The 133,621-nt window shown below is 43.7% G+C and overlaps 4 protein-coding genes and 1 long non-coding RNA gene across 11 annotated transcripts in view; 2 read left to right on the top strand and 3 right to left on the bottom strand.

Annotated features, from left to right (window-relative positions):
* Window positions 1-23,282, top strand: part of ELMOD2 (ELMO domain containing 2) — a 30,586-nt gene extending 7,304 nt beyond the window's left edge. For all 4 annotated transcript variants that reach the window (XM_085899787.1, XM_085899786.1, XM_085899788.1 and 1 more), the window contains exons 3-9: window positions 2,351-2,379; window positions 5,609-5,706; window positions 7,909-8,038; window positions 10,137-10,270; window positions 14,025-14,093; window positions 21,123-21,256; window positions 22,614-23,282. In XM_085899787.1, the coding sequence (XP_085755913.1) occupies window positions 2,351-2,379; window positions 5,609-5,706; window positions 7,909-8,038; window positions 10,137-10,270; window positions 14,025-14,093; window positions 21,123-21,256; window positions 22,614-22,780 (761 nt within the window). In that variant the 3' untranslated portion in view covers window positions 22,781-23,282. The remainder of the gene's footprint in view (window positions 1-2,350; window positions 2,380-5,608; window positions 5,707-7,908; window positions 8,039-10,136; window positions 10,271-14,024; window positions 14,094-21,122; window positions 21,257-22,613) is intronic.
* Window positions 23,283-26,480: 3,198 nt separating this feature from the next.
* On the bottom strand, window positions 26,481-91,574 carry KLHL8 (kelch like family member 8). 4 transcript variants are annotated; one of them, XM_085899783.1, is made up of 12 exons: window positions 91,417-91,501; window positions 86,045-86,295; window positions 73,788-74,016; window positions 69,535-69,870; window positions 65,513-65,731; window positions 60,872-61,061; window positions 55,650-55,793; window positions 51,424-51,535; window positions 44,902-45,073; window positions 37,282-37,441; window positions 30,858-31,059; window positions 26,481-27,006 (listed from the first exon to the last, which is right to left on the bottom strand). In XM_085899783.1, exons 3-12 carry the CDS (start codon window positions 73,986-73,988, stop codon window positions 26,883-26,885), a joined length of 1,860 nt encoding a protein of 619 aa, XP_085755909.1. In that variant the 5' UTR covers window positions 73,989-74,016; window positions 86,045-86,295; window positions 91,417-91,501; the 3' UTR covers window positions 26,481-26,882. The 4 variants fall into 4 exon arrangements, with proteins under 4 accessions (XP_085755909.1, XP_085755908.1, XP_085755911.1 ...); XM_085899782.1 differs by lacking the exon at window positions 86,045-86,295 and having other exon boundaries at window positions 91,417-91,574; XM_085899785.1 differs by lacking the exons at window positions 69,535-69,870; window positions 86,045-86,295 and having other exon boundaries at window positions 91,417-91,574.
* A 157-nt stretch (window positions 91,575-91,731) lies between these two features.
* GM2A (ganglioside GM2 activator) lies at window positions 91,732-112,227 on the top strand. The gene is made up of 5 exons (XM_085899790.1): window positions 91,732-91,973; window positions 99,599-99,733; window positions 103,688-103,846; window positions 104,439-104,618; window positions 111,504-112,227. Exons 2-5 carry the CDS (start codon window positions 99,608-99,610, stop codon window positions 111,657-111,659), a joined length of 621 nt encoding a protein of 206 aa, XP_085755916.1. The 5' UTR covers window positions 91,732-91,973; window positions 99,599-99,607; the 3' UTR covers window positions 111,660-112,227.
* A 5,695-nt stretch (window positions 112,228-117,922) lies between these two features.
* On the bottom strand, window positions 117,923-119,445 carry LOC147019354 (uncharacterized). The gene is made up of 3 exons (XR_015062756.1): window positions 119,035-119,445; window positions 118,195-118,734; window positions 117,923-118,107 (listed from the first exon to the last, which is right to left on the bottom strand). It is a non-coding gene; the product is annotated as an uncharacterized LOC147019354 (long non-coding RNA).
* A 10,520-nt stretch (window positions 119,446-129,965) lies between these two features.
* Window positions 129,966-132,069, bottom strand: LOC147019355 (uncharacterized). The gene is made up of 2 exons (XM_085899791.1): window positions 130,103-132,069; window positions 129,966-130,000 (listed from the first exon to the last, which is right to left on the bottom strand). Exon 1 carries the CDS (start codon window positions 131,885-131,887, stop codon window positions 130,472-130,474), a length of 1,416 nt encoding a protein of 471 aa, XP_085755917.1. The 5' UTR covers window positions 131,888-132,069; the 3' UTR covers window positions 129,966-130,000; window positions 130,103-130,471.
* Window positions 132,070-133,621: the final 1,552 nt, after the last annotated feature.

The following is a 133,621-nucleotide window of genomic DNA, read 5'->3' on the forward strand; positions in this document are numbered from 1 at the left end:
ATCTTATTCACATTTTACTTCCACACCACCATCTCTTATCTTCGTCTTCCCCCATCCAAAAACCTTGATCTTATCTACCCCCGTTAATCCACCCCAAACCCACCTCCTTCAAATTCCCTACTTTCCTTCCTGAAAGTTCCCATAATGTCCATCTTGTTTACCCTGTGTACCCCACCCCATCCCTCTCCCTTCCACAGATCTCTGAATGTCTCTGTTCCCCACTGTTTTGTGCCGCCCTCTCCCACCCCTCTTGTCTGCTGCTCCCCTTGTTATACGTTCTGTGTGTTAGCTCTTATACGAGCCTTGACAATGTATACAACAACAACAACAAAAAAGCGATTACACAGAACAAATCAGGCCACAACATGAAAGGGGAAACGCCAACAGCAGGGCGGTGGGAGAAAGTAGATGGAAGACGGACAAACGAGGGATGCAGGTAACGACGTGGTGCAAGGGAGAACGCAAGGGGTGGATAATATGAATACATAAGATCATATTAAAGAAAACGTCGGTTGATTGTCTGGATTTATTTATTTATTTTATCGGAAGAAGGAGGCCCTTTTTATTTGTGACTTGTTGTTATTTTTTTTGTTGTTATTGTTGTTGTTCAAAATAGCCACTGAAATTTTCATTCAAGGACCCTTCATGTTTAATGCACAGAAACACTTAAAAATAAATAAATTGAAAATAGTCACACCTCGTACACATATCTACATTGACTTATGGTTTTATAGTTGCCTGGTGTGTCGCCAATTTAATTCACTAAAGATACATGTTCTGTTTCTTTATATTGTTATCGCCAGCAAAACTACCATCATTACAGTCATGTATCAGACGTGTCGGTTTTCTATCCCAAAGACGTATCATGACGTGGGTCATATACCCGACACATCACCAAAACACTCACAAGGCTTATTAAAAATTCAACCCACACTTCAAAACAAATGTATTTAAATGTACGGCAACATACAAAAAAAATAACTACACACTTCGTGCATATTCAAATTATTCGCTATGCCATCTTTCTGTATAGATCTACAGTAAACATTTATTTAAATACACAGATTTACACGTGTGGGATGTGGACTCGCCAGCGCTGCTTGGTCTTGATCTTGTGTGGCCTCTCCCTGGTCCAACTCCCCACAAGCAAAATCAGAGACAACGTCACACGGTGAGTGTCGCTTTTCAAAAATTGCTCTCGCATACCATGGCTTCAGGACTTTGGTTCCCGTCCGAATTTGCAATTTGCAATTCCCGTCCATCGTCGACAATGGAAAGCGCAGTGAGCGGAAAGCAGCAGCACAGCATTCAGCGCTGCGGCTCGATTTATAAAAAGAGATGATCGATTCAGAGAATGGTGCAAGTTGAACACGAAGATATGGATTTTTTTTTTTTTCGGGATGTTTGACAAAATAACATATTACAAAAAAGAAGGTAGCGGGGACGATCGACGTGTTATTATTATTATTATTATTATTATTTTTTGGCCAAAGCAAAATTGTGTTTGATCAGTTCGTGATTTTTTTTCTCAAGGTCTGAGGAGTGAGAAGAGGCTGCTGCCTGTCTGTCAGAATGATGAGAGATGTCATGGCAGAGAGTGGAGTAGTCAGCAAAGAGGATTTTCCAGAGAGTCAGCGAGATCATTAATGAAGATTTGGAATAATATTAGGTCTAGAACACTGCATTGTGGTGCTCCAGTCTTGATAGGGAGAGGAGATCAAAGGAAAAATGTAAACTGTTCAACCTGGTAGAGGTATGTGCTCCGCTGTACCGAGTGCCATTTTGGTTAACCACTGTTTTTCCAAACGTATAAAATGGAAAACCGATCTTTCTTCTTCAATTTGTATAACTAGAAGCACCCGCTCCCTACGGGAGCCGTCAAGGGGGTCATGTTGTTATATTTATGCCTGTTTTACTCCAAGGGGTCCCAGGATTATACACCCCAAAAATGGTTGCGATTGGTTCAGCCATTTTTTGCGGTACCTGGGAACAGACAGACGGACAGATGGTGAATTATAGTAAGATATTTGGTTGTGAAAACTAATTAAACCAGTTGGCAGTGTCCTGCTCAGTCGGTGTACGTAAACCACCAGCTTTTTCAGGTTTTAGAAACATTGCGTGACCATGATTCTGTTATTGTGCTAAACCCACACAAACGGCAACTATGTAGCAGATGGATGTTGACGAAATTATTTTTTATGACCTGTCCGGTTTTGGCATTTCATTTCTCAAATCGATGATTGTAACATGCGTTGCAAAGCTTGAATTTCTGGGAGCATGATTTTCCTTCAATGCATTTCCTCCTTTAGAAGCTTTGATTTTTTTTTATTTTTTATTTTTGTTGTTGCAGAAAACTCTTTGACGTCCTCAAAAAGCTCGGTGGGTTTTTTTAAAATGCACTTTTATTAACAAATTGTCCTTGGTCATATGTGCAATTGTTAATGTCATCAACTGAAATGTTTTTAACCTTTTTCATCTGTTAAATGATGTCATGTATCATAAAATGTTTTGCCATCTCCATATACTTCTCTTTCAAAGAAAACAGACCTCCAAGCCGTTGGTGTTGCCACCTTAATGATGATGAACTCGGTCCATACTCCTTACAGAATGTTCGTGCTCCCGAAACAGTTTCTTGGGAAGGATTATTGAAGGTGGTTTGCCATTTCCTGTCCGAGCAGTCAGTCATGGAGGGAATTGGCAATTTGTTCATGATGCTGGCAATAAATCACCTCCTCTTTGGGACCTTGAACGTCCACCAACTAATGCTGGTAGACGGGAGACCCTTATGTCCATCGAAGGAACGGCACACACATTTATGCATCACCTTGCCTGCAAAACACCAGGATAACAGTTTATAGTGAGCCCAAGATTGAAATCCAGATTGGACAGCTCAGAGGCGAGTGTGTGTACCTCTAGGGCATAGGCTATCCTGCCATCCCACTATCTTAACGTAAATACATATTGTTTTGAGAATGGTGATTGGGGGGGGGGGAGGGTAACAGGTGTAAACCAGACTAATTTATCAACTGTTGTGGTTAAGCTTGGTGTTGGGGGCCAACAATAAACTGGGCCACTGGATGGGAGGGAACAGCTAAGCAAAGAACTCCCTGTGCTGAGGAGAAAAATGAACGTTTGAAATGTCAAGAATATGCTACCCTTCCACCGATGTACACTACCGGTCAAAAGTTTAAGAACACCCCCATTTTTCCAGTTTTTACTGAAATTTAAGCAGTTTAATGATTCAATGCACACTGGAATTAAAGCATAGAACAAATAAACAATTGCCATTAAAAAAAGAAATCATGGAATCGTTTTGTTGAACAAAATTTAATCTAAATTTTTGACTCCTCAAAGTAGCCACCTTTTGCAGATATAACAGCCGAACATACTCGTGGCATTCTTTCTCCAATGGAAATCAAATATTGTTCGGAAAGTCCTTCCCAACACTGTTGCAGAAGTTCCCACAAATGTGTTGCACTTGTCTGTTGCTTTGGTTTCACCCTTCTGTATAGTTCATCCCAAACCAGCCCGATGGGGTTTAAGTCTGGAGACTGTGCTGGCCATTCCATGATTTGCAGCCTATCGTCTTGTTTTGACGTAGCCTGCAGGTATGTTTTGGGTCGTTATCTTGCTGTAGGATGAACCCCTGACCATCTAGGCGTAGACCAGATGGTATTGCATGGTGCTGTACAATGCTGTGGTCGCCCTTTTGGTTCAGGGTGCCAGTCACTCTGCAAGTCGCTGACTCTGGATCCAGCAAGAGCCCCAGATCATCACGCTTCCTCCTCCATATTTGAAAGTTTGTGTCGCACACTGAGGAACCATCCTTTCGCCTACTAGGCGGCGTACAAAATCCCTGTGTGATGAAACGAAGATTTCAAATTTTCTTTCATCGGTCCATAAGACCTTCTTCCAGTTTTCAGTCATCCACTGGTAGTACTTCATGGCCCAGGCAAGCCTCTTTTTCTTATTTTGCCATCTTAGCAATGGCTTTCTTACTGCCACTCGACCTGTCAAACCTGCAGCTCGAAGTCTTCTCTTCACAGTTGAAACTGAGACTTCCTTACTTCGACCAGTGTTAAGCTGTACTTGAAGTTACTGTCCTGTGAGCCCCCAATCACGCAAGCTGTTGACTCTTAGAAACTTGTCTTCTGATTGTGTTGTGGCTTTGCGTCTGCCAGACCTCTTCATGTCAGAGTTTCCTCCAGTTTCCAAGTGCCTTTTGATGGTGGAGGAAACTGTACTCACTGACACCTTGGCTTCTTTGCTATTTCTCCAAAGGAAAGACCTACATTTTTAAGGGTTATCATGGTCTGTGTGTCTGCCTTTGTTAATTGTCTTATTCTCGCCATTATGATAGCAATATACTACTTCCTGCAGTGCAATATTGTCCAAATCATGCTTCAGAGGGTGTAGCAACACAGTCTGTTCCAACACTGCTTTTACACAGACACAGGGTCTGTAACTAATCAACAAAATTTGGGACACCAGTAGGAATTGTTTGCATCAACTTTCAAAGCTTGATTTACTTCCATTGCTGCAGAACAGCTGCAGTTGCTACTAACTGCTTAGCTTTGTACCATTTCAGGTTATTCACTAGACTTGAAATGTTTACATTTCAGTAAAAACTGGAAAATGGGGGTGTTCTTAAACTTTTGACCGGTGGAGTATATACGGCCCTTGTTGCTTAATTATAAACTTGGGGGGGGGGGGTTAGAACTGTTAGGTATGTGTTTAATGAGTAGGAAGAGTTACACACACACACACACCCACACTAGAAGTCATTGTGCATGATTACAAAAGGTGGGAGCTTGTGTGTAATTATAATTAACACTGTCCACCCAGGTGTCTCAGACAGACCTCAGAGAAAGAATGCGGGTAGTGCTTTGTGAATGGTGATGGGTGGTAATTGGTGTAAAAGAGACTAGTTATATCGTAAATAAACTTTTAGCATAAGTGTGTGGTTTGTGTAAAAACGACAGAGCATGTGTCGAGGTTTATTTTTCGGAGCTGATAACTGTGACCCATTCCCACCGAAATTTCTAAAAGCTTCCCACCCCCCCTGCCATCCCAACACACCTCATTAATCCTCTAAATCACCCCCCCCTGTCTGTCTTAGTGTTTCTTTAAAGTGAACGCATTTTCACCAACTCCAAATTTCCCAGCAAATCCCCCCTCACCACCCCGAGGACAGAAAAAGTAACACCTTGCGGTCGTGTGCCATGGTAAGAGCCGCGTCCATGTTGACGACTGTAAATATACAGGATATCTCAAAAAGTTGTGGACGGGTTGGGTGTGTGACGAGGACGAATTGATTCGTTTTGGTGAAGATCCCGATCTGGATCAGGATACGAGAATTTTTTTTTAGAGTGAATCTTTACCATTGAGAAACAGGGCCAAGAACGATTATACAGTATAACACAATATATCAAAAAGTGGGTTTTAATTGTTGCTTCGTGCCATGGGTTTATTAAATTTCTTGTGATGTGATGTGAAATTAAAAACAAACAAGAAAACTCCAGGATTCATTAGATCTTGATGACTTGCACGTGGATGCGCGGTAATCTATTCTTCATCTCCAAAACTTGATCCCCTCTCTATTTTTCAGATATTGCATTCGGCTATGGAAGTTGAGCAGATGTCCGTGGAAAAGGCAGTGGAAGATATAATGGAATGCAAGAAAATATACCCTTCCACCAATACAAAGTAAAGTTTGAAAGAGTGACCAGCTGATCTTCATAAGAAAATTTTCAATACGAGAATGATTTTGATTGCCACGTATTATTTTTTCCCCGTCAAACCAAAGCGTCACTTCCACTTTTGTACATCATGTCCAGGGCAAGGGAATTTGTCTTGGTAAGGTGGGAGGGAGGGTTTGGAAGTAGAGAATGAGGAGCATGTCACAATTTATTTACAAGTGACTGTGTTCGCTTACGAGCTGTCAGTGTGGCTGGCAAGTATGCACGCACGCACGCACGCACGCACACACGCACACACACCTCTAAGCTGTCTTGCCTGAGTTTGAATCCTGACCCAGCTCAAAACTGTCATCCTGTTGTTTCACGGGCATGGCGATTCATCAATGTGTACGTCGTCCTTTGGATTGTCGTGAAATTGGGCGTCCTGTCTTCCGACGTTAGTTGGTGGACATTGAAGAGCCCACTGTGTCCTTTGTGAAGGGTGGGCGAGCTATCGCCGGCCCCATGGCAAAAACATTCCAAAATTCCTGTCCTAACCTTGCATTCCCCATGTTCCAAGGGAACGAAGTGCAGCGGGGTCGACCCCAAGGAGTTTGGTACGCTCCTCAGTTGGGTATGAGTCGTTGTAGTTTTGTAGTTGTATTGGTTTGGTACGATGTTAACGTTTGTATACTTATGATTTGATATGGAGCAAATTGTTAATTTATTATATTTGACTCTAATGTTTGTTGAGGTGAGATGTTTATTCTTAAAGTTCACAAGTCTGGAGACTGCGATGGTTCACAAGCAATGTACACAGTTCGCCTTTTTTATTTTTTGACCTTCGAGGAGACGCCACGGGCAAACTGGCGGGAATCGGGAAAAACGTAAATGATGAAAGTTGTAGTACTCGAAGAGCACTACTTGCATACCAACTTTCATTTGAAACGGTTGAAAACCCTAGGAGCTCGATGCCCAATTTATTGATTTTTTTTTGACATTTTCTAAGTTCGTGACCTTGACCTTGGGACGAAAATGAAAAATCGAGCTCCGTGGGGCTATGCAGGTGCCACTGGGCTAACCAAGTACCGAAACCCCTGCCAGATTCGACAAACACCCTCGGAGAAGATGTAACTTGAAACTGGCTTCCCCCTAAAAACACATGTTTTTTGGGCGTGTATCCGCCCATAATGGGCGCAGCAAGCCCATTCTTAGGAAAACGCAACTAGATCATGATATAAACCTCCCACCAAAATTTTTTTTAACAAGATCTGATCAAAACCCACGGAGCTATGCTCGGGACAGACAGACAGACAGACAGACAGACAAGCCGGTAGGCAGACATGGGTAGTTGATGAAGTCGAATTTAGTCATTTTTCAGCTGTTACTAGCCAACAAAAGCGTCCATAGCAACGGTTCTTTCTCACACATAACTAGGACATACCATGAACCTACCATACCAGTTTCATGTATATCTGACTCATAGTCTCTGAGATATAACGAACTTCGTTTTTTTTAATTGTTTTCGACCAGGGTTCATTCAAAGTCTATCTTCTCCGACAGTTTTCATAGGATCCGGCTGGAAATTTTTGACAATATGGCTGAATGTACTGCCCACAGTCACTCGTGGCCCGATTTTTGATTTTCGAAAAAATTAATTTGAGATTTTTTTTTTGAAAATTTCCAAGGTCCGTTGCTAGGCAACGGATGGGTCCATAGCAACGGTTCTCATTTGCACACAACTAGGTCGTGGTATGAACCTACCAACCAAGTTTCATCGAAATCGCCATTGTATTAATGGAGCACTCGACAGAACAGACATACATACATACAGACAGACAAACATAGACGGAAATACTGATGATAAGGGGAGACTAGATTGACTACCCAACAGACACACACCCATAACGAATATAGTGGTCTCTTACTGACTCGTGAACCAATAAGATGTAGAATGATAAAAAGACCAGATTTTTTTTTTTTATAATTTTTTTTTTTTTACCACATTCTGCCTTCTCATTCCATCTCACGACACTTTCTTCTTGGAGTAAGATTTGCCGGCTCTCAACCTCGTGTTTTCTCGATGGGGTTGACCGATTTTTGTAGCGTATATATGTCCATGTTCTGTAGTGAGCAATTGTTTTACCCATGTACAACCAGGATGTTGATGTTGCTTCCCTGCTGCTTCGACGTACTTTGGGATTTAATGTTGTGATCGTGTTTTGGTCAGGTTCAGAGAACTTCTGCTTGCCTGCCTGCTGCAGATCACTGGTTATCGGCAGCTTTTGAAGGACGTGGAAGCCAAGCGCAAACAAGCGTACGATTCGCACAATCTTGCCAATGAGGAAATTCTTTTTCAAGTAGGTACATGCAACGTGCTGTTAATGATGGACCTTTTAAGATGTTAGCCTTCAGGCCGAAACCATGGAGATTCTCATCCACCTAGTTTTGCCACAACTCATCCATATATTTTTTGAAATATCATGCCACTGGATATATTGTTTTGGTTCTCTACTTTTTAAGGAATTGCTCGTGGTGACCTGCACACTGTATGTGATTGCCTGCTATATTCTGATTGGCCGGTCATACTGAATTGGGTTTTATAGCACAGTGCAGATCATGAGCAGGCCGGGTTACACTCGATCTGTTGAGCCAGGGGAAACGAATTCGAATTCGTACATCTTCAAAATGCGAAATGTTGAAAGCACATCTGAATCTGTGTTGAGGAAATCGTTTTTGGAAATGGAGGGGTTGGGGGAACAACCCCCCCGAAGAGGTTGATTTTAAAAAAAATAAAAAGAAAAAAAAATGTACCCACAGTCACACGCAACCATCTATAAATTGTATACACATCTACACAATGCGTACACATCGCAAGTCCATCAACAATTCCTTTCCTGCCATATGCTGTATGTTGTGCATACGCCTGGTGTTGGTTTCATGGTTCGGGTGGCAGGCTTGGGATCCGAGGATCCTGAGTTCAAATCCCACTCGGCTGTTAAATTAATACCAGGTGGGGTTGACTCTGCCTGTCATCCTTCCGAGGTCGGCAAAATGAGTGCCAGCATGCTGGTATCCTGTGTCGGAGTGGCGACCCGTCCAGGATTGTGCCCAATAGCCAAGGAGACTGCTTCAGCAGCACCAATGCTCTGCACAGAGCATGTTCCCAATGGATGGATATATGTAGTACATGCCGTGGCCTCTGGCAATGGGTTTTCAAATTTTTTTTTTTATTCGTTTACATGATCTAAGCCTCATCATGAAGCTGACGCACGCACGCCCACACACGTCAGTGTCTTTTGACCGTCCATCAGTAAAAGTGTTGCCTTAAAGGTACACCACACATAAAGTAGAAAAAAAAAAAACCAATAAACTAACACAACGTGATCAGCTTTTGCGTATATTGTTTGATTTCTTATTTTGAGATGCTGGAAGAAATGGTGCTCAAATGGTGCTCATCCGGTTGCAGTCTGCAAGTAGAAAACTTCTCAAAATGTAAAGCTTGTCCGTGTCCACTTTTCACACGAACTGAACTTGACGAAAACGACAGAAAAAAAAACGAACAAACAAAACAAATTGTACATTTTATTAATACGTGTTCTCTTTATTCTCATAATAAAAGGTTTGTTGAAGATTTGATGACAAAAAGCTCACTTTGTAATAATAAAAAAAAAAGTTGTGGCCTGGACGGACAGCCAGACACACAGACAGAAGCAATTGCAAAACTCCATCTCCCGCTGCACGAGGAAACAGGCCAATGACAGTGTGGTGCCAAAATGGAACAGCATATCATGTGATACCTTGTAGGAATAAGGAAAATGTGCAACATGACAACCACATTGCCTTATGGACAGAATTTTGAATATGAAGATGAAGAACATTCAGAGAAGTTTTGTCGCAGACAAAGATCACTCAGCCAATTTTGAACATAGCTCGCATAAATTGCATACACTACACAGTAGATATATATATATATATGACGAATGGACACGTGCAAAGTATTCCCAAGAGGTTTCATGAAAGGTGAAACCAACTTGGGCAACATTGTCTTTTCACGACGCTCACAACAGGTGTGTCCATGTTCGTTTGGTGAGCCAGGAAACTCTCTATCCTGTCTCCTTCCTTAAAGTCCCCCAGTCTAGTGTAGTAGTCGTCATCATCCTCCTCCTCCTCCTTCTCCCCCCCCTCCCTCACCTCAAATGGGATCACAGCTGACTGCACTTATTGAGACGAGGCTGCGTTCTCAACGGTTGCTCCCAAACCTCCTGTGCCGAACCCATCCCTCCGTTTGAACCTTTATCGGTGGATGCAACAAGCTTCCTTGAGTGCATACTATGATTTTTCAGAAGCTCCAATGACCTTGTCAAAATTCTTGTCAATTATAATCTTGGCACAATTTTCGAGTTTATAAATGAATACTATTCATGTTTTTTCTTCATTTTTTTTTTCTTTCGTCAGCTGTGGTCGTTGCTGATGCCAACCGTGCCCCTTTCAGCACGCATCAGCAAGCAGTGGGGAGACGTTGGTTTCCAAGGTAACGATCCACAAACAGATTTCCGAGGCATGGGCATGTTCGGCCTGCTTAACTTGCAGTAAGTATATTCGCACACTATTTTGACATTTCTATTTCTTTCTTTCTTTATCTTTATCTCACTCTCTCTCATGTGTATGGACCATGTGCTCAAGTAGGGTAGAATTACACCTCTTAGGTATCTGTCAGGGATAAGTCACAGGTAATATGTGTGCTGAGGGGGCAGTGACCATCCTTTATAGAGCAGAAAAGCCTGGTGTTTGCTAAGTCGTTAGTGTGGCTGGCTTGGGATCTTAGGGTCCCGAGTTTGAGCCCTGTTTTTCCACTGAATTAACACCAGGTGGGGTTGACTCAGGCTGCCATCCTTCCGAGGTCGGCAGAATGAGTACCAGTGAACTGGTATAGGGGCACAGCATCAGCAGCATAGTCGCACCACAACAAAATGATAGCTACCCGGCAGCCAAGCTGCCACACACAAGAAGAAGAAGAAGAAGAAGAAGATAGAGCCGAAGAGAATAAGGTTGTATTGTGTAAAGCCCCTTGTACAGGTGAGGACAGGTGGAGGACTTGGGGCATTTAACGCCAAAGACACTTCAGTGGACATCATCATGGGCTGTTTGCCCAGAGAACTGCAGGCCATGGCAGTGCATTGAGTTGTGGAGCCCTGAATGGAGGCGGAACATTTTACAGGGGCTCTGCCCTGAGGGGTGTGACAGGCCACAAGTCAGCGCTGCCCACTAGCAGCAGGCAGTGAATAACGTGACCAGCTGCATATCAGAGGGTGGTCCTAAAGGCTTAAAGCCATGTCTGCGCATGCAAGTTGGACGTTTTAGAACAGATCACGTATGATCTCTCTCTCTTTCGGCTTCGTCACTCCCCGAGAAGGAGCAGTGGGGAGACACGAATGCTACCTTCTCCTCAATATCCTCTCGTTTCCCGCCCCGAGCCGCTCTTCATCCTGTGCCATACCCTCATGCACGACCGCACCATCATGGTGCGCTCCCCACCGGATCGTGCTTGCCCAAGTCCCTGCCTCTGCCCCATTGTTTGGTATGGGTGTGTAAGTCAGTGTGTGGCACCATTAGCAGGGTTTTAGTTATCTTGTGTATAAGTTTGTGCCTCTCCCCTTTCTTCCCTTTTTGTGGCTGTCGACCACCTGGTTTGTTCTGCCCACGATTTATGAGCATCTTGTCCATATTCATTTTAATTACAAGAAACATCGTTCCCATGAGAACAGACGACGGTCTTGGTTTATTTATTCGACGATCCTTGGGAGGTTGTAACCAGTTAAATTGAATGTAGTAATAGTAAATTGTGAATTCGGTAAGCTCGGCGATCTTCAAGGGTTGTACCTTGGCACGATGGGTGATGTTGGTCAGACACGTCGACGCAACCTTTCAATGCAGTCAACCCTTGGACGAGATAATTTGTCACAAATCAGGATTTGAACGATTCATTTTATCATGTACATAAATGATAGTTGTTAATCACAGGAAACATTAAAGGAAATTTCTGACATACCAACCTCGAGATAGATAATAATAATAATATGACTGCTACTCCTCTTGTGTGACCAACAGCCTCTGTGAGACCATCATTTAAACTTTTCTTTTTTTTCTGCATCATTACACCCTCAAAAAAGTCTGCACAGGGATTTGATGGAGAATGTCCGAGTTAAAAAGGAACTGGCAGCCTCGTAGCTTGCCATAAATAAAAGAACGACAGATGGTACAGGTGCAAAACATGGTAGACATAGATTTAGTACGAGTTGAGTTTGTGGTGCGGTCGTTGTGTGGGTGAAAACCGTGCAGTGATGTAACCGCCACGGACCACCCTCGTATGGTGCACGGCAAAGCATTAGCCAACCTGGTGGCGAAGCTGAAAAGAATGGTAGGACAAGGCCAATACACGCTTTACCCTCACTGATATTGACGTAACTCTCTTATGGATCCGGTGGGAACATGCCAGGCTCACGCGGTACTTACTCGGACCCGCCGCTAGATCGACACTGAGGTCACCAGGCCACGGACTACTCCGTAGCCCGACGGGTTGTTAAGCAACCGTGGATGCTGATAAAGCAATTCAATCGAGCAGGGTCCTCTCGCCCTAGGTCGTGTTACCTTACTCACTTATTTAATTACCTTAACTGGGGACCGCACCCTCAACACCCACCTGTCTACTTATTTTGGCTGAGCGAACCGTGGGATGGATGTTTGCTAAACCAGTGTGGCAGAATTATTCCCAGCTTCTGACGATGTCCACACCGTGTGGGGGAAAAGACAATCGAGCAGATTTGAAAACAGTTTGCCAACATTTCCTGGAAGGTACATATTTACAGGTACATTATTCACAAGCCTTTTTCCACAAGGTGATCAGGGCAACAATAGGGAAGTACATATTTACAAAGCAAGCAGAGACAGAAAAGCAGACTTAACCCAAGCACTTATGGAAGCTCTTGTACGATCTTTCTTGCATTGCAACACAAGACACATGTGTCATTGCAATCATCCAGGAAAACGTTAATTAGAAAGAATAAGAAGACAAGCAGAGCGAGGTTTTGCTGTAGGCTTGCACTAATCCCAAAGTAGGTTGAAGGGAAGGGTGTGTGTGTGTGGGGTGTGTGTGTGTTGCAAGTGCAGCGTAATCTTAGAGGAAACAGTGTGAGGTGCGAATCATGATAGCTCTTTGTGTGTCCCAATTAGATGAATTTTGGGTTCGTGGGGAAAGCCAGAAAAGATCTCATGCGTCAGTATGGAACTATTGCCGCATGCCAAGGACCTTGTGACTTCGTTCTCTGGCCTGGGCTTCCCTAATGGCAGCTTGCCTCAGTGCCGCTCGCCTCAGCCCAGCTTGTTCCAGCACCAGTACAACTTGTCCTGGCAGGTGAATCTCCGCAAGAACAGGCAGCTTTCTCCCCAAACAGGTCCTTAGCATGCAGACAACAGCAGCAGATCTTATCGCATCAGCTTTTATAACCACCAGACCAGGTGTGGCTCCGCAGGGGCAAGGGTCGTCACTCGCACTCTGACCTTTGTGCAGCCTGTGCTCATTCGTCCCCACCTGATGGGGTGGGTCCCGTGAGGCAGTGGTGGAATAACCTCACGCCGTGATGATCATACGATTGTCTCGGGCTCCACTTGTTCCTTCCTTCTACTGATATCACGGTTTATTACCTCCACCACAGAAGGTGAAGGAGGTTATGTTTTCACCCCTCTCTGTCTGTCTGTTTGTTATTTGCAAAATCGAAGATTTTTCAAGTATATTGGTCAGTTGATTTTGTTATTCTGTCTGTCTGTCAATCACCTACAAAAGTCACACTTTTAAACCGATCTTCACGAAACTTCATCACATGATAGAGTTTGTCATAAGGAAGAAGCCTATTGTTTTTGAGGTCGAAAGGTCAACAACTAAGGTGGTATTTCTAAAATCCTCAATTTTCATCCGATTGACTTGAAATTTGAAGATGAGTTGCATATTTGGTCATTTAATTCAACCACCAATTATTTTTTGAGAAGTCTACGAACACCAATGATGTCAGAGGGCTGTCGGGCTCGGGTAACCTGCATCGAGAGTCGATTGTGGCACAGATTTATATGCATACTCAGGAATCGTCACCTGTTCCTGTCGTTTCAGTTTTGGGCCCTGCCTGTACAGATAAATGGTCAATGTATAAATGCTGACTAGGTCGACAGATTGACAGTTCAAGGAATAATTTGTTTGGGCAGGACTAGATACTTAAACTGTCTGTTTCTTTAGAACCATAGTGCATTGATGTACCTAATTGTGCAGCTGCACTGGTCTGTGACTGCTTTCAGATACTTTGCATCGCAACACCAGAATGTGGCAAGAAGTGTACTGTCCCATTCTCATCATCCACAGTATGGGTAAGTGCTGTTTAATTTCACGAGTGGTGTAAGCTGACTGCTTTGTGAACTTTCCTTTGCCAATCTCTGCCCAATAATGTGCGTGCATGTAAACTCGGGGAGAGGTGGTAGTGGTGAAAGGGGTGCAGGGGAGGGATATTTTGTACAGAGAAGTAGGACTGAAAATAAATGTGACCACTTCCCAAATACCAGAATTGACATGTTATACTTTTAATACCGAGATGTGGAGTTCTCACATGATTTTGTGGATGTAATAGGGGCATTTTTAACCTTTTACAAACAATTCCATTGCCCGTGTCACGTTGACGACAAAATGATGAAGTTTTGCATGATACCATTTGCAAAACGATCTGACATGAAATGTCAGTGTATTTGTCAATGTTAAGGTCCAAGTCCAACATAAAAACCTCAAAAAAAGCAGTAAACAATGTATAAAAGAAGCAAATAAACAAGAAAAACAGCACTCAGAGATTGCAGACCCTCACCAGGACTTTTGTGTGGTGTTTGTGTACTGGTGTGTTGCGTAATTAATGAGACATAATTAGAACTGTCACTTTATAACTGCTGGCAGTGATGACCGGGAACCAAGACGTCCGGCTTTGATCGGATACCTGACCCTGACCCATGACCTTTTTAAAAAAAATTATTATTAAATCTAATTTAGAATGGGATTAAAATTCAATTCAAATCAAATGGAAGACCAAATAGGTACAGTACTACATTGGAGTAATCAGAAGGAACCAGAACAAGCAAAGAGCAAAGATGAAGTCATCAGGAAGAACCTGGATAGGAATCACATTTCAGCTGCTGCTCCTCCACCCTCGAACTCATCCAGGTACAGCTAAGTGAGCCTCATTCAAAAAAAAGAAAAGAAAAAAAAAATCAAAAAGAACCCAGATCAAAAAATTTAATAATTCTGGCTGCGAGGCCATCCGCCCGAAGAGGTTGAAATTAAAAACATATATTCCCCATCACTACTAGATCATAATTGTGAAGTTTCATGTCGATTAAGCGGTTCAAGAGAAATCTTTTATTTATTTAAGATTTTCGCTCCATCCAATATGGCTGCCAGACCATGTGACAATTATTCTTGAATACCCTGGTATCCCAAAGGCTTGGGAAACATTTGTGGGAAGTTTACCCTCGATCTGTCCAGCCGTTCTGGAGGATTTTTTTTTTTATAGTTTTTTGGGTAAATCCAATATGGCTGCCAAACCATGTGACCTTTGTCATGTGCGATCATTTTGTTCCTCATGGATAGGCAGTCATACGTGTAGAGTTTTTCCTCGATCTGTTCAGCCACTTTAGAGAGCGTTTTTTAAGGTTTAAAAATGTATATCTATCTATAATTACAGCAATCTGTGTGTGTGTGTGTGTGTGTGTGTGTGTGTGTGTGTGTGTGTGTGTGTGTGTGTGTGTGTGTGTGTGTGTGTGTGTGTGTGTGTGTGTGTGTGTGTGTGTGTGTGTGTGTGTCTGTGACCGCTGTTTCTCGACAACCACTGGTCCGATCTAATTGAAACAATGCTCCAATCCAGTCGTCGTTTAGCGAAGGAACGACGGAATGGCCTGTGTGGTTGTTTCTGGCACGCGCTTTGAAAGTTTTTTTTTTATTTTTATTTTTTTTTTGCACATACGGGCACGCACTAGTGTGTATATGTATATATATATATATATATATATATATATATATATATATATATATATATATATATATATATATATATATATATATATATGTATATATATATATATATATATATATATATATATATATATATATAACAGGGTGTCCCAAAAGTCACCTTGGGATTTAGAAATTAAATAAACATTTCTGTTTTGTAATCATTTGTTTTTCTTTTCTTTTCAGAATTTAGAATAACATTTGGAAATTACCCGTGGAAAAATTCACAACTGAACAAAGAACCAAAATCGTGGAGTTTTATTTTAAGTTTCATCGATCAATGATTCTCACCCGAATAGCAGACTGCCGACACTTCAATGCCAGAAAACCACCTTCAGATTTCATGATTCGTCGGTTGATTCAACGTTTTCAGCAATATGGGTCAGTCAGTGACTTGCCATGATCTGAAGGACCACGTTCAGTCGGTTCGCAGATTTAATCGTGAACGTGTACTGGACAGTGTTCAAGAAGAACCAGGAACATCGATCCGCAGACGTTCTGACCGGTTGGGGGTGTCTCGAATGTCACTATCAAATACTAAAACTATTTGCACCTGTACCCAAAGTGCAATTGGTGCAAAAGGTGAAACCGACTGATCATCGACAACGATTAAATTACTCAGTCCAAATTCAGAGGTTGGTCAATGAAGAAAACGAAATTGTTCATAAACTGATTATGAGCAATGAAGCTCATTTCCATTTGAACGGTTTTGTGAATAAGCAGAACTGTAGGTTCTGGGGATTAGAGAATCCTAGGGCTATTCATCAATGTGAGTTGCATCCTCTCAAATGCACTGTCTGGTGTGGTGTAATGTCAGAAGGGATTATCGGCCCTTACTTTTTTTTTTTTGAAAATGAGGACGGCAATACAACGACTGTCACGAGTGAGCGGTATTCAGCCGTGCTCGAGAATTTTGTGCATCCTGCAGTGAAGGATATACCTGAGATGTGGTTTCAACAAGATGGAGCCACTGCCCACACGGCACGAGCCACGGTGGAGCTTCCAAGGAAAATTTTTGGACACCGAATAATTTCGCGAAATTCAGAAATTTCTTGATCATCACATTCTCCTGATTTGACGCCTCCTGATTATTTTCTTTGGAGTTACCGAAGGGAGCGTGTATACATCGATAAGGCCCATACAATTCAGCAGCTCAAGGACAACATCTGTGCAGAAATTTGAGGGCTGCAGCCAGAGTTATTGTCCGCTGTTATGGAAAATGCTGTCGAAAGAGCCTGTCTCTGTGAAGCCGAAAACGGAGGACATCGAAGCTGCATCATTTTTCATAAATAAAGCAAATTTATCTCCATTTTATAAATTTTCTTTTGGTATAAAATTAATCATAAATTATTTAAAAAACAGAAATGTTATTTAGTTTCTAAATCTAATATTGCTTGTGCCAGCCTGTCCAGTTGATGTTGAAGGCTCGAAGATGAAATGGAGGCTGGGAGTTTTTTTGAAGAACTTCATAATGGAGACTTGAGAGGCTGCCTTCATTTTCTGTTCGTAGACCTCTTTGTAACATTTCAGATACATTCTCCATCTCCCTCTGCACTTTGGAGCTTCTCATGCAGTCAGGATCATATTCATCAAAGATGACCTGGCTTCATCGTCCAGTTTGAAACCTTTAGCCATGACCTTCGTCGTGAGCGTTTTAACAGGCACAACCTCCTCAGGACTTGATTCTGATTCCTCTCTGATGTGCTCCTCCTCCAAAGCCAGAAGGTCTTTATTGCTCAGCTCCTCCCCATGTGAGAGAAGCAAATCCTCAATGTCATCTTCGTCGACCTCCTCAAATCACACTTGCAGGGCCATGTCCACAATTCGTTGCCTTGCTTCGCTGACTTCAGCCTCCGTGAAACCTCTGAACTCGATCACTGCCTCAGGCCAGAGTTGATGGAGATGAAAGCGTGGCTGGGCATGCCTTTCCACTAAAGTCCAGTTTCAGAGGTTAAACACCTGGCTTGGTGTTGTAGAAGAATTTCCTAAGTCATCTGTACAATTGAACATTTATTTAACATAAACAAACACTCGTATGCATATGGAGGACCTGGACACAGACTTGCTCCAGATCTCTGAAATACATGGAGAATCTTAGCCCCTTATATAGTGTTCAGTGAGATAGGATTCTATGTTTTTTTTAGACGCTGGCACCAACTTTGTCAGGTCTTGACATCCTCCAGCGGGAGCTCATCTTCGGCCTTCGTACAACACCAGCTTGACCAAGTTGAATGGTTGTAACATATATTCCATCTCAGCACAGAATTGACGCACAGGATGATAGAACGACGTCAAACGCAACTCTTTCGGGTATTGTGATAGATTTCTATAGTATGCAAGTTAAAAGTCAGTCTGCTTCGAACAGACTGGGGAAATAACACTATCTTGAAGCAATTAGAGCTGAGTCAATACATCAGGACATTTTCTTTAGAACCACATTCCAGTTGTACTGAAATCATATTCCCTATCCAGCTTGCTGGTGCCTTACATTTATCATAGTCATGAAATCCTTGAAAATATATTTAAATAATAGGCAATGCTGAATCTGGCTTACTGGAAAAAGTTGGCCTGCTCATTACATTTTTTTTTTTAATGGTCAGGTCGATTCTTCCAAACAAAGGAAAGATATGATTATATGATTTAAAATAGATACATGTTTAATCACATCATATTTGAGTACATTTTCTATTTCAGGTTTTAATATATTTTATTTTAATACCAAGTTTTAATTATCATCCTTTTATGATTTGTTTTATCACCCTCAAACCCATTGTGCTAATTTTGGGGAAGCTGCATCGACAGTGTGAAACCTCCATCCGCAATCACTGATTCGAAGATGGCTGGAAATTTTATGACAGCAGCATGATCTGCAGCAGCAGCTTCCCCAGTCAACTTGAGATTGTGGAATGCATGGTGACTCTTATGCCTGGTGTTGGCTTAATATTTAGGGTGGTGGGCTTGGGATCTGAAGATCCTGAGTTTAAATCCCAATCGGCTGTTGAATTAATACCAGGTGGGGTTGACTCTGCCTGTCATCCTTCCGAGGTTGGCAAAATGAGTGCCAGCATGCTGGTATACTGTGTCGGAGTGGTGACCTGTTCAGGATTGTGCCCAATAGCCAAGGAGACTGCTGAGGCAGCACCAACACTGCACAGAGTATGGTCCCGATGGATGGATGGTGACTCTTGAGGTGCTTGAACCAACCATGACTGGCAGCAGAAAGCACTGGATTATCTTTGGTTAGATAGACATACAAACTCTTCACCTTCTCTTGCATGACCATTGCAGACAAGTGCATGTTTTGTTGGTTCTGATGCTCTATCCACATAGTCAGCATTTTCTCAACAGCATCAAGCTGAGATCTTGCCGTTCTGGTCACACAGCTTCGTTGTTGTCTGAGCGCTCTTATGGATTTCATCACGAAGTCCCATCTCTCGATATGCCTGGTGTTGGCTTAATGGTTAGGGCGGCAGGCTTTGGATCCTCGGGTCCTGAGTTCAAATCCCACTCTGCTGTTGGATTAATACCAGGTGGGGTTAACTCGGCCTGTCATCCTTCTGAGGTCGGCAAAATGAGTGCCAGCATGCTGGTATCCTATGAATGTCAGAGTGGCGACCCATCCAGGATTGTACCCAAAAGCCAAGGAGACTGCTTAGGCAGCACCAACGCTCTGCACACAGTCTGGTCCCAATCTCCTCCTCCTCCTCCTCCCATCTCTCTGAATATCAATACTGCGCTCACCTCTATCAAACTTTTAATTTCACCTCCAATAAATGACTTCCTTGCCTTCTTCTTCTTCTTCGCTTGATTATTCTCTCCAAAGCCACTTGTTCCACGCTTTGCAGCCATAGTTTCAGCAGTTGTGAGTGACAGAGTACAAACGACTCGCTCAGGATGACGGGGCATGAACTATTTATTACTTGCAAAATCTAAGATTTTTCAAGTATATTGGTCGATTTTGTTATCGTCTGTGTCTGTCTATCGCCTACAAGTCACAATTTTAAACCGATCTACATGAAACTTCACCACATGGAGTTTTTCATAAGGAAGAAGCCGATTGTTTTTGAGGTCAAAAGGTCAACATAGGCCAAAAGGACAACATAGGCCGAATTTCTAGAAGTCAATTTTCAATCGATTTACTTGAAATTTGGAGATTATTCATATTTCAGGTCACCGAATTCAACCAGCCAATTATTTTTGAGGTCAAATTTGTTTTATGGATTTTGCTCGTGTCGTGCTCTGCACGACGTCGTCTTCCTGTTTCTTGTTTGGCTCTTTCATGAGGCTTTGTGTAAAGCGATTTTAAATACTTTATCAAAATTGTGATAACAGAAGAACAGAGTTTGTTATGCTTATATTATGCAAGCTATTCTCTAACAATGTGGATGGTGAGAAATGCGTCGTTGAGCCAACATCATAGAGTGTACTTACACAAGCCGAGATGGTATAGCCTATTACACACCCAGGATATATGGTACAGCCTATTGCTCCTAGCATGTTACTGTACTGAATATTGTCGGCAATTGTAACAATTGAGTATTTGCGTATCTAAACGTAGAAAAGGTACAGTTAAAACATGGTATAAAAGATATTTTAAAAAATGGTACACCTGTATCGGGCACTTACCATGAATGGAGCTTGCAGGACTGGAAGTTGCTCTGGGTGAGTGGTGAGTGAATGTGAAGGCCGAGGACATTACCATACACTACTGTGGATTTTATCAACACTGTACACTTGGGCTACACTAGATTTATTTAAAAAAAAAAATTTTTCCTTTCTTCAATAATAAATTAACTTTAGCTCACAAACTTTTTTACTTTTTAATTTTTAAAAACTTTTTGATGAACGCTTCAGGGCCATGATGAACAAAACAGGAGATTAAATCGGGCACACGGAAAAATGATGGTCAAGAGATGCTGTAAACACGAGATGTATGAGGCTGCTGTGTAACACGGCACAGTTTTACGGTAAACTGGTTTTCTTTTTTTTAATAAGTGGAAAGAGTGCACTGTAAAATAATGATAAAAAGTACAGTATAGTAAACACATAAACCAGTAACAGTTGTTTATTATCATTATCAAGTATTATGTGCTGTACATAATTGTATGTGCTATACTGTACTTTTATACAACTGGCAGCGCTACGACATCACAAGGCGACAGGAATTTTTCAGCTCCATTATCTTATGGGACCGCAGTCGTATATGCGGTCCATCGTAATGCGGCGCATGACTATATCTGCTGCCCTATTGCAGCCACCAATATAATACTACAAGATGATGGTCTTTGTATAATGCCCAAGAAATGTATGCCATTTCATGTTTTTTTTGCATGCCTGTTCCGTCCCAGGTTCTCTTTTGCCATTGTAGGGATTGACCTCACTGAGATGGTGTACACATTCCTACGCAAGGGGACATTGAAATGCCATATGTACAATGTTGCTCCTGCTACACCGAGCCTCAGGGACATCCATGAGGTGTTTTGTGAGTTTGCTGACATTTCACATCTCGTTCTAATTTTGTGGAAATCACTCATCACAAACCAGAATGGCATGTAGTGAAACGCATACCTCCGCCAGACTGAACAGTTTACGTTTTGTATCCCACTGATCTGCATCCGAACTTCAACCCAAATCTAAATCCAGGTGTTGTCATGATCCATCTGCAACTTAAAAAAAAATCGTGATGTACTGTATCTTGTTTTTGGCCACATCTTTCAATGGTGAAGAATCACTTGAATTTTATTTTTCTCTGATCTGGATCTGTATCTTCACCAAAATCAAATCAATTGGTCCGTGTCACGTACCCAACGTCCTGTCCACCAAATTTGTTCCAAATCTGTCCATAACTGAGATCATCCTCACAGATGGACAGACGGGTGTGAAAACGTAACCTCTGCCCCTCTTCGGTGGCAGAGGTAACAACCACTTTAACTGGGTGGGTCTCACAATCGTTTTTTTTTTTTTTTTTAGAGGAAAGTGACATTAAAATAATAGTAATGCACTCACCACTTGGTAATAATAGCTAAACCATTGAATAAAATTTAGTGGAGGTCAGCCAAGCCATTTTTTGATTCCGTACGGAACAAACATACAGATCCAGACATTGCCTTATTCTAATCAGAAGAGCCAATACCCGCTCCCCTTTGGAATGAGAGGATTTGTTTTCAGAATTGGCATCGTTTTCCCCACTCGCACTATCCCCTCCCTCCCTCCCTCCCTCTAGTAGGGGAAAATGGTTCAACCACTTGCTTTAGCCGTTATTGATTTCATAAATAAGATATACAGATCCACAGGGGTGGGGGGGGTGGCTGGAGGAGAAGCAAGTAAGGGGTGGGGGAGCAAGGAAAGAGCGAGAGGAGAGGAGAGCGAGGCCTCATCATCCATCGCTATACACTCTGGGAGGGGGGGGAGGGAGCGAGGAGGATGGGGAGAGAGACGAGGTAGTGGGGAGGGGAAGCGGGCGTTCTGAACAGGTGTTTGATTGGGGGAGTTATGGGGAAGGTGGAAATGGTCCCCTGAAGCCGGCATTAGTGCAGGATTGAACGAAATTGGGTACATTAAAACAGCACGTTCAAACGGGTCAAACTAAACAACGCATCTTTATCTAAATGTGATAAAAGGCAAAGACCGTGATACCACCTTGATGAACATCACACCATTCTTTCCGTGACATTCCTCAAACTACAAGGATGTCCTGGAACGCCATCATGCGCCTCTGCATACCGTGTATCGCTCAAAGCAGCGAAGGGATCAAATGTGTGGAACATTTTCCTCGTAATAAAATCCATTTGATTGATGGATGTGGAAATAACACGCCGTTTCTCCTGGGTCCCACGCAGGCATCCTCTTCTCTGACTTTGACAAGTTCTGGAGGCAGGCGAAGCCAAGAGACATCATGGAATTTTCTGCCATCAGGGAGAAATTTCGAGTACACGTGGAAAAGTGCTTGGAGAACCCAGGACAAGCTCTCGTCATGCACAACACCGTTACTCAGTTTGAAAGTTAGGGTTCGTGTGTACTTAAACATGTTGAACACTCGTTTGCAAATAAATGACTCGGGAGCTTCACACGTGCACAAAACCACACCACTCGTATTCTTGCACAATGTATGTGAACACACACAGCACTGGGCCACTGATATTCATGCACGTAAACTCGTGTGTACACGCCCTCACACTTACGTGTGAGCGCACACCCTCACACGTGCGGGGTGCCAGGCCACTAATATATTCATACCCAATGCATGTAAACACGCTCGCGTGCACTCCACACATCCTCATACACACACGTGCACGGCGTCACGCTCCTGATGTTCATGCACGTAAACACTTGTGTGCACCACACATCACATGCACACAGGGTGTAAACACACCTTCCACACACACGTGTAACAGACTGTCTACGATGAAGATAATTTCGAGTTTAATTGATAAGGGCGTGGTGCTATATTTATGAACATGAAATGTATTTTCGAAGATGTTTGAAATAAAATGTTGGGATTGATTCAAGTCCATAATGTTGTGCGTTGTGTCTCATTACAATGTACTGTGAACACAAATATCCATGTTCTGTGATGTTTCGTTGAAGTTAACCCGAATTAATCAATGGATGATCGTTTGTACCTTCTTTTAGTGTAAAGCACACCATAGTAGTTCCAGGGTTGAGAAAAAAAAAAAAAACTCGGTGATCTCGCTGCTCGTTTATAATAGTAACTGGAGTGTGGGATTAAGCCTGGTTTGGTATTCCCTTCCCCACCCAACCCCTCTTTGGTTTGGATGATTTTGGGAGACCATGAGGTTTTTTACAGGAAACATTTGAGGGTGTATATGGACTGAAAGAAGCAAGACAAGATGAACTCCTGACCCACACAGTTTGCAGGATGACCTAGCCTAGAGGTACACACTCATCTTCAAGTTGTCAAACCTGGGTTCAAATCTTGGCCTGGCTATAAACTTTCATCCTGGTGTTTCACACGCAGGGTGCTTCGTCAATGTGTGGGCCGTCCCTCAGATGGACAGTAAACTGGGCATCTGGTTTCCCTGAATTCATACAGCAAGCAGTTCCATTCTCTTGAGCACTTCCCTCACTGGTTACCTCATGGTTTCACCTGTTTCTAATCGGAAGCATTTCTATACCCACGAACCCTGCCTGCCCCCTGTCTCTTGCAACTCATCATGTTGTGGTGCAATTGTGCATTGTTCTCCCATTACCCTTCAACCTGACTTTGCATCTTCTGAGCCTTTGTCTTGTGTTCGAACAGATTCCTTCAAGATGGGAGAGGTGGGGAATGGTTGTGTGGCCGGGGTACCTGGGGAGTGCAGAAAGTTGGAATACTGGGAAAGGAATACATGGGCAGGGGCATGGGAGGTGATGACAAAAAACAAAGTGCCCCCCCCACCCCAAACCATCATTTAACCTTGACCTTTAACCAGGAGGGGTACGATCGAAATCAAGTGTAAATGTGACTTGCTCGAGGCCATCTCGAGGGCAATTTAATTCCGATTGAACAATCGAGTTATGGTGAAAAATGCCTGTAGGGGTCATGACCCAAAAATTAGGTCAAGGTCAAAAAAACGTCAACCCTGCATACTTCATATTCCCATTATTGAGGAAAAATTTCATTCCGAAAGTCCCAGCCGGTTCCGAGATACAGCTCAGAAATTGGGAGCGTTGAGTGTCGGGGGAGGGGGATGGTCTAATACTCCTTACGGTCAAAGAAACTCGATGGTACAATTTGGCCGAGGCCAACTCGCACTACATTACATCACCGACACCGATCATGATGTACGAGTCTTAAAACACATGCAGGAGTTACATTTACATGGATTTTCTGAGAATCACCAATTTACTCATCTTCCATGAGAGTTGATCACGATGGCATTGGCTGTGCTGAATGACAAACTTGGTTTCCTCTCACCCAAACTCAGCGGCGTTAATAAATATTTAAATTCATGTGAAGAATCCTCAAAAACTCAAAGTAAGCTTCACAACAGTAGGTAATATGAAGTGTTGTAACCACTAATCTGGGGTGCTGGGGTGGCCTCGAGCTATGCGCCAGTTTTGGGTTTTTTTTCACAACTAAAATGGCCGCCAGTCGGCCATCTTGGATCCGATCTCGAAAAGTAATGACGTACATATGGAAGCCATCATTAGTTATCTGTATGTCAAGTTTAAATGACCGGTAAATGCGTGTCCGAGAACGTGTTCAACATCGGGGGGGTTTTTTTTTTTAATAACTAAAATGGCCGCCAGTCGGCCATCTTTGATCAGATCGCGAAATAAAGTGAGGGTCACGTGTGTGCCATTATGTACCGTGCTTGTGAGAAGCTTGAATAAAATCGGACCGTGCACGTTGGAGAAATGGTTGGGGACACGTTAGAGAAACAAAATGGCCACCAGTCGGCCATCTTGGATCTAATCTCGAAAAAAGCGAATAACGTGCATACGCAAGCCGTCGTTCCTTATCTGTGTGGCAAGTCTGAACGTCGGTAAATGCACGTCCAATAAATGGTTGAGGACGTGTACGACATCGGTTTTTTATTTTATTTTTTTACAACTAAAATGGCCGCCAGTCGGCCATCTTGGATCTGATGTGGGAGAAAAAAGAAATAAAACAAGCTCAAATGAGCTAAGATCCTCATCCTCTTAATGATGACGTCATAAAAACGAATATGACACCATTGTGATGCATCAGGTTTGTGATAAATTATCTGTGCTAATGCCCGGCTTGATTCCCGCAAACAGAATTCAAAAAGCTTGCCTAGTTTGAGATAAATTTTTTTAGGCGATTTCCATTAGCGGAGATATTTTTGACGTCATAACTTTTTTTTTCTGGGAGGAATTTTCAAAATCGGAGATGGTAACTGTCTGCGCGTGGTATTTTTTTTTACATATATACGCCAAGTTTCAGGAAGTTTCGATGAAAACCGTCGGCTGTGAAACAAAAAAAAATCCACAAGAACAACAACGTGAGTAAGACCTAGAGATCCTCCATGAGGATCTAAAAAAAAAAAAAAATGACGCGCACATGTGAACCTTCATGCGTTGTCGTTATGCCAGGTACGGATAAAATCGGTCCATACATGACCGAGATATGTTCACAGACACGAAAAATCGAGACCAAACCCATAAGCCTTCATTTCGGACCGAGTCAAACAAGTTGATAGTATAAATTGTAAACTTGTTGCCTCTCCACTTCCGTATTAAAATGTTACCTCTCTCCACACACCCGTCTGTAGTCTCCATAACTACTGCACGCGCTTTCCTGGTTTGTTGCTAGTTTTGTTTTCCCACAGTTATAAACTCACCGTTTGATTCATGTACTTTTAACCCAACAGTGAAATATGATTTTCTCCTCACATGAGAAATAAAGATGGGGGAGGGGTAGAACGGTCAACCATCTGCTTTTAAAGTTGCAGAAAATACATATTTGGCCTATTCTTTAAATTCCCACGCTATCTTTTACAAAACATTGAATTCAAACGAGTGTTGAAGTCATAAAGGAGGAATGCAATGGCGCTCGTGTATCGGTGCATCGTCGTGTCCCTCGGCTGCGTTCGACGATGGGACATTTGGGACAAAAGTGGTTAAACTTCCGGCTCGAGCCAAAATATTCGTATCAGAACAATTATTTATTGTTCTTTTTTTTTTAATGCATCAATTCGATTAAAAAAAAAATAAAAAAAATAAAAACAAGAAGAAACGTCTAAATCCATAACTCGATCATGTTACACTTTCACTTCATGAAAATGTCCAAAATCGCAATAAATCGAGTCGGTTAGTAAGAAGTTGTGAAAATTTACAATCACGTCGTTCCGAGCAATAAATATAATGTTTATAGTTTTTCACATGTTTACAACATATATTCTCAACATTTCCAACAAAGCAAAAATAAAACTCTCTATTCAACAAGAAACTGCTGACTGCAAAGATGCAGCACCCAATGATCACCCCCCCCCAAGGTTGTGAATAACACAAATGATGGAGTGGAGCTTGCAGCAGAAGGCAATGGGAACAGGTTGGGGATGTGAGTGGGGGGGGGGGGTGTGTGAGCGGTGAGCGGTGAGTGAGTCACATGTATTCGAGCACACCACCACCTGTTGAACGTATCACATGCATTCGACCACACCGCCACTGGCAGGGCTCAGCTCATGGATCTTGTCGACGGAGCAGCAGCACAGCGTGAGCCCAGCTCCAGCTCGACATTCGGCGATCGTTCCCAACGGCTCCCATCTGCACACGGGACAGAAGAAAAACGTCAAAACTTGCTAAAGAAACGATCGGAAGATACAGTGGCCTGCAAAATGATTCACCCCCCCTTCCCCCCCCACACACACAAAGTTGACATTTTTATGCCACCTGAGCTTATTTTATGATCCCTTCAAATTAAACTGAATATAATTATAGTCTTCACAAACGACTCCAAAGTGATGAAGATGGAGATAAAATGTAAACAAGTTCGATTAACAGAAAAAAAAAAAAAAATCTGATGATTCTCAGTTACATAAGTATTCAAACCCTTTGCCTGATAAACCCTAAATCACTTCAGGAGTAAATGATTTGTTTGAAAAGTTACAAAATAAGTGTAATATGTTTCACCTGCATGTAATCAGTGGTTTAACTGAAAAATACGGGCAATATCCCTGGGCACTCACCTGGCAGCAGCTCGATAAGGTAATGAGGGAACCACTGGTAAACATGAATAACCCACAAAATGTGTTAACGGAGAAGAAAGGAAATACCTATTTTGGGGGTCAACCCCTTCCCCCACTCCCCCACACACCCCAAATTTTCTGACGTCATGAACAAACTTTGGTACATACCGGGTGATGAAGGTTCTGGTCATGCCTGGTGTTGGCTTAATGGCTAGATTGGTGGGCTTGGGATCCTCGGGTCCCGAGTTCAAATCCCGCCTGGCTGTTGAATTAATACCAGGTGGGGTTGACTCAGCCTGTCGTCCTTCCGAGGTCGGCAAAATGAGTTCCAGCATGCTGGTGTACTGTGTCGGAGCGGCAACCCGTACAGGATTGTGCCCAATAGCCCAGGAGACTGCTACGGCAGCACCAACGGTCTGCACAGAGTATGGTCCCATTGGATGGATGGAAGATTCTGGTCAAGTTTCATAAAAATGGTAAGTGTAGTTTCAGACAAGTTACAAGTATTTATGGACGGACGGACTGACGACGGACCCATAAGCTCCCGGGAACTACGTTCAAGCGAGGTAAAGACCAGAACGCAAGTGCCATTGTGTGGAGATGCAAGTCAAAATGTGTGGAGCGTGATGAAGCGCTCACACCCGATCTTCAACAGACGTGAGTCCCACACATGTACAGACATTTTGAATTACATCTCCACCTGATGGTAATTGCCTTCTGGTTTTTTTTTGGCTTGCATTGGCGTGAACAATCGTCTGGGTGGCAGACAGGCTTTTGTTCTTTGCGGATTATGTAGTTTTACGATGCAAGACATAATCTGCAGCTGATGCTCTCCATTACAGCCAGAGAGTGCTCATGGCATTCAAACAACTTTGGTCATCATTGGTTAGATATTGATACGGTACTCCATTCTGACGAAGGCAAACAACCTTTTGGTATTTAACCAATGATGACCTCAAATCTGTCTTTTGACACGAGTGGCTGGGCCGATGTGTGTTGTACGTGTACGTATGCGTGTGTGTGTGTGTGTGTACATGTGTTTGTGTATGTGTCTAATGGGGGGGGGGGGGGTGTTGAAATAGGATAAAGCTCCAGGGATCTGTGACATCCATGCTGAACTTCTCAAGGCTGATGGAAATGCTGTACTCGTGTCGTTGCACGCAGTTCTGTGCTCTACCTGGAACACAGGCATCATCACAACTGACTGGAAGAGGGGCCTTGTCATCCCTCTCTGGAAAGGGAAGGGTGATCGCCAAGACTGCAACAACTACCGAGATGTGACGCTGCTCTCAGTGCTGGGCAAGGTCTTTGCTCGGAGAATTCTTGATAGGGTTCGCCACCATCTGCTTGAGCACCAGCGTCCAGAGCAGTCAGGCTTTACACCAAAGAGGTCAACGATTGACCGTATCCTTGCTCTTCGGGTCCTCACCGAACGCAGATGAAAGTTTCGGCAGGGGCTGCTTGCAGCCTTTGTTGAGCTCTGTAAAACGTTCAAATCAGTGAATTGGGATGCCCTCTGGAAGATTATTGGTCTTCGTGGTGTGCCACCAAAACCGATCAATCTGATGTCTGAACTATACTCCAGTACTGAGAGTGCTGTGAGATGTGGTGATACCATCTCTGACTTATTTGCAGTTGTTACTGGAGTTCGTCAGGGGTGTGTACTGATCCCCACACTTTTCAGCGCTTGTGTGGACTGGATTCTGGGGAGGGTGTCAGAGAGATCAAGCTGTGGGGCATCGTTTGGGAATGTCAAGATCTCTGACCTTGATTTCGATTGAAGAGAGTATTGAGTATCGAAGGTGGTTCCACATGTGGGAAAATAGAGGAATAAATGAGTGGAGGTGAGCAGTGATTCTGGATTTAGGCCATTTCATTAGGAGGGGGATTACCGGTGGAACACGAGTGTCCTGATTAAACCGATAACTGCCGATCTTTAAACTACATCTGCCAATCTTTTGCCCAATTCATTGAAGTATCCAAACTTTCCTCAATTATGATCACTCCCCCTCCCTGCTACTTGCTTTACCTCCAAGCTTTATGTCATCTGAAAATTTAGAAAGCCAATTCCTCATCCCACTGTCAAAATTATATTGATGCAACTAATTAATAATAATGGTCTCACTACCAATCCCTGAGGTACCCCGTTACTTACATCCTCCCAATCACAGCAACTCTTTGCTTCCTATCACTAATCCAGTTAACTACCCAACCAGCCAATCCACAAGCCCCTCACTTTACATAACAACTTCCGACGTGGTACCTTATCAAATGCCTTCTGAAAAGGCTGAACGTCCTCTGCACTTGCTTCATCAAACTCAGAAACTGCTTCATAGAACTCCAATTTATTAAACAAGATCTCCCTTTGGTGATACATGCTGACTACCTTTAATTAGTCTGAACTTGTATTTAAATGGTTCCACATATGATCCATAATTAAACATCTAACATCTTCCCCACAACACACGCGGAGGTTCAAAGTACATGGAACACTCGCTAAAAGCACTGAAAAACATCATGCATTTCGGTGTTTCCCCTCGTTTCCTGTTCACTCATTCCCTTAATGTCGGTTCCACTATCAGTTATATCTTGCTCTACCATGAGCCTCACTCCTGCAGAGAGAAAAATATATAAATAAAAGTATAATCAGCCTCAACAAACGAGAGTTCATAGAACACGTTACCCCGCTCACTGTTCAAGTCAATACTTCAACTTAAATAAAATAACTTCAAAGATCGTATGAAAAACAAATTCCAGAAGTTTAGCGCAACCAAAGCAGTCTGACACACCACCTTATTTAACATGTGCATCGCCCAAGTACTGCTAAACGGAAGGGTTTTGGAAATGACAAAAAGGTGAGTTGTGTTCTGCAGCGTTCAAATATATAATTAAATTTAAATGAAATAAAGATTGTAAAAGTCGAATAAAAATTAATTAATCACTTCCGAGTCATACCACCATTGGCGCAGTGGCTGTTACATCACATTATATAACCCGTTACATTAGTCATTCGTTCCTGTTGTTTGTGTCCTTTATGAAGTAGTTATTCGTTCCTGTTGTTTGTGTCCTTTATGAAGTCCTAACAAACAGTTCGTTTCCTGTTTGCAATGATTTATCATCGCACTCCTCTGCACATGTGCGATCGGGTCGAAGTCGGAGCCAAAGTACCGTTAAACTACGGATTTGTTTTCTGATTTATGTTGGAAATATAACATTCAATTTAAATAAGTTGTTCCTCGATCATAAACCGACGTTTATGGATGGATGGACATGAACCAATTGTTTAATCCCGGTTTTCACTTTGTGTGTGCGTGTGTGTGTGTGCGGGGGTATTAAAGGGTGTTCGGATGGCCACGTTAACTAGGGATAAGTAGAGGAGAGAAAATGAGTGCTCAAGATTAAGAGTGCGATTGCCCTGTCGGTTCTTTCCTGTTTGCTCTTGGTTCGAAGGCCTCAGCCGTTTGAAGATAGCTCCTGCCATTGTGACCACCAACAGCCACGATGCGACCCATGAGGCTGGCCACTGCAACGCCTCCCCGAGGAATACTCAACGCTTCAACGTCCATCCACTCATTGCTGCGTGCGTCGTACCGCTCCACCGAGTTAAGTGGAAAGTGATCATCAAAGCCACCTTTGGGGTAAAATCAGGAGTGAAAAGGAAAAAAAAATAAATAAAAGATCAATTCTGACCTAAATAAATAAGTAACGAGTCGGGTTAAGGAGACAAGAAAAAGTATTCAACATTACCAATTTCAATTCATCATTTTGTTACAACTCATCACAAATCGAGCAATTCCACCCCCAACTTTGTTTAATGAGTCCTGAGTTTATTGTTCTCAATTCTACTTGTTCAACCATTCTCTGGTGTGTGTGCGTGTCCATTTGTAGGTTCCAGGAGGTGGAACGGATTCTAAGTATCTACCTCCTCTTCTGTAAGGGATCACAGTTCATGGACCAAGCTGTTCAACTTTATTGTTCTCAGAGTTTAGTTCCGAGGGCTCTTTTCAGGATCGTCACCGAACCCCGGACGGCTTCCAACTGTAGTTCGTTTGTGATATTCCCAGGGATGGTTTTTTTAAATCTCAGTGAAGTTCATCTTTATTATTCCTGTTCCTCCCATTATCACGGGTGGTGTAATTTCGACTCTCTTCATCTTCCAAGATCTCTTGATCTAATTTTTGAGGTCCTGGTATTTGGTGATTTTCTTGATTTCTGCATCATTCAAGCCAAAAATCACTGGGTGCCGATATCGCTTCCCCGAGGAATACTCAACGCTTCAACGTCCATCCACCAATTGCTGCGTGCATCGTACCGCTTGACTGAGTTAAGTGGAAAATAATCATCAAAGCCACCTTTGGGGTAAAATAAGGAGTGAAAAGGAAAAATAAATAAATGAAAGATCAATTCGACCAAAATAAATGCTGTCTTTTCATTTTTGTTCCCGAGAACGATATCTGGTCACAAAACTTTGTTTTCTAAGTTCACACTAGATGGAGATCATCACAATGTACGTGAGCATGACGGACGTGTGTGTGCGTTTACACATTTGTAAGGAGGTGGGGGGGGGGGGTAGTAGTTAGACTAAGGGGCTAGACATCATGTATACTAATTCACATTTAGTTTTTGAACTTCTGATCTTGCATTAACTGTTTGGGGTAAGGAGTCAATGTCCATGTAAAAATTTTCCCAGCCAATGAGACAGGAGCTGTGCAGGTAAAGAAGGCTCGGTTAAGGAGTTTCCCCTCTTGTTCTCTTCCATAAAGGCATCACCTTCGGTGAAGTATGATCTTTCTCGTTAGTTTTAAATTGGTGGAGTCGATAGAGCTGGGTACAATTGGTTAGTTGGCTAAAATTATTTTCTCAATAGAAGTTTCAAACAACCTTAATGAACAACGCCGTAAGTATGTAAAATTATTTTTGTTAAACACAAGGACCCTGATACATACAGGTAGTAGACAAAAGACAAAATACAGTAGAAGCACCTGGGTAAATTAGGGACACCAAGCAACGGCTTCCACACAGGTGTGGCCCATGTGTTAATTAAGCAAATAATACCCCAGAATGCTTCGTGTCATCTATAAAAATGCTGCACAGGCCTGGTTTCCTGCAATTATGGCTGGCATGGCTGCAAGAAGAGACCCCCCCACCCCCAACGCCTCCGTCCACAGAGCACGTGTGGTCGCCCAATGGTTTGATGAGCACGACACTGATGGTATCCGTATGTCATGGCCTTCAGTCACCAGGTCTGAACCCAATCGAGGATTTATAGGATATTCTGGAATGACGCCAGAGACACCGTTTTCCACCTCCAAACAGGTGTGAGTTGATCGACTTTCTCATGGAAGAACGGTGCCGCATCCCTCCTGCAGAATTCCAGACGATGGTGGACTCCATGCCATGGCACGTACAGGACATAATGGCTGCACATGGTAACGCCCAATCAAGTGACGTTTTTTTTTTTTTTTTTGTTCGCTACCTGTATATATTGTGATGGTTCTGCAAAACCGTCGCTCCCCACAGCAATGGCACACAATATATAGCGGTTCCCAAGATAGTTATTTCATGAGTATTCACATTAGATAACCCTTCCCGAGTGTGCAATGGGTTTTTTGGGTCACGTGCATCGTGTGGGCTTTAGGTAGGTTTTTATTCTCAGTCTTCACTTATTTTGCTTTGCTGCACACACGAGTTTTGTTCACGCAAGCATGCAGTTCATAACACGTAGCAGTCACTCGATCAGCACGCCAATTCCCATTCAAATTGTGCGCCATCACACAGTGGACATTATACCCTCAGTCTTCACCATACTCAAACCCCAACGCCACAACGCTAGATTTCATACACCAACGGGACTCCTTCAGCATAATCACCACAACAACTCAAACTTACTTACATTTTCCATTGACACCACAACCAGGACAACCACCACCACCACACCAGTGCTCACCACTACGCTGAGGTTGCCATCCATCAACCACGGTCATCATCAATAACCGCCACCACCTTTTGGGACCGACTGGGAATAGGGTACTGCAGGACGCCTTTGCCGACGCTTGGGTCTGGACGTACGGACCTCTAACTTGGGGTAAGAGTGTGCGTGAGGCACCCATCGATGTCGTGTGGGTATCCATACACCTCCACTCAATTATGGCCTCCATTGCATGGTCGGTGCACATTCATGGCCGAAGCTCATGTCCAAATACCCCGCCCCATGATAATCACAGAGCTCAGCCACGTGGAAGAGCTAAAGGCGAGTAAAGCCATTTCTCGCACGAGTGGGCTCAGCACCGTGGTAATCGTCTTCATGCCAATGGGGGCACTGTTAAACATTGACCACTCTGCCCGATCTGCTTCCAAACTCTGCCCATGCCAGGGGATTATAAAAGCGCCATGTGTTCTGCATAGAAGGGCTGCTGTGGTTCGTTCTTGTTCTTCTGCGCATTCTGGTTCGTTCCTGGTTGGCAGACAATGGAGCCTGAAGTGAGTGAGCAGAACCGAGTCCACAAATGAGAGGAGTGAGCGGAACAACGTCCACAAACGAGCGGAGCGACAGGACCACGCTCTAGGCCGAGCAAAGTTATTAGGGCAATAGCAAGAACACTCAGACATCCTCACACTTCACGATTAAACTATCTCCTCACACGTTATTTTCTTTGTTTCCGACTCGTCTAATGTGGACGCAATAAAAGGGGCATCAGTGATGGTCTCGGCCCACTGACCCGCATCGCTTACATTTTCCCCTCTGCACTTCACCTGCCAATCACCATGCAAATCACCACACCTCCTCAGACTACTACGCCAGAATAGCTGTGCCCCGTGTCTTTTTGTATAACTGTACTTTCTTTTGCCTCACCTCACCAAACCTTGCTTTCCCTGGAGCATGTATTTTCTTTTATAGTAAAACCACTGCTTGTGCCACATACCTTTCCTCACCCTTTCTGTAAATAAACTGATTTCTTGCATCATAAATGTACCCAGTTCGTCGAGTCTTTTCCTCCATTGATCCACCATAATCCGCATGTGGCATTAGCCGGGAAGTTCTACCCCAGGTGATTCGCTCTTGTTAGCCAGTGTACACTTGCTGTATCACTCGGCAGTAATCTGAGTACATGTTGAGGGCACGAAACCCGCTTGATGCAGTCGTCCAAAGGTAAGGTAACCACATGAAGTCGTGACACCCTGCCATGATTGGCAGTACCAATCGGCGTTTATGGTTGCTTAACAACCCGTAGAGCCACGGAGTTATCCGTGGCTGGAGGGCTTCAGAACCGGGTGCTCGGGAAGAACTTGAGTGCTTCCCCTCGTGGCGAACCTCGAACCCCAGACCGCAACGCACGCACGCACGCACACACATAACCCTGAGCTCTTTGGACTTTAGGCTCCCTCACCCTGCGCTACCTGGAGAAAAATCCAGCTGTTCAGGCAAATGGAGGTATGAATAGCAGCTGGTAAAACGTCTGCTTGGGTTCATAGGGTTAAATACTGGTTCTAACGTCAGACGACTGAAGAGTCATCAACCATGGTTTCACTCTTATTGGAGCTCGTCAGGACGACCCACTACTAAATTGTTTATCTGTTCCCATGAAACTTTGTAAACTTAAATTCTGTAAGTACCTCCTCGATTGATAAAGCAAGAAAGCACAGTTCATATCCCCTAACAGTCAAAACTGCACAATGAGAAGTAATGCCCATCTGTCAGATGAGAACATTACCTCTTCTTTACTGCCTCACCAACCAGGAGGTGAGGCTGCGGTCGGGCACAATAGTAAACCAAAATATGCCCTTCCAACCCAATAGATGAATCACGGTAGTTAAAAGTCATGAGCGCGTGCGCACAGCTTCGCTTCCTGCACAGATGGCTTCAGCGCCACATAGTCAGTCTGTTTTAAAGACCGGTGCTAAAGTCACAACCAGAGGATTGTGGAATCATCGACCATGGTTTCGCTGGTTGGTGAGGCAGTAAAGGAGAGGTAATATTCTCATGTGGCAAACAGGCATTACTTCTCACAGTTCGTGCAGTTGTCGACCACATATATCAATCATTGTGCGACTCCAAAATCAGTGCTGAGAGCGGCAGAACCGCATCCAATACCGCCCTTGCTTCACGGTCCCGGGAGCAATAAGCCCCGCCTGCCACATGGAAACATTATCTCTTGCCTCACCACACACAAGCTGGAGTCATTATCGAATGCGGTCGGGAGCAATGTGGAAGTAAAGCTGTTCTCCGACCTAAGTCGAACGCTGTGACGTCACCGTCATGATGTATGGTTATGTCTGCAGCTCCTAGAAGAGCTTGGACATTGACATCTCGATCAGCACTGTGAGCAAAAGGTTGATTGCAGCAGATCTCCATCACAGAAACCACTGCTGAGACCACAGAATATGGCGAAAAGACTGAGATGTGCAAGGCAACATTGAGATTGGGCAACACTGTGCAGTGGGTTCCACTGCGATAAAGTTATGATATGACCATGCATTTTGGTCCTGCGGTCTGGGGCGAGTGTTGGTGTGACCATGCACTTTGACCTTTTGGTTGAAGTGCATGTGTATACTAGTTTGACAAACTTTGTTGGACTGTGTACTTTGGCCTTATGACTGACGTACATGTCCTTCGCTTCGTTATGCTTGCTTGCTTTTGTTTTTAAACCTTTTTTTCTAGCAAAGGCTGCATCATATGGTTGCACATACCAGAGATGCTAGCTTTTGGTCAAGAGAAGGAAGGATTTCCCTCGTGACTGTGTTCTTTTGTTTTTTTTTTTGTCCTATGATTGGTTGTTTGTCTTGGTCTTTTTTCTTTTAAAGTTTGAGTCTGTTGTCCCAACCAGCAATACTTTTGGCAAAAACATTGCTCGGGGTTCTGCATTTTAAGGCATTTGCCTGGTGTTGGCTTAATAGTTAGGGTGGTGGGCTTGCGTTCCTAGGATCCTGAGTTCAAATCCCACTCTGCTGTTGAATTAATACCAGGTGGGGTTGACTTTACCTGTCATCCTTCCGAAATCGGCAAAATGAGTGCCAACTTGCTGGTATCCTGTGTCGGAGTGGCGACCCGCCCAGGATTGTGCCCAATAGATAGACCGTTTAGGCAGCACCAACGCTCCCGCACAGAGTATGGTCCCAATAGCCGGATTGATTTTAAGGCCAAAGGCTGCAGCCTGATCTTTCAAACACTTTTAATGTGTCTTTACAGACTGTTGATATCATCAGTTGCAGAGTATCCCGTTGAGGCGCTGCGGAAGGTACGCATAATGGAGGAGCACTCTCTTGCAGTACAAACTCACAAAATTTGGAAAATTTAGAAATTGGCCCTTTGTCTCAAGAGTTGCAATGATATTGCATGACAGGTTGCTCATGAGGATCTTCCAGTACAATTGTTCATTCTGGAGGAACCTGGCAACTTCAACCCAGTGTCCTCGTCGGGAGGAAACTGTTTGGCATGTCCTTTGGGAACGCCGTCACCAGGAGTATCTGATCACTTGCTGCCGGCTTCATTAAGATGCGACAAGACAAGATGTCTGTTTTTTGAGACTGTGGGAGTGGGGGCAAGCCTGGAAAATTGCCACTGTCAAAAGGACTGTCCAGTGATGAGCCAAAACCAGAGCAATGCTAAATGGTAACTGGACAGACCCTAAACAGATACAGTATGGGCTACGCCTTTCCTTCAGGTGTACAAGCTCAGTGACAAGGCATGGGACTGCAGGTGACAGAGGATCGGGTGTGCCGTAAATCCCTCCCCGAGTGGTAACTACTACTTGAAGTACTCTGAAGTTTACCTTATTAAAAGGCACTGTATAATAAATCGATTTCATGATTGTTGCACTTCCAGCATCGGAAATTCAACATTCTAAACCCTTACCAATAGCGTAAAGGCAGCCATTAAGCACGGTGACGCCAGCTCCGGCACGATTCTTTTTCATCTCTCTCACAAAGGTCCACTTGTCCAGTAGCGGATCATACTGCTCCACACTGCTCAGGGTTTTCTGCCCATCATTTCCACCCACTGCATAGATGTGTGACTGTGAAGCATTACAGGATAATAGTGAGAGGCACAAACAAAGGCATTTTTGTTCACACCTAGATCGACAGTAATCTATAAATCACTCATTCCTGAGTGTTGAAAAGTCACACGCACGCAGCATTGCACAGCATTGAAAGAGGGTTTATAAATGTTGCAATTAAAATACATTTGCCAAAGTATTACCTCCATCACCGAAGGTGGACTGAGGTTATGTTTTCGTCCCTGTCTGTCTTTGAACATGTTATCTCAAAATGTTTTCGACAGATCCTGATGAAACTTGGTGGGTAAGTTGGGTGTATGATGATTATGATGAATTGATTCAATTTTGGTGAAGATCTGGATCCGAGAACTTAAGTGATTCCTCACCATTGAGAGATGGGGCTAAAAAATGATATTTCGCATGATATTTCAAAAATGTATTTTGCCCGATATGTTCCCGTGGATCAAGCATTGCATGGCGGAGGTATGCGCTCTACCGAGTACCCTTGTAGTTGTCATGTTTTTAATCTATTAAAAACGTGGCTTATTGTATGAAAGGGTTCACCTAGAGTCCGAGACAGATGCCCTGGTGAGGCTCTACATTGTTAAACGCTCTATCTTGTTTTTCAGTTTCAAAAATATTAATGGTATAGATAAAGATATAGTAAAGGACATTTTGGATACTGACTGTGCATGTTCGTCTTCCCCTATTTTATGTGGTCCTTGTGGACATGTAGTTTCTGGGGATTTGAATATAATTAGTAACAGTGAACTTAGGTATCTGATGAAAATGGGAGCTAAATATAGGGAACCAGTAACTCAACCTTGGAGCTGCATTAGGTCTTCAATTGTGGATTCTGTCTCTAATTTTATTAACAAAATGTGCACCAAGTTTAAGTTATCTGCAAACAGTTTCAATGCATGGTTCAACAGAGTTGTGGAAGTCCTGGATAATAGGATCAAGTTTGGTCGTAGTCAGGACTTGCTTTCACTGTGTTGGTCGAAACCAGTGTTGAACAAGCCGAGTGTTCGTAAAGACATTCGGGATCTCAATGAGAACTACGTAATAGCTCCAGCGGATAAGGCTGCTAATAATATTGTTGTGGTTTGTAAAAAGTTATATGTAGAGGTTTTATTAAGAGAGTTAGGCAATAGGAATTGATCCGGTTACTTTCACTAGGAGAGGAAATAGGACAAATGTTCGTCACAAGTCACTCCAAGGTATTATCTCTGAGCATCAATAAGTTATCGTTAATAATTTTGGAATTAAATGTAAAGTGTTCCACCAAACAGTTAGTTATCGGTTATCGTTAACTTAGGTTTACAAGTTGTTGGGGAACAGTTCAGAAAATATTGTTGAGCAATTGAGAAGAATTCTGGTATTAACACTTTCTGGGGTATTAATTCTTCTTAAGAGTTCTTAGATAGGATTAGATGTCTCAACATCAAGTCAGTTGAAGTTTTTAATTTTTTTTTTTCAACTTTATATACAAATATGGATTCACTCTTCAAAGTAATTGACAAGGTTTTAAACTGTTTTAATAAGTTTTTATGTGTCATGTTAGATTGAGCATTCTTTTCTAAAAACGAAACTCAAGTTTTCATTGTTTTGATAAGCAGAAGTTTAAGGATGCTGTTAATTTTATTTTATACTTTTGTATCTTTTTATGGGATAATGTTTCAACAGGTTAAGGGTATTCCCACGGGTGGGTGTATTGCAGCCCCCGACTCGGACATTTTTCATATTTTCTGTGAATTTTCATTTCTGCAAAAACTGATGGAAGAAAAAAAAATTAGGATTAGCTAAAATGTTTTATCATATTTTATCGCTCAATATATATATATATAAAGTGGTGTATGTTTAAAGTTAGTCATATATCATAATACTTTAAATAAAAGGAATAATTATATAAGTTTGAATAAGGATATTGCTGTGATGTGTTGTTGCTGTGTTGACAGACTGTCTGGACACTATTTTGAGGTTGTAGGTCCATTGATGGTGAGTAATCTACTGATGTGGACCTGTGACCGGGGTTGTGGGTCCACCGTTTGGAGAGGTTCTGGGCTGAAAGGATCGAAACCTCGATGAAAAACGGTGTCCAGCTGATGATCCGGGCAGTTAGGAAATCAGTCGATTGCTTATAAGTTAAGGTTATAACTTAAAATAAAATAACTTTTGTAAGTACTTACCAGTACATCATATATCTGCGTTTGTGTGTTTCTATACAACAGGACCCTGCCATTTGCAGGGTATACGTACCAGGAAAACCCAGGAAACGTTGAAATCGTGAATGTGGGGGCATTGTTTCAATGGGGAATGGGGGGATAGGTTCCGGGGATTTCCTGACCCACGAAAAATCCACAAATGTTGGGGAAAATCTCGCGAAAATGCAGGAAAATGCTGTGGAAATCTAGACGAAAATCCACGAGCGTTTTGTCATTGTTACAATGGAGAAAAGGAGGATAAAGTTATCGGTTCGTGGTTCAAGAAAGGCCGCAAATGGCGACACCATCAAAGGTCAGAAATTGGTACAATGGGGACAAGGGGAATAATGTTATCGACTCACAGCGGTTCCTGGTTCAAAGGGGAAAGTTTTTTAAGTTTAAAATGTTTGACCACAAATGCACGATTACAGTTTCATTAAAGATGCTCACAAATAAAAAACAAAAAAACAAAAAAAAAAAACCCCCACAACACCGGGTACCATTTCCAATTAATTGAAGAATGCATTTTAAAGTCTCTTAACCATACCGTACTACAAAATGAAAAAACAACATCATCATGTGTCGTTTCAATATTTTTATGAAACAAACAGCACGCACAACACTGCAAAATGATGATCATTTTGCAGATAGCCGCTAATTACACCAATAGATATGCTGAATGTTTCCATTCTTTAACTTGCAGGACATGACATCTTTTCTATCTGCAGGTGGATTATGCTGAGCGTTTTAAACGTGCAACAGCTCAGATGGTGCTGTTTGTAGCAAGATGGTGATTTAAACCAAGATGCACTGAATGTTTCCATTGTGTCATGTCTATGTGGCAACCTGGAAATTACTAGTTACATCAATAGATGCTGTTAGTGTTTTCATTCTGTAATTCACGGGTGATGGCGTCACGGGGAATGACGCGTTACACTGGTGAGATATCCCACGAAACTACAATAACGTACGTACAGTGCCATATATTTAGAGTGCACATGGTGAGATGTCCCGTGAAACTATGTTTATCCCGCGATGCTAAAATACACGTCCAGGAAGGTCATGTTCACGGCTTGTGGAAGATGTTTCTTGTATACATACAGTATTGTATGCTTTGTGCGTGGCTCGTGGAAGATATGTTGTAGAACTGTTTTATGCTCGCCGGGGAAAAAATAAAATAAATAAAAAGCGCAAACCGCAAAATACGCGGGGCAATTTTCTGCGAATGTAGGAGCATGTCACAAATTATAAACCGTGAATACGCAGAGCCCGTGAATGTCCGGGTCCGGGTGTATTGTGTTTGCACGTCTATGTAACGTGTGTGTGCGTGAGCGCATGTGGTTATGTCTGGCTTCCTTCTTGGGACGACAGTGCAGTAACTGGTCTTTATGTTGATTATCGGTAAATTTTAAAAACTAATATCAGTTTACTTTTTCATTTTGATGATGTACAGTGATGACTTGAGCCAGTTATTCAAATACTACACACAATGCAATTAACAAGAGGATTCTGAATAGAAGAAATTTTATTCAACTATAAACTTCCAATAAAACAAATCCCAAAGGCCAAATAATAATAAAAAAATACCAGTTGATCATCCTCGCCAACTTCCTTTTTTGGTTTTTATTAATTTTGGCAAACATCCCGAAAAAAAAATCTATAACTTCGCGTACGGCTCTTGCACTGCACTATTCTTTGAATCAATCATTTTCCAAATGTGGATATTGAGTTTTTATAGCTTCTACCAAGCCACAGCGCCGGGAGCTGAATTGCCGCCTTCCATTCACTGCCGGTTTCCGTGCGTGATATGCGAGCAATACCGATCTGTGCACATGTCTGCATTCGTAAGTTCCATCAGTCGCGCTGCAGTAAAATTCAGTAAACCCTTCCGATTAAGATGTTGCAAAATAGGACTGGTTTTAAAACTAGCAAATTACGCAATGAATGTCGAATGCAGCCAAATTGTACAAACACGACAAATCATTTACATGATTTAAGGTTCATATTTGAAGATGGTTTTCATCCGTTCGCAAATTCAGACGGGAACTAAAGTCCGGAAGCCGTGGTATGGGGAAACAGTTCTTGATGTGCGACGCTTTCTCCAATTTCACTGGTGGGGAGTTGGACCAGGGAGCGGCCATACAAGAGCAATACCAAACAGTGCTGGTGAGTGCACATCCCACATATGAAAATCTGTGTATTAAATATTTACTGCAGATCAACAGAAAGATGGCATACCAATAATTTGTGTGCAAGAATAAAAAAGGCATTTATTTTTAAGTATTTCTGTGCATTAAACAGAAAGGGTTCTTGAATTAAAATGTCAGCAGTGGTAATTTTGAACTAAAAATCTGGTTGCATTCTCGATAATATACATATATACACATATATACATATATACATATATATATATATATATATATATATATATATATATATATATATATATATATATATATATGTTACGGATTTCAAAATCCGATCCGGCGAATGCATACCAACATCCAGGTCCTCAGATAGTTATTTCCCAAAATACATGTCCAGGATAGACCCATCCCAATGTCTAGTGGGATTCAAATGTGATGTGTTGAGAAGGGAAAAGAATAGATCCCCTCTCTTATGGGAAGCGTTTTCTCTTGACAACAGACACGTTCATGCATACTGCATAGCGTTTTTCATGGACACCAAGACTCGCCTTTTTGCCATCAACGTTCGACACCCCGTCCAGCAGCTCTATGGACGTTAACTGTTTTTTTTTTTCATATCGGGCTGAACAGTGAAGTGATAATTGTTGTTGACAGTTTTATGAGCGCTTCACGTTTGTGCTCGGTAATTCTGACAAATGGCTGTTTTTTTTTTTGCTCGCCCAGAACCACAGGCATGGCCTCGTAAGCGAGGAATAACCCGCAGGCATCGTCACGGTAACGGTGTGCAAGTGAGGCGGGGCGAATTTGGGGGTAGTCTGTGCCGCCGACAAAAAGAAGGAGAGGTCCGTTCTTAGGTGACGGGCGGCGAGAGCGGCACGCGAGCGGGTCAGTCGACGACTGTTGAGTCAGTTTGTTAGTCACTTGGTGTCAGTTTGATGGCTGCTTCATCGTGCCAGTTAGATGGTTGCTTCATCGTTCCAGTCAGATGGTCGCCCTTGGCGAACCGGTTTCTTGGGGGTGACATTGACTGGCGTTCGAGCCTGTTTGCGAGTGGGCGCATGGCAAAGCTGGGAGCTGGCGACGGACAAGGCACGCTCACACATTTCAGGACGTTTTTATTTGACGGACGACTTATCTTTGGTGAGCAATACGATTCTTCTTCCACCCCCTGAAAGATCTGCTGGGTATCCTTGTCTGTGTTTAGTTGTTAAGTAAGTCAATCCCCGATAAGCATCTGCTCTCTGTCTCTTTTCTATCATTTTGATTGATTTTGCCCGATCAATTATTTATTTGCTTGCGACCATTTTGATAGATTTGGAATTTATTTTTACCAAACGGAAATAACAAGTTCTTTTTATTTATTCATTTTCTTATCAATAAATTATTTGTTGACGTTCCAACCTGTCCGTGTTTGTCCTTTCCTTCCATTGATCCAGCATTGTCCGAACCCAGATAGACCGGGAAGTAATTACCACACGGCTTGATCAATAATAGTTGGCGCGCACCAGCGGTTAAATGCTCGGCTGCCCTAATTAAGATAAGATTGGTGCTTTGCTGAGGGTGCGCTCCCCGTTCAGGTAACCGCATGACCTCTAGTTAAATGGCATAATTAGACGGTGGACACTGGAACTTGTGGTTAACTGGGTGGCGTTCGTGATTCCAAAGCAACCCACCGCACCGCAACGTTAATTGTGAGCAGTGGCCCCAGGTCCGGCTCTTCTGAGGACAAACGGGGATTAAACCCCGAGTAACAAAATGGTGTCTCGGTACCTGTGGCCGTAACAATATTATATATAGTTGTTGTTTTACTTAAAGAAGAAGAAGGCGATTCCAACCAAAAGTAAAAACTCTATCGACTCGGCTCTCGACTCGGCTCAAGGGCAGACCCGGTCTCGCTTTTTTGCTCAAATTAGCTGAATCGATAGTCATTACTTTTGGTTGGAAGCGCCTTCTTCTATAAAAATGTGTACTCCCAACCACCCCAATGTTGTACAAATATATATATTTTTTTTTATTGAAATAAAGGGCCTCCTCCCTTAAATAATAAATATATAAAAAGACAATCAACTGGCATTCTTATTTATTTGTTGAATTTGCCCCAACTTCAGTGAGTAAAAAGAAAACAGTGATCACATTAAAAAAAAAAAAAACAGAAAGTAATTACAAATGGAAATACAATTATAAATGAAAGTAAAAGGGTATAATCCAAACAAAGGAGAAAACAAATGGGGCATGGGAGGGGAAGGGCTTGGAGGAAGAGAAAAATCAGAAACAAGAAAATAATAGGATTGTGGGTAGGCAGGTAGCATAAGCGGATGAGGAGGGGGAATGGATGGGTGGCCTTGCCCAAAGTTTAGAAAAGGAAGAAGAATAAGAAAAGGAGGAAGAAACCTTCACAATATCACTCAGAGAGGAATTGCCCCAACGATGAAGTTGGGCTTCTGCAATAGCTTTTCCATCAAGTTCATCTTTATTGCATCGATGGTAAATTCTCTCAGGGAATGAGACACTTAATGTCATCCGTGAGAAAAACATTACAAACCAAAGTTGTTCAACTGAAGAACAAAAAAAGAAGGTGAAAAATAGAAAAAGAATGACCTTTTTTTCTCTCATTTTCTTGGTTGAAGAAACGAAACATTCTAAACGATGCGACACGTCGACCTACATCTTTGGACCGCACGACTCCATGTACGTGCCATGGCAATACCCTCACAAAATATCAAAATTAGATGAGCTCCACCGCAGCGTGCGAGCTCTGTCAAACCCACATCCTCAGACTACAGGAAAGTGTGTACATGCAGTGATGATGCCATCAAAGTACAGCACAAAACAAGTATTACAAAAGAAAACCCAACTCTCCAGTCAATGTTTGTTCTTTGTATTGCTCACCAAAAGCCAGCATCAGGAGGATTAAAATGCAAGATGTAAACCTCATTCATTAAATGATACTTATGAGGTTTGTGTACAGAACCCTAGACGAGGTTAGGTTTCAACAACACTCGATTGTGCAACATGGTTGCTCCACTGATGCTAGGGGGCCTTCATGAGGGGGGCCCTATTATGGCAGAAGCGTTGCACCTCTGAAAACTGCTATGGCAATGTGATAGATGAAAGATGAAGCACTCACCCAGAGAGCGGCAGCTCCAACACCCCCACGATGTACGTTCATGGGAAACACCGTACTCCAATCATCGGCAGCGATGTCATAACGCTCCACCATAGAGTAGCAAGTGCTGTCATCAAGACCTCCAATCGCATAGATTGGTCCTGTAGCCAGCGTTGCCAAGGCAATACCACGACTACCAAAATAAATAAATAAATAAAGGCACATTACAATTCCATCCATCCATCGGGACCATACTCTGTACAGAGCGTTGGTGCTGCCGAAGCAGTCTCCTTGGCGGGTCACCACTCCGACACAGGATACCAGCATGCTGGCACTCATTTTGCCGACCTCGGAAGGATGACAGGCAGAGTCAACCCCACCTGGTATTGATTGAACAACCGAGTGAGATTTGAACTCAGGATCCTAGGATCCCAAGCCCACCACCCCAATCATTAAGCAAACACCAAGCTTATATTACAATTACACATGGAAAGTAAAGTAGCTGCATTTTATGGAAGTCTTTCCTAAATTAAGAGCACACAATATATATTGTCATGGTCATGGGGGGTATATGTAAGGATTTAATAAGGAAATTTATCACTGTGTAGAGTTGCTTGGTCCGTAGACGAGTAGAAAGCATCTCGATGGAACCAAGTTGGGGAATCTGTGAGCTAAAGTGGTACGCGTCACCACACGAGGGGTGGTGTCGTGTTAATTAGCTTAGGGAGTGAGAATAAGCTCCCCAGTACGTGATGATTGCCCTCTGTGATTTTTCCCGATGCTTTTTATATTGCAAGGCAGGCCGTAAAGCTGAGAAACACGTCCCTGAAACAACAACAACAAACAGTAGAAGCCCCACCTTCCCGGGTTTGGGGGCAAACAGGCCATTCCCCGGGGGCGGAGGATATAGCACCAGGAGGAAGCTGGAGATCGAAGACAGGAGAAGCTGGCACATCGCACGGGGGGGGGGGGGGGATTGTGGAAGGGTCTCATCTGGAAAGGACGGGAGTTCGGCAGAGCACACACACGAGGTCGGTGTGAGGACCGCACGAGGCAGGTGGCACCTTCGAAAAGAGGAAGGCTGGCACGTTTGGAGCCTTCGTGTGAAAAGCTGCTTGTGGATTGCCTGGCGTACATCTGCCCGGCTACGAGTGACGTGTGTGCACATGTTTGCGTGTGCACATGCTGGTGGAGGGCCTCCATTCCGGGTTCGACGGGGATCAGCTCTGGCCCAAGCCGAGTACCAGTGTACTACAAAAGGGAGTTTTTCATTTTCATTTTGTTACCCTTTGTCTGCGTTTGCGTCCGTGTGTGAGGCCTCGACCGTAGGAGTTATAAAATTTATTACTTTCATAATTTCCTTTCACATTATTGTCTTTGTAAATATTTGTGTATGTGCATTAAATGTTTTATTTTGAAGAGAATGTATATGTGTGATTGTCGTGGGGTTGCGGATAAACCCCCTGGGTATCCGTTCCATTCCCAATACTCCTCTGCCCGTCCGCTATTGCCCTCCGCCATGTCCTTCGAGCATGTGTTGGAATCTCCATCGATCAGCGTGTCCGCCTCCTCTTAATAGGAACTGCCCAGCCGTCCCAGGAGGTAGTCAGTGTTAACGGCCTGGCTCCGGCAAATTTGGGTCGGGGTCTAACTTGGACTGGCAACCCCTGCGACTATGATTGATTGATATATATATACACATATATATATATATATATATATATATATATATATATATATATATATATATATACATACATACATACATATATATATATATACATATATATATATATATATATATATATATATATATATATATATATATATATATATATATATATATATACACATACACATATATATATATATATATATATATATATATATATATACACATATATATATATATATATATATATATACACATATATATATATATATATATATATATATATATATATATATACACATATACACATATATATATATACACATACATACATACATACATACATACATACATACACATAAATGTTGTGGAGGTGGCCGGGTTCGAATCCCGCCCCTGTCAGCAGTTGTCGTTGGGGTGCTGGGGTTCGAATCCCACTCCCTAAATTCGTGGTAGCCAGGCGGGTAACACCGGCCGACCTCCTGGGACGGTCGAGGCGGTCTTCATTCCTCGGAGGTGGACACGCTCATTGACATGGATTTCAGCGTGCGCTCGAAGGTATGGCAGATGGCAACACCGCTGTATGGGGGAAGACAACAGAGCCCAGTGAGGGCAATAGCGGACGGAGAAGGAGTACTTGGAATAGAACGGAAGGAGGATTACAGAGGATGGACAGCATGAGGGGGGCTTGATCCACGAACCCCACAACAAATACACGAGATGCGGTTTCTTTAAAAGGGAATACATTTAATGAAACACAGATATTTACAAGGACAATAATGGAGATTAAACGTTACGAATAAAACAAATGACTTCGATGATTGAGGCTTCACACACAGACGCAAACACAGACAAAGGGTGACAAACAAAATTAACCCCCACCTCCTTTTTAAATACACTGGTACTTAGCCTGGCTAAGGGCTGGCCCTCGTCGATCTGGTGATGTGGAGCTTCATCCGGCACGTGCACCAGCAAGCAAATGGCGCCGTCTCTTGTCGAGCCTGCTAGGAAGGCCCCTCCCTAAGCCACGTGCACAAGCAGGAGGAATCACGCTTCACTTGTAGTAGCTTTCCACACTCTACACGCGCAAATATGGCCGGCACCTCCTCGATCACTCCAGACGCGCAATCCACCATGCTTGATCTGCTGTCTCCGGAACCCCCTCGCTTAGCACACTGCGACTTCAATTCTCTTTTTATCACCCTCCCTGTCCTTCGCCCCCGGGGTGAGTCCTCCTCGCCTCCAAACCTGGGAAAGCGGGGCTTCTCCTGTGCACATTAACACTCTCAAAATGCACTCGGTACCCATGGCCGTAACAAATATATATATATATATATATATATTGTATATGTTACTGCCACGTGTACCGAGACACCAGCTTGTCACTCAGGGGGAATTAATCCCCAGTTGCCTTGGTAGAGCCGGACCTGGGGCCACCGCTCACAATTAACGTTGTGGTACGATGGGTTGTTTTAAAACCACAAACACCACCCAGTCAAACACGAGTTCCAGTGTCCATCGTCTAATTATTCCGTTTAACTAGAGGTCACATGGTTACCTGAGTGGGGAGCGCACCCTCAGCAAAGCACCAATGTTATCTGATTAGATTTTAATTAGGGCGGCAGAGCGTTTTAACTATTTTTGTTCAAATATGTGGGAATTACCTCCCAGTCTATCTCGGTTCGAACAATGCTCGACCAATGGAAGGAAAGGACAAACACGGACAGGTTGGAAATCGACAAATAATTTAGAAATAATAAAATAAATAAATAAAAATATCTTTATTTTCTGAGGTCAATAAGGAATGAATTTCAAAGCAAAATCAATCAAAATGCCAGGAAAGAGACAAAGAGCAGATGCTTATCGGGGCGTCGACTTACAGCGAAACAGACAAGGGTACCCAACAGATCATTCAGGGGGAGGGGGGCGGAAGAATCGTCTTGCTCACGAGAAAGTCGTTCGTGAAGCGAAAACATCCTGAAATGCGTGCGTGTCACGTCCGTCGCCAGCACCCAGCTTTTCCGTGCACCCTCTCACGGGGCAGCCTTGAATGCCAGTCAAAGTCTGGAGGGCACCGAGATCATCAATCGCGGGTTTAGATCCTGGTGTTGTTGGTGATCGACCCGTGCCTCACTTGTTGGCGGCGCCGCTCACACCCACACGCGCACCACACGCTCGCTTGCCCAAGCACTGGGAAGGACGAATTGTCTCGTCAGCGCTGGTCAGACACCCGCTTCTTGCTCGCTTCTCTCGCCTTTTGCTTTTTCTTTCACTTTCACCCCCGAACGTACCTCTCGCTTATTTTTATATCTCTGGGCCATCTCCACTGGTCAGTCCGCCCCAAGCTCACCCCACTGGCGCACAGTTACCATGACAACCCGTGCGTTCTCAAAAAAGGCGGGTGTCGGAGCTCGCGAAAGAATGTTGCTGAGGAAAAATGAGGGCGGGCTTCAGAGATCGTGAAAGAAATGTGTGTGAACGTGTCTGTCGTAAAGAAAAAAGCTTCCCATAAGAGAGGGGATCTATCCTTTACCCTTCTCAACACATCACATTTAAGATCTCATTAGACATGGGGATGGGGCTAATCTGAACATGCATTTAAGGAGATAACTGTCTGAGGACCTGGATGTGTGGATGCATTCATCAGACCGGATTCTGAAATCCGTAACAACATATATAGTCATTTCTGAGGCTCGCCAAAAAGTGACATGCCTCAGTGCCAGGAAACAGTTGATCGGTTTCTAAAATACTTCTGCGTTCAGTTGTTCGACAACATTAACGATCCCCAAGGTCACCCAAATTGATGGCACATGCACGGGAAGATGGATCAAAACACGTTTCTTACCTTTTTAAAGGTTTATGCATAATGGATATGGGGGAAACGGTGAACGGAAAGAGCAGTTTAGAACAAACCGTGCAAAGCAAGAGAAACAGGGAAATAATAAATAAATAAAATCTAACCCACATGAAACGCCACAGAACATCTATCTATGATTCCAGCAGTGTGTGTGCGTGTGACCGCCGTTTCTCGACAACCACTGGTCCGATCTAATTGAAACTTGCCAGCTATATTGCTGGGGACATGAGTTTGTGCCTTTTCAAGGTTTGATATTAATCACACAAGTGCTTCCCAAGTTATGGCCATTTATTTAACAACCAATGACAAGACACGTTGCTGCGTAGGCGTGGCTGTTGGGGAAGAGATTCTCAGCCACGTTCCCCATTACGGGTTACAACGTACTGACTTCCGGATAGTGATGACTTCCTGTATTCTAATAATTTCTTGATTTCTTATCCGCATTTCCAGATAAACACAATGCCCCAATCCAGTCGTCGTTTACGAGAGCGAAAGAACGGCCTGTGTGTTTGTTTGAATTTTTTTTTGCACGTACGGCCACGCACGTACGTTTTTTTTCTCTTCTCTTCTCTTTTTGTTTTTCCTTGCGACGACATTGCGAAAAGGCAAAATACATTGGCGCCAATTGAATAATTGGCCATTAAAACTAAATTGCGAATAATCGTAACTGCGATATGCGAACTTCCGGACAGTGAAGACTTACTGTATTTTTTTCTCAATTTATCGACTTACTGTATTCTTTCTTTCTCGATTTCTGTACTTTCTTGATCTCTTTGTCGATTTTTCTCGATTTTCTTAAACACAATGCCCCAATCCAGTCGTCGTTTATGACAGTGAAGGAACGGCCTGTGTAGTTGTTTGAAAGTTTTTTTGTTTTTTTTTGGTTTGCACGTACGGTCATGCATGTACGGGCACGTGAGAATAAAGGAACGGCCTGTGTGGTTGTTTGAAAGTTTTTTTTTATTTTTATTTATTTATTTATTTTTTGGTTTGCACGTACGGTCATGCATGTACGGGCACGTGAGAATAAAGGAACGGCCTGTGTGGTTGTTTCTGGCAAGCGGTTAAAAAATTTTTTATTTTTTTTTGCATGTATGGGCACTTACTCGTACTTATACAAACATTAAAATTGCAGGTGAGGACTTTCCTTTGACAATGCATGGTGTAGCTGCAGGACTCCCTGCAGCTCATTTTTGACGCAGGAGCAAGACAAGAGCCAGATATAAATGGAGCCAGCGCCAAAGTAAGCCAGTGACGATCAGCACCTCGGGACGTGCACCCTGAACCAGCCGTCGTTACCCTCTCTGCAGGCACTTCTCATTCACCCTCCAGTCCTCTTGCATGCCGGGAGCTGTTGTATCCTTTTTCACCACACTCAAGGCTCTACTGCCCGTTGCAATCCTCCCTGCTTCTTATTCTTACTAGTCCTCCTGCACGCCATGAGCCCTAATATCATTTCTCTCAGCCCCTTCTTGTCCTTCTGGGAGGAGTCATCATCCGGGTCGTCCTGCCGATGGGGCAGACCCAATAAAAATAAATCCATTGCCTGCTTCCGGGCCGTACAGCACATACTGGCCAGATAGATCATGACCGCCCTTTCGCACACGTGTCGCACATGTGCCTTTGTGATGGGAAACGAGAGGTGTTTACACACACAATATTACCCTGACTATCCTGTCCATGAATTACATATACTGCCTCCTCAGAATCACATTTTACAAGACGACATGCTCCGACAGGTCCCTGCTACATGGCAATCTAACCTACTCTAAAAACACAAGGACCACGTTGCTCTTATCAAAATACAACATCGAAAGGCTCCACAAACTAAAGCTAAACTTCAAATTTGACAAAACTACGGTTCACATTCCCAGAATATGAAAATCCTGATTTATTACCCACAACATCGATCGATGATAAAGGTCGCTGTGGAGTTTGTGGGGAGTCGAGGTTCACTCTCGCAGGAATGCAGAGGGCAGTGAAACGTTGTGGAGTTACAGGTCTGAATGCTCACCGTCTGTTTTCCATAGATGCCTTGAACACCCACTTGTTGAATTCTGGGTCGAAAACCTCCATAGAAGTGAGGTGTTCATTGCCGTCATGCCCTCCAACAGCGTACACCTTACCTGCAAGGTACAAGCAGGGACATGCAAAAATAATAAAAATCAAATAAAAAAAAATTGATCAAAAAAAAAAAATCGATGGTGGTGGCAGCCTTTCTTCACTTCTCCATGACATGCTTCCAAAGTCTAGTAAACCATTCCCATCGATTGTTGTCCAATTTTATTTGTGTGGATTGTTGTTCAGATTGTGCGCTCGCCGCCAGGTGTTTATTTTATTTTATTTTTGTATTCCGGTTTTGTTATTTTGATCATACGCGTCTGCCTCGGCCGGTTCAGCCTTCCCAAAATTACCCCCCGATTCGCACACCCGTTTGTCATGCCTCCATTTCATCTCCGGTTTTCCCTTCCCCCTTTGTTGTATTTGAGCTTGTGTCCAATCCTTCGTCCTCCTCCCCTCCCCCATGATTGAAGATCCTTTTCCTCGACACCCATTCTTCCTCCAAATGGTGTCTCCCTCCGCCCTGCTGTTGGTGCTTCTTACGCTCCCTCACCCTTTCCGACTATCTTATCTTTCCTTTATTATGTCCCGGTCCATTCTGTTCCAACTCATCCACGAGCCTCAACTTTGTGTACAAAAGGGTGTTGGAAAAAGATGACTTTCAAAATACATTGTTTTTTTTTTTAATATAAAATATCGAGGCTCATATAAGAGATAACACACATAATGTATAACAAGGGGAGCACGAGACAAGAGGGGTGGGAAAGGGAGCACAAACCAGTGTGGAACAGACTGGAAGAGAGCTGCGGAAGGGAGAGGGGTAAACAAGATGGACATTACAGGGACTTTCAGGAAGGAAAGCAGGGAATATGAAGGACGTGGGTTTGGGGTGGATTCGTGGGGGTAGAAAAGATCATGGTTTTGGATTGGGGAAGATAAGAGATTGTGGTGAACTGCTGTTTTGAAGACCTGGAGGGAAGAGTCGGACGTAAGAGAGTGTGGGAGTTTGTTCCTAAGGTGGGAAAAAAAAAAGAGGAATGCAGGAGTGAAGGTGAGCAGTGATTCTTGATTTTGGTAGTTTTACCAGAAGGGGTTTTGTGGCTGACCTTGAGCACCCTGTGGAAATATATGTGTGTGGGGGGGGGGGGAGCACAGAAAGAGCAGGGGGGCAAGGCCGGAGGGGAGACTGTCGAAGATATAAAGACCACCGACCAGCTTGTGGTGAGAGTGAGAGACCCAAAGGCTCAGCCTCATCACAGGAGATACCAATGATCCGAAATGCCTTGGTTTCCACAGCGATAAGTCGAGAAAAGTGAGAGGCAGGAGCACCAACCCAGAGGGGAGAGCAGTCCTCCATCAGGCTGTGGATGAAAGCTTTGTATGTGGTCAGGAGCTCAGGTGGGCCAAGGAAGGACTTTGCATAACGGAGGATGCCCAGTCGGCGACTGGCTTTGGAGGCCAGCTTGGAAATGTGGCTTTCCCAGGAAAGCTCATGGCAGTAGTAAGACCCAGATGCTTGAATGAAAGGACTTCAAGAAGATTGTTGAGAAAGTAGATGGGGGTTTTCCAGAGGGTCCTTTCGGAGAGACATAGTGACAGTGTGAGAGACATAGTATTTCTTATTAAAAGAGATGAAACAATTTTTCAACAAATGCACTTCAGGAACTAGAGGCCATACTCACACTAATAAACCACTAGAGGGTGCTGAAAATCTAAATAGTCATCTCTGGTCCTTTTGTTGGATACAATGAACATTTTCCATTTGAATTTGCCCATTGTACCATCAATGAGCTTTCTGGTGCTCATGATCAACATAGTGCACATATAACTAGGACCAAGGAGAACATACTGTACAAATATACTGTGTGTGTGTGTGTGTGTGTGTGTGTGTGTGTGTGTGTGTGTGTGTGTGTGTGTGTGTGTGTGTGTGTGTGTGTGTGTGTGTGTGTGTGTGTGTGTGTGTGTGTGTGTGTGTGTGTGTGTGTGTGTGTGTGCCTGTCGTAGCACAAGTTAAGATTGTACAAGTTCTAACGGGACAAGTCTGTTGTGTGTCTGCTTTTATAAACTGCTTGCCTTTTGTCGCACCCCACAAATTCCTTGCTGTCCCTGCTGTTCATAATAATAATAATAATAAACCCCATTCACTGTGCCATATACCTTTCCTCGCTTAATTGTAAAGACATGCTCCCAGCTCGTTTTTGTCATTTCCTTCATTGGTCCAGCATAGTATCCTTGCTTTGCCAGGATGTTATCCCCCAACAATCTGTTTTCGAGCCAGTACGTTCTTGGGCAGTTACGCTTGGCTGCACCTGATCCAATAAGGTGATCTGGTTTGAACAAGGCATACCGAGGACGTGTCCCCCGATCATTAATTAATATTGCTGATGAACCAGCCTGGTGTTTGCTCAGTGATTAGGGTGGCAGTTTGGGATCCAAAGGTCCTGAGTTCAAGCCTCGTTGCCCGCTGAATTACTTCACCAGGGGGTTGACTCAGCCTGCCATCCTTCCAAGGTCGACAAAATGAGTACCAGCTTGCTGGGGATGATAGAGTCATTCGAGTATCCTGCGTCGGAGTGGCGACCCGTCCAGAATTGTGCCCAATAGCCAAGGAAACTGCTTTGGCAGCACCGACACTCTGTACAGAGTATGGTTCCAATGGATGGATGGATGAACCACATGACATCATAAACTCTATGACATCATAAACATACATTCCACATCGAATGGGGTAGGGGATCATGCTTGTGAAGTTGTGTTAATTGGATAAGGTGCGTTCTTCTATCCAAGATGGCCGCCAAACCATGCGACTCGTGTCATATTTTTTACCGTATATGCAGCCATGGCGGTGGATGATAGTTGCAAAGTTTCGCTTCAATAGGATAAGTGGTTCCAGAGAAAACATTATTTAATATTTTCTTCAATCCAATATAGCTGCCAAACCATGAGACCTATCAATTAAAAATTAACAAACTTATATTCACTGCTCACGTGCAATAAGTATGTGAAGTTTCCCCTTGACCTGACCAGCCGTTCAGGAGAAAATGTTTGAAGGTTTTAGGGTAAATTCAATATGACCATCCAATCATGTAACCTATCAATTAGAAATTAACAAACTTGTAAAATGATGATATGGGGAATGTGTGTGTAAAGTTTCACCTCAATTTGTCCAGTCGTTCTGGAGAAGATAAAAAAAAAAATAATGTCAAAACAATATGGCTGCCGAACCACGTGACCTATGATGCATAATTTTTTTTTCTTCGGTGAATTATTGCATAGATGATACTCAAGAAATTTCAAATTATTCCGATGCAGCGTTCTCCCTGTCAAATTTTCACCGGAATACCACTTCACCGATGACATCATGAAAAGATTATCACACGTCTTCCCCATGGGGAGTTCTTGCCATGTGCCAAGTTTCAATTTTTTTTCCATTGCGTGATTTCAGACAGAGGTCCAAATTTTTTGGTTTTTCAAAGATGGCATCCCTACCATGTGACCTTTGACGTCATCATTATCATTCGAGTAAGCTATCAAAAGATACATACTACGGTGAAAAGTTCGCGTCGTTTGGACCTACGGTTCCCGAGAAAATGAATTTTAAAGCGAAAAAAAACCCCTGAAAATTGCCGGCGGAAGAAAAAGAAAAAAATAATAAAAACGAGTAATTCGACTGCACGGTTGATGGGTATGCCTCCACTCTCCCATTAACATATTTGACCCTTGACCTTTATTATATCTGGCCCAAAATCTAAACAGTTAATTGCCCTGTCTAACTTTACCTTTGTACCAAGTTTGATGAAATTCTGCCCAATATTTGTGTTAGGGCGTAAACAGTAAAATTTCAGAGTTTGACCCTTGACCTTTATCACATTTGGCCCAAAATCTAATCATTTAATTGCCCTGTCTTACTTTACCGTTTTACCAAATTTGATGAAATTCTACAATTTGCTTCTCGAGTTATCACGTAAACGAAAATCCGGACGGACGGACAACCCGGAAACATAATGTCCCCGGTACCCTTGGTGCGGAGGCATAAAAAAGGGCAACAACAATAGGCGACCCAGCCTTGCAGGCTTGGTACCCTAATTATGGTAGAAAGCAATGGCATCTAAAATCGCAACCATAAAATAATTTCCATGATGTTCCCAATCACAACTAACGGCAGTTAGATGGACAAACCTCCCACAGAGATGACTCCAACGTGGCGACGCCGACTGTTCATTTCAGTCGCTAAAAACCATCGATTTCTGAGCGGATCATAACACTCCACACTGCGAAAAGGATCCCCCAAGGTGCCTCGTCCACCAACACAGCACAGTGCACCTATGGGGAGGAAGAGAGAATACAGAATGTAGTCACCCAAACCAGGTAACAATGCCAGGTGTAAAGTCAACAAAACATCTCCTCACTGGATGATGAACAGTGGTTATAAAACAAATGATGTGAGCATCTTCATCCTCACTTGGATACTTCGTCAGCATTTTATATTAACACAATTTTGAACGCAGTCTCAATTACAAGAACTGCATTTACCGAAAATTGTCCGCATTGCTCGTTTCTTTCGGAATTGGAAGGAGAAACGGCTGAAGTTCTGAGATGAACCTTACAAAGGATTTATTGGTGATAAAGAATTAAAGAGTTCATAAAATACTGCTAAACGGAAGGGTTGTGAAAGTGCCAAAAAGGTGATTTGTGTTCTCCAGTGTTCAATTAATTACACTGAACAACAAATTTCAAAAATTTTTTTTTACTGGAGATGTGTAAAGTGATTAAGACTAATTTGGGTACGCTGATTTCAAAAATCATAACCGTTTTGCTGTATCACGTCAGGATTTTCAGGAACAGAAATATTCCCATTGCCTAGAAGTCAGGATTTCAATGAAATTTACATATGTCTTTAACATGTCTATTTCGTACAATTGTTGTTAACTTGTGTTATATTTCTTTCTTTCAGATAAAGATGAGTAGGCGTTCCTGTACCAATCATCCTGACAACTTCTGTTATGTCTGTGGTCGGTATACCAATAAAGATCAACAGCGAAGTATATCTACAGCAGTGAAAATGAAGGCCGCCTACTTTCACTACTTCGGGTGTAAGGTGGAGGACCAAGAACAGAGCTGGGCACCACACATCTGCTGCACAAGCTGTCACACAACCTTGACTCAGTGGTTGGTGGGCAAGCGCGCGAGCATGCCATTTGCGGTGTCCATGATATGGCGTGAGCCGCAGAATCATCATGATGATTGTTATTTCTGCTGCACAAGCATCGCCGGCTTCAACAAGAAGAATAAAGGTCACATCAAGTACGCTGACTGCGTCTCTGCTCGTAAACCTGTGCCTCATGATGACGAGAACCCCCGTCCAACACCTCCAGCTGATCAGAACATAGCTGTAAGCAGTGGTGAAGAGGATGGTGATGATGAACCTTTTGAACCCGACACTCAAGAATCACACCTTCTGAACCAGGGAGACTTAAATGATCTTGTAAGAGATCTCTCGCTGTCAAAGGCGAAGGCAGAGCTGCTTGGATCAAGGCTGCAGCAGTGGAATCTACTTGAACCCTAACACCAAGATATCCTTGTTCAGAGCACGTCACAGAGACATGGCTGAGTTCTTTGAGATGGAAGACACGATGACATTCTGCAGTGACATCAACGGTCTGTTGAAAGAACTTGGGTGTGATCACGATCCTGCAGACTGGCGCCTCTTCATCGACTCGGGGAAGAACAGCTTGAAGGCTGTTTTGCTCCACAATGGCAACGAGAAACCATCAGTCCCACTGGCTCACGCGTTCGGCATGACAGAGACCTATGAGACTATGCGGCAGCTGCTTGATTCCATCAAGTACAATGACTTCAACTGGCACATCTGTGGAGACTTGAAAGTGGTGGCGCTGTTGTTAGGGCTGCAGTCAGGCTACACGAAATACATGTGCTTCCTTTGTCTCTGGGATAGCAGAGACGACAAGAATCACTGGACAAAGAAAGATTGGGAAGAGCGAAAAGAGCATGTACCTGGTCGACACAACGTGAAGCATGTCGCCCTTTGTCGACCCAGCCAAGGTTTTCCTTCCACCACTCCACATAAAGCTCGGCTTGATGAAAAGTTTTGTACGGGCAATGGATCTGAATGGGCGTGGGTTTTTATACCTCAAGGAAAAGTTTGGCAACACCTTGTCGGAGGCCAAGATCAAGGCTGGTGTCTTTGTTGGACCGCAATCCGACAGATTATGAAGGACGAAACTTTTCCGACAACTCTAAACCCCAAAGAGCTGGCAGCGTGGAGGAGCTTCAAAGCTGTGACGGACAACTTCTTGGGGAACGAGCGCACGGACAACTATGAAGAAATAGTGCAGCAGCTGCTGGAGTCCTTCAGGAAACTTGGCTCCAGGATGTCCCTGAAAATCCATTTCCTACACCAGCACCTGAACTTCTTCCCTGACAACTTGGGAGCAGTCTCGGACGAGCACGGCGAGCGATTCCACCAAGAGATTTCACTCATGGAGACGCGTTACCAAAGGCGGCACAACCCGAACATGATGGGCGATTTCTGCTGGTTCCTGCATCGTGAAACTGACACAGAGCAGCGCAAACGCAAAGCCAAATGCCTAAAGCATTTTTAATTACATTCTAGTGGAGTTTTTCTGTAATTTCTATAATTTTGAAGCATTCATGATGAAATAAATGAATAAATGAATTTTTGTAAATTTCATTGAAATCCTGACTTCTAGGCAATGGGAATATTTCTGTTACTGAAAATCCTGACGTGATACAGCAAAACGGTTATGATTTTTGAAATCAGCGTACCCAAATTAGTCTAAATCACTTTACACATCTCCAGTAAAAAAATTTTGTTGTTCAGTGTTATCTAACTCAATTGAAATACAATAAAGATTTTGAAGGTTGTAAGGAAAAAATAAATTAAAAAAAATTTTGTTTTGGAAGTTTACCACTGTTGACGCAACGGCTTTTACGTTACATTACTTCTTCGTGCCTGTTTGTGTCCTTTATGACATCCTTCAAAACGGTAAGTTTCCTGTTTGGAATGATTTTCAATTTTGTTTCACCACCAGGCAGGAAAACAAGAAAATAAACCAATGTTACCCGCAGGGTGACCCGTATCTTGCCAAAAGGTGATCACGTGTGACTTATTTAAGGTCACACTGAGGTGAACAGAGCTGCTATCCACCAGGAGCGACTCCTTGAGGAATATCTGCCTAAGAGAGATTCCGATGAGGATCGTTCTACAGAGTAACCATGAAAAATATCCGTTTGCCTCATAACGTCACCAAATGACGTCATAATGTCTCAAGCTTGACATATCTGGAAAGCACTCAGAGGTGTTCAATTTGAGGTATGACACGATATGGTTCCTAAAACTTGAAAATTTGACCTTGGGGTCAAATATGTTTGACCTTAGGCACTAACCATGAAGGTCAAGGCCAATCGCCACTGAAAATTAATCAGCTGAGCGCCAGACCATGAACTATATTCCCATGAAGTTTGAAGACGATCCGATCAAAATCACTCAAAAAAATAAGGGTTTCGTCGACTCCCCTGATTTGCGACAAAGTGACCTTGACCTTTGACCTTGACCTTCAAAATTTTATGCACTGAAAGGGACCTCTATAGGCCTCTGATATGCGAAGTTACAAAAATTTCCAATGATAACTGTGCTCTGCAGAATTTTTAATACGTGATTACAGACAAACAAAAAATAAATAAATAAATAATATAAAAAAAATACAAGCTGACTAACATATCTTGCAAAAAACTTCGTTTTGGCAAGATAAAAAAATATTATCTCACTCCTCTCTGCACATGTGTGGTCGGGACAAATTCAGAGGCAAAGCACCGTTGAACTCCAGGTTCAGATTAATGGTCAAAAGAAAACATGCAATTGAAATAAAGTTATTCCTCAATCATAAACTGATGTTTGTCGACATAAACAGAGTGAACAAATTGCTTAACCACACTCCGCTTCGTGCGTGCACGGCAATTATATTTGGGCATCAACAAAGGAAGTCAAAAACAAAAAAGTAAGGTAATTTCACAATTGAACCAAACAAATGTATAAGTATATCTATAAAAAAAAAATATATATATATATATATATACTAGTAGTAATGACCGGTGTTGCTCGGGCTAGCAATAAAGCCCGGTGTTGCCCGGGCTTTCTTGCAAATTTCCTGAATAGCTGTTAGCGGTTAGGGGTTAGCGGTTAGCGGTTAGGGTTGCAGTTAGGGTTAGTGGTTATGGGTTAGCGGTTAGCTGTTAGGGTTAGGGTTAGGGTAGCTAACCCTAACCCAAACAGCTTGGCGTAGCGGAGGTAAACAGCGCCCGGGGCAAAGTGGAAATTTGCGTCCCCCGTAGGCCTTAAACTTGAGTGGATTTGAATGGAAAAATACCATAAGGGATATCAATTTATCGATTTTTTCGAATATCAGAAGTGTTATGGAAAAAAATTTATAGCCAATGACCTAAGTTGGACCAAAAGCCATAATCGTACCGAATTTGAATGGAATCCGTTGGAGTTTGTGAAAATGCATCAAAACGAATTTTGAGGGGCCTCTTAAGGAAGACAATAATATCATTCGTATATGTGCCAAATCTTGTTTCATTTCATGCAGAAACAAAAAAAAGGGGCGTGCCGAAATATATATATATATATATACACATATATACATATATGTTGGATTTGTACCTTTTTCTCTAAAGCTTTTGTTTCTTCCTAACTCAATTCACTTGCAGTTAATTAAAATATATTCCTGCTTGCTGTTCCACTGGAACATTGCGTATGGAGATAAGGAGTGTGGTCAACCTTGAATGATCCACAGGAACATTGTGTAATTGGATGTGGGAGAAAACTCAGGTCCTCCTTATCTGCTTAATACACAGGTGTTGAAGGAACATAAACCAGTTGGTAAACAGCTGGTCCTGGGAAAAAAGGAAGGACGATTATGTAATGAAATTTGTTGGAGATAAAACAGTGTATATATATATATATATATATATATATATATATATATATATATATATATATATATATATATATATATATATATATATATATATATATATATATATATATTATATACATACCCACATAAGGGAATGACTTGGCCATGAGGGCAGAGCATTCTCCAAGGTTCTGCAATTGCTAATTGGTGTTCCTGATGTTTTCTGCTCTCCGTGCGGCCGCATGTATTGATAGAGAATAAACATTTTCCTCTCAAGTACATCGACATCTTCATGCCTCAGTAAAGGGTGATTGATGCCTCGACATTATATATATATATATAAAAAATATTTAAAGCCAAATCAAAAACTTGATGCCATTGCTCTTTATGCTTGACATGCTTGGGTGGCAAGTCACCAAAATTGTATTCCCACAGACACACCAGCAGCACTCTTGCGTGGAGTTGTTCGGATGGAGTACTCAAACCCAGTCATGCTCTGGTGATGTTGCAGCAGAAGATGGTAATTCTTGGCTTCATCGAGGAGGTCTCGACACCGCATCTGTCCCCGAAGGAGTTCTTCAGAAAAGGGAGCTTGCATCAGGTACTTCAAAGGAAGCAGCGGCCATCTCACCTGGTCATCCACAAGGGGATACGATGGGTGCATGATACAGACACAGCAGAACTACAGCCATTCAAAAATCAATCAATTTTGTCAATTTATGGACGTTGAAGCTCCGTCTTGAACAACTATCCACCGGTCAATTTTCTTTCCATCATCGGCAGTGTATCATCACAATATATTTGTCAACCCTTTAATCTCAGAATCACTAGTGTATTGTTTATCTAAATGACTACTTTCCCTCCACCAAATAATCCCATTTAGAATGCAAATATTAAATTTGTGCATAAAGCAGGGCACGTTATTAGATGGCTAGCAGAGCGAGTGAGGGGCGTCAGGGGGAAGGGAACGTAGGATTTTATTTTACAATCCATTATTAATATATTCCAGGCTTTCACCATCAACCTGTGCTCAATGCCAGCCAAGGATACGCTGAACGTTTCAATGTGAATTTGCATTTACACTTCCTATATCCACTCCCTCGTGTGACGGAGCAGTTTTTACCGCTACATCGAGTCAATGGTAGTTCCAGCTCGTTTTCTTTCAACTTGGACCAACTTCCTTCAACTCCCACACTAAGTGGAATGTACGAGTCCACAAGAGAGGAGCGATCAAGGGTTCCGGTGTGAAAGCGCGATTCTCCTCGGTGAGCATGACATCACCAAGCAGATCTCACAATCTAAGTTTAAAGGTAACATTACAAATGGTTCGAATCTTTCTCGATTTGATATTGCGGAATGTCATAGTACATGTCATGATTTTTGGGTTTCCTTGGTAAAGACTTGTGGCCAGGGGGAGTCTTGTCTGAGGCCTTGTCCTGAGGTCCTTTTTCTTTGTGTGACACGAGAACTGGCTGAAGGATTGTTCGACGAGTTAAAACGGTGACTTGAGGTGGAGCATGGGAAGAGACAATTTAAAGGATGTGCCTGCAACAGCTGGCAAAGGTGTGTTGTAGATATCTGAAGAGTTCAGCAGTAAAATAGATGCAGTGAGCCCACAAAGAGAGTACGTGAGCACGCAGCACATTTCTGTTTCCCTCGATCCTCTGACAGGGGGACTGCAATGACATTCGTGTCTGTTGATCTGGACAAATATCATTTGCCTGGTCTGTTGGCTGGAAGCACGGATTCCTTTTCAATACGTCCCCTTCTGATGTGATGTTGTCCAAGTCCAAAAAAGGGTACAACCGAAAAATTGACGAAACGCCCTGAAACTCAAACTTCTTTTGTAGCTTATCATAATAAAGCCATGTACCGGGTTTCTGTTGAATATGTTAAAGGGTATGGGGGAGAAAAAAAAAAGTCTTAAAAACCACAGGTTTTTACAGACAGACAGACAGACAGACAACCTATAGTTCCCTCTGGTGAAATCGAAAGGGGAATAACAAGATCACACACCCACTGTAAAAATTCACAAGGATCAGAAGACATCCTCAATCTACCACTGTCACAATTCATACATCTCTGGAGTTCATTAATCCACGATCAGGCACAAACTGTTGCAGCGAAATCATTTTGCAAATCCAAAAGGTACAACTCGATCCACTTGTTTTATGACCCATATATATCTCATTAACCAATCTATTTGTATTTATCTTTTGTTTTTAATAAACTTTGCTCCTCCAAACTTTTTTGCTCCTCAGCTCCCCGAGGATCATTGGATCACGTCGTCCTTTACATTTATAATCTTTGCTGAAGAGGAGAGTTCCCCAATCCCTACATTCCTCAACCCAACCCACCCTCCTCTCCAACTGAGTGTTATTTCTGGGATGAAACTTTAAAAAAAAAAAAAACAGTGACCTACTAAAACTCAAGGAGGCGATTGCACGTAAATCACATGCAAAAAACTAGAACGGCACGCGATCGAGCACGTACCTCTGCCAGGCTGAACAGTTTACACTTTGAATCCCACTCACACCAGATATGAATCCGCACCTTAACCAAAATCTAAATCGGCTTGTTCTTGTCACCTATCCAACTCATCCACCTCGTTTTGTCATAATCCATCTACATTTTCAAGCAACAGTATATTGTGCTCCACTGGATATAGTTTTTGGCTTAATCTCTCAATGGTGAGGAATCACTTTGAAAAAAAATCTAACAACTGGATCTTCACCAAACTTTCATCAATCAGTCCTTGGATACAACCAACTTGTCCACAGAGTTTCGTTCAAATCCGTCCACAAATTTTTGAGACATTCTGCTCACAGACAGACATGAAAAAAAACAAACTCCATCCACCTTTGTAGAGGAGGTAAAAAAGGTGCGAAGAGATCAGCATATTTTCAGGTGAATTTCAAGTATGCGAGTAAAACTGAGCAAAGTAGAAGAGCAATCGGTAGAGTGCATTCCTCCGCCACGCAATGCCTGATCCACGAGAACATATCGGGCCCGATAAATTTTTGAAATATCGTTTTTGGTCCCATCTCTCAATGGTGAAGAATCACTGTATAAATGAAATAATTCTCGTATCCAGATCCAGATTCGGATCTTCACCAACATTGAATCAATTCTTCCTTGTCACACACCCGACGTGTCCACCAAGTTTTGCCCAAATCCATCTACAACTTTTTGAGATATCCTGCACACAGACAGACAGACGGTGAAAACATAACCTCCTTCACCCTTCAGTGGCAGAGGTAACAAACATAACAGATGGGATCTGAAGTTGGAATTTCATGTTCACATGGGAAGAATAAACAGGCCAAGCCAAAGTTTTTCAAATTTTATGGGAAATCGTGACATCTCAACAACAACTACACCTGATAGGATTAGCACTTTAATCCAAAAATTCTGTGCATACAGTATGTCATAAATAATAAGGATAAGCATATTATTATTCTCACATCCACCAATTTAGGATATTCAAGGCATTGACAAAATAATTATATATATATATATATATATATATATATTATATGAAACTGTCCAGGAGGCGTACACAGCCCGGGAGTGGAAACACCGAAGTGTCCGGAAGTCGAAGCATCCCCTATCAGAGTGATCAAACGTCTACATGCAATAAACTCTGAACTATCAACATGGTGTCGTCTGGGATCCCCGATGAAACATTTATTTTCCATCTCGCCAATGTGGAGGTACAGAGCTGCAGAAAGCTGAAAGGTGGACACTCTCCTTTTTCCATGTAATATTTAGAAATAGCTCCATGGTGGCCTCCAAGGTCAGTCACTGCCTGGAAATGATGCTGGCCTCCGCAGAGACAGATTATTGGGGGTTTTCAGCTTAAATTTTTTTTTTTTTTTACAGGGTCTGTCGGTCAGGGATGAGCTGCAACAAGTTAGCTGTACACATGGAGACCAATACATGAGGCATCTGACTTGACTTCACACAAAGAGCTGCTGAACTTCAGGGAAGAGATGTAACTTTCTGGGATACTCTGGGTACCAGTAATGCCATCTTTATGGCGTCACTTTTCTATTCGCATCCAGCGGGGAAATCCAAAAGAAAATTCCTCCTCCCCACAGATACTAGCCAATGGGTCAACCGAGGAAGCACCACGTGCCATTTTTGAAGTCTTTAAGACTCGACCGGGGTCGGAATCAAACCACAGGCGTCCCAGTCTCGGAGCGGATGCTCTCACCATTACACCAATCTTTCATCCAAAACTTTTTGGAATACTGCTCTCTTCTCCAAGCAGGTGCAGCTGCCTGCAGTCTTGCACCACCCCTCTCCCACTATCTCGCAGAGGCAGTGTAACCTCAGGCCCTCCAAGTTTTTAGCACCTTTTGGCCATTGCCAGTCTCAGTGTTTGTATCTTATTCATTGCAGGAACATTGGAGGTCTTGCTGTCCTTTATTGACCCTCTTCGAGGTTTCTCCTCCTGCCCCTTCTTCACTCAGCGCATCCACCATCCACCCAGGTCACACTCTGTTTTGGCAAAGTCGAGACCTCTCACAAACACCGATTCTTTCATTACTGCCTTCCAACTCTCCTCCACTTCCTGCGGTACATCTTGGCTTTCTTGTTGACCTGTGCTGCTCTGCAAGTCTGTTGACCTTACTCCGTCGTACAGCTCTTCCACAAGCCTCGACGTCTGTAAATAAAATATAAAGAAGTCGACGTTCCAACCATCCACTCACGGTGCATGGACTACATAAACAGCTCCTTACTCTCTCCAGAGGGTAGAGATACGAGGTGTGGGCTTCACAAGGATGCGAGGATGGAACAAGAGCAAAATGCTTAATTGTTAAAAAAAGTTTTTGGTGCAAGTTTAAAGTAAAACCCTCGCCCGAGGGAGACTTCGGTCTGGTTGGCAGCGCGTTATCAGTGTTGAAAATACGAGAACAAATACGGACAACAGCCAGAAACAGGATTATAAAAAGGCTCAGACATGGTAACAACCATCAGGATAAACGAGCATCAAGGTGGAAAACATCAACAACAACAACAAAAAAAAAAAACACTACAGGTAAACACGTCATATTTTAACCTTATTATGACCTGTACCTGTTCCATGATTGCAGTAAGCCAGTCATTATGGTGCTGAGGGTTGTGATGCAACCACCTCATTGCTCCTTCATAAACCTCCACCTCATTGGACACACAGAGGTCACTTGAGGACAGCAAAGCCACGAGGTGTACCGGAGACGTCTCCAGAAACTCGTGCAGCATGGAAATCGCGCTGAAGTGTTCGCAAGCAAACTTGTCAGCAGCTTTAATTAGTCCCTGCATTCACACGTGCATGCAAGGGTCACAAAGTGCCTCCGAGAAGAAAAATAAAACCGACAGTGACAGGATGAATAACATTATGAAACTTCAGCAAATGGGACATTAATTCGTTTAAAAGCTTTTCCATAACCAATACCTTATCCATACATTGGGACCATACTCTGCACAGAGCAATGGTGCTGCCGAAGCAGTCTGCTGGGCCATTGAGCACAATCCTGGACGGGTCGCCACTCCGACACAGGATACCGGCATGCTGGCACTCATTTTTGCCGACCTCGGAAGGATGACAGGCAGAGTCAACCCCGCCTGGTGTTAATTCAACGGCCGATTGGGATTTTAACTCAGGATCCTAGGATCCCAAGCCCAACCACCCAAACCAGGATCAGTGTCAGGAAAACGAGCCACATGTCCGTACAGCCGCAGCTGACGCTCACCGACTATGCAAGTAAGAAATCTCATTTGAGTCTCTCTCAGCAACTGCTCGTTGGACATAAACTCTGACCAGCGATAGCCAATAAATTCAATGAAGAGACCTGGTACCAAAGGAATCAAGAAGTCTGTTGACCTCTGGCTCACAGCCAGGAGAGACATGAATATCATTGGCAAGGTAAGTGAATCTCTCCGCGACCTCAACATCCTTGCCACAAACAGGTACAGACAAGATAACAGCATCCAAGAAGTCATTGAAAGCCTCGATCCTCCCTCGAATCAAATCCATACAAGTGCTGAAAAGTGTGGGGGGCAGTACATACCTGACGAACTCCAGTAACAACTGGAAATAAGTCAGAGATGGTACCACCACATCTCACAGCACTCTCAGTACCAGAGTATCGTTCAGACATCAGATCGATCCGTTTTGGTGGCACCCCACGAAGACCAAGAATCCTCCAGAGGACATCCCGATTCATTGAATCAAATGCTTTACAGAGATCAACATATTCTACGAGCAGCCCCTGCTGAAACTCTCGTCTGCGTTCGGTGAGGAGCCGAAGAGTAAGGATACGGACAATCAACCTCTTTGGTGTAAAGCCTGACTGCTCTGGACGCTGGTGCTCAAGCAGATGGTGGCGAACCCAATCAATAATTATCCGAGCGAAGACCTTGCCCAGCACTGAGAGCAGCGTCACCCCTCGGTAGTTGTTGCAGTCTAGGCGATCACCCTTCCCTTTCCAGAGAGGGACAACAAGGCCCCTCTTCCAATCAGTTGGGATGATGCCTGTGTTCCAGGCAGAGCACAGAACTGTATGTACCGACACGAGTACAGCATTTCACCAACCTTGAGAAGTTCAGCATGGATGCCACAGATCCCAGGAGCTTTACCCCATTTCAACCGGTTCATCACAGTTTGTGTTCCACAAACAAAGGTGGACCACAGTTGATTGGAGGGTCAGCAACAGGGATTGTAACACCCCTGACATCCAACTCAACAGCTGGTGGATCAGCCTGGAACAACCGCTCAAAGTTACCGGCCCAGCGGGCCTTCACTTCAGACTCCTCTGTCAAGAGCCCACCACCCTCTGCTCTCACTGCAGTACACCGAGGGATGGGCTTGGATGAACGCAATGCGCGAATTCCCCTGCAAGCAGGACGAGAATCACTTGACCACAGGTGGTGCTCTAGCCCCTCACAGATTCCTCGCACATAGGCCTTCTTGTCCATCCTGAGCGCACGTAGTTTTACACCTCAGCTCCCTGAAGAGCTCAGCTCTGTAATTCAGCCTGGCCCTGCGACTCTGGTCAATGGTATACAGTGTCCCTTAAAAAAATTCTTCTTCACCCAACGATGAGTTTCAAGACATCCACCGGCAACATCAAGGACAGTGGTCTTGAAGGCACTCCACAACTCTTCAGGATTTCCCCAAAGCACACGACCACCAAATCCCCACTCAGCCTGTTCGCAAACTCCTCAGCTACTCTCAACGTTGAGCTTGCCAACATACAGCCAAGGCTGGGATGGTACCATTCTCCCAGATTTAAGCTGCAGCTTCAGAGTTGCTCCCACAAGCCTTTGGTCAGTATTGAATACCTGAGCACTCTGGTAGACCCCACAGTTCTGGATCATCCTCCAGCGACCATCAACGAGCACATGGTCAATCTCTTTTGCCACACCACCAGCGTTGGAACACCAAGTCCAGCGATGAGCTTGTGGGCCCTGAAACCATGAACCAGCCACCCTAAGTCCATGACTTCTTGCAAAGTCAAAGAACTTTGTGCTATTCTGGTTCACATTTCCAGATGCATGGGGACCAACACACGTCTCATGACCATCCCTATCAGTTCCAGTCGATGCATTGAAATCCCCCAAGACTAGAAGTGTTTCTCGCTTGGGGCACTGATCAACCACTGACTCGAGCTTGGCGTAGAACGTGTGCTTCATGGTAAGATCACTCACATCAGAAGGAGCATATACAGAGACCAGGGAAATGGCACCCAAGGAGTGACGAATCCTTCGTCTCGGAATACGCTCGTTGACCGGTGTTACCTCAATTATCATTCGAGTCAGCTTATTGGACACAACTACAGCAACTCCTTTGGCATGGTAACCATCAGAGCGACCAGACCAATAGTAGGTGGAACCACCCACCATGATCTCACCACTATCTGGTCTCCGAACCTCAGAGAGTGCTGCAATACCGATGTTCAAACGCTTAAGCTCAGATGATAACAGAGGCAGGTGATCATCCTCTCTTCATGATAAGACATTCCAGGCACCCACCTGAAAGGACCTCCTCAGGTTAACCCAAGGAGACTGCCATCTGGTGGACAACACGTCAGCACCACTCCACCACCGCAATCTGTCGAGGTATGTTGATCCTGTGCTTTTCCTCCAATCATCAAAGAATGGGCGTCCAAAAGGCTTTGCCCCAATCCCATCATCCGGTGAGCTGCCCTGCGAAGGGCAGCAGTACAGGAGGTACTCACATGGAATGGGTATTTAGTTTTATCTGGGAGCTCCCCGAAGGTTATACTATCGATGCTCCGCCAACTGCGATTGGTAAAGCCAGATCATATTTTGAACCCACAAGTGCCATCTGCCACATGGACACTGTGTTTCACCCGTCAATCACAACCAGGAAGCATCACCATTGTTATTGAGCAGTTGGGAGATGCAGAAATACGATTATTGAAATCCTCCAACTTGGACAAAAGCTGTAATACCACCAAGACTCCAAACCCAGAAGGGCCTCCAGCAGTACAAGAATGTCAAAGTCAAATGCTATCATGATGGTATTTATGTGGAGGTGGCATTGGATGCTATAGGCAGAGAGTTTGGAGAGAAAGGTAGGATGCCAGACAGCATCGAAAGCTCGAGATATGTCCAGAGAGAGGGCCCTGACCTCATGTCCGAGATCGAGGGCCTCCAATATTGTTGGGAGAGCAGAAGCAGCATGTCCAAGGTGGAGTGTCCATGTCTGAATCTGAACTGATGGCCTGAGATCAGACTGTTGGAGAAAAAGAAGGATTTGATGTCAACTGTGATGATGTCAAGTGCAATGATAAGATTCCATGACCTTACTGATAGGAACTCGACCGATATGTCTAATCAAGAGGATCTGTTATTGCTCCATGTTCATGTAATGCAATGATGACGGCTGACTTCCAAGAAGATGCCCCAAGGGAAGTTATAGAGTGAACAGAGCAGAAAAAGGATGGACAACAGTAACAGGGGAGGTTTTTAAGACAGACGCACACGAGGGGGTTGCTCTTAATCTCAGAAGTTGGAGCAGAGGTATGCAGAGCTTCCAAACATTTAGTCTGTAGCTTAAATAATTACAATGCTGCAATAACAAAGAGACAAACCTGCAGATGATGTGCCTCCGCAAATGCATGCACACCCAGACAATTGCCAGGCTCCAATTTGCTGAGCATGAACTCGGAGCAGGTGCGGACAATGGAATCAACACGCAAGATGCATGCCGCATACAGTAATGACTGCACGCTCGACGGCGTTATGCATAACCGCCCAGAATATGCGAAGCTGACAATACTCTCAAGTGCCGTATCCTCAATGAGGGCATCTTGGATGTGCACCTCGCCTTGCCGAGTCTCCACCATGTCAGCCAGAAACATGTTGTGGAAGTAGGGGATTGAGGCACTCAGCACCAACCTATGGCAATGAATCTCTTTGGAGCCCACCTTGGAGTCAGAGATGAAAGGAAAGGGGTTGGGAAGGGGGAACGGGTGTGCATTGATCAAGTTGCTGTCCCTCAGTCATGAGAAACAATCACCAACACAGTTGTCAACATCTTGTGCCCCAAACCCATCGCTTTCCGTAACCGTCTTACCAAGTCACACCCAGCTGATCCTGGACTCGGTGTCCTTTTTTTTCCTGACAAGGTGGAGAGCTTGCTGTCAAACCTCAACTCAGATCCTGCAACCGATCCAGACGGCATCAGCCCGCATGTCCTAAAAACCTGCTCTGCTGCTTTTGCTCACCCTCATTTGCTCAAGGTCATCTGCCATCTGCTTGGAAATCAACAAACATACTGATCTGCATAACTAAGATCCAAAGACGACAGACCAATCAGCCTTCTCCCAATCATAAGCAAGGTTATGGAATCCATCATCGCTTCAGACATTAAATCCTTCCTATTCTCCAATGGCTTGATTTCTGATCATCAATTTGGATTCAGACCAGGTCACTCTACCCTGGACATGCTGTTCCTGCTCTCCCAACAATGGATGGAGGTCCTCAATGCCGGACATGAGATCAGAGCCATCTCCTCAGACATATCGTGTGCTTTCGATACGGTCTGTCACCCTGCCCTGCTCACCAAACTCTTCCTATGGTATTCAAGGCAATCTCCACTCATGGCTCGCAGACTTCCTCTCCTGTTGCAGTAAACGTGTGGCCCTTGATGGAGTTCTCTCATCCCATCTTCCTGTCCAGGCTGGAGTTCAAGGCAGTGTTCTTTTTCTGTTTTTTTTTTAATCAATGATCTCTCTAACTCTGGAAAATCCTCTTTATCTCTTTGCTGACGACTCCACCCTCTGCCGTACCATCTGTCATCCCTCAGCAAGCACAAGATCAGCAAGCAGCAGCCTCTTCACCCTGCAGATCTGGATAAAATCACAAGCTGGTCCAACATGTGGAACATGACTTTCAATCCTGACAAATCTCACTCTCACTATGTCTCTGAAAGGACCATCTGGAAAACCACCCCCATTTACTTTCTCAACAATCCTCTTGAAGATATCTTTTCATTCAAACTTTTGGGTCTCACTATCTACCATGATCTTTCCTGGGAAAGCCACATCTCCAACCTGGCCTCCAAAGCCAGTTGCCGATTGGGCATCCTTCGTCGTGCATTCCTTCCTCGGCCCACCTGAGCTGACCACGTACAAAACTTTCATCCACAGCTTGGAGTACTGCTCTCCTCTCTCGGCTGGTGCTCCCACCTCTCACCTTTCTTGGTTTCCACAGCGTGAAGCCAAGGCATTTAAGATCACTGGTATCTCCCGTGATGAGGCTGAGTCTTTGGGTCTCTGACGCTCTCTTTCTGTCTTCTACTATCTCCTCTCCGCCCCACCCCACCCCCACTCTGTCTGCTATCTGTCCTGCCCATATTTCCACAGGGCGCTCAAGGGTCCACCAGCAACCTTGTTCTGATAAAACTACCAAAATCAGGAATATCTGCTCACCTTCATTTTTTGACTCCCCTTTTTTGCCTGCCTGTAGAACAAACTCCCACACACTCTTCAATCCAGATCTTCAAAACAGCTGTTCACCACCATCTCTTACCCCCCCCCCCCAATCCGAAACCATGATCTTTTCCACCCCAAACGCACCTTTCCTTCCTGAAAGTCCCTGTAACGTCCATCTTGTTTACCCCATGTACCCCGCCCCATCCCTCTCCCTTCCACAGATCTCACCATTAAAAGTACTAGTACCTGCCCGTAAAAAAAATAATAATAAAAAAAATTTATAAATAAATATTCAAACTGCAACCAACAAACAACAACCACACAGGCCGTTTCTTCGCTCTCGCGTGCCCGCACGCGCGTGGCCCGGAAGTTCGCATATTATTCGCAGTTACGATTATTCGCAATTTAGTTTTAATACCCAATTATTCAATTAGCGCCAACGTATTTTACCTTTTCGCAATGTCGTGGCAAGGAAAAACAAAAAGAGAAGAGAAAAGAGAGAAAAAAAATTTACTTCCTGGTACGGAGCATACCAGCACTCTGATGTTCCCGAAATTTATACACCGTCTAATATGAAAATGATCACAACTTGGGCCATTGTGTTTATCTATAAATGCGCATAAGAAATCGAAAAATTAGAATACACGAAGTCATCACTCTCTGGAAGTCCGTACGTTGTAACCCGTAATGGCGAACGCGGCTGAGCTTTCCTTCCCCATCGGCCACGCCCACGCAACATGGCCATAACTTGGGAAGCACTTGTCCAATTAATATCAAACCTTGAAAATGCACATCCTCAGGTCCCCAGCAATATACCTGGCAAGTTTCAATTAGATCGGACCAGTGGTTGTCGAGAAACAGCGGTTACACACACACACACACACACACACCGCTGGAATTATAGATAGATGATTGGTAGCATGATCAGTATGATTGGGAGCATTTGAAACTTGATACCATTGAGCAGAAAGAACAAACATGAAGCTTGAAGGTTGTGAAGTTTTGTAATTATTATATATATATATATCTTATGTATATGTATATACACACACACACACACACACACACACACACACACACACACACACACACACACACACACACACACACACACACACACACATAATGTCAAGGCTCATCTAAGAGTTAACACAATGTTTAACAAGGGGAGCCGGAGACAACAGGGGCAGGGAGGGGGGGGGGAAGCAGAAAACAGTGGGGAATAGACAAATTTTGTCTAACATCATGTTGATGGCTACTTGGAATACTGATCATGATTGCAAGGTGCTTACTCTCCACACCTTTCTGCAAGTACAGGATCTTGTATCAAAAGTGCTAGTTGGTGAGGATGAGGATGAACTCAAGGTGGCACTGTAAAAACAGCAAATGCCATTCTCATGGCCAAGGCGACTTATTACCTCCATCAACAAGGTGGACAGAGGGGAGGTTTTCACCCATCTGTCTGTGAGCAGGATATCTCAAAAGGTTAGATGGATTTGGACAAAGCTTGGTGCAACAAGGACGAATCTATTCAATTTTGGTGAAGATGCGAATTTTTTTTTTAATAAGGATATGTTTTCACATCTGTCTATAGGATATCTCAAAAAGTTGTGCATGGATCCAGGTGACATTTTGTGGACAGGTTGGATGTGTGACAAAGAAGAATTGATTCGAATTTGATAATTTTTGAAGTGATAGGACCAAAAATGATATGTAGCATGATATTTCAAAAATGTATTGGGCCTGATAAGTTCTCATGAATCAGGCACTGTGGGATGGAGGTATATACTCTACCAAGTGCCCTTGTAGTTTTTGGCTGCCGTCGATTTTCCTCGAGATTTTCTTGAAGTTCATGAAGCGAACCGCCTGAAAGAGCCTGAAAGGCTGCGTAGTGCCAAGTTTGGTTGAAATATTTTCAGTGGGTCACAACTTATTGCGGAAACAAAGAATTTTCAATAAAGGACACATGACCTTAGACTTTTGATCCTTTTAACCCCAAAAAAATCGAAGCAGTTCATGCTTGTATTACAGCACATACTTGTACCAGGTTTGGTCGAAATCCTTGCAGTGCTTCACAAGTTATCAGGGTAACAAAAAAAAAAAAAACCAGATAACTGACAGATGGACGGACAACGTAAAAATACGTCTCTGGCCTTTGGCTGCAGACGGATACAATAAGCACATCATCTTGAAGCTCAGCATTAACGATAGCAAAACATGACAACTCCATCCCATTAAATGACATGTGTTTGTCATACATTTTACTCGTTCACATTGGCTCGGTACTGTGGTATCTTACTCATGCAATACATGTACCACACACACACACAAATGTAGAACGCCGCGACTAAAATATTTTAACCTTTTCGTAAACAACCTCAAGGAACCCGAAGTGCCGCAATACATACCTTCACAGTGATGTCACAGAATTGACCCTTCTTGAAAAAATTATGCATGCTGTACATCACATCCTTGTGCCATCCGTTGGGAACGACCAGTTCGTAAGCTCCATCATCCCCAAGAGAAAGACGGCTGAGGGATGTCTGACCCAGTTCTTGCTGCTTAACATCCGGCTTCGTATCAGACGGGGCTACGTTATGTTCCGTCATGGTGATCTACAGAATTTCCACCGATGCTCTAAAGTATAGAGAAAAAAAAAAGGCAAAAAACTCTTGTAAGTCTACGGGAAATTTGAAAATGGTTACCACTTTTATCCAAACATAAAACAGCAATTTATAAGTCTGAGAACATGAAGCATGCACTCTGCTGAACCGGAAAAGAAACAACGACGACGACAGCACACGTTGGGCGTGTGATAAGGACAAATCGATTCGATTTTGGTGAGGATCTGGATCTGAGAATTAACAATAAATAAATAAATAAATAAATAAATAAATAATAATAATAAAAAATAGATTCTTCACTATTGAGAGATGGGGCCAAAAACGATCTTGCACAAAATTATGAACATGCGGTTCAGTTTCTGAAGTTTTCTTCAAAGATACAAAATGAGATGCTCTGCAAATAACATGGCACAAGTAAAGTAGCTCAAACATATAATAGTCGGACCCCGACATTCACGGCTAATACGTTCCAGAAAAATGCCGTGAATGTCAAATCTGCAAATGTCGGGGCATCGTTTCAATGGGGAAAAGGGGGGATTAAAAAAGTGGAATTCGGCAGTTTGTGATTCATAAGGGAAAATCAAAAATCCCGTGAAAAACCACGAATACGCGAAGCACAGCGCGGGCCGCGAATGGAGAAGCAGGTCACATCTTATGAACCACGAATACGTGGGATCGGCAAATAGCGCAACCGCAAATGTCAGGGTCTGACAGTACTCAAAATGTGAGGACGAGCTTGTAACTCTGGCATCAAGGACATTGTTCAAAACAGAAAAAACCCTGGTAGGACGTGTAGACAAAAGATCAGATGGAGCGATGAAATTGAAACATTCATCAGAAGGTTGAGGCAGCAGTGGATAGTTAATTGAAGGGAAATGTTGAAGGGGGCACATAAATGCCAGGAGCTTGAATAGAAGGACAGAATAGCTGGAAGCGAGGTTGGACGGCGAGGGAGTACGACAGAGTTGCTGTGAGACGTGGTTCAGTGAGCAATCCAAGGGTCCAGGGTTTATCGGTACGATAGGAAAGAGAAAAGGGAGGAGGTGTGACAATGTGGGTGAAAGGCAGTACATCAAGGAGGGAATTGATATAATGGATTCTGTATGGGTAGAGATTAGAGATTAGAAATTAGAAAAACAGTGAGATACTGGTTGGATGGTTTTATAGGGCTTCCGAGCCTGGTGTTGGTGTAACGGTTAAGGTTTCAGGCTTAAGTTCTAAACATCAAGGTTGAGCCCGTCATGCCGTGAACACCAGGTGGGTTGACTCAGCCTGTCATCCTTCCAAGGTCAGCAAAATGAGTACCAGCTTACTGCAAACAGGGGGTACTGCATCAGCAGTACAGATGCACTCCCAGCGAGGATGCAAGCAGCAGCCATAGGCTGCCTACGAAATAATAATAATACTGTGGCTATTGGTGTGAGGGAAGAGGAGAAGGAAGGAGAGTACATGAACGATTCATAAGGGCATGTGGTAAGGGAAGAGTATCGATTGTGGGGGATTTTAACTTGACAGGGATAGATTGGGTCCAGGAACAGGGAAAGAGCAGTATATCAGGGAAAGGGAAAGAATATATATATAGAACAGGGAAAGAGTGGACATAGTATATCAAGACTTTAAGAAGGCATTTGACAAGGTACCACTTCAGAGGTTGTTAGCCAAAGTGAGGGCTTGTGGAGTGGTTGGTTCAGGTAGCTAATTGAATTGCAAACTGGCTTAGTGATAGGAAGCAAAGAGTGGCTGTGGGTGGGAGGATGTAAGTAGCGAGGTACCTCAGGTATCAGTACTCGGACCATTACTATCCACTATTTACATCAATGATTTGGATAGTGGGGTGAAGAGTAAGCTTTCCAAATTTGCAGATGACACAAAGCTTGGAGTTGAGGTGGATAGCAGAGGGGGTGGTGATCAGATACAGGAAAGTATTGATACTTGTATAGATTGGGCAAAAAATTGGCAGATGTAATTTAACCTGAGCAAGTGTAATGTGCTGGGGATGGGAAAGAACAATGAAAATAGAGATTACAGGATGCAAGGGGGTAATTTTGGAGTGTCACACAGGGGAAGGATCTGGAACTCAGGTGGGACGATGAAGGACTTTGCACAGCGGAGGATTCCCAGTCGGCGACTAGCTTTGTTCCCCAGGTTGGAAATGTGGCTTTCCTCGGAAAGATCATGGCAGATAGTGAGACCCAGAAGCTTGAATGAAAGGACTTTTTCCAGCAGATTGTTGAGAAAGTAGATAGGGGGGGGGGGGGTCTAAACGGTTCTTTCAGTGAGACATAGTGAGAGTGTGAGATTTGTCCGGATTGAAAGACATGTTCCACGTGTTGGACCAGTTTGTGATTTTATCCAGATCTGCAGAGTGAAGAAGCTGCTGCTTGTCGGTCTGAGGAATGACAAATGGTACGGCAGAGGGTGGAGTCATCAGAAAAGAGATAAAGAGGATTTTCCAGAGAGTCGGAGAGATCAATGATGAAGATTAGAAAAAGAACAGGGACCAGAACGCCACCTTGAGGAACTCCAGCCTGGACAGGAAGAGGAGATGAAAGAACTCCATTTATGGCCACACATTGGCTGTGACAGGAGAGGAAGTCTGCGAGCCATGAGTGGAGATTGCCTTGGATACCATAGAAAGAGAGTTTGGAGAGAAGGGCAGGGTGACAGACCGTATTGAAAGCACACGATATGTCTGGCATTGAGGACCTCCATCCATTGATGGGAGAGCAGAAGCAGCATATCCATGGTGGAGTGACCTGGTCTGAAACCAAATTGATGATTGGAAATGAAGCCATTGGGGAAGAGGAAGATTTCATGTCTGAAGCGATGATGGATTCCATAACCTTGCTGATTGGCAGAAGGCTGATTGGTCTGTAGTTGCAGGGATTTGTTTTCGCACGGCAATAATGTTTGCTGATTTCCAAAAAAGATGGCAGATGACCTTGAGCAAATGAGAGAGTGAATAGAAAAGAGAGGGTGAGTAAGAGCAGAGGAGCATGTTTTTCAGACACGTGGGCTGATGCCGTCTGGACCGGTTGCAGAATCTGAGTCGAGGTTTGACAGCAAACTCTCCACGTTGTCAAAAGAAAAGGACACAGAGTCCAGGGACAGTTGGGTGCGACTGGGTAAGGTGGGTAGAGAAATCTATGGGTTTCGGACAAAAGATTAAGATGCAAACACCGAGTTTAGGCATTCAGCCGTTTCACGTGCGGTATCAGCAGTGCGGCCATTTAAGGGAAGGGAGGGGATGGAGGGGGAACATACACCAGAAACAGATTTGATCAAACCCCACCAGAATTTAGAGGAGGGAGAGAAGTTTGAGAGTTTATACTTGAGATTCAAAAGATGTTGCTTTCTGGCTCTCCTGAGGGTAGACCCTCCACCTGAGGGTAGAGCTTTATGGAAGAAACTGAGATTACCCTCAGTTGGGTTTGCTTTCCATGATGCAAAGGCAAGTTTTTTTCAGGACAACTGCCTCGCCACAAGCTTCAGTGAACCAAGGGCGGGAGGAAGGGTATGACAACTGAAGATGAGGGAATAAATCTGTGCATGAGGGAGAGCAAGTTTCCTTGAAGGAATTTGCAGGATTAGGTGATGTTGGAGAAATTAGAGATGGGAGACCAGTCTATAAGTTTGATAGCTGCTTGGAGACCCTGCCAGTCAGCCTGAGTGAAATTCCAGACTCAACGGCGGTGAGGTGGCTCTCTAATAACCACCAGAGAGATGTCCACTTTGACAAGCACGTGGTCAGAAGATCCGATTGGAGCAAGGGAAGAACAGCAGATATCTTCAGGGAAATTTGTCAAAATCAGATCCAGAAGAGATGGAGTACCATTGGTTGAGATCCGGGTCGGGAAGTTGACCCATTCAGTCCCAGTGAGTCGCAGAAAGCTTTTGCTGAAGTTCCATGACAGGTGAGAGAGGTACCCACACCTAGCCAACTGGCATGATGACAATTGAAGTCACCACATATGAGGAAGAGAAAGTTTGGATGAGAAGATAGAAGATGGTCCATGTTTTTGGATAGTGAGGTGTAGATGGAGTCATCACTGTTTGGTGAACGGTACAGTTCACATATAAACATGAGGTGGGAGTGGAGGGGGAGCCGTAGCCAGAGGTATTCCTGGGGGGGGGGAGTGAGAGTAGTGCATGGAGAGTGAGCAATAGAGTCTTTGGTGAAGAATAGGAATAGAGAAAGGTGAGGGGGGAGAGTCGAGGGAGAAAGGCGAGGGGGGAGAGTCGAGGGAGAAAGGCGAGGGGGGAGAGTCGAGGGAGAAAGGCGAGGGGGGAGAGTCGAGGGAGAAAGGCGAGGGGGGGAGAGTCGAGGGAGAAAGGCGAGGGGGGGAGAGTCGAGGGAGAAAGGCGAGGGGGGAGAGTCGAGGGAGAAAGGCGAGGGGGGGGGAGAGTCGAGGGAGAAAGGCGAGGGGGGAGAGTCGAGGGAGAAAGGCGAGGGGGAAGAGTGTGATGGTTGTTTTGAGAGGGAGAGGTGAGAGGGCTGATTTGAAATGCCAGGCAGCAGCAGGTAAATCAAACAGGGTTTTCGATTGTATTTGGTGGGGAATCATTTATAAATCAAGAGGTGGTGTTAACATTGTGTAATAGTAGAGTGAGGCCACATCGAGACTTGTGTGTTCTGGTAATCACATTTGAGGAAGGAAGCAGCTGCCATAAGGCAGGGTTCAGCATTGGGTGATTCAATTGATTCTGTGCCAAGCTCGACTCAGCCATGAAGAACTGAAGGCGACTGGACTTTACACATTAGAAAGGAGATTACGAAGGATTATCGAAAACAAGGATTTAAGGCAATAAAGGGGATAAAGAAAATAAGAGCAGAAGAGTTCTTCAGCAGAATGGATCGCGATAGCACCAGGGGACAGCCTGATCGTACAGAAGAACACAGCCAGTCGTGTAACAAGGTTGGGCTCTTTCACCCGGAGAGTAGTTAATGTATGGAATTGGTATCTCTGCAAAGGTAGTGGCAGCAGAAACATGAGAAAGGTTAATTTTGGAATTAGATAGGTACCTGGAAGCATTGGAGGTGAAGGGGTACAAGGATGTTGGCAGGAATGGTAGTTAGCTTGTGTGTGGACAGGTGATGGTTTCTTGGGTTGGTGTAGTAGACATGATGGGCCAAATGGCCTCCTCATGTGCCAAAGCTCCTTGCACAAGTTAAGCATCATGTGACATTTTAAAAAAGTTGACCAACTCAAAAGTATAACAGAATGGTACAGATAGCACAGTTGCCTTTTAGTCATCTGGATTATAAACCAGGGGATTGTTGGGGTAGATGGAGGAATTTAATTGGAAAGTTTGGATTGAATCCAGTTGTTTGGTCCGTGGACGTGCAGGAGACATCTCAATGCAATTAAGTATGGCAACTGTAAGCTTCAGTGTTACGTGGTCACCACATGGGGGGCGGGGGGGGGGGGGTTGCAGTGTTAATTAGATAAGGATTAAGGATAAGTTCCCCAGTATGCAATTTCCCCGTGAGCTAGTCCTACGTTTTTGCATTTACAAGCCAACCAGGAAGAAGTGTGTTTTTATAATAACCACAAAGATAACAAGTGAGCCAGGTGTGCCAAACAGACAGAGGGGCTTCGCCTTCTCGGGTTTGGTGCGAGAGAGCCACGCCGCAGAGGTGGACGGTTGTTCGGGGTGTGATTGGAGAGAGAAAGAAGAGAGAGAAAGAAGAGAAAGAAAGAAGAGAGAGAAAGAAGAGAGAGAAAGAAGAGAAAGAAAGAAGAGAAAGAAAGAAGAGAAAGAAAGAAGAGAAAGAAAGAAGAGAAAGAAAGAAGAGAAAGAAAGAAGAGAAAGAAAGAAGAGAAAGAAAGAAGAGAAAGAGAGAGAAAGAGAGAGAAAGAGAGAGAAAGAGAAAGAAAGAGAGAGAAAGAAGAGAGAGAAAGAAGAGAGAGAAAGAAGAGAGAGAAAGAAGAGAGAGAAAGAAGAGAGAGAAAGAAGAGAGAGAAAGAAGAGAGAGAAAGAAGAGAGAGAAAGAAGAGAGAGAAAGAAGAGAGAGAAAGAAGAGAGAGAAAGAAGAGAGAGAAAGAAGAGAGAGAAAGAGGAGAGAGAAAGAGGAGAGAGAAAGAGAGAGAAAGAAGAGAGAGAAAGAAGAGAGAGAAAGAAGAGAGAGAAAGAAGAGAGAGAAAGAAGAGAGAGAAAGAAGAGAGAGAAAGAGAGAGAAAGAGAGAGAAAGAAGAGAGAGAAAGAGAGAGAAAGAGAGAGAGAAAGAGGAGAGAGAAAGAGAGAGAAAGAGAGAGAAAGAGAGAGAAAGAGGAGAGAGAAAGAGAGAGAGAAAGAGGAGAGAGAAAGAGGAGAGAGAAAGAGGAGAGAGAAAGAGGAGAGAGAAAGAGGAGAGAGAAAGAGGAGAGAGAAAGAGGAGAGAGAAAGAGGAGAGAGAAAGAGGAGAGAGAAAGAGAGAGAGAAAGAGGAGAGAGAAAGAGGAGAGAGAAAGAGGAGAGAGAAAGAGGAGAGAGAAAGAGGAGAGAGAAAGAGGAGAGAGAAAGAGGAGAGAGAAAGAGGAGAGAGAAAGAGGAGAGAAAGAGAGAGAAAGAGGAAAGAGAAAGAGGAAAGAGAAAGAGGAAAGAGAAAGAGGAAAGAGAAAAGAGGAAAGAGAAAAGAGGAAAGAGAAAAGAGGAAAGAGAAAAGAGAAAGAGGAAAGAGAAAGAGGAAAGAGAAAGAGGAAAGAGAAAGAGGAAAGAGAAAGAGAGAAAGAGAGAGAAAAGAGAAAGAGGAAAGACAAAAGAGGAAAGAGAAAAGAGGAAACAGAAAAGAGGAAAGAGAAAAGAGGAAAGAGAAAAGAGGAAAGAGAAAAGAGGAAACAGAAAGAGGAAACAGAAAAAGGAAAGAGATAGAGGAAAGAGAAAGAGGAAAGAGAAAGAGGAAAGAGAAAGAGGAAAGAGAAAGAGGAAAGAGAAAGAGGAAAGAGAAAGAGGAAAGAGAAAGAGGAAAGAGAAAGAGGAAAGAGAAAGAGGAAAGAGAAAGAGGAAAGAGAAAGGAGGAAGAGAAAGAGGAAAGAGAAAGAGGAAAGAGGAAAGAGGAAAGAGGAAAGAGGAAAGAGGAAAGAGGAAAGAGGAAAGAGGAAAGAGGAAAGAGGAAAGAGGAAAGAGGAAAGAGGAAAGAGGAAAGAGGAAAGAGGAAAGAGGAAAGAGGAAAGAGGAAAGAGGAAAGAGGAAAGAGGAAAGAGGAAAGAGGAAAGAGGAAAGAGGAAAGAGGAAAGAGGAAAGAGGAAAGAGGAAAGAGGAAAGAGGAAAGAGGAAAGAGGAAAGAGGAAAGAGAGAAAAGAGAAAAGACAAAAGAGGAAAGAGGAAAGAGGAAAGAGAGAAAAGAGAAAAGAGGAAAGAGGAAAGAGGAAAGAGGAAAGAGGAAAGAGGAAAGAGGAAAGAGGAAAGAGGAAAGAGGAAAGAGGAAAGAGGAAAGAGGAAAGAGGAAAGAGGAAAGAGGAAAGAGGAAAGAGGAAAGAGGAAAGAGAGAGGAAAGAGGAAAGAGGAAAGAGAGAGAGAGGAAAGAGAGAGAGAGGAAAGAGGAAAGAGGAAAGAGGAAAGAGGAAGAGGAAAGAGGAAAGAGGAAAGAGGAAGAGGAAAGAGGAAAGAGGAAAGAGGAAAGAGGAAAGAGGAAAGAGGAAAGAGGAAAGAGGAAAGAGGAAAGAGGAAGAGGAAGAGGAAAGAGGAAAGAGGAAGAGGAAAGAGGAAAGAGGAAAGAGGAAAGAGGAAAGAGGAAAGAGGAAAGAGGAAAGAGGAAAGAGGAAAGAGGAAGAGGAAGAGGAAAGAGGAAAGAGGAAAGAGGAAGAGGAAAGAGGAAAGAGGAAGAGGAAAGAGGAAAGAGGAAAGAGGAAAGAGGAAGAGGAAAGAGGAAAGAGGAAGAGGAAAGAGGAAAGAGGAAAGAGGAAAGAGGAAAGAGGAAAGAGGAAAGAGGAAAGAGGAAAGAGGAAAGAGAAAAGAGGAAAGAGGAAAGGGGAAAGAAGAAAGAGGAAAGAGGAAAGAGGAAAGAGGAAAGAGGAAGGAGGAAAGAGGAAAGAGGAAAGAGGAAAGAGGAAGAGGAAAGAGGAAAGAGGAAGAGGAAGAGGAAAGAGGAAAGAGGAAGAGGAAAGAGGAAGAGGAAAGAGGAAGAGGAAGAGGAAAGAGGAAAGAGGAAGAGGAAAGAGGAAAGAGGAAAGAGGAAAGAGGAAGAGGAAAGAGGAAGAGGAAAGAGGAAAGAGGAAGAGGAAAGAGGAAAGAGGAAAGAGGAAAGAGGAAAAAGAGGAAAGAGGAAAGAGGAAAGAGGAAAGAGGAAAGAGAAAGAGAGAGAGAGAGAGAGAGAGAGAGAGAGAGAGAGAGAGAGAGAGAGAGAGAGAGAGAGAGAGAGAGAGAGATCAAGAAGAATGCACAAGTGTGGGGTGAGGGACTCACACAGTCGAGAGAGAGAACGTAGCTCGGAGATGGCCTGTAAGAACAGGGCTTTACGGCTGGTTTTCGTTCGACGCATGAAGAAGACGGCACGATTCTCATGTTCGTGCTGAGACGAATTGGCTCACGTACCGAACAAGACACTGGCCATCAACTCTTGGTTGGGTCGTGAGAGACGGACCCCAAGCCTCGTGTATGTCACCGAAAGGGATGGTGCCATTCTTCAGAGTACCGCGTATCGGCAAGCGCAATAGACGAAGAAGCTGCATGACGGTCGGTGAGCCTTGGGGTTGAATACCACTCACGAATTGCCTGACGAACGGCTCAGCGCCATATTTTAGGGAGCGTCGACACGTGCAGGATGAAGCGCCTTGATTCCAAATTCCACAAAGACAATCTCTCGACCAAGTTAATTGCCAGAATAAATGGAGGACTTCCTTTTCTTTTAATTTCCCCTTATCTGTATTTAAGTCTGTGTGTTGAGGCGCCTCAATTTCAACTTTACTTTACCTCACGTATTATTGTCGCTTGTAAATTTTCATTAAATTCCGCGGGTATTTTAAATCGATGCGTCCGTGTATTTGTCGTGGGGTTCCAGTATAACCCCCCCATGCTGTGCTTTTACATGCCCCCGTCATCGCGCCCAACCCCTCCCACGCATGTGAGAATCTCTGAGGATCAACGTGTCTGCCTCCTTGGGAAAACCGCTCGGCTATCCGGGCTGGCAGTGTTAACCGCCTGTTCACCACAATATGGGACAGGGGTTTTAACCTTAACCGCCAGGACTGCAACAATATCTAAAAATAAATATCATTTTCTGTGTTCATCACCGGTCACACCAAAACTACTGGGCCAATTGTCACCAACCTTGGCACATGGACCAAGTTCAACCTCGTGGTGAATACGGGCTACCTGGTTTCATCTGTAGTCACGGAGGTTCGAGAGGGAAGGTCGACGAAAATTCGCCAAGTAAATATGTATCGTGGAGTGCCACCAGGTGATGATGGCAGAGCATATTACAAGTCAACTGTGGAGTTAACTTGCATTTTTGCACTGTACACATTCCCAGAGAGTCGGAAGCCCAAAAGCAAACCTCCATGAATCAGGGGAAATGGGGGGGGGGGGTCCAGACAGAGGGTAAGGGGTGGATGGTGGATGATGGCACCCCTGCTAGCACGAGCATTAACACACACACAGACCAACCTGTGTGCCCCATCAACAAGCATTAGTCTATGCACGTTCAACATCCCGTGGTGTATTTTTCTTTTTTGTGCAAAGAGTAGACAAGTCATCAACAGCAAGCACCCTGAACAACTTACAAATTCTTGCCACAGCCAGTAGAATGTCAGGCCTGGCCAGGCAGTTCATGAAAGACTTTTCGTGTAGTAGATAGTAGAAAAATCGTGAAAATTATGATACAAGCATCAAATTTTGCATTTCTGTTTTGCAGGGCTTTCTGATCAAATCTGCCTGATTGGCCATTTAAAAAAAAATAATAATAATAAATAAATAAAAAACCAATGTCACCCTCAGGGTGACCCGTATCTTGCCAAAAGGTGACCACGTGTGACTTCTTTAAGGTCACACTGGAGGTGAACAGAGCTGCTATCCACCAGGAGCAACTCCTTGAGGAATATCTGCCTACGAGAGATTCCGACGAGAATCGTTCTACAGAGTAACCATGAAAAATATGCATTTTCCTCATAACGTCATAATGTCTCAAGCTTGACATATCTAGAAAGCACTCATCGAGGTGTTCAATTTGAGGTACGACACGATATGGTTCCTAAAACTTGAAAATTTGACCTTGGGGTCAAATATGTTTGACCTCAGGCGCTAACCATGAAGGTCAAGGCCAATCGCCACCAAAAATTAATCAGCTGAGCGCCAGACCATGAACTATATTCCCATGAAGTTTGAAGACGATCTGATCAAAATTACTCAAAAAAAATAAGGGTTTCGTCGACTCCCCTGATTTGCGACAAAGTGACCTTGACCTTGACCTTCAAAATTGTGCACTGAAAGGGACCTCTATAGGCCTCTGATATGCGAAGTTACAAAAATTTCCAATGATAACTGCTCTGCAGAATTTTTTATACGTGATTACAGACAAACAAACAAACAAAAAAACAAAAAAAAAACAAAAAAAAAAAAAAACATACAAGCTGACTAGCATATCTTGCAAAAACTTCGTTTTGGCAAGATAAAAATTTGAAGTCATAGCTGGCTGAAATTCTTGAAGCGCAAGTGAACATCCCAGACAGAGAACTAAGGGGAGATTTAGTCATCATTGATGGCTCAGCACTTATCAATGCCCTACCTCCACGCACTTCAAAGATATTTGATGACTATGCTAAAGAAGACATCATCCCAAAGATGGAATCCTATGGTGCCAGGTACGAGAGGGTGGAAGTAGTGCTCGATGTGTACAAGAAGTCAAGTCTGAAGTCCGAGGCAAGGTCGAAAAGGGGGCAAGGAATCAGAAGAAGAGTGACAGGAATCAGTAAGACCCCAAGTAATTGGAGAAGCTTTCTTCGAGATGACAGCAACAAGACCAAGCCGTTTCACTTCCTTGCGGAAAAGATGTGTGAAGCACAGACGACAAGCACAGTCATTGTCACAAAAGGAGAAGATGCCATTAGCAACACAAGGAAGTCACTGGATGCTGTGTCTCCATGTTCAAGAAGTTGACACTCGAATATTTGTACACGCCAGGGATGCAACGACGGATGGTAGCAAGTCCATTATCATTAAGGCTAATGACACGGACGTACTAGTCATAGAAATATCTGTACTGCCATCCTTACAGGGACTAGGTCTTGAGAACATGTGGATTGCATTTGGCCAAGGAGCCAAGGCGCGATGGATTCCAGTCCATGAGGTAGTTTCTGCAATAGGGCCTGAGAAAGCTCGAGGGATCCCATACTTCCATGCGTTCACTGGATGTGACATCATGTCTGCCTTCCGCGGTAAAGGGAACAAGACTGCATGGCAGACTTGGAACGTCTTTGAAATATTCATCAATCTCAGCCAGCATCCAACATGGATTCGTGGATCTTGACTTTTTTGAAAATTTGGATTTTCAAATGGCCAATCAGGCAGATTTGATTAGAATCCCCTGGAGAACAAATGTGCCAAATTTGATGCTTGTATCATCATTCGCACAATTCCTCTAAAAAGATTGATGTTATCTGCCCCACTATTTGGCCAAAAATGTTCCCTGCCCCCCTTCACCCACAAAGATAAGAAATAATTGGTGGGATTCAAATATTAACAGTAGTGACCAAATCAAGCTTTTCAAGATTTCATGAATATTCTGTCCACAATTTAAATAGTTTCAATGAGCATCAAATATCTGCTGGTTTTTCAACATTGTCAATTTGAACTTTGGCTTTGTGACACAGCAATGTTTCTATTACTGGAAAGTGAAGATCCATACATCTTCACTTAATTCGACATTGCTGGTTGTGCAGAGCTGGTTGTCCTGAAAGATAAACCGAACGCTGATAACATCCAAAAGAAAATAATGGGACCATCCATCCGAGCTCTTCCACGAGCTTTGATCATGTATGTATGTATGTATGTATGTATGTATGTATGTATGTATGTATGTATGTAAAAAATAAATAAATAAACAAGCAGTCATAGACTGGTACTTACGAAATCATCAACTTGACCTCTGACCTTGTCTAATAAAAGCTGTCTCGAGAGAAGGTAGCGACGCAAACCAGAAGTTTCTATGATGATTCTGTACCAAACCATCAAAAATCTAAAGTTTTGGATGTTTGACCTCACTGTGACCTTGACCTTTGACCCATTGTGACCAAAATATAATCAGCGCTAGCCACCACCCTCCTGAATCATGTGGTGTAATTTGACATTGGTAGCTTCTTCCGTTCGAGTTATCGTGCCTACAAACAAACAAACAAACAGAAACGGAAGTCATCAATATACTTAAGAAATCTTTAGATTTCGTAAGTAATAAATAAATGGGACCATCCAGCCAAGCAAGATCTTCTCCAAGCTTTGACCATGTAAATAAATAAACAAACAAACAAACAAATAAATAAATAAAAGGGACCATCCATCCGAGCTCTTCCACGAGTTTTGATCATGAATGTATGCATGTATGTAAATAAATAAATAAATAAATAATGGGACCATCCATCCTCGGTCTTCTACAAGCTTTGACCATCAAAATAAACAAACAAACAAGCAGTCAGACTGGTACTTACAAAATCGTCAACTTGACCTCTGACCTTGTCTAATAAAAACTGTCTCTAGAGAAGGTAGCGACGCAAATCAGAAGTTTCTAAGATGATTCTGTACCAAACCATCAAAAAAATCGAATGTTTGACCTCACTGTGACCTTGGCCTTTGACCAAAATCTAATCAGCACTAGCCATCACCCTCCTGAATCACATGGTGTAATTTGACATTGGTAGCTTCTTCCGTTCGAGTTATCATGCCTACAAACAAACAAACAAACACACACAAAGAAACACAAACAGATGACGGAAGTCATCAATATACTTATGAAATATTTAGATTTTGTAAGTAATAAATAAATAAAAGGGACCATTCATCTGAGCTCTTCCACGAGCTTTGATCATGAATGTATGTTTGTATGGAAACAAACAAATAAATAAATAAATAATGGGACCATCCATCTTAGATCTTCTACAAGCTTTGACCATCGAAATAAACAAACAAACAAGCAGTCAAAGACTGGTACTTACAAAATCGTCAACTTGACCTCTGACCTTGTCAAATAAAAGCTGTCTCTAGAGAAGGTAGCGACGCAAACCAGAAGTTTCTACGATGATTCTGTACCAAACCATCAAAAATCGTAACGTCGACCGAAGCAAAAATCTCCATTTCTCCACGCAATTATTTAATATTATTTTATCAGTCACAAAACCAAAATATTCGGCCATCCACCAACAATCCTTACATAATCCGACGGCTTAGCGAGTCAGGCATGTGACGATAACCTTCATTGGGATAAAAAAAAAATTACTTTTAAACACCATCTTTATCGAAAACACCATCAGCGCGCACACGCAAAACCTTTACGTGGGTCAACGACGCGTCTGCTCGAGCGCACTGCATCATGGGACGACCCGTGACGCGCGAGTGAAATATTTTTATACAATCTTAAAACGTCTCCAAAACCTCCGATTTTTACCAGAATTTCGACAACCGAGTTTTAAGCGTCCCAAGCGATCGCAAAAACCGAAGACAAAATTAAAATCGAAGTTAAAACGAACTCGTAACATCGAGCGAAGCAAAAATACTCCATTTCTCCACATTAATTTACGGAATTATGCTTGACCTCTCTGTGCCCTTGACCTTTGACCGATTTTGACCAAAATCTAATCAGCGCTAGCCATCACCCTCCTGAATCACGTGGTGCAATTTGACATTGGTGGCTTCTTCCGTTCGAGTTATCGTGCCTACAAACAAACAAACAAACAAACAAACAAACGAAAGTCATCAATATACTTACGAAATCTTTAGATTTCGTAAGTAACAAACAATCAGTCATAGACTGGCACTTACGAAATCGGTAACTTGACCTCTGACCTTGTCTAATAAAAGCTGTCTTGAGAGAAGGTAGCGACACAAACCAGAAGTTTCTACGATGATTCTGTACCAAACCATCAAAAATCGTAACGTTGACCGAAGCAAAAATCTCCATTTCTCCACGCAATTATTTAATATTATTTTATCAAAGTCACAAAACCGTAATATTCGGCCATCCACCAACAATATATACATAATCCGATGGCTTCGCGAGTCAGGCATGCGACGATAACCTTTATTGGGATAAAAAATGACTTTTAAACACCATCAGCGAGCACACGGAAAACCTTTACGTGATCAACGACACCTCTGCTTGAGCGTGCTGCACCACGTGACGAGCTGTGACGCGGCGAGTGAAATATTTTTTATACAATCTTAAAACGTCTCCAAAACATCCGATTTTTATCAGAATTTTGACAACCGAGTTTTAAGCGTCCTCAGCGATCGCAAAAACTAAAGACAAAATTAAAATCGAAGTTAAAACGAACTCGTAACGTCGACCGAAGCAAAAATACTCCATTTCTCCACATGAATTTTCGGAATTATGTTTGACCTCACTGTGACCTTGACCCTTGACCGATTTTGACCAAAATCTAATCAGCGCTAGCCATCACCCTCCTGAATCACGTGGTGTAATTTGACATTGGTGGCTTCTTCCGTTCGAGTTATCGTGCCTACAAACAAACACACAAACGCACACACAAACAAACGAAATCTAAAGATTTCGTAAGTAATAACAGGACCATCCATCTGAGCTAGATCTTCAACAACAGTGGTTCCCAACCTTTTTCTGATAGAGTACCACTTGGAGGTCCCGAACCGTCGGCGCGTACCACCTGGTTCCAGAAAAACTCATTTCGATAAGATATCAATTTATTCACAAGTAGAACACACAAATGAACCAACTGTCAACAAAGAACAAAATTTAATGCGAGGGCTGCATCTGTTTCTTCTCCACCAGCTGGTCGATGCGGGGCATAACTTTGCTCACAGCACATCGAAAATCATGCCCGGGTGCAGCAAGACGGTTCCGGCTCTTTGACTTGATGGTCACCATGGCTGAGAACCCCTGCTTGCACTCCCACGTAGAGGGGAAAATCAGCAGCTGGGGAACAGCGTGACGGGCTAGTGTCGGGTACGAGGAGGCCATGGTCACCCAGAAGTTCATAGGAGAGCATTCCTTGTGCTTTGTCTTTGCTGTCTCGTCAGCCTGGATATCCATGAGCTCCTCTTGTTCCCCGGTCCCGACAGGCAGATCGCCTGGTTCAACGGAAAACGGATTGGTGATGTAGGCACAACATGTAATGTCTGGGAAGTAATGAATCAACTCAGTCTTGAGCAAAGAGGTGATGGACGATTTCTTGGGAAAATTCATCATTGGGCTCGCTCTCAAGGGTAGTCAGGAGTTCGAACATTCCATAGCGTTTGCTCTCCACGTTCTTGATCCAGAGGTCCAACTTCCAGACAAACGCTCCCAGCTTCGAGATGAAGTCTGAGACAGTGCAGTTGGGCCCTTGGAACGACAGGTTTAAGTCGTTGAAGACCCCAAAAATGTCCGAAAGGAAGGCCAACCTTGAGATAAACTCCTCGTCCTCCAGATCTTTTTGAAAATCGTGTTCTTTCTCCGTGAAGAATACGAAGAGTTCATCCCTCAGTTCAAAGAGACGCCTCGTCGTATTCCCCCAGGAGAGCCAGCGAACCTCTGTGTGGTAGAGGAGACAGGTGTGGTCGGAGCCGAGATCTTCACAGAGCAGTTTGAACAGGCGAGTATTCAGGGCGGATGTTTTGATGAAATGAACTATTTTGATTAAATCGGTTCAAGCTTGATAACAAATTCAGAGGGAGTACCTTAGTGCTAAGGGCGAATCTGTGTATGAAACAATGGACACTGGTGGTTTTAAAAAATTTTTTATTAAAGGTTGAGCTCGAAAGTGCTCGCGAACCACCTGGAAGGCCCTCGCGTACCACAGGTTGGGAACCACTGTTCTACATGCTTTGACCATGAAATAATAAACAAATAAATAAACAAGCCGGTAGGCGACATGGCTGCTCGCTCAAGATGGAAAGCTGGCCGACACGACTAGCCGATATTCACGTACATGCTACCAATCAATTTAGCACAATAAATATAATGATCACAGCCGTCTTGGTTTGCGCCCAGAAACCCGCCTTGTGAAATTTCAGGCGTTTCCAAAGAGACTCTAACAAATGGCAGCCCTGGTAATTCCATTAATCTATTCACTAAAATTTTTATTTTTTTTATATGATGCTGTAAGACATTCTCCTTGGGCACAAAAAAAAACAGGTCCCTCGGCGGTCCAGTTTCGGAGGTATTGATTTTTTTTGTATAGTCCACAATAAGTGTACGATGTACGATAAAGTATTTTAGCTGTTGCTAAGCAACGGAGGTGTGCATAGCGACCATTCATTTTTGTGTACATGTTAGCCACATTGTACACATTTCACCCAAGTTTCATCAAAATCAGACTCTTTCTCTCAGAGATATTCGCAATTAACCGTTTCTGAAATGTTCGACATGAACTCGCCCAAAACCTATCTCCTCCTACAAATATTTTTTGTTAGGGCTGCAAATTGGCATGAAGGGAGCGAGATAGATTGCGCACAGAACTCGAAGCTCCGATTATTTTTTAGATTTTTTTTCGATTTTTTTGACCACTTTAAAGGGCCGTTGCTATGCCATTGCTAGGGCCCGGGGTCCCATATTCGAAAGCACACGATTCCCAGAAATATTGGTCCTACCTACCAAATTTCATTGGAATCGGTTAGGTGGTTTAGCCCCTAGGCTTGACCAAAATTTCGCAGACAGACAGACAGACAGACAGATGGAAATGTCCAGAATAAAGGTGCTCCAAGAGCAACCAATAAATAACGGGACCATCCATCCTCACTCTTCCATGAGCTATCATGTATGTATGTAAATAAATAAATAAATAACGGGACCATCCATCCTTGATGTTCCACGAGCTTTGACCATGTAAGTAAATAAATAAATAAATCGGTAAATAACGGGAACTTCTGCTCACCCAGACGACCGCAAAGCATCTGAACAACAATTTATTTATTTTTTTCCTTCCAGTGGGAACCCCCTGGATCCCACTCCTCCTCCCACGGCAGCGTCGTTGTGATGTCTTCACCTGCTGGTTCCAAAGCTTCACAGCTACTCGGCCGATTCTGTGCTCCATAATACGAGACCGTTTAGACTTTAGACCCTCAACGTTCAAGCTCGGATCGGTTCCTTCTATAGGAGGACCGTGGAAGAGCAACAATAAAGAAACCTCTCGTCGTGCCTTTGAAAAACGAGTCAATGAGTTCGGGATCGAAGGAAACATCGATTACATGACTAAAGGAGAGAGAGAGGGAGAGAAACTGTGGATATTTTAAACAGTAAAAGTTAAATAAATCACAACAAGCGACATTTGATTAACCTGCTCCCAAGTGAGCACCACCGCCCAGGATCACCGACGCCTCGCCAGCTCGAACAGCGAGAGAAACCCCCCACAGGAAACTCTGATTGGGGGGGGGGGGGAGGGCCGTAAATAATGTTGCAGTCCCCGCCCATCTATCGACCACGTGACGCAACGCCGGCCACTGATAACTCAAACTGCCCAGCTCCCCCACCCCGCCCATCCATCGACCACGTGACGCACGGCCGGCCACACAACTATAACTGCCCAGGCCCCGCCCATTAATATAGCACGTGACGCACGGCCGGCCATTGAGAACTGTCGCTGCCCAGTCCACGCCAATCTATGTACCACGTGACGACAAGGGAGGCCACCGATCACTGCAAGTGCTCACGATTCGTTTTTAACACTTCCTGATATATTCTGACGCGCCGTTTGCCGGAAGTTGTGTCCGTCTGAAGTCGTCTGAACAATTTCGCTTCCGTCTTCTCTTTCACGTTACAGTAAAAAAAAAAATTTTCCTCACATCTGATTTCTCTCCATCCACACGATCCACCCCCTGGTCCTCCTCATTACGGGTAGGCGATGGTCGATGCACAACGTGCTCCGTGCCGATGTACTCGTACCGGGATCAATCCCTTGTTAATATGGTATTTAATACATATTTATTTAATTTTCCATGAACAAGATGAACGTTCTGTGATTTTAATTCAGAAAGAAATTAAAAAAAACTTTTCAACATTAAATTGTTTACAAAAAGATTTGTTTGTAACACGTGATGCCTTTAAACTTCGGACTGGAAGGATTGTTTGTAGGTGTGTGCACAGTTCCCTCGAAGCTGTCTATCCTTGGTTCGATCCCGACACGCAACTATATAAACTGTCATCCAGGTGTTTCACAGGTAACACGTTGGGTGATTTCATCAACGTGCGGTGCAGTCCCTCGAGAAGGACGTTATACGGAGTTTGTGGACGTCAAAGATCCCGTGCTGTCCTTCGCAAAGAGGAGGCGACCCATCGCCGGCACCCTGAACAAATTACAGATTCTTGCCCGAATCGGTCGAACGTCAGGCCTAGCCGGCTGGTTCGTGAAGTGTACTGGCACAAACACGTCAGCACCAATGAACTAACATTCAACTTGCTTCACATGAAGTTGTTTTCATAATATGAAATAGGCAAAGCCGAGAAGCGAACGTAGAATTCTTCTTACATTCGCTTCTTAAATATATCAAATTAAACCGTCTTTTTGCGATGAAAAAATAAATGTTACCTCAACATTACCTTCACAACAACAACTACACCACATAGAACAGGATCTCATCTAAAAAAATAAATATTACCAACATTACCTTCACAACGCCAACTACACCGCCTAGAACAGGATCTCATCTAAAAAAATTAATATTACCTCAACATTACCTTCACAACGACAACTACACCACCTAGAACAGGATCTCATCTGAAAAAATTAATATTACCTCAACATTACCTTCACAACGACAACTACACCGCCTAGAACAGGATCTCATCTAAAAAAATTAATATTACCTCAACATTACCTTCACAACGACAACTACACCACCGAGAACAGGATCTCATCTGAAAAAATTAATATTACCTCAACATTACCTTCACAACGCCAACTACACCACCGAGAACAGGATCTCATCTAAAAAAATTAATATTACCTCAACATTGCCTTCACAACGACAACTACACCGCCTAGAACAGGATCTCATCTAAAAAAAATTAATATTACCTCAACATTACACCTCAACATTACCTTCACAACAATAACTACACCGCCTAGAACAGGATCTCATCTGAAAAAAAAAAAAAATCCTCAACATTACCTTCACAACGACAACTACAACGCCTAGAACAGGATCTCATCTGAAAAAATAAAAATTCCTCAACATTACCTTCACAACGACAACTACAATGCCAAGAACAGGATCTCATCTGAAAAAAAAAAATCCTCAACATTACCTTCACAACGACAACTACACCGCCTAGAACAGGATCTCATCTGAAAAAAAAAATCGTCAACATTACCTTCACAACGACAACTACACCGCCTAGAACAGGATCTCATGTAAAAAAATTAATATTACCTCAACATTATCTACTATATAAATGGCAGTCCTGTCTGTCTGTCTGTAACCTATAAGCTCCTAGACCAGTGAACCGATCTTGATGAAACTTTACACACATATAGACCGAACATTCAGCTCCAGGATGCGCTCAGTGGCTTTCCATAAAAATGAAAAAAAAATATTATACATATAAAAAAAATTTCCATTAAAAAAGAAGGCTTTCGAATAGTGCGCCGGCATATTAATCGTCACAAAAGGCTTCATGGTTAAAAACGGTAGGGTTTTTTTAAATACAAAATATTCGTATTCGTTGACTTTTTTTAAACATACACATTCTCCTCCTGTTATTTGAATTCTCGAACTGCACGTGCACAGCAACAGCTAACTGCTGATAGATCTGTTTATGAAAGAGCCAGGCAAGCGGAGTCAGCTGCGGAGAGAGAGAGAGTCGTCTTACTGCTGATATATCTGCTCATGAACGAGCCAGGCAAGCGGACTCAGCTGCAGAGAGAGAGAGAGAGAGAGACAGAGAGAGAGAGAGAGAGAAAGAGAAAAAGGGAGAGAGAGAGAGAGAGAGAGAGAGAGAGAGAGAGAGAGAGAGAGAGAGAGAGAGAGACAGACAGACAGACAGACAGACAGACAGACAGACAGACAGACAGACAGACAGACAGACAGACAGACAGACAGACAGACAGACAGACAGACAGACAGACAGACAGACAGACAGACAGACACAGACGTCTTACTGCTGATAGATCTGCTCATGAACTAGCCAGGCAAGCAGAGTCGGCTGCAGAGAGAGAGTGTCGCCGAACTGCAAATAGAGCGTCACACCGACGAGCGAGAGAAGCACAAAACTCACGTTCCAGCTTTCTAGGTCCGGGTTTTGGCAGGACTTCAAGGACAGTTGCCACTGCTGCTAGAAACATTGAATGGCTCAAGGCCGCCTTCAACTATGACCTGTCTGAGGATTACGGCAGCATAAAGCCTTCCTTCCATAAATCTGAGGAATAAAAGAAGCCTTCCTAATTTTCTCCATACAACTAATGCCTCAGTCTAACTAGCGTGAGGAAAATAGGGCAAATTTCCCAGGTATTACCGGGTACTTCAGCTAGTCCATCTATAATTCCAGCAATCTGTTTGTGTGTGTGTGTGTGTGTGTGTGTGTGTGTGTGTGTGTGTGTGTATCTGTATGTGTGTCTGTATGTCTATGTCTGTATGCGACCGCAGTTTCTCGACCACCGGTCTGATCGGATTGAAACTTGCCAGGAATATTGCCAGGGCCCCTCGGATGTGCCTATTTCAAGGTTTGATATCAATCGGACGAGCGGTTCCCAAGTTACGGCCATTTATCTGTCGACCAATGACAAGACACGGTGCTATGACGTCACGAATGACGTCACAATTAATGTCTATTTATTTATTTATTTATTTGTTTTTGCACGATTGACGGTCCGATCTGATTGAAACTTGCCAGGAATATTGCCGGGGCTCCGCGGATGTGCCTTTTCAAGGTTTGCTATCAATCGGACGAGCGGTTCCCAAGTTACGGCCATTTATCTGTCGACCGATGACAGGACACGGTGCTATGACGTCACTAATGACGTCACAATTAATGGTTATTTATTTATTTCTTATTTATTTTGCACGATTGAAACTTGCCAAGAATATTGCTGGGGACCCGCGGATGTGCCTTTTCAAGGTTTGATAATGTCTGTGTGTCTTCATATTAATATTAATGTCTGTGTGTTTGATAGGGGGGGAGAGGGGGGGAGAGAGAGGGGGCGTCACAATTCAAGAGAGGGGGAGAGAGGAGGTGCGAGAGAGGGGGCGAGAGAGGGGAGGAGAGTTATATAGATTATCTATCTATAATTATAGATTGGCGAGAGAGAGAGGGAGGCATCACAATTCAAGAGAGGGGGAGAGAGGAGGTGCGAGAGAGGGGGAGAGAGGAGGCGTCACAATTCAAGAGAGCCGGAGAGAGGAGGTGCGAGAGAGGGGGTCGAGAGAGGGGAGGAGAGTTATATAGATTATCTATCTATAATTATAGATTGGCGAGAGAGAGAGGGAGGCGTCACAATTCAGGAGAGGGGGAGAGAGGAGGTGTGAGAGAGGTGGAGAGAGGGGGCGTCACAATTTAAGAGAGGGGGAGAGAGGAGGTGCGAGAAAGGGGCGAGAGAGGGGAGCAGAGTTATATAGATTATCTATCTATAATTATAGATAGGCGAGAGAGGGGGCGTCACAATTCAAGAGAGGGGGGCGAGAGAGCGGGGCGAGAGAGGGGGGCGAAAGGGGGAGGGCGAGAGAGAGGGGGCGTCACAATTCTTCTTCTTCTTCGTTTGATATAATGTCACAATTTACAGAGGGGCGAGAGAGAGGGGGAGGGAGGAGGTGCGAGAGAGGGGGGAGAAAAGGGGGGCAAGAGAGGGGAGGGAGAGAGGGGGCAAGAGAGAGGTGGCGTCACAATTATTCTTCTTCGTTTGATATGACGTCACAATTGATGTTGGGGACCTGATACTGCAGGCACGAAGCAGCACATACTGGCACGCACCTACGGGCACGCACCTACGGGCACGCCTCTACGGGCCCGCCCCTACGGGCCCGCACTAGTACCTCTACATTACCTTCACAACAACAACTACACCGCCTAGAACAGGATCTCATCTAAAAAAATAAATACTTGAAGCGAACGTAGTATTCTTCTGACATTCGCTTCTGACTTTACCTACAACTTGTTCACAACTGTATACGCAATTTCCGGTTACTTCGGAATTAGCGATGAAATAACGTAAATCACGATTAAAAATTATTTTTTGATGATGCGGGAGATATCTTTATTAAAATCAGTGGAGGAAATATACACCATGTCTGATATTATTTGGGTCTTTCATGTCTCCGACGATGCCTTTATCTCCCGGCATGCATCATTCCCCATGACAAAAACCGGAAACAAAAAAAAAACCAGAAACAAAACAAAAACGGAAGCAAAAGGGTCATAGCCAACAACACGGACTCAAAATTGGCAGGGGATTGTGTTGTTACCTTCGCATTCTGCGAAAGGTTATGTTTTGGTCGCTGTGTATTTATTTATTTGTGAATATGTGTGTTTGTTTGTTATTCGCATAACTCAGAAAGTATAAAACCGAATTGCATGAAATTTGGTGGAATGATTCGTGAGTATCCAAGGACGATTTGATTAGATTTTGGGAGCGATCGGGTCAAAGGTCAAGGTCAAGGTCATGAAAAGGTCAAAAACACTCTTTTCAGCATAACTTCCTTCATAATACAGCGATCGACATGCAACCACTGCCATATTGTTCCATTATGAGATACGTTTCGGATATGTAGTGTCGGATTTGACGTAACGTCATCGGAAGTGCGTCTAAATGACGTCACAAGATGACGTAAATTTTTAATTTTCGATCTCATCAGTTTTGATCATACCGTTTTGTAGGACTTACCTTAACGACGTCACACACCAGATTTGACTTCGATCGGACTGACCGTTATGACGTCATTGACGTTTGAACATGACGTTTTTCAATTGTGGCTAAAATGTCCTGATATTTTACATTCAAATATCTATATAATTTATAAAGCAAAGTCTCCCAAATCCAGGCATTAGGATCAGTACCAAAATATCTGTTTATTGATGTACAGGTTTTGCCAATTAACTTTGTAGTAAAGGTCAAGGTCACACTCAAGGTCAAAATATACTTGTAGGCATAGCTTCAGATCTAATAGAGCTATTGACATGAAACCAACGTTAAAACGTTCAGTGAACTACGAGCTTTGAGAATGGTATTCCCCGATTGGACGTGACGATCCCAGAAGTGCATCAAAATGACGTCAAAAGATGACGTCATTTTTCAACTTTTTAATTATTCAGTGTTTATCATTCCATTTTGTTGGACTGCCTTCAAGGAGGTTACACACCAAATTTGACGTCAGTCGGACTGACAGTTGTGACGTCATGGACGTTGTAAAATGACGTTTTTCAAATTTGCCCGGAAAAAAGTTGCGGCGGCGAAGGTATGCGCTCTACCGAGTGCCCGTTCTAGTTTTTGTTGTTTCCTATTCTCTCATGTGCACGCGTTAAGTAATATTCACAAGATAGAAATAAAACCCAATCGTGTTTATACACCGCACAGCGTTTAAAAACAACCGGAAGCAAAAAGTCATAGCTAACGACACGGATTCCAAATAGCCAGAGGTATTGTGTTGTTGTTGTTGTTGTTTCCTATTCTCTCACGTGCACGAGTTAAGTATCAAGCTCACTGCGTTCGCTATTAAAAAATTTTTTTTATTATCTCCGAAGGTGGACAGAGGTCATGTAGGGGACAAGAACAAGCCGATTGGATTTAGGTTCAGGGTCTTTCAGGATTCAGGTTCAGGGTCCGGATCCAGATGTGGCCTCTTGGTGGGATACAATACGTAAACCGTTCGGCCTCGCAGAGGTACGCGTTGTAGTGAGCGCCGTTCTCATGTTATCGATGCGACACTCAAGGAAGTGTGTCCACATTTCAACTTGTTGGAAAAGCTTTAGCAAACGATCCAAGGAATGTTGGATGAACAGGTTCCTATATATGCGATACTGAAAAAAACCCTGAAAACAATAGCTGATATTGTTGTGGGGCCGAGTTTCAGTGGCAAGCACGACCGCCAGATGGAGCAGTAGAGTCTGCTCCACCAAACACCCAGAATTTAGGTCGTACCTTTCAGATAAATCCAAAAGGTCACGGGTCCCTTATCGGACCGAAGATCGTCAATAGGTCGACTACGCGGGATAGGGTCAATTGCCAATTTCAATATACCTAGATACCCACGTTGTCTAAACTACCGGGGAAATTCATCCTCGGCAGGATCTGCGCGATCCGGGCCGTTACCGAGCCGGATCCGAGTCGTACCCCGAGCGGAGAGTACCAGAATCCTGCCAGGCCGATTGCACGATTACGGCAGCAATGAAACCTCCTAATTCCCATTCGCAGCGCGGCAAACCAATGATGGAAAGGACAAGGACGAGCTGGGACATTCAACAAGAGGGGATTTATTTACCATGGGGGGAAGGAAACACACAAAGAGAAGAGTTATCCGACTAAGAAATGTAAATAATGTACAGCAAAAAGCACTTAACAGTTCTACTTGTAGAAGGGGCCCACAGACACACACACACACACACACACACACACACACACACACACACACACACACACACACACACACACACACACACACACACACACACACACCCAGACGGAGATGGACCTCGAGGTCTTTATTGAATGTTTCCAGCTCGAGGGAAGATGAGCTGGAGACCAGAGCTATCTTGGATCTGTCCACCTCGTGTGGTCTTCGACGTTCTGGATCGACGGGACTCGAACCCGCAACCACGATGCCACTCCAAATACCAGGGACAGAGGATCAAGGACGGACGCCAACCAGCGTGAGGGAGGACAAGGCAGCGAGCACCAGCAGGCAAGGCGAAACGATCCCAGACGATCCGGCTGGCAAACCCCAACTGCCGGCAAATCCCAACTCTCTACAGTTGGATCACGCCAACCAATTATTCACTCCCCATCCAGGGGGAAGGGGACTCCCTCTCGTAACCCGCAGCCCCCCCCCTTACTGGACGGTTTTGGCGTGCGATCCGCTCGTTGCCCCCATGATTGGCCAAAAGGGGCGCCAAGTCTGCTGATTGGACCAGGGGGCGTGGCGGACGTCACGGCGGACCGCCCCTCAAACAGGAAGATGAGTAATAGTGTCCTGCGTTGGCCCCCATTGGCCGAACGACGGCAAACTTGCTCGTATCTCTCTGATTGGTCGAGAGAAACGCCAAGTCCTTCATTGAACTCCGCCCACGCACACATGCCGGCGAGCGTGCAAAGAATGCCACGAGCAGAGTGTTGTTGTTGGGGAAATGTCAAAGAAAACCCTGACAATCAATATAACTCTGCAGCGCATGTACAATTAATTACCATTAGACTAGTGACGGGACCCAAACTAAAAACACGTACTTACTGATATAACTGATCTATAAGGACTCTGGCTGTTGTGTGCTCATGGCTGCCAGATGCGTAACAATATATCCCTCGATGTTTGTTCCCACAGGAAGGAAATATGGAGTGGTTACGGATTGCATTTACTCTGTGCTTGTTTGGCAACTCGTTCACTGAGCAACGTGGCAACATGACATTTGGGCAATGGAAGCACCCACATCATGACACCATCCCAGTAACGAAGCAGGTGTTGTAACTGATTTTTCACACCTCTGCCGTTCTTAAAATTATTGTTTTAATCACTGTTCCTTTTTCACTTGGTATTTTCATTGTTTCTTTCAATATTATTATGTTTGTGGGGTAGATGGAGTAATTTCATCGGAAAGTTAGGATCGTACAGAGTATTATGGTCTGTGGATGTGTAGGAGACGTCTCAATGTAATTAAGTAGGGAAACTGTGAGCTTCAGTTATGTGTCACCACACAGGGGGTGGTGTGGTGTTAAATTAGGTAGGGATTAAGGATAATTTCTCCCCGTATGTGGTTTCCCCCATGACCTTTTCCTATGTTTTTGCATTTAAAGACCGGCGATTTAAAAAGGGAGCATGTCCTTAAAACGACAACAACCGAGGTGCACGTTCCAAGCAGGCAAGATACCCAGCCTCCAGGAATGACACCCAGCAAACCATGCCACTGGAGTGGATGATTAATGGGCGTGATGTCAGAGGGGAGAGAGAGAGATAGAGAGATTTGGAGCAGGACACAAAGGAGGAGCGGTACAGAAGTGAGTGAGGCAGGATCGGTGGTTGGAAGAGAAGGGCATTATGGCTGGCATCCCCTTGACATGGGGAAGAAGACTACATGGTTCTCGAGTTCATGCTGAGGTGAACTTGCTCACGTGATGAAGCAAGACGCTGGCCATTGACTGTTGGCTGGGTCAGGTGAGACCGTACCTCAAAGCCTCGTGTTGTGCCATCGGGGAAGAAGATGGCGCCATTCTGCAGAGCGGCGTCTGCAAGTGAGATCGATGAAAGAAGCTGCACGGCCGTTTCTGAGCCTTGGTGTTGAGTATCACCACCGTTTCTCGCCCAGAAAGCGTCTGGGCGCCATTTACAAGGTGGTTTGGCGAACCCCAAGCTTCAGAAACTCATCTATGGGCACACAGCTAAGTGCCAGGACAAAGGGAGGATTTTTGTTTTATTTATTCTGTCCCCTTGTCTGTATTCAAGTGTGTTGTGGAGGCACTTCAAAATTAGATTTAGTTTACCTCGCATTCCGTTTTTATTATTACACTTTGAATTGTTACCATTGTAAATATTTGATTTATTTTCATTGAAACCCCTGGATTCATTTAAGTTGCTTGTGCTGTCTACTTGTGGGTTCGAGTAAAACCCGTGTGCCTCTGTCCTTGCCGCCATTCGTTTCCGCGCGTGCCATAATCTCCTGAATCTTGGCTCTAAGCCTCCAGGGTAGAACCGTTTGGTTATCCGTCAAAGTAGGGGCTAACCTCCTGGACATGACATTATTGTGTGTGTGTGTGTGTGTGTGTGTGTGTGTGTGTGTGTGTGTGTGTGTGTGTGTGTGTGTGTGTGTGTGTGTGTGTGTGTACGTTCATTCATTCTATGACGAGCCTTCCATTATGTATAAAAAAATTCTGTAAAATTTCACTTTGCATATGAAGCATTTTTTGACAACATATTAAAAGTTCATATTCCATCAAAGTTCTAAATGTACTTGAAGTATTCAACCTTTTTACAAACATTCAACTTGGTCAAAAAAAGGTGTGTGTGTGTGTGTGTGTGTGTGTGTGTGTGTGTGTGTGTGTGTGTGTGTGTGTGTGTGTGTGTGTGTGTGTGTGTGTGTGTGTGTGTGTGTGTGTGTGTGTGTGTGTGTGTGTGTGTGTGTGTGTGTGTGTATGAGAGAGATGTGTGTATAATCACATATCAATATGTGTGTATATCATATTGTGACCCCCAAAGGCAATGGCACTCAACATGTAACGGTTCCCGGGTCAGTTATTTCATAATTACATATTCCAGAATTGGGTTCTTGCCTTGTGTCTGGTGGGTTACAAAGGGAATATGCATTGTGAGGGACCGGTTTGGTTTTATTTGTTTGTTTCCCCTCCATTCTTCACCATTTTCTTCTCACACAATCAAGCAATCGCTGCAAGCAGCCTAATTTGCAGATGCACACCAAAAACCCCATTTGAATCCATGCACCATAACCAAACTGCCATTTCAAGCACGAGAGCCTTCTTCACCACAATTCTCCCACATGCCAGCGATAACCACCCTGCCTGTTTCAGACACACAGTGGACTTTATTTCCATTCAACACCACCATTCAAGCTCACATTTCCAGCCCATGTTGTCCGGAGCGTATGTGCATGGCATGTTCGGAGGACGAGTGGAAGCGATTCCAAGCCAGCAGACTTGCGGAGAGGGTGACATCAACCCGGAGCTCATCTGGACCAATGGGCATGCCACACAAGGAGGAAAGAAGGTGGTGTGTGACCCGTGCTCCTGGGAACCACACCTACGAGAGTCGGGGATTTACCCATGACCCCTGCCATACTCTACCCTTCCTGAGGCCCTTAAATATCAGAGCTGGTCACTGGAAAAGAGCTTGTGTGGTGGTTGCTGGACGGAGTAGTTAATTATGGAACTCTGTCGCGTGAGGAAGCTCAGAACACAATGGCGACATCTTCACGGCTGTACCTGTGCATGGGCAGAGCTAGCACCGGTGTAATTGTCCATACACCAATGGAGGCACGAGAAAACTCCTGCCACCATCCTGATCCACCTTTAGGCTCAACCCTCACCAAGTAACGATAAAGAACCGTGCGTCCCGTATGGCTGGCTCTTGGTTCACGTGATTCAGTTTGGCTTGGTGGAGAGGGGCCAAACGGAGCGAAACAGGGCGGAGTGCTGGGCAAGCAGGAGATTCGGGTGTCAGGTCGAGCACAGTTATTGGAGCCAATTAGCACTATTAGCACAGACACCTCCTTACACAATATTAAGCTGGATTCTTACATGCCCTTTTCTCTTCCGTCTCGCTTGCTGTGGACGCATGTTCATAAAAAGAGCATCAGCGCTTACCTGGGCCCACTGATTCGCTTCCTACACCGGGCCCACTACATGTTCCTCTCTGCACATCACTTGCCTATCATTTGCACCGCATTGCATCCTCATCTTGCACCTCCCCCTGACTACGTGCCAGAAATACCACCAGTTTTCCTCCTCCTTAGCGAATGGGTTTGTGCAGGTCCATCAGCCTCACCTCGTAACCAAGAGGTCAAAACCACCTTGTACTTCTTATCTTTCTTGCTTTCTAATTTTCCTTGGGTATGTGTCTGATGGCACCTGTCGTGTTAGTGCAATTATGAGTGTGTAAGTTTTATAACGGTTTAGCTCTGCCCTGTGTCCTCTTTTGCAAATAACTGTATTTGCTTTTGCCACACCTCACCCATCCTTGCTTTCCCGTGCTGTACGTATTTTCTGTGTTAAAACCTTTGCTTGCTTGTACACATACCTTTCCTCACACTTCTTGTAATAAATTCTTTGTTGTTGTAAATTAACCCAGTTCGTATTGTCTTTTCCTCCATTGGTCCAGCAGAGTCCATACATAGCATTAGCTGGGAAGTTATACCCCACCGATTTAGCTCTACACGTTAGCTGGCGCGTACTTGGCAGCTTCGCTCGGCTGCGCCTGATCAGGAAAGATAAAGCAAGTACGCATCAAGGGCACGGCCCCCCATTGATACCGTCAATCCACTGGAAATGGTAACATGCAAAGTCGTGACACCCTGACAGGATTGGTGGTACCACTCGGCGTTCATGGTTGATTAGCAACCCGCCGAACCGCGGACTCATCCGGGGCTGGTGGCCTCAGAACCCGGAGTTCGGGAGGAACTCGAGCGCTTCCTCTCGTGGCAATCCTCGAACCCTGGGCCGAAACGATATTTAATCATTCAGGATAAGATTTTTTTCTTCTCCTTTTTACCCCCACCCCTCTATTCTCTTTTTGTTGTTCTTTTCCAGTGACAGACTATTTGTTGCCTGTTTATTTGTGTGCATGAGTGTTTCTTGTTGGAACCCCTCTTGTACGAGTATGCATAGTAAGAATGGAATGGACAAGTACCATTTTAAAATGAGTCAACTTGCATGTTACTTACTCTTTCGAGTTCAATTTATCCCACAGCTACGGCTGGGCAAATTTGCCTGGGATGATTGTGGTGCCCGTGCCGATGTGGCACACCTGCGCAACTTAACCATCCTCCCTGATCCTGTGGAAATCCCAGGAAATCTTTATGTTGCTGCCTCAGCCTCGACGACTGGCGTTATCAATGGCCCACTTCAGGTTTGCTCGACCTTTTGAAGTCCAATAATGTTTGCAATTTATCACAAAACATTGTCAGTTAGTGGCGATGTGGGGATGGGGGGTAAAGGGGTGGTGGGGGGGGGGTTGGGATGTGTAATGTAAATCAAAACAGCTTACAATTGTCATTCTGCATGTGAATGGGAAAGGGGGGTGGGGGGGGGGAACTTTCCTGTAAGGAAGATTGTACATGTTATAGAAGTCCTGTTTAGATGAAAATATATTTATACCAAGATTGGTAATTAGGTGTATGGCAAAATTAAACGAGTAAGCCTACAATTAATTTGCAATTGGTTACTGGCTTTGACACCAATATATATACATATATATATATATTTTTTTTTTTAATTAGACCCTCGGCATCCAAAAGCTACATATATCGAACAAGCGGTTTCAAATGGAGCACCTTGCTGCCGTTAGAGCATTTAAATTGCATCAGACGTGGCAATAGATGCGAACTGTTGCTCCCAGCTTGCCGGCTCCATCCCTACCCCGTTTTGAATCCCGTGCGGGCACGGGGCAATTCGCGAGTTAATTAAACCTCACTTTCATGTTTATTGTGCTTCTGCCGTAGGTTACACTGACGCTGAAGAAAAAAGTTTCAGGAACCTGGGTAAAAATTCCATGTTTTTATTTGCCCAACTGCATTTACCCTGATGTTTGCTTCCTACTCGACCAGCTCATTCCACCTGGAGAAGACTGTCCCCAACCATTGCTCACTTACAACTTGCCCTGCCACTGTCCATTTAAAAAGGTCAGTTCTACGCTCGTGTTTTCACCAGCTTTTTTGCTCATTTCCTTGTGCTAAAGGGTAATCTGAAAATGACACTTGCAAAGGCAGGAGGAGGTTCAGAGAATGGAGGGGTGTAAATTGAGACAAGAAAGTAAGGGTAAAGGGAAGTTAAGAGAGTTGTGAAGGAGGACAAAGGGGAGAGAGTAGGACTGGTACATTATATCAGAGTGAGTAACCCGTGAATGAGGGCTTCACCTGGCACGTGATGTCATCGTAGCACATGGGGCTGACACGAGTAATGTTGGCTTAGGTTTTGGTACATGGTGGCTGATGCCTTGGGACATATTGTGGAATCTTGAATGTCCAAAGGTAAATGCAGATATTACATCGTTATTGGCAGGGTTATAGTTATCTTATCTTGCCTCATCGTTTTTGCAAGCAGACAGGATCTGTGGAAAAGGTGAGGAAGGGCTGTTAGGGGAGTTCCATGTGAGAGGGAAGTAAGGAAATCATGAAGAAAGCAAAGACAAGACAAAGGTTCAGAGCCAGATATGTATCTGAGGTTGTTGAGGGAGGTCGCAGAGCAGATGAGCAATATATTGGCTGATATTTTCATTGCTCGGAGTTGGGGCAGATACCAGAACGTCGTCGTCTTTTGTATGCAGCATCATTGGCTGAGGGTGCGACTGTGCTGCTGATGCAATGCTCTCTGTATGGCAGGGAAGGAATTTGGAATTTGTTCAGGGTGCCGGCACTAGGTCACCTACTCTTCACAAAGGACACCGTGGATCTTTAACGTCCACCATCTAATGTTGGTAGATGAAACACTTTATACTCCCATCGCTACTTTCTTCAATATCAACTCGTCCTGGGAATTCATTCAAAGAAACTTGCTCTCCCTCATGCACAGATTTATCCCCTCTCATCTTCAGTTGTCCTACCCTTCCTCCCGCCCTTGGTTCACTGAAGCTTGTGGCGAGGCAGTTGTCCTGAAACAATTTGCCTTCGCCTCATGGAAGGCTAATCCAACTGCAGGTAATTTCATTTCCTTCCACAAAGCTTGGAACAAGTGTGTGTCTACCCTCAGGGGAGCCAGAAAACAACATCTTTCCATTCTTAAGTCTGAACTCTCAAACCTGTCTCCCTCCTCCAAATCCTGGTGGTGTCTATTTAAGTCTGTTTCTGGTGAATGTTCTCCCTCCATTCCTTCACTTTCCTCAAATGGCTGCACAGCTGACACTGCACGCGAAAAGGCTGAATGCCGAAACTCCATGTTTGCTTCTAAATCTTGTGTCCCAAACCCATCGCTTTCTGCACCCACCTTACCCAGTCGCACCCAACTGTCCCTGGACTCTGTATCCTTTTCTCCTGACAAGGTGGAGAGCTTGCTGTCAAACCTTGACTCAGATTCTGCAACCGGTCCAGACGGCATCAGCCCACGTGTCCTAAAACCTGCTCTTCTGCTCTTGCTCACCCTCTCTCTGTTCTATTCACCCTCTCATTTGCTCAAGGTTGTCTGCCATCTGCTTAGAAATCAGCAAACATTCCTGCCCTGCATAAAAAAGGTACAAAAACTGATCCCTGCAACTACAGACCAATCAGCCTTCTCTCAATCATCAGCAAGGTTATGGAATCCATCATTGCTTCTGTCATTCAATCCTTCCTCTTCTGCAAGGGCCTGATTTCCGATCATCAATTTGGTTTTAGAACAGGTTACTCTACCCTGGATATGCTGCTTCTGCTCTCCCAACAATGGATGGAGGTCCTCAATGCCAGACATGGGATCAGAGCCATATCCCTAGACATATTGCGATATTTTGCATACAATGTCGAGGCTCGAATGAGAGTCAACACACGGAACGTACAACAAGGGGAGCAGAAGAGGGAAGGACAAAACGGTGGGAACAGAGACATGAGATCTGTGGAAGGGAGAGGGATGTGGGGTACACAGAGTGAACAGGATAGACACTACAGGGACTTTCAGGTCCTTACATGATGGACTTTCAGGAAGGAAAACAGGGAATTTGAAGGAGGTGGGTTTGGGGTGGATTAACGGAGGAAGAAAAGATCGTGGTTTTGGATGGGGGAAGATGAGAGATGGTGGTGAACAACTGTTTTGAAGATCTGGAGGGAAGAGTGGGATTGAAGAATGTGGGAGTTTGTTCCAAAGGTGGGGAAAAGAAAAATAGGAATGAATGAGTGAAGGTGAGCAGCGATTTCTTGATTTTGGTACTTTTACCAGAAGGGGGTTGCTGGTGCACCTTGAGCGCCCTGTGGAAATATGGGGGGGGGGAGGCCATCTCCGACAGAGCAAGGGGGGGGCGAGGCTGAAGAGGAGACGGTAGAAGACATAAATACCACCGAGCTGTCCTGTCTGCAGTGAGAAAGTTAGAGGCCCAAAAACTCAGCCTCATCGCGGGAGATACCAATGATCCTAAATGATCCTTGGTTTCCACAGTGTGTTGCCGAGAAAGATGAGATGCGGGAGCACCAGCCCAGAGGGGAGAGCAGCACTCCATCAGGCTGTGGATGAAAAAGCTTTATATGTGGTCAGGAGCTCGGGTGTGCCAAGGATACGGTCTGGCATCCCGCCCTGCTCACCAAACTCTCTTATGGTATCCAAGGCAATCTCCATCATGGCTCGTGGACTTTCTCCTGTCGCAGTCAACGTGTGGCCAATAATGGAATTCACTCATCTCCTCCTCCTATCCAGGCTGGAGTTCCTCAAGGCAGTGTTCTGGGCCCTGTTATTTTTCCGGTTTTCATAAATGATCTCTCCGACTCTCTGGAAAATCCTCTTCATCTCTTTGCTGATGACTCCACTCTCTGTCGTCCCATCTGTCATCCCTCAGATCAGCAAGCAGCAGCTTTTTCGCTCTCTGCAGATCTGGATAAAATCACAAGCTGGTCCAACACTTGGAACATGTCTTTCAATCCTGACAAATCTCACACGCTCACTATGTCTTTCCGAAAGGACCGTCTGGAAAATCCCCCCCCCATCTACTTTCTCAACAATGCTCTGGAAGAAGTCCTTTCTTTCAAGCTGTTTGGTCTCACTATCTACCATGACCTTTCCTGGGAAAGCCACATCTCCAAGCTGGCCAAAAAAGCCATTTGCCAACTGGACATCCTCCGTCGTGCAAAGTCCTTCCTTGGCACACCTGAGCTCCTGACCATGTACAAAACTTTCATCCACAGGCTGATGGAGTACTGCTCTCTCCTCAGCATTGGTGCTGCCACCTCACACCTAGCTCGGCTTCACGCTGTGGAAACCAAAGCATTTCGGATCATTGGTATCTCCTGCGATTTCCACAGGGTGCTCAAGGTCCACAAGTAACCCCCTTCTGGTGAAACTACCAAAATCAAGAATCACTGCTCACCTTCACTCTTTCATTCCTCTTTTTTTTCCTTCAAAAAACAGCTGTTCACCACCATCTCTTATCTTTCCCCTTCCAAAACCATGATCTTTTCTACCCCTGTTGATCTACCCCAAACCCACCACCTTGAAATTCCTTGCTTTCCTTCCTGAAAGTCCCTGTAATATCCAACTTGTTTACCCCGTGTACCCCGCCCCATCCCTCTCCCTTCCACAGATCTCATGTCTCCGTTCCCCACTGTTTTGTGCTTCCCTCTCCTGCTCCCTTTGCTACATGTTCTGTGTGTTAGCTCTTATACAAGTCTCGACAATGAATACAAAAAAAACACCATTTAACATCCATCTGGGGCACGGCACACACATTGGTGCCTCGCCCCCTACCCGCAAGACACCAGAATGACGATTTGTTATTAGACCAAGCTTCAAACCCAGGCTAGGTGGTTTAGAGGTGAGTGTGCATACCTCCAGGACATCCTGCCGGCCGTAGATAATAGAGGAATGGAGAATGTCAAACTTAACAATGTCATCCGAAGAAGGGATCAAGGGACGATTTTGTTGCCTTGTTTTGATTGAGTTTCGGGGTATGGATAGGGCCTTGTCATGATGAGCTGAATGGCCTCCTGTGAGTTTCCTTTTTGTATCGTTCTACGTCACTTCTTTTCGGGTTTACAGCCCCTCACCAACATTGGTAATCAGTCGGAATTTGGATCTGCAAAATGCCGAAGCGGTAAGTTCATGGATGGCCAGTTTAAAGCCAAACCAACGGGGGCATCCCGAGAGGTGTTGGATGCTTGACGTTTTAAGAGCATGTCTAAACACGCTCATCAGGATAACAATTGAACCCCTAGGGATGATCTAAATCACCTAAAACGGTTTTGCACAGCAAAGTGCAACTTGGATGCAAAACCAATGCATGGCCTTTCAAAATAATAATGAGTTACTGAAACCAGACGAATTGACATAAACTGAACAGACCCCAAGAAGACAGACTTTTCGGATAAATATAAACGGAACAGTACGGAGAAATAAAGAACACTCAGCACCATGTCAGCAATCCTTTCACCCACACAAAAACTGGACCGGGTTTTCGAGGATATAGCCCACAGGGTGACAAATCGGGTTGCTGTTGACACAGTTTGAAGGTCTTTGCCTCGTGGCACCGTGAGCAGAACAGCAGGCGCAAAGTATGAGAATGCTGATGCGAGAGAGAGACTGCTGGAAAAAAATCCTTCCTTAATGCCCTGTCACACCTTGACGATTTAGCCAGCGTATGCTGACGTATGAAAAATTTGTCTAAAACGCTGGCACACGTCGAATACGTATGGGTAAGTTTTGTATACGTTAAGAGCACGCTGGCATACGTCGTAGTACACCGAGCTGTTAGACAAATTTTCCATGCTTGAAATTTTTCGACGTATGCCAGCGTATGACTCACACGTTCCGCATAACACTAGCCATAAGTTGTAGGCACATTACGCGATCGTTGACACACGTCGACACACGTTACTTGTAAGTTACTTATCAGTCGAAACACGTCGAGGAGGTAATGGTTAGCGTCAGTGTTCCAGACTCCCTGGTTTTGTTTTTTTTTTCTTCGGTATGACGGTGATGTTGACACTTCGATTTCTAATACGGTTATGATTTAAATCGTTGAGCGGCAGCCTATTAATTATATTATATTAGGCTGCCGCTCAACGATTTAAATCATAACCGCACTAGAAATCAAAGTGTCAACATCACCGTCATACCGAAGGAAAAAAACAAAAACCAGGGAGTCTGGAACACTGACGCTAACCATTACCTCGACGCGTTTCAACTTATGAGTAACTTACAAGTAACGTGTGTCGACGTGTGTCAACGATCACGTAGCGTGCCTACAACTTATGCCAGCGTATGCGGAACGTGTGTCATACGCCGAGTATGTCAAGAAATTTTCAACATGCTGAAAATTTGTCGACGTACTCGGCATACTACGACGTATGCCAGCATACTGCGATGTATGCCAGCGTACTACGACGTATGCCAACGTGCTCTTAACGTATACAAAACTTACCCATAACGTATTCGACGTGTGCCAGCGTTTTAGACAAATTTTTCATTCGTCGGCATACGCTGGCTATATCGTCAAGGTGTGACAGCGGCTGACACTTCGATGTCTAGTGCGGTTATGATTTGAATCGTCGAGCTGCAGCCTTTTAATAGGCTACGCCACGTGATCGTCGGTGATACGCTGCCGCACGCTATGCATAAGTTAGACTATCGTTCGGCATAGGTTGTGAACGCCGACAACACGCTCAGCATTCGTTGGTATAAGTTATCTATATGTGATTGAAACGTTCTGTGTACATTACTAATACGTTATGCATACATCCAACACGTTATGAATACATCAAAAACTGGAAAAAAAACATCAATAGTTCAGCGTACGCCAGCGTTTTACATACATTTTGATACCTTGCCATACGCTGGCTAAAACGTCAAGGTGTGACAGCGGCTTTAGTTTCTGCCCCTCTCCCTCATTTGGGGTTGTGTCTGCACACTCTTGGGTAGCACCTGATCATGGTACTCCACACCAGTGGCAGCAGCCAATCACGCCCATCATGGGGGTGTGTCCACCAGAGGACCATCGCACACTTGTGCTGGAGAACAATGGGGAATTGGCACATAGGAACAGTCTCTCCAATCACACCGTGGGTGTCAGATGCCGTCGGGGAGCAAAAGGCTGGCCTCGTTGCAGCCACCTGGTTGAAACAGGCTCTGCACCACCACCATGACACCCTATCCAGCCCCGATCTGATCTCGGACAAGGGGGAACACCAGATGAGGCATCTTTGCCCTCTCTAACCATTCATTTTGAACAACACCACCCCCCCCCCTCCACAGCAGTAATACAAGGGACAACTTCACTCTAAAAACATTGATCTAAATACAGAGAGTGGTTATAAATCCTAACTGTGCATGAAAACTATGCTAAAACTTTAATTCTATCTATGACTCGAGTCCTACCCCCATGAACAATCACAGTATCCGAAGAAAGGCCAGAGTTCTTGAGCTTGTAATTTATGACATTTGGCTTGTTTTTGAGCTTTAATAATGGTTACACGTGATGTCAATGTAGGATTGAGTTGGAGCAGTGTATGGTGATACCGGGCATAGAGAAGAGGGTGGCATCAAAATTCTGCCAAACCTACGTATGTAATAAGTGGACAGCGTGAAGTTCATCAGAATCCAAAAAGTAATTTGTTCTTGGGACTTCCCTTTGGGAAGACACATGTCTGCAAACGCAACGTGTAATATGTTTTGTCATCTTCGTTCATGTATGTTGGTCGTGTTGAAACAAATTTGTGCAGAACACCGATATCTGACATTTGATTACAACACGCGTGACAGATTGCTTTCAGTTGATCCAAAGTGTTTGCACTGTATTGGATAAAACCCTCTGGCTGTTTCCTCATCAACTCTTTCTTTCCTTTCTTTATTAATTAATTAATTACCTCTTAAATGTTTCTTTTACTCTTGCCTACTTGCAGGGCAACTACACGTTTCCAGAAACTCCGTTTTACCTTCCATACTTTGACCTGCCCACCTGGCTTACAAATGGGATGTATCAGATCCAGACTGTGCTGACCTTCAATCGGGTGGAAGTTACGTGCCTAAAAATTGTGTTTTCCCTCAAAATAAGCTAAAGCAACCATCGTTCCCCTCCTCTGTTGGTGAAATGCATTCGTTTCTGGTTTAATTCCCCTGCTGCTTAAGAATCGAGCATAAAAGCAATTTTTTTTCTTTGCACTAACCGAGTTGTGCCGAGCTGTTTGTACGGATTGGAACGCTTTGTTTTGATTGTTCACTTTCATGTACAAATGTTGGAAGTAAATTTACCAGGAACTTAACTTTTATACATCTGTATTACGTTTCTCTTCCTGAAGTAATGAACTTCAATCTCTCTGATCGATTAAGAATTGTGTGCCAGTCCTGAAATGACTGCGGAACATCAGATGAAACTCTTAAAAGGGCTTTTCATTTTCAAAATATGGCAATCTCTTGCACAATTACATCTTTTTTTTTGCAAGCATATAATGTTCACTTATGATTAATCACTGATTATTATTATTATTACTTTTGTTAACTAAGTAAAATGATTACCCTATGTCTGTTGCTTGATGTGTCCATTTGGCTGCCTTGTTGAAGAATCGCTGGTTATGGTTTTTCATTTACGATGGCAAATAAAATTTTGCTTTATCATTACAAATAAAACTACTTCTTTTTTTCTTGGTGTAAATATTGCAACAATTTGATCTGATGACCGAGTTACAATCGATAGACTTTCATGAAGATAAATGGGCAAAACAAATTTAACTCGAACATCTCAGAATGCAATGCCAGACCACGTCTGCTTTGTACTCGAACTAAACTTAACGACAGTTAGGGTAAAGTCATGGTGACTATAATTTTCTCCATATTCTGCTGAACACTGCGGCTTGTAGCAAGGTATTATGTACACATTTAGGACACGGGGGACCAAAAAATGAAAGTCATTGTATGATTAAGTTTTGCATATCATTTGTAAGCCAACATCATGGGGATTCAGGATCTATTTGGGCAGAGCTTAATTCTTCCTCTTTCTATTGCTCTGACAGGGTCAAAGTTGGTTTCTTCATTAATCTTAGGATTAAAAGTGCAGATTTCTTTAAAACGTTACATACTTCCTAACGACCTTTGATGTTCTGTATACTGAACACAAACTGGCCTTTGGTATTGATTTTTATATCATAGGGCCATCTTGGTAAACTTATTCTATGGTTATAAAATCAAGCTTATAGCTACCAGGATTTTGTAGCAGCTTGGTAAATGCAATTTGTTACGTACTTCCTAACATTTTTGACCCAATCATGGAAGTGAACCTAAAAACTGGTATGTAGTAATGATCCATGTTGAAACTTGCCATTTAAATCATCACTTTATGCAGAAGTAAATTGCTATTTAAGATGTTCTATCAGATGCATTTCAAATTTCTGGAATAAGATTTTGTGAGCTTCACTATGACTGGGGGAAATTTTGCAAAATCTGAGATTTTACACATTTGAAGGTGCCAAGATATGCAGAAGGTCATAAGAAATGTACTGTTTCGAGGAATTGTTCTATTCTTATGTATAATGATGTATATCAAACAAAAAATGCATTTTCAACCATTTTGGACAACATATACAATCATACATGTAACCCATTTCTAAAAAATGAGCTATATAAATGGAAAAAAAGCCTGTTTGGATAAAAAAAACATGCTTTGTAAGCAACTATATCCATAGGACCCATAGCAAATATACATTTTCTAAAAGCACAGACACTTGGGCATTAAATAACATTAAGATTGTTTATCTTATTAAAACTGGGTTCAAGTTCTAAGCTTTCTCCTCATTTAGGACTACAGTGTACACAATACCATGCTACAAGCCCTGCATTACTTTTCAGCCAATTGGAGCACTTTATTCAATGCCTGTTTGATGTCGGTGACAAGACAAGAAGAAGCTGATTCGATCTTGATTAAGGTGTGGTGCAGATCTGGCCTATCGGTGGGCTACACAATGTAAACTGTTCAACCTGGTGGAGTCACAGTGGTGAGAAAATGTTTGTGACCTCTTTATAATTTTTTTCTGCATAAATGACCTAAAATGTGATCAGATCTTCATGTAAGTCCTAATAATAGATGAAGAAAACCTGATGAAGCAAATAGCACAATTTTTTTTTCCTTTTTAATTTATTTATTGAGCAAAATGATCCAACATTCAATTTCCTTGTCTGAAAGAGTATGTGAACCTTCACATTGAGTAACTGGTGGCACCCCCTTGAACAGCAATAACTTCAACCAAACGTTTCCTGTAACTCTTGATCAATCCTGGACATCGGCTTGGAGGAATTTGGGCCCATCCTCCTCACAGAACTCTTTCAACTCAGATATTTAATATTTATGGCCTTTCTTGCATGAACTGCTCGCTTCAGGTTCTGCCACATTTAAATTGGGTTAAGGTTTGGAATTTGACTTGGCCATTCCAAAACTCAATCTCTTCTGCTTCAGCCAGCAATAACTAAATTTTTATTGGACATCTGAGATTTTTTTTGGGGACCCTCATCTGGAGTTACACTTGACCCAAACAAAGCCAATGGAAGTCTGACGCAACAAACCCAGGCAGTGTATAATAAACAGAGGCACATCAGAAAATGAAAATGGTAGCCATATTATTTTGTATGGGTGCCATGGTGGGTGGAATCAAGTGACAAATGTGGGTGGGATCCAACAGCTGTCCCACCAATGGGTGCACATTTCAAAAATTGACCCCCACCAACAACCACCATGCGGAGCTCTTGTGGACTTGGGACATGTCACAGGTAAAAGGAGGAAGAGGTGGTTGAGAGAAGATAGAAGCGGTTTCTGTGGATGGAAAATTTTGAAATTTTTCTGGATAATTATTTTAATGGCAAGACTATCGGTCGGGATGAGAAAACCAAAGTGATAGGAATTAGTTTGCCAATATCCAGTTGTTTTGTAGAGGAAGATTTTGCCTGTCAACAGGGCGGTCATAATTAAGAGCCTTTTCCACAAGTGAAGTTTGATTGCCACAGTTTGTGAAGAACTAATGCATTTAATTGTGGCTACTGCTACTACTACTACTACTACTACTACTACTCAGCGGATGCATCCGGGATCCTTTACCTTGATGGCTTTTTGTGGCCTTTGATATGAAATCCAAATCATCACGACAGAAGCTGGGAATATGGAATTTTGAACTTGAGGGATGGATGATGATTATAGTAAAACATACAGTGCCGATAGATAGTCCACACCCCCTTTCAAATTTTTCACCTGTTTCCTTATAACCTGGAATGAAATTTCATAAAATCAGACTTTCCATCTTTATTTACACATCGTAACCCACAACTTCCAAGTGAAAAACAAATTTCAGAAAATTAATTAAAAGTACAAAACTAAAATATCTTGGTTGGATAAGTGTCCACCCCCCCCCCCCCCCCTTATAACAGCAATTGTAAATTAGCTCAGGTGTAACCGGTCACCTTCAAAATCACACACCGAGTTCATTGGCCTCCACCTGCATTAAATTGTAGTGATTCTGATTATTTCAGAATAAAATAAGCTGTTCCTGTAGGTTTCCTCTGCCAGGTAGTGCATTTCACAGCAGACTCAACCATGAGCACCAAGGAGCTTTCAAAAGACCTCTGGGATAAAGTTGTGGAAAGGTACAGATCAGGGGATGGATTTTAAAAATGAAGCACAGTGCTTTAAATGTGCCCTTGGAGCAGTCAAGACAATCATTAAGAAGTGGAAGGCGTACGGTACCACCAAGACCCTGCCGAGATCAGGCCGTTCCTCCAAACTGGATGACCGAGCAACGAAGAGAATGATCAGAGGCCACTGTTGATGCAATTACTCCAAAATTAGCATAATGGGCTTGAGGGTGATAGAAACAATAATAAAATGTTGTTAATTATAACTTGATATTAAAATAAATGTATTGTTATAAATCTGTAATGAAAAATGTACTCAAATATGGTATGATTTAATGTGCTTGATCATGTATCTTTTAATTTGCATAATCATATATTTCCTCTGTATTGAAAGATGATCAACCTGTCTAGTAAAGACGTTCAAAACATGGGTGTGTGACCACGACAAATTGATTCGATTTTGGTGAAGATCCAAATCCGGATGTAGATGCGAATATTATTTATTTTTCAAAGTGATTCTTCACCATTGAGAGATCGGGCCAAAAACGATGTAGTCCTGTGTAGCATGATATTTCAAAAATGTAATGGGCCTGATATGTTCTTGTGGATCAGGCATTACGTGGCGGAGGTATGCGCTCCATCGAGTGCCCTTCGAGTTGTCCTTGTATTGTGCTATTGAGGCATTCTCTCCAACTTGAAACAGTGTCAGTGGCACCAGTTGGTCTCCATAACGCCTTCAACTTGGAAATGTCGTCGTAATTGCTGCTTAAAAATCTTGAACACTGCTACCAAATTGGACAGTCCAGTCCATCAGTGGAGTTCCTGCCTGAGCAGCCATGACGAGTGGTTGCTTTGACACCAGGAACGAATAAAACGAACACAAAGGCAAGGGGAAACCTAGTTTGTTGCAATAGACAGAGTCAAAGAGGTGTTGCAAAACCGCTGCCACCGTGTAAAGTTCTGATTTTAAGGAAAACAGACAAGGTTATTGGAGAATGAAGTGGTTATCATAGTTGCCAACATTAAGAAAGAAAACGAGGGAGGCTGGAAAGGATCCATGGTGCGAGGCAGTGAACTGACCAAGGGGTGGCGGGTCTGGGAGGGGAATTTTGTAATTTAAACGTAAAATTTATGCATTCCAAGACACTCTTTTATGCAAAACTAACACTGGTATCAGACGTTGCCCGGTCTATTTTTGTTGTGACCTAAAACTCTTCTCGACACTCACGAAGGAATTGGGTTGGGGATTATTTAATATGACCTTTCATGTAGCTGCAAAGGCTTAGGCACTTTCAATAAGTGTGTGTGTGCGTGTGCGTGTGTTCCATAAAGCATTACATTTTCTCTCTACTAACTCCTCCCTCCACCCTCCCCCCCCCACTATCTCCCTGTCCCATCCTCACTCCACCCCCTCCCAATACAGTGCAGCACCCTCCCACACATCTCTCTCTGTCTCTCTCTGTCCAACACATTATGTCCGGACGATGTTTATCTCTGAACATGTCTGGATGGTGTTTGTGTTTGGGCGGTGTTTCTGTCCAGGCGGTGTCTGTCTCTGGACGGAGTTTGTGTCAGAGCATTGTTTGTCTCTGGACCTTTCCAGGCCATGTCTGTGTGTCTCCGTTGTGTCCAGACGGTGATTGGCTCCAGATGCATCGAGCGAATTTGTGTCTGGACGTGTCCGGGCGGTGTTTGTCTCCAGGGGGTATTTATAGTATGACTGATACAAAATGAATTTCAGACATTATTTTGTTTCCATCTTCACGATTATTCTGTGCTGGAGCATTTGGATGAGACAGTGTGAATCATAGTTAACACTCCACCACACATCTGCCTTCCTTTCCTCTCACCTTACGCTGCCTTCCCCCCACATCCGTCTCTCTCTCTCCCCTCCCCACATTTAGTGTTCCTCTCAGTGAAGTGACGGGTGGTATTTGGAAGTGCAACATATGAGGGGAGGTTGGCACTGCCAAGCAAAAATGGTACCCAGCTCCTTGAAATTATTTACAAGATTTATATTTATATGAAGTAGGGGGTTTCGAGACGTGCTGGACATTGAGAGGCGATGGGGTTATTCACCTCATGGTGTTTACCTTTTGCCCGTGGGTCGGCGGTAGCACTGCCTGACCATACATCCCAATATATGCTTTATAGCAACCTTTGGTGGCCTCAACATGGAGGTCAAGGTGAACGTGTGGGAGCTAACAACCTTGCCTCGATTCTAAGGTACCAACAGACAAAATTTGAGGCATCTCGGTGTGACGGTTCGGCCCTAAAAGAGTCACAAACAAACGGAGAAATACATGAAGTTACTTCGAAGATTTATATCCCCTGAAGGATTTATATCCCCATTTCCACGATAATAATTTCGACATCGTTCCTGAGATTTATCAATTATATGATTTGAAAGGAGAAGAGATTTTCGGTTCATTATATTCACAGGTATTACAAAAGGGGAAATTTACAATCGTTTAAGAAAATGAAGCCAATCCCGAACTCTAACATCCCCAAATGAACCAGAACCCTCACATTCAAACCCAAACCCTGACGTTCAAACCCAAACCCAATCACAACTCAAACCCAACCCTCACATTCAAACCCAAACACATCCCTCACCCTCACACCCCAAATCCAACCCTAATCCCAAGATCATGAATCATTTTTACACAGCTCAATTTTTTTTTTTAATTGAGTTCAATTGTTTTTTTTAACAGTTCAATCATCATACCAGGTCAATAAGTCTTTCAATTCAGCAAAGTTTTTTTCTTTCTTTTCTCCCAGTTCTGTCTTCAGAATGAAGTTTCAGTTCTTTCAAATTTAAAGTAGAAAGGGGGACGGAGATGGATTGTAAATCTGTCTCAAATCCCAGGTCTTCCGAGCACTTTCTTGATATTGCTGAAAATAAATGAATAAATACATTACCAACACAATATCCAATCAAATAATGTATAATTTAATTAATTTTTTATTAACTGAACTTACCTCATCAAGCATCATGCAAAGCAGAACAACCGATTGGTTTGGAACTCCGAAGGTCTCAAAAGTGGAGCCCGTAAGTGGAGTCTTCAAAACAGAACCGGCTTCATGGTAGAACTCCTTTTGTGGATCTCCAAGGTAGAACTCCTTTGCTGGATCTTGGTTGTTCAGGGTGGAGGCTCCACTCAGAGTGGAGGCTTGGGTTTTGGAGAGGAATGTAAAACCATGGTTCGAGAACCGTGGGAAGGTGCTTGTGGAAAACATCCTAAAGGCATATCAGAGGAGAGCCATTTTAAATAAATAAAACTGCAAATGTAATTTAGTGCAGTGTTTGAGGTAGAACCAAAATGAAGTCATTCTCATGGAATCTGGAGGTGGGTTTGGTGAGATGGTCATAGTGAAGGATGTTCGAGAAAACAAAGAAGGGGATTTCTGATTGACCAGGTCTTTAAGTTGATGAGGAAGAAGAGACGATGGACAGAGCTGGAGCTGGAGTTGTTTCGGAAGAGTATTTCAAGTCGATCAAGATGATGGCAGCAGCTCAATCTGGGAAGGAAGAAAAAAAGGTTCAAGATCATGTTGGAGTGTAAATGTGTTTGTTCATTCATGAAGTAATGCAGCAACCACAAAGGGTTCATGGCTGCAGATCCCTTCATGAGTGACATTGATAATACAAATCAGGGAGAGACCTCACCTGCTTGTTGTATTCATTCTCATTATTAAATTATCTTCACTCAGAATTATTTAGTTCTCATCATGATATTTTCAACAAGGAAGTGACAAGTTGACAAATATGAACAAAAAGGGTGCAGGTCGTGAAACAAAGTGGATGGAAGTTTGACGTACCTGCAGTTTTGCAGAATGGTGCTTGTTTAAATAATCGTGAATCAGCCAACTGTAAGATTCTGATGTTTCATCTTAACTTCCTGGAGCGCTTGTACAACGGAGTTATCAATGATAGATCCACCACCAAACATCGCATATTCTTCTCCTGTGGCCATGACGATGACTTCTTCCTCTGCACACACTTCACCAAAGGGAAGTCAAAACCATTCAATGAGCACTGTCATCATTATCTCAATCATTATCTTACCTTTCAACACCATCCTGGAAATACTGCATTCTCTCCATTGCTTTCTGCATCTCAGTTAAATTTCTCTCTTCCTTTGTATTCAATTTCACATGTTGATTTTACTTCATCACAAACTCCCACTGGATTTATATTAACATTTTCCAAACAATTAATTTTAATGTTCATCCAGGTGCACAAACTGACTTTTAAACAGATACATCAACACTCATGCCAGACATTCACCAATTGAAAGATTTATTTGGCGCTCGTCTGGCAAAGAGTGAAGTAAAATATTCATTTGTTCTTGATGATTCTGAGGAAGAGACTAAATGCGACAACATGGAGGAGAAGAACACGCAGCTTTGACAAAGTTTTGAATATTGTGTAATGTAAGGAAAGAACATTGACAACTTACGTTCCAGCCGATAGGATGGTTTCCTTTGAGTGGGTTGGATGGGATGGTTGGTGAGCGATGTGATGGAAATGGTGTGGCCCATTGGCTTCAGATCATTATCTTCAGCTCCTCTTACACTCAGTCACATTCTGCTGAAGGTGATTGTTGATACGTCTCCACACTCCTCTTGCCCCTCGTTCATATCCTCCACACTCCTCTTGCCCCTCATTCAGGTCCTCCACACTACTCTTGCCCCACATTCAGGTCATCCACACTCCTCTTGCCCCTCGTTCAGGTCTTCACACTCCTCGTGCCCCTCTTTCAGGTCCTCCACACTCTCTCCTCACGAGGCACTTCATTCACTGAATGTGCTCCGTTTTATTCCCCCCATTATAAGTCACTGCATGTCCCCTGTGTTTGAAACCAACATAATCCTTGTTTTGTTCACGGTCCCTGTGAAACTCGTTCACCATCGGCTGAAGGTGATCGTTTATCTGGCTCCATACTGATCTTGTTCTCCGTTCAGCTCTTAATCCTCTCTTCTCACGGCGTACTTCTTCCACTGAAAGTTCCTCCATTTCCTTTCCAGCATAATTCGAAGATGTACATCCCTTTTGTTCAAACCCAATAGAATCCTGCTTTTGTGCAGTTTTCTGGCGAACGAGGAGTTTGGGACAACTTGGCACAGAAGGATAAGCTGCTGCATTCCTGTTTGTGCCTGACCCTCGATCAGCTTCACTTCGATCAACGGGTCTCCGACTATTCCCAAAACGTTTACGGTGAGCAACTTTCACTTTTACATGTTTCTTCTCTTGGGGCTCCTCATTCAATTCCCTGACCTCTTTCACTGCATGTTTTACCTCATTTGGCTCGTCTTCCCTGTGAAACATCACAACAGTTGTTTTCTCAACAAATTTCACTTTATTTTGCTTGGAGACAATATTCTCATTCCATCGTTCTGTGCCCTCAATGACATCGCCGTTCTCGTCCCGTCGTTCTATCCTCTCACTGACATCGCCGTTCTCGTCCCGTCGTTCTATCCTCTCACTGACATCGCTGTTCTCGTCCTGTTGTTCTATCCCCCCCACTTGATTGTCACCACAGAGATCTACACATGCTTGACTCTCGCTCCCTTTAATTTCATTAATTTCCTGAGTTGGTTCTGTTGCTTCCTTGCGATAATAAGGGGTGACATTTTCTTCCTGGTGTTTCAGTTCTTTAACCGTTTCACAAATCAGCTTGTTGTTATTATTATAATCTTCAGTATTCGTGTCTTTTGGACATTGCTCATTTTGTGGAACCACAATGACTTGGCTTGAGTGTGCATGACCTTCACTGACTTGGTTTGAGTGTTCATGACCTTCACTGACTTGGTTTGAGTGTTCATGACCTTCACTGACTTGGTTTGAGTGCTCATGACCTTCACTGACTTGGTTTGAGTGTTCAGGACCTTCACTGACTTGGTTTGAGTGTTCAGGACCTTCACTGACTTTGTTGGAGTGTTCAGGACCTTCACTGACTTGGTTTGAGTGGTCAGGATCTTCACTGACTTGGTTGGAGTGTTCAGGACCTTCACTGACTTGGTTTGAGTGGTCAGGACCTTCACTGACTTGCTTGGAGTGTTCAGGACCTTCACTGACTTCGGTTGAGTGATCATGACCTTCACTGACTTGGTTTGAGTGTTCGTGACCCTCAGTTACTTGGTTTGAGTGTTCAGGAACTTCACTGACTTGGTTTGAGTGATCATGACCTTCACTGACTTGGTTGGAGTGTTCAGGAACTTCACTGACTTGGTTTGAGTGTTCAGGACCTTCACTGACTTGGTTTGAGTGATCATGACCTTCACTGACTTGGTTGGAGTGTTCAGGACCTTCACTGACTTGGTTGGAGTGTTGAGGACCTTCACTGACTTGGTTGGAGTGTTCAGAACCTTCATTGACTTGGTTTGAGTGATCATGACCTTCACCGACTTGGTTGGAGTGCTCAGGACCTTCACTGACTTGGTTTGAGTGTTCAGGACCTTCACTGACTTGGTTTGAGTGTTCAGGACCTTCACTGACTTGGTTTGAGTGTTCAGGACCTTCACTGACTTGGTTTGAGTGATCATGACCTTCAGTCCCTTCATGTATGATCATTGTTTCACTCTCCTCTGTTGTGTTTTTTATAACACATTCAATGTTATTGTTGTTTATTTCATCAGTTTCGTTTTCTTCTTCACTTTCCTTTCCTTCATTCATTTCCTTTGCAGCATCACAATCGTTTCCTTCCTCTTGATTGTTGCAAGCATTGCGTCTCCTGTTCTCTCTCCGTGCACATCGTAAACTGCATAAACACACCAGGTGAGATGTATACCTGTGTCTATCAGTACATCATACTAAAACTTACAAAGTGTAAGTTACGCTTGGTTGATGAGTTTAAACAAAAGACAGCAATTCCACTTCTCCTTCCTCAAGGAAGGAAATAAGGGGTTTTAAAACAGACTTGTTTGTGATTAAACAAACACATAATTATTGTTGCAATTAAATTGATTGTCATTTTCTGAACCGTTTTGCTATCAAACCTCGACTCAGATTCCGCAACCGGACCAGACGGCATCAGCCCACGTGTCCTAAAAACCTGCTCTGCTTCTTTTGCTCCCCCTCTCTCTGTTCTATTCACCCTCTCATTTTCTCAAGCTCATCTGCTATCTTCAAGGAAATCAGTAAACATTACCGTTCTGGATAAAAAAAAAACCTGATCCCTGCAACTACAGACCAATCAGCCTTCTCCCAATCATCAGCAAGTTCATGAAATGCATCATCGCTTCCGACATTATATCCTTCCTCTTCTCAAATGGCTTGATTTCCGATCATCAATTTGTATTCAGACAAGGTCACTCTACCCTGGATATGTTGCTTCTGCTCTCCCAGCAATCGATGGAGATGCTCAATGCCGAACATGAGATCACATCCATCTCCCAAGCCTTTTGGTGAGCTTTCCATGCGGTTTGGCACCCTTCCCTGCTCACCAAACTCTCTTCCTATGATATCCAAGGCAATCTCCACTCATGGCTCACAGACTTCCTCTCCTGACGCAGCCAACACGTGGCTTTTAATGGAATTCTCTCATCTCCTCTTCCTGTCCAGGCTGGAGTACCCCAAGGCCGTGTTGTGCCCCCTGTGCCTTTTCTCGTTTTCATCACTGATCCCTCCAACTGGAAAATCCTCTCTTTCTTTTTGCTGATAATTCCACCCTCTGTTGTACCCTCTCTCACCCCTCAGATCAGCAGGCAGCAGCCTCTTCACTCTCTGCAGATCTGGAAAAAAATCACGAGCTTGTCTCACACTTGGAACATGTTTTTCAACCTGATAAACCTCGCACTCTCACGATGTATCTCGGAAAGGACCACCGGGAACCCCCGAAGCCCCAACCCCCAACCCCCCCCATCTACTTTCTACATGATCCTCTGGAAGAAGTTTTGTCTCTCAAGCTTTTGGGTGTCACTGTCTGTCATGATCTTTCTTGGGTTGTCTTCTGGCATCTCCTCTCCAGCCTCACCATCCCCTGCTGTGTCCATGATCTGTCCCACTCCACCCCACCCCCCCCATGTTTCTGCAGGGTCCTCAAGGTCCACCAGTATCCCCCTTGTGGTGAAACTACCAAAACCAAGAATCACTGCTCACTTTCACTCACTCTTTCATTCCTCTTTTTCCTCACCTGTGGAACGTGACGTCACTCAGGTGATTCACTGACACCATGTTTCCCTCCCTTTGGGGGTGGGTCTTACTTGTGGAGATTAATCACTGAGTCTTCATGAGATCAACTGGGAATCTTTTATTTACAGAACACCTTGAATATGAAAATTATTTCATTTGAAAACACGTTTAATGAAAAAGGAATAAATATAAAGAGAAAAGACACAAAATGTAACAACATGGGGAACAAGAAACTCCTTAATGTTAAATAGCATAATGGAGAGAGAGGGGGGAGGGGGGGTAAAGGTCTCCTTAACACAGAGAGAGGGGAGGGGAGTAAAGGTCTCCTTACCACAGAGAGGGGGGAGGAGAGTAAACGTCTCCTTACCACAGAGAGAGGGGGGAGGGGAGTAAAGGTCTCCTTACCACAGAGAGAGGGGGGAGGGGAGTAAAGGTCTCCTTACCACAGAGAGAGGGGGGAGGGGAGTAAAGGTCTCCTTACCACAGAGAGAGGGGGGGGGAGTAAAGGTCTCCTTACCACAGAGAGATGCACTTTTTCCTTTTCTTATTCCGGAATGATCGGGCACGTTTCCAAGCAATCCAAACTTGGATGAGGAGTAACGTGCTGAGGATCACAAGGACTCCCATTTGAAAATAGTTCAGCAAGTCAACTTGTCTGTGAACTTGTTGAACCCGTCGCTGACTATTGTCCCGGACCATCTGTGAGCACACGGACATGGGCAGCATTAGTGAAGTAACCAAACCTGTCCGAATATCTACAATGGATTCAGACAAGGTGCAGACAACACTTTGACCTCCAAGATTCATAACAATAAAGGTCACATTTCCATGAGGATGAGCACGGAATATGAACTCCGAGGTCCAGAAGAAACCTTATCCTTGTTGCAGGTTATTTAACCATAACAATCGAGTGTTTTCACAATGAACAGCCGGCTTTACATCCCTTCACAGGGAGGCCATGCTCTCTGGTGGAACACACTTACCTTACTCCATCGATCCAAGGCAAGGTTTGTGGTCGGGATCTCTTGATTCAAGGATGGAACCCAAACAAGACAATGACTGGTAGACGAGACTCGTTCTCTCTCTTTATTGAACTTTCTGATATAATCCGTATCGGATGTTCACGATGTGTAAATATCTAATACCCTGTTCTCCTCTTTTTAACGAACACTTGCTATATGTCCTCTTCTCATCAATTTGATATTTCACTCAAGTCTCCATATTAACCACAACCACTTCTCCTTCAGCTTTCCCACTTACCTGCTCTGGTCGGTGATTTTTCTGATGTACACATGGGACGTCAGACTTGCCCTCCACGTTGGGAAGAAACGCCATGAGGAGGTTCAGGATCTCCCAAACGAACATGGCTGTTTCCAACATGACGGCGATCTGTAAATGAAGGTGGACAATGCACTGTGTGTTGTCGTTCTGAACCACCTTTGTGACATCACAGATGCTTTCAACAACACCATGTGTGAAGCCACGCCCCTTGTATTGTTGCCATGGCAATAGAAAGATTTCTAAAATGCCTCCCATTCAGTTAACCAGTCTCATGGATGTTTAAGTTAAATAACATTTTTATATATGAACGAAAATATCCGTAAATAATCGTTATTACGATCCACACAGCACAGATCGACGAGGGTTCTGTTCCTCCCAACACGTCACTAAGTAGAGTTGTTTGGGTTTGGAGAACCCTGAACCATGGACTTGTGTGGTTGTTGGTATCATTCACTGTCCACCAATGTTATTGGTTGTGTTTGTGGGAATCCTTGTTTTCCATGATGTTCTGAATGCTACTTGGGAAGTGTAACGTCACCAGAATTCGGTCTCACTCCTTAAACTCCATTAACAAGGTTCATTGGAAGCAAAAGGTGAAATCATTCGGTTTGAGAACCAATCGGAGCACGTATCGCCATTCCGGGCCGTGGCTCGCTTCTCACACGCTCCGACCTCCCGGATCCGGATCCCGGATCGTTAAACATTCAAATCACAAAACAACACGAATCACTACTGGTGAGAATCCAAGGGTGAACAAGAAAATACTAACTCATTAACTTATTACAATATGTTCAGGAAGTGACGGAGGAGACCATAGTGTGTGTGTGTGTGTGTGTGTGTGTGTGTGTGTGTGTGTGTGTGTGTGTGTGTGTGTGTGTGTGTGTGTGTGTGTGTGTGTGTGTGTGTGTGTGTGTGTGTGTGTCCTCCATAACTCCAAAACCATGAAAGTGTGCAGCCTGACACTTTGCATGCATCCTGGGGGAACTCCACGGAAATGCATGACTGAAAATTGGGTGTTTGAGTTAATTAAAACACCCCTTTTGAAGATAATTAATGCCCTTATTTAATTTTTCCTTTGTCATGCGCTCCTCTGCCACTCGGTAGATGTGGGGTCTTGAGGTGTATCCCGGGTTCCCTCGCTGGGGTCTGAAACCGCCATATTTTTTGATCTCCTCAACCATGCTTTGACTTGGAACGGGCTGCAGTGATTTCTCAACGATAAAGTTTTTTTTTCACTTTCTGTACTGATGTTATTGAATGAGTGTTCATCATAACCTTGAATCGTTAGGTACATTGTAATGCTTATAAACGCCCGGAGACGCAAGCGTTTGTGGCACTATTTCATTTCCGCACATGTCATAACCTCGAGAATTTCTGAAACTCGGCCAAGTTACAAAATATGAACTCCAGAATTGAACTTAGCAGCAGTTCCATCCGATAAAAAAGTGTTCATTTGTCCAATTCAGACGTTGCTTGGGCGTTTCTGGGTGTATGGTTTTATTGACGGCAATTGGTAATCTCTTGCCAAACCAGGAGTTCCGTTGGAGTACTTGCTTGACTGCTTGAGCCACTTGCTGAGCTCCTTATGGTTGATCGCGGTTCAGTTCGTGTCCCGATTGGGATGTACAGTCAGCATTTGTGAAACAAGGTCGAGGTGGTACGTGTACAGTACACACGGACGTGGTACAAATGGGTAGATTTGGATCTGTAGGAAATCCCACAAGTGTGTGGACAGGCCATGCCTTGTTCCGGTGCTGTGGTGGCAAAGTTTCATCCCGTATCTTACCGAGGTTTGATCAGGTTTTCCTTTGTCCTTGTCACTGTTTCTCAAGCAATTGATTATCGGGTTTGCTTTCCAAAGGGTTTCTCTTTGTGAGTTTCAAAGTAAAATATATTTGATAACACCAGATATCCGAGCCGTTTGCCGTATTAATATGTATTCTAAATTACTGAGCCAAATTTTTTTTCCACCCATTACATGCAGCTGTTTATAAAGATTAATGTTCATGCACATCTCCTTGAAACGCCAATAAAAATGCAATGTTGTTTTATTAAGATGTTTTATGAAATTTCCCTAAAACTACAGTGAATGTTACTGAAGGTTTTAGGATTGTATACGGTAAGTACTGGAGTCGGAAATCACACTGATTCTAATATGCCGATTCCCCAAAAATTGCCGAAATCGGCCAAGCGTGTGTGTGTGTGTGTGTGTGTGTGTGTGTGTGTGTGTGTGTGTTTTCCATAAAGCATTACATTTTATCTCTACTAAATCCCCTCCCTCCACCCCCCCTCCTCATCTCCCTGTCCCATCCTCACTCCACCCCCTCCCAATACAGTGCAGCACCCTCTCACACATCTCTCTGTCCAGCGCATTTTGTCCGGATGATGTTTATCTCTGAACATGTCTGGATGGTGTTTGTGTTTGGGCGGTGTTTCCGTCCAGGCGGTGTCTGTCTCTGGACGGAGTTTGTGTCAGAGCATTGTTTATCTCCGGACAGTGTTTTTCTCTGGACCTTTCCAGGCCATGTCTGTGTGTCTCCGTTGTGTCCTGGCAGTGATTGTCTCTGGATGTGTCCGTGTTTTACTCCAGATGGGAGTTTGTCTCCGGACGGTGTTTGGCTCCAGATGCATCCGGCGAACTTGTGTCCGGACGTGTCTGGGCGGTGTTTCTCTCCAGGGGGGTATTTATAATATGACCGATAGAAAATGGATTTCAGACATTATTTTGTTTCCATCTTTACTTTTATTCCATGCAGGAGCATTTTGATGAGACAGTATGAGTCATAGTTAAAGCTCCACCACACGTCTGCCTTCCCTTCCTTTCACCTTACGCTGCCTTCCCCCACATCCATCTCTCTCTCTCCCCTCCCCACATTTACTGTTCCCCTCAGTGAAGCGATGGGTGGTTTTTGGAAATGTAACATATGAGGGGAGGTTGGCACTGCCAAGCAAAAATGTTACCCATCTCCTTGAAATTATTTATAAGATTATATTTATATGAAGTTGGGGGTTTCGAGACGTGGTGGACAGTGAGAGGCGATGGGGTTATTCACCTCTTGGTGTTTACCTTTTGCCCGTGGGTCGGCGGTAGCACTGCCTGACCATACATCCCAATATATGCTTTATAGCAACCTTTGGGGCCTCAAAATGGACGTCAAGGTGAACGTGTGGGAGCTAACAACCTTGCCTGGATTCTAAGGTACCAACAGACAAAATTTGAGGCATCTCGGTGTGACGGTTCGGCCCGAAAAGAGTCACAAACAAACGGAGAAACACATGAAGTTACTTCGAAGATTTGTATCCCCTGAAGGAGCCATTTGATTTCCACGATAATAATTTAGATATCGTTCCTGAGATTTATCTCTGATATGTTTGGAAAGTAGAAGAGATTTTCGGTTCATTATATTCACAGGTATTACAAAAGGGGAAATTCACAATCGTTTAAGAAAAGGAAGCCAATCCTGAACTCTAACATCCCCAAATGAACCCTCACCCTCACATTCAAACCCAAACACATCCCTCACCCTCACATTCAAACCCAAACACATCCCTCACCCTCACATTCAAACCCAAACACATCCCTCACCCTCACACCCCAAATCCAACCCTAATCCCAAGATCATGAATCATTTTTACACAGCTCAATTATTTAATTTTATTTTTTTCACAGTTCAATAGTTTTGTTTTAACCGTTCAATCATCATACAACGTCAATAAGTCTTTCAATTCAGGAAAGTTGTTTTCTTTCATTTCTTCCAGTTCTTTCTTGAGAATGAAGTTTCAGTTCTTTCAAATTTAAAGTAGAAAGTTGGACGGAGATGTATTGTAAATCTGTCTCAAGAAATCCCAGGTCTTCCGAGCACTTTCTTGATGTTGCTGAAAATAAATAAATAAATAAATTACTCATGCAATATCAAATTAAATAATATATCGTTTAATTAATTTTTGATCAACTGAACTTACCTCATCAAGCAGCATGCAAAGCAGAACGACCAATTGGCTTGGAACTCCAAAGGTCTCAAAGGTGGAGCCAGTAAGTGGAGTCTTCAAAACAGAACCGGCTTTTCGAGTCTTCAAAACAGAACCGGCTTCAAGGTAGAACTCCTTTTGTGGGTCTCCAAGGTAGAACTCCTTTGCTGGGTCTTGGTTGTTCAGGGTGGAGGCTCCACTCAGAGTGGAGGCTTGGGTGTTGGAGAGGAATGTAAAACCATGGTTCGAGAACCGTGGGAAGGTGCTTGTGGAAAACATCCTGAAGGCATATCAGAGGAGAGCCATTTTAAATAAATAAAACTGCAAATGTAATTTAGTGCAGTGTTTGAGGTAGAACCTAAATGAAGTCATTCTCATGGAATCTGGAGGTGGGTTTGGTGAGATGGTCGTAGTGAAGGATGTTCGAGAAAACAAAGAAGGGGATTTCCGATTGACCAGGTCTTTAAGTTGATGAGGAAGAAGAGACGATGGACAGAGCTGGAGCTGGAGATGTTTTGGAAGAGTATTTCAAGTCGATCAAGATGATGGCAGCAGGTCAATCTGGGAAGGAAGAAAAAAAAGGTTCAAGGTCATGTTGGAGTGTTAATGTGTTTGAGCAGCAATGAAGTAATACAGCAACCACAAAGGGTTAATGGCTGCAGATCCCTTCATGAGTGACATTGATAATACAAATCAGGGAGAGACCTCACCTGCTTGTTGTATTCATTATCATTATTAAATTATCTTCACTCGGAATTATTTAGTTCTCATCATGATATTTTCAACAAGGAAGTGACAAGTTGACAAATATGAACAAAACGGGTGCAGGTCATGAAACAGAGTGGATGGAAGTTTGACGTACCTGCAGTTTTGCAGAATGGTGCTTGTTTAAATAATCGTGAATCAGCCACCTGTAAGATTCTGATGTTTTATCTTACCTTCCTGGAGTGGTTGTACAACGGAGTGATCAATGATAGATCCACCACCAAACATCGCATATTCTTCTCCTGTGGCCATGACGATGACTTCTTCCTCTGCACACACTTCACCAAAGGGAAGTCAAAACCATTCAATTAGCACTGCCATCATTATCTCAATCATTATCTTACCTTTCAACACCATCCTGGAAATACTGCATTCTCTCCATTGCTTTCTGCATCTCAGTTAAATTTCTCTCTTCCTTTGTATTCAATTTCACATGTTGATTTTACTTCATCACAAACTCCCACTGGATTTATATTATCATTTTCCAAACAATTAATTTTAATGTTCATCCAGGTGCACACACTGACTTTTAAACAGATACATCAACACTCATGCCAGATATTCACCAATTGGAAGATTTATTTGGTGCTCGTCTGGCGAAGAGTGAAGTAAAATATTCATTTGTTCTTGATGATTCTGAGGAAGAGACAAAATGGGGCCACATGGAGGAGAAGAACACACAGCTTAGACAAAGTTTTGAATATTATGTAATGTAAGGAAAGAACATTGAAAACTTACGTTCCAGCCGATAGGATGGTTTCCTTTGAGTGGGTTGGATGGGATGGTTGGTGAGCGATGTGATGGAAATGGTGTGGCCCATTGGCTTCAGATCATTATCTTCAGCTCCTCTTGCACTCAGTCACATTCTGCTGAAGGTGATTGTTGATACGTCTCCACACTCCTCTTGCCCCTCGTTCAGGTCTCCACACTCCTCTTGCCCCTCGTTCATATCCTCCACACTCCTCTTGCCCCTCATTCAGGTCCTCCACTCTCCTCTTGTTCCGCATTCAGGTCCTCCACACTCCTCTTGCCCCTCGTTCAGGTCCTTCACACTTCTCTTGCCCTTCGTTCAGGTCCTCCACACTCTCTCCTCACGAGGCACTTCATTCACTGACATGTGCTCCGTTTTATTCCGCCATTATAAGTCGCTGCATGTCCCCTGTGTTTGAAACCAACATAATCCTTGTTTTGTTCACGGTCCCTGTGAAACTCGTTCACCATTGGCTGAAGGTGATCGTTTATCTGGCTCCATACTGATCTTGTTCTCTGTTCAGGTCTTAATCCTCTCTTCTCACGGCGTACTCCTTGCACTGAAAGTTCCTCCATTTCCTTTCCAGCATAATTCGAAGATGTACATCCCTTTTGTTCAAACCCAATAGAATCCTGCTTTTGTGCAGTTTTCTGGCGAACGAGAAGTTTTGGACAACTTGGCACAGAAGGATAAGCTGCTGCATTCCTGGTTGTACCTGACCCTCGATCAACTTCACTTCTTTCAACAGGTCTCCGACTATTCTCAAAACGTTTACGGTGAGCAACTTTCACTTTAACAAGTTTCCTCTCTCGGGGCTCCTCATTCAATTCCCCGACCTCTTTCACTGCATGTTTTACATCCTTTGGCTCGTCTTCCCTGTGAAACATCACAACAGTTGTTTTCTCAACAAATTTCACTTTATTTTGCTTGGAGACAATATTCTCATTCCTTCGTTCTGTGCCCTCAATGACATCTCCGTTCTCGTCCCGTCGTTCTATCCTCTCACTGACATCGGTGCTCTCTTCCTTTCGTTCTATCTCTTCACTGACATCGCTGTTCTCATCCCGTCGTTCTATCTCCCCCACTTGGTTGTCGCCACAGAGATCTACACATGCTTGACTCTCGCTCCCTTTAATTTCATTAATTTCCTGAGTTGGTTCTGTTTCTTCCTTGCTATAATAAGGGGTGACATTTTCTTCCAGGTGTTTCAGTTCTTTTACCGTTTCACAAATCAGCTTGTTGTTATTATTATAATCTTCAGTATTCGTGTCTTTTGGACATTCCTCATTTTGTAGAACCTCAGTGACTTGGTTGGAGTGTTCAGGACTTTCACTGACTTGGTTTGAGTGTTCAGGAACTTCACTGACTTGGATGGAGTGTTTGTGACCCTCAGTGACTTGGTTTGAGTGTTCAGGAACTTCACTGACTTGGTTTGAGTGATCATGACCTTGACTGACTTGGTTTGAGTGTTCAGGACCTTCACTGACTTGGTTTGAGTGATCATGACCTTCACTGACTTGGTTTGAGTGTTTAGGACCTTCATTGACTTGGTTTAAGTGTTCAGGACCTTCACTGACTTGGTTGGAGTGTTCAGGACCTTCTCTGACTTGGTTTGAGTGTTGAGGACCTTCACTGACTTGGTTTGAGTGTTCAGGACCTTCACTGACTTGGTTTGAGTATTCAGGACCTTCACTGACTTGGTTTGAGTGTTCAGGACCTTCACTGACTTGGTTTGAGTGATCACGACCTTCAGTCCCTTCATGTATGATCATTGTTTCACTCTCCTCTGTTGTGTTTTTTATAACACATTCAATGTTATAATTGTTTATTTCATCAGTTTCGTTTTCTTCTTCACTTTCCTTTCCTTCATTCAATTCCTTTGCAGCATCACAATCGTTTCCTTCCTCTTGATTGTTGCAAGCATTGCGTCTCCTGTTCTCTCTCCGTGCACATCGTAAACTGCATAAACACACCAGGTGAGATGTATACCTGTATCTATCAGTACATCAGACTAAAACTTACAAAGTATAAGTTACGCTTGGTTGATGAGTTTAAACAAAAGACAGCAATTCCACATCTCCTTCCTCAAGGAAGGAAATAAGGGGTTTTAAAACAGACTTGTTTGTGATTAAACAAACACAATTTTTGTTGCAATTAAATTGATTCTCACTTTCTGAACCGTTTTGACATCAAACCTCGACTCAGATTCCGCAACCGGACCAGACGGCATCAGCCCACGTGTCCTAAAAACCTGCTCTGCTGCTCTTGCTCCCCCTCTCTCTGTTCCAATCACCCTCTCATTTTCTCAACCTCATCTGCTGTCTTCAAGGAAATCAGTAAACATTACCGTTCTGGATAAAAAACCTGATCCCTCCAACTACAGACCAATCAGCCTTCTCCCAATCATCAGCAAGTTCATGAAATTCATCATCGCTTCCGACATTATATCCTTCCTCTTCTCCAATGGCTTGATTTCCGATCATCAATTTGGATTCAGACAGGTCACTCTACCCTGGATATTCTGCTTCTGCTCTCCCAACAATGGATGGAGATCCTCAATGCCGAACACGAGATCACATCCATCTCCCAAGCCTTTTGGTGAGCTTTCCATGCGGTTTGGCACCCTGCCCTGCTCACCAAACTCTCTTCCGATGATATCCAAGGCAATCTCCACTCACAGCTCACAGACTCGCTCTCCTGACGCAGCCAACCCGTGGCTTTTAATGGAATTCTCTCATCTCCTCTTCCTGTCCAGGCTGGAGTACCCCAAGGCCGTGTTGTGCCCCCTGTGCTTTTTCTCCTTTTCATCACTGATCCCTCCAACTGGAAAATCCTCTCTTTCTTTTTGCTGATAATTCCACCCTCTGTTGTACCCTCTCTCACCCCTCAGATCAGCAGGCAGCAGCCTCTTCACTATCTGCAGATCTGGAAAAAAAATCACGAGCTTGTCTCACACTTGGAACATGTTTTTCAATCCTGATAAACCTCCCACTCTCACGAAGTCTCTCCGAAAGGACCACCGGGAACCCCCCAACCCCCAACCCCCCCCCATCTACTTTCTACATGATCCTCTGGAAGAAGTTTTGTCTCTCAAGCTTTTGGGTGTCACTGTCTGTCATGATCTTTCTTGGGTTGTCTTCTGGCATCTCCTCTCCGGCCTCACCACCGCCTGCTCTGTCCATGATCTGTCCCACTCCACCCCCACCCCCCCCCATATTTCTGCAGGGTCCTCAAGGTCCACCAGTATCCCCCTTGTGGTTAAACTACCAAAACCAAGAATCACTGCTCACTTTCACTCACTCTTTCATTCCTCTTTTTCCCCACCTGTGGAATGTGATGTCACTCAGGTGATTCACTGACACCATGTTTCCCTCCCCTTTGGGGGTGGATCTTACTTGTGGAGATTAATCATTGAGTCTTCATGAGATCAACTGGGAATCTTTTATTTACAGAACACCTTGAATATGAAAATTATTTGATTTGAAAACACGTTTAATGAAAAAGGA

This window comes from Eptatretus burgeri, chromosome 10 (genome assembly GCF_056783735.1).
Source record: "Eptatretus burgeri isolate ZD-2024b chromosome 10, Ebu_testis_v1, whole genome shotgun sequence".
Taxonomy (NCBI): Eukaryota; Metazoa; Chordata; class Myxini; order Myxiniformes; family Myxinidae; genus Eptatretus; species Eptatretus burgeri.

Excerpts from the sequence above, each read along its gene's own strand:
- GM2A (XM_085899790.1), top strand. The coding sequence starts at position 99,608 with ATGGAGTGGTTACGGATTGCATTTACTCTGTGCTTGTTTGGCAACTCG. Across the intron at positions 99,734-103,687 it reads CCATCCCAGTAACGAAGCAG|CTACGGCTGGGCAAATTTGC; the intron begins GTGTTGTAACTG and ends TTTATCCCACAG. Across the intron at positions 104,619-111,503 it reads GCCACTGTCCATTTAAAAAG|GGCAACTACACGTTTCCAGA; the intron begins GTCAGTTCTACG and ends GCCTACTTGCAG.
- KLHL8 (XM_085899782.1), bottom strand. The coding sequence starts at position 73,988 with ATGACGGAACATAACGTAGCCCCGTCTGATACGAAGCCGGATGTTAAG. Across the intron at positions 69,871-73,787 it reads TCTGTGACATCACTGTGAAG|GTGGGCTCCAAAGAGATTCA; the intron begins GTATGTATTGCG and ends TCTGACTCCAAG. Across the intron at positions 37,442-44,901 it reads TTGGAGCTGCCGCTCTCTGG|TCACACATCTATGCAGTGGG; the intron begins GTGAGTGCTTCA and ends AATGCTTCACAG.
- LOC147019355 (XM_085899791.1), bottom strand. The coding sequence starts at position 131,887 with ATGATCATACATGAAGGGACTGAAGGTCGTGATCACTCAAACCAAGTC.